Source organism: Trachurus japonicus, chromosome 3 (assembly GCF_045865225.1).
Source record: "Trachurus japonicus isolate A0001 chromosome 3, Traja_1.0".
NCBI classification, from domain to species: domain Eukaryota; kingdom Metazoa; phylum Chordata; class Actinopteri; order Carangiformes; family Carangidae; genus Trachurus; species Trachurus japonicus.
In genome coordinates, this window is record NC_140909.1 from 13,608,738 (window position 1) to 13,741,577 (window position 132,840).

At 40.2% G+C, this 132,840-nt stretch overlaps 3 protein-coding genes across 7 annotated transcripts in view; all 3 read right to left on the minus strand.

Moving 5' to 3' along the window:
• The window catches only part of ppfibp2a (PPFIA binding protein 2a), an 18,760-nt gene extending 12,702 nt beyond the window's left edge, over positions 1–6,058 (minus strand). For 3 of the 5 annotated variants that reach the window (XM_085762836.1, XM_085762827.1, XM_085762819.1), the window contains exons 1-4: positions 5,980–6,058; positions 4,751–4,998; positions 1,781–1,867; positions 665–778 (exon numbers count right to left, since the gene is read on the minus strand). In XM_085762836.1, coding sequence (XP_085618962.1) covers positions 665–778; positions 1,781–1,867; positions 4,751–4,998; positions 5,980–6,043 — 513 coding nt within the window. In that variant the 5' untranslated portion in view covers positions 6,044–6,058. Of the gene's footprint in view, positions 35–664; positions 779–1,780; positions 1,868–3,529; positions 3,812–4,750; positions 4,999–5,979 lie in introns of those variants that run through there. The other 2 variants (XM_085762845.1, XM_085762855.1) reach the window with 2 other exon arrangements.
• Positions 6,059–14,541: 8,483 nt separating this feature from the next.
• syt9a (synaptotagmin IXa) lies at positions 14,542–33,444 on the minus strand. Its single transcript, XM_085762878.1, has 7 exons — positions 32,698–33,444; positions 24,598–25,093; positions 23,545–24,100; positions 17,294–17,414; positions 17,026–17,197; positions 16,644–16,773; positions 14,542–14,837 (listed from the first exon to the last, which is right to left on the minus strand). The coding sequence occupies exons 1-7, from the start codon at positions 32,843–32,845 to the stop codon at positions 14,769–14,771; spliced, it is 1,692 nt and encodes a 563-aa protein (XP_085619004.1). The 5' UTR covers positions 32,846–33,444; the 3' UTR covers positions 14,542–14,768.
• A 25,072-nt stretch (positions 33,445–58,516) lies between these two features.
• Positions 58,517–121,654, minus strand: spon1a (spondin 1a). The gene is made up of 16 exons (XM_085762931.1): positions 121,261–121,654; positions 120,184–120,290; positions 116,094–116,227; positions 106,966–107,039; positions 106,382–106,504; positions 102,218–102,366; positions 73,584–73,648; positions 68,789–68,990; positions 66,308–66,448; positions 65,035–65,110; positions 64,703–64,885; positions 61,755–61,925; positions 61,471–61,638; positions 60,977–61,141; positions 59,577–59,843; positions 58,517–59,435 (listed from the first exon to the last, which is right to left on the minus strand). Exons 1-16 carry the CDS (start codon positions 121,490–121,492, stop codon positions 59,272–59,274), a joined length of 2,421 nt encoding a protein of 806 aa, XP_085619057.1. The 5' UTR covers positions 121,493–121,654; the 3' UTR covers positions 58,517–59,271.
• Between the last annotated feature and the right edge of the window lie 11,186 nt (positions 121,655–132,840).

The window sequence follows — 132,840 nt, forward strand, 5'->3', positions numbered from 1 at the left end:
TTGATTTGTAGTCAAAAGAAAACAGCTGAAAGTTGTAGACATACACTTCTAACTTCTCTTAAAGGAGCACCACCCCTATTCTTTCTATTCCCTCCCATCTCTCCACCTTTTTCAGTTGTTCCTCCCTTCTTCGTTAGTCCCTCTCTCCTTCCCTTGGTTATCTTCTCTCTCCTTTTCTGTGTTTGTTTGAGTATGAGAGCATGCAGGAACTAAGACCCAGTGGTTACAGGTTGGGGGTGTGGCTTATGGTGCTTTAATCACCTGCCCAAACAGACCAGTCTGGCCCTGCATAAACCAGGCACAAACTTTGAGACAGTATCCTGGAATGAGTCTGAACATCCTAAATATTTTGGTTACCAAGGTTATGTGCAGCCAGATTCACTGGAATCTTTGCAAGGAATTTCTTCCCAGGCAGCCGAACCCATCCTGGGTTACATACGAGAGCTTATGAGATGATTGGATCCACAGAAGAATCACATTTAGAAGATAGATGGACAGTCTGGGGCCCTGTCACATCTCATTAACTGGAAGAAAAATATTGATACAAAAGCCTGGTGAAAGTCAGAGTTTCCTGAATATGGTCCAGTAATACATTAAGCGTTTGGTAGCTGTGGAAAAAAGCCAATGCAAGACTGAAACCAGCGAGGTCAGTAAAGCTGTGTACCTGCTGTAGCATCTCCTCCGTGGAGTTGAGTTTGTGCTGATGCTCCACCAAGGAACTCTGTAGATCGCTGATCTTCGCCCCCTGCGCTTCCACCTGGTCTGTCAGCACACTCACCTGTGTTGAATTTGTGCGTGGGAACAGAACAATAAAAGAGATAAGTTTACACTAAACTGAACAATAAAACTGTTTAATCATTCAGTTCCACATTTCCTCACATAATTACAGCCTCGGTCGAGCAAAACTCTTAAGGCCAGAGTATCTCACAGTGGCCTTTTCTTAATATCAGCTATTTTCCATTTGATCGCTGCTACTCATTTATGTTGACATTTTTATGTCTGTGCCTGGTCAAGTAGTGCAAATATTTCCTTTGAGAAGAGATGAATGTTTCTTTCTACTTTGTTAGGTGCTTGCAACACTTCAGTGGCTCCAGCAGTGTCAGCAGAATACAGGTTCAATGTAAATCTGAAGAAAAACTATTAAGTCTACATAATGACTAATCACATGTGGGTTCAAGCAGCCAACTGGAGCAGATTTTCTGAAGGAATGTTTTATCTGAGGCCTGAGGAAACAAACAGGGCACCTGCTCTCACCCACTCCTACATGCTACAGCGCTGGGTGGTGCTAGCCTCAACCTGTCTGAGATAAGCACTTGTTCAGCAGTGCAGAGAGTTGCACACACCTACACTCCTGTGCAAATACACAAACACATCACACAAAACAAGGCATTCTTGTGTTGTAACAGCACCAAACCCACTTGATAACTCTTGCTTCACTCATGTCATGAAGCACACAATTACGCAACATTTATAACACAGTACTCTAGTCTACCTTTGCCCTTTCACCTCATCTCTTTCCTCTAACACTGTAATTTAATACAAGCACTGTTTGGAATCAGTTCCCACCAGCAGCAAGGTGTCAAATGTCCTCCTTTATCTGAGTAGACTCATATCTAGTGGAACTGATTCACCTTTTTTAGATGGATGCCGAGGCGTCCTTTGCCTTAAATGTTTTACCATTTCAATAACCATCCAAAAGGTCATAAAAATCTTATACACAGAGATAACACTGATTCACCCCAACAAAAGAACAGTTTTCTATAGCTATGACTAATCTCACCTGAAGAATTAATGACTCTTTGTCTTCCTCCAGACGTGATAACCGCTCCTGGTAGGACTCACCGTTGCCGTTTGAATGGAGGTTTACCTTCAGAATAAAGGTCATCCATTAAGTTCAGTAGGTGCACTCTTAATGCAAAACAGTTGCCCAGTGGGTCGAATTTAGTTTCCTTCAGTACGATTACAGCCTCTGACTCATACAGTACACATGCATGCACACACAAAAACAACTTACCCTTTAGGCTCAAACTTCATTTTCTGTCAGTCTGTAAGAGCTTTACAGGTCCTAATCCAGCATTAAAAGTTGTGCACAACATTTTATACCGACTGATTACTGGGAAAAAATGAAGCCTGAACTGAGGGCTGCCTGTGCAGTCGGGGATATTTCAGAGCCATCAGTGTGCAAGGGAAGTAAAGTGCAACCAAATGAGCTCAAATTTCTTAGAAATCCAGGCTTTCAACCACAATCATGGAAACATTGTGTAGCCCAGCGTCCGTCATCCTGCGCCAGCCAGCTCATGTGGTTAGAAATAATTTTCAAATACCATTAAGCCTCTTTGCACCAGACTTTTAAAACACATAAGCCATGTGTTTTAAAATCAAGATATTTGATTGCATAATTAAGGTGTTATTACAAACATTTCTTTAAACTGTAATGATCAGAAGAAATAGTCTCCAACACAAATCCCTCCTCCAATTCGCTTGAAAGCTTTATTAGTTCAAGTCTTGGCTTAGTTGTTTACTTAGTTCTTAGTGTGCGCTCAACTATTTCAGGAAAGCCACTTGTGTATTTGGATTTAAAGATGCTTTATACACAAATACCTACTGCATTACTGTACTTTTCTACTATTTAACAAAGAGAATATTTATTGCCAAACAATGTCATGAAGATATGTTTGACATCTGGTATGGAGAAGATTTCTAAATCTACAGTTTTCCACATGTATTCCACATGCTGCTAAATTGATACCTAGTACAGTATACACATTTTCATTCATTGTTATAACAATAGTTGACACGTATGTGCATGCAAAACCTTTCTCTGTGCATCAGAGTCAGTTAGAGTGAAACCCTAATGGAGGCAGTCAGGCCTAATGATTTCTTAATGGCAGCAAGATGGTATGTGCTGTCCAAAGATTCCCTATAGGTTCAAGTGGCAGGAAATGATCTCAGCTGACATGTGTGTCCATTTATCTTTCTCCTTTAACACTTTAACCTTATGACCAGTTTGGCAGACTTGTTGTGCATTCAACACTTAACCCACGTGTCGCCCCAGTCCACCGTGTAATCTGATGCACTGGCCAGACCAGAAATGATTAAATTGATAAAATTGAGCTATGTTATTTTATATTTAATACAGAGACATTCACCAACTTGTTGCTTTGTTCAGTCAAGTTGGAGAATACTGCCTTTTCAACAGAATCTTAATTTGACATCTACCCTGAAATACAAAGTTTAGCATCTCTATAATAGCTCAAATACTCATGCTAATTAATTACAGTAGCTCTTTATTATCTTACATAAACTTGTAACTTGTATACTAGTGCATGTGTTGCACACTCTGCAGCGCACCTCCTCAACTCACAAACAAAACAAGTCTGCTTCCCAAATCATCGGCATGGCCGCTGTAATTATGCAGTAAAAGCAACAACACCGCAGGAGTGAAGTAAACAAACAAGATCTTTTCACACAATTATGGTGCAGTATGAAAGTATACGAAAAACAGACATGCAAGTGGAAAGTGTCTTACCTTTCTGAGCCAGGCAAAATGTTTGTAGAAATCAATATCATACTCCATTTTGCAGGCCCATTGTGCTGCAGGTCTGGCTCGTATACCAAAACAATTTAGCCCGTGCAACAAAGTACCAAAGAGGATGAACAGCAACCAGATTCCACAACAAGACAAAACAGTAGCTCTAAACTGTGCTGCACTCTCTTTCTCCACGAATCCAACTCGCTCCGTTTTACAGACCCACAATATTACAGCTGTAGAGCATACAGAGAGGACTCAGTCCGTGTGGTTTGGAGTCTGGGCCGCCTGAGACTTTTAGAGCTGAGCTGAATAACTTAAACTATGCCAGTTGGCTGTACTCCCTTTCTTTCTTCTCTTCACTTTTTTTCTACCTCTTCTACCTCCCCCCGTTTTCTCTCTTTCTCCTGCTTCCTCTTTCAAGCATACTCAAAATGCTTTAGCATTTACTACATCTCTGCAATGTTGCTGCACCTCGTGATCTTTCACCTTTTTCTGTCCTCCCTTTCTGTCTCCTGTACCTTTCTCTGTCTGTCTAGTCTGTTCCCTGGCTGTGTCTGAAGTACTTCTCAGTCAAGCTGATTTTGTGGGGCTTCGTAAAGGGGCACAGGGGAGAGGAAACTTTCTGCAGCACATGCTTGTCAGATGTGGTGCCGAGCAAGAAGTTAGTCAAGACGCTGCAGCGTGAGAGGAGGAGACAGTGGAGCAGACTGAGGGGGAACCTGAGTGTAAAGTTGACAATCTCATATTTAAGTAGAGGAAGACTAGAAGAAGGTAAATATTGTTGGTGAGAAACCTGGACATGTGGTATAAGTTATTGTTGAAGAAAACAGAGGGCAGGATTAATGGGGTTTAAGACTGAAGGAAATCACAGAGAGTAGGACAGAAAAAAGTGGTTGTACTGCTTCTGCTTTAACAGGAGCTCTGGATCTCATTACCGGTGCAAAGATCCAGCTTCCAGCTCTCTGCTTTGTACCAGACAGGAAAAAGCCCTCCAGATGTTGATGGCCGGGATCAAAGAGCACCATATCACGCAAGTTAAAAAAATGGACTCTAGTTGTAGACTGTAGAGGAGTAAAGTAAGAGTAGTAAGAGTAAACTAAGACGATCCTTTATCATGGGTTGGATTTTGGATCTTTCCAGCATTATATAATGCTGTTATGGTCAATCATCTATTCCTTACTGATCAAGGCCATCAGAGTTGTGTGAGACAGGACTCACCTTGTCTCTCTCCAGCCATTTTAGTATAACATTTGCTGTATCCGTGGAAACCTGTCTCCTGAGAGAGTCCTGTTCCTCCTCACTTCCCTTGTCCTCCAGCACTGCCCTGAGGGCCTCAGTCAGCTGCAGAGTCTTGAGGGCAGGGTCCGCGGGTGGGGGAGGGGGCTGCTGTTGGGTACTTTGTGAGGACTGGAAACCCTGGCCATCTACTTGTGTAAGAGCACTGAACAGCCCTTCACCAATTTTACCTTGAGAAAAGAACAATAGGAAATAATTTATCATGTTTAGCATCCTTTCTTCTTGGACATCAGTACTGAGAATACCACTGACCGAAAGGTGACTGGCAGGCAGCTGTATTATCAGAAAAGTTCCTGAAATAACCTCTTGAGGGCACTATTGTGTTCCAGCGTGGCTTACTGGTTATAAATAGCATCAAATGGCCCAGTGCTGTACACTGTGGTCTCTGAAATCCACAAATTAGAGTTTCAGCTCATAGGTTACTGTAATCATTGTGTCCAAGTTACTGAGAGTTCCTTTATAATATGCTGTCTTGAGTTAAATCAAAAGATCAGTAATGCAGTCAGAACACAAAGTGGACATGTGGACATGTGGACAGATGCATATTTTGTGGTCGAATGTAAATCATTCACGAGCAGTGTGTGATTATTTGCTGTTGTGTGTGATGTAGTTTCTCAGTGAAGTGTGCTAATGGTTGAGCTTTCACCTCTATAAATAGAACTTTCCCTTCTGACCTTGTGCAAAAACACTGCTGGCTAAAATGTATCACCTCTGTTAGAAAATACAGAGGGAAAGATACTGGAAGGTAACTTAAGGTTCTGTAATCAGTGTGCGTAATGAGAAGTAATAAAAGCAGAAAAAATCACAATTGAGTGAGTTCAGAGCTCTCATCTAATCAAAAGCTTACTTCCATCTCAGTAAAACCTCTCCAGATGAAATCAAGTGGTGTCTCATCGTCAACAAGGGCTCGTGGTACAACAGAAGCTCCTTTCTTTTCTAGCTCTTGTTCATAGCTTGTCCAGTTTCAGTCCTCCTGAGAAAGACTTTTATTCCATATGTACACATGTGTGCTGTATATACATAGAATAATCTCCCAAAGGGAACTCATGTGGGGAATGCCAGTTTTATGAAGGCCTGCAATTACAAACTAAGCCTGCAATTACAAACTGGGCAGTGTATTGAAATTCTGATAATCAAACAGAAACTCTTACCAGCAATAATGTCGTCCATTTGCTCCAAGGCAGCCTCCAACATGTGGCTGGCATTTGACGCCATGGCAACACACTGTCTAATAAAGCAGCACTAGTAGATCCTCATTCACAGGTCTGTAGAGGACAGATTGTTAGCTGGTGGAATGAGAGGCAGAGACGTACGACAGAAGTTGCAGACCGTTGCAGACTGCTCCTCTTCCTTGTCGCACTTAGATCCTTCCACAGGCAAACTCCAACAGCTGTCCTGACATCTGAGTGACTTGGAAGTAAATAACCTCCTGAATGTGGTTTTTGGGTTTAAAGTCTCCTCTCATTTTGCGGCCAGAGCCTTACCCATTGTCAGAGCTGTGATTCACATGAGGCCAAAACTCATATTTAGAATAGTTTGTTTGTTTTCTTTATTGTTTGTATGTATTTCCCCTCTTCTGGCATAATTTGTGAATTCAATTTGACTGGTTTGTGTGAAACTCACAGGTTTTTCTATATCATGGGGCTACATTAGTCACACAATCACATTAGACCTAATGATAATAATAATAATAATAATATGCTTGGATGTGACCTATGAGACTGAAAGAACGTTTGCTTTAGAAACCTACTAACGTGTTACCCATCTGGTTGTGTTTTATTTCATGTGTGTTGAAAATCTGGATCAGTCAGTTATTACATCTTGTAATGTGCTCATCCACACTCTTTTGGATTGTAACTACACAACTGCAGTAAGAGTAGCCTATAGTGTATACTGGAGTTTATTGTTCAGTTTGTCATTATGAGTGATGTATTTAACTGGTTAAACTGGTGTGATTAAATTACATTTCATATTTTGTTTGCTGTCATATACAGTATGGCCAACAGGGTGCATCACTGGTCAAGAAAAAAAAAAGACATCTTCATACAGATTCTTCTGTCATACTGTAAGTTTACAACTGAAACAAGGAAAAAAAATCACTATATGCTCCTGAAGTGTTATCATCGAGGTTTGGGAAAGATAGTTACTTTAGGTTTTTTGGCATGTACGTATGTAAATAAGAGTATAGCATACTTCAAATGAGAAAAATGCAAGAGGAAATGTTATTTGCAGTTTGTGCAGAAACACAACATTGGTAATCGTGAAGTTCTCTTGAAGTCTTCTTGCCTGAAGTAGATATAATGAAGTCAGAGTCCTGGCTTATAGTTTATGAACCTGAACAAATCCTGGACAGTATCCTTAACCAAATCCAAAGAGGAGACAGCGACAAAGTGAGAATAAAAATTGGTGAAATAGTTGTTTTTTTTAAATCACGTAGTCTGGGAACATATTAGCACCTTGTCATCATGATTACTGGACAGAGATTCTGTGTAAGCCTGCTCTGAATACACAGACTTTAAAGTTAAAATAAATGAAAGAATACAAATGCTTCATGGCCTTGCCAAAAGCTTTGTTTTCTATTGATTGAGGATAAGAGTGTGACTTTAAGAGTGTGACTTGGTGAGCTTTGAAATAAGTCTGATCCTGTCATAGTAAGACAATAAGTGAGAAATTGTCTTCTTTATCTCTGTATCTCATTTTCTTTCATTTCCTCAGTTATTATGTGATTTAAGCTTTGTCAGCGGTATGTGTATGAGATAATATAGAAATAACAAAAAGGATGGCATTGCCACAATTTATATAATTTCATTCAAACACCTATTTTATCACACCTCATTCTTTATCTTGTTTTTTTCCTACAGTAACTGTCAGACTTTATAGTTGGTAACAGATTTTATAGTTGGAAGTTAAAATGTATTTATGTTCAGCCAATGAAGCAAAAAGTTGTGCTCCAGTGCATGTGAAAAAAAGAGACAGTGAGAGATAGATACCTGAGCCAGTGTGGTCAGGTGTGTTTATTAGCCTTATAAATGGCAGTGTTTTGAGCTTTCAGTGTTTGTTTCACTTGGAGCTGTGACTTATTTTACCAGTCAAACTATGGCATCAAGATTCAAATGGACAAACTGTAATCTAAAACAAGAGTGATATCTGTTCTCATCACTTTAAACTTAAGGTGTAATAACAGAAAATGCTGGTGTGCTGTGTATTGTGGATCTGACACCAGTTAGATGAGAGACACTGACCTTGGTCTCAGAGTATGTTCAGACTAATATAGTCTCTTCAGAGTGGAGAATCGATCGTCTAAAAGATGAGCTACCTAGGCATGGTCACTTTAAGGACTGCTCTGAGCAGATCCTGTCCCAGCTGAAGGGAGCAATTATTGCACAGAGAGTGAGGGGGGAAAGACAGTAGGAGAGGTTACACTTGTTCCTTGTTTATATCTGTCACACTCAGCAACATCCCTGCAAGACACAAGATAATGGGAAAGACATACATCAAGACATTTTCTCTTCGTCACCACCATCTCTCTTCTCAATCTTTCTGTTCTAGGCGCTTTTCTGTTCCCCTTTTTATTCCTCGTATGTAGTGAATTGTAGTTAAAGGATAAAGATTAGAAACTGTCGTAAATTCGTCATAAAATTTGTCATTTTGTCATTCTCATAATTTTCTGGTGATTTTTTCCTTATTGGGGTTGTGATGTGTTGTTGATCTTGATACAAAAAACAATTCAGTCAGACAACTCAAGATTAAAAATGTTTATTGCAGCTTCATTATACATTTGAGTTTGGCGTCAAGGCTCCGACTTCATCACTCCCTGTGAATAGGATTTCATTAAAGTATATGGGAGTGATGAGCGACTATCTTAACCCGGAGCCTACAGGTGGAAGCTGGGGTGGTGGTGGGGCAGAAAATAGGGTAGCGCTGAGATGCTGCTGTGTCATAGACGAGCAAAGAGGACGATGGGTCGCCCATCTTAAATAGACCGCCAAATTGAGAGGGTGTGTGTACAGTATGATGTCATGAGAGTGACACAGCGCAGCTCGAGTTGGCTGCCTGAACTAGCTCGCAGGCTTCGATCCATTATATGGAATTTTAATGTGAGGTTCAGTCCACTGTAGTTTCCTAACATCAAAATACACATGGCTGAGAATTAAATCTATTACGGTGTGCAGAGATTAATTGAAGCATGCACTAATTTATGCATATCTTTAGAAAACAATCTGTGCTGACACAGACCTTCTCATACTGTGTCAGAGTTAATGTTAACTGTGTTTTTTTCCTTTGGTTTATCTTACTTACTAACTTACCCTGTACCCCTAACCTCACCTTCCTATAGTTTCCTAATGGCCACAACCAGTCAAGCAGATTTACAATTTGCATTACAGGGAATTGAGCCTGAACATCAGCTCATGAACATCAACCGCAAATGGCCGTTTAGAGCACATATATGCACTCTATAAGGCTATCATCATACGCACATGCAGGATAATGAGATGTGCTGCCTCAGGAGCCATACATGTGTAACAGTGCACCCCCTCTTTTTCAACATTCATCGCTTATTGTTTTTCAGCTGGTTGTCATCTCTCCTAAAATCAAATCACAAGCTAGCTCCACATAGATATGTGATATATGTTACATGTATGATATTGATTCTCACATGCCTTGTAAACCAAATCCACCAGTTTAAGTATGTGTCCACAGTCTCAAGTAATTGTACTGGCATAATCAGACCAGCACACCACAGCACACTGAATTAAGATGCTAAACACTCTAAGTGTGGATAAGAAGAAACTCAAAACCTCATCAAAATGAGAGCGAGTAAGTGGAAGAGGCCACGCTATCACACAGCTCAAATTGTGGTGCGATGCCACCTCTATTACAGATGTTATTTGAAGTTAATAGTTAATCATATCATTGAAATGAGGTGACCTCGAACCTCTGCTCTCTCAATCTCATTTTTATTTCTTATGTATGTGCAAAACAGCTTATCTATTTCACAGGCAAGCATTCTGCATAATTCAATAAAGGGAGACAATTAAATTCTGTAATATATTTGTTTTACTCATAAGACACTGCTTTATTCATGTATTCTCCCTGTTTTCATAGTCTGCAAACAAAAGAATTAACAGCAGTGGCTACAGTTGCATTAACCACGTGGGTTCAGTATCCACTTTAAAAGCAAACACAAGACAAAGAGATGCAGAGAGACTGTTGCATCTTACAGTAATATTAATGTTGTTTGCTACAAGAGCCCTGTGTCCAGAGTAGACCGGCCATGGACATGCATGCAGTGGTTTGGACGTGCACATCAAAGTTTTAGACCTGTGTTCTCACCTAAGGTAGATTCATGCTCAGGGTTTTGAGTACAGACACTGAACATTGATACTGATTACCTCTTCAGATCTACACCCTCTTTTTAAAGTGATGTATTTTAATAAGTGCATTTTATCCATGAAGATTAGGTTCTACTGTATATAAGAATCCATCTACATCTGTCTCAACATCCCTGAAAGTTTATACTGTATTTCCAGTCGAAATGGATCTAATTGCATGCACAAGGAAAGAAACAGCTGTCTGCATTAACGGTGCTGAGTCATTAGAGGCATCATTTTCACTGTTTGCAGTGTCTCTGTATATTTTACAGAAAGTATATATAATTTGGCTCAGTGTTATTGCTTACTGTGCCTAGAGTCACTGATGAGAGACAAAAAATCCCAACCACATCTCGGTAGATAATTCAAAATATTATTAACCATTTCCCATGTTGAGATTAAGTAAAAGTGATCGGTCATGTTAAAGACAGGTCTTAATGAGATTCAAATACAAAGTCACAGTCTGTCAGTCAGTAATCAATGTTCTTATTCAGCCGCGAATCCCTGATCAGAATTTCCAAATCATGAATAACCTAACCAACACTGTGTCATTGGAATAGCTGAATAGCTGGTTGTAATGTGATTATTGTAATGTCTCTTGTGTCATAGTTTGTATTTTTGTGCACAGAGGTCGAGATGGCAACCATGAACTGTAAAGTACTCAGTTTGATATGTAAATTTGTTCAATACTCTAACCTTGATAGATCAGGCCTAGACATAGTCCAGCACATAATCCCCCTGAAATACCACAAGATATTATTTATACAGCTCTATTTTTGTATGACCGACAACTGCATTGCTATAGAGTGGTGGTGGTAGAGAGATGGTACATTTATCTTATATTGTGTAGATTGAAAACATTGACAGTAACAAATAATTGAGACTTGTTTACAACATACTGTAGTTATGAAACAAGTTTCTCAAGTCAGCTGGTGTCGTCTCTTGATGGATGGGAAGTGCCATTGTGGCTGCCCATAGGGGTGATTAGGCTTATCCTAATTTGCTGATCACATACTATTTAGTACACAAACATCCAGAGATTAGTGGCTAAGCCTGTTAAGCCCCTTTAGATGGCTTCACAGAAATAGAGTTATGCATCAGTGTCATTCCAGTGCAGAGTGAGAGCCCCCTCTATGAAAAAAAAAAAAATTGGTTTTGAAAAGTGAGAATCAGAGTGGGACTAAACACATTTAATTCTGAAATTGCTAATAAATGCTGTGCTTAAGACGGCACTAGACTTTTCAGTTCTAATGGTCTTTGCCGATGTACTGTACTGAAGAGTAAATGTCAAACAGATAATTATATCACCAAGTAAGATGATTTGTGAAAAGGGTGCTCTCCCCTTCCTTTTCACCATCAGTCTGGCAGGATCACACTGGTACAGCCTACCAGAAATGTGTCATATACAGCACCCACTAACAAGACCTTAACAAGCTACCCACACACCTCTGTCTCTGCAATGACAACCCACACCCATCCTTTCTTTTTCTCCCTTTTAGATGATACATCATCATGATATACACTCAGTGTGAGTTATAGTCAGGGCACAGGCATGCCATGGGAAGGTCATGGTTATTAACCAGATGGCAGAAGTTGCTGCTACTGAAAGCACTAGGACAGCCCTGATGCTTATAACGGAAACCTGCATTATTCATTACTGGCCCCACAACATCAAATAGTCCATAAGAAGCAGCTCTAATGGAAACCAGGGTCAGATAAGTTATCTAGTGTAAAAGTGTCAGGTGGAGCCTTCAGTGGTCAATAAGGTGCAGTACTTAGTGTATACATATGCAGTGCACACTCACAATACATCTGGTAAGGAAAAGAAGCAATGACAGAAGTTACTTTTGTTTTCAATGTTTTTAATGATCTGTTTTTACTTTTCAAGATCATCACAGGTTCATCTAATGCCCTCCAGATATCACAAATACTGTATCTGCAAGCTTCAAATACTTCAGCCTCAGCTTGTAAACCGTAGCAAAACCACTGGACCAATTACAGGTTCTTTGAAGTGACTTAGAGCAATTCTTCACAAATGTTTTAAGTATGTGGAAGTCATATGGCACATGATGTTCATGCATAGATATAGTGGTTTAAAATGATAAAGCATATGATGAAATTGGTCTGCACATGAGTTGAATATCAATTAGGTACAAGTCATTATCAGATCCAACTGTTTATCAGCTTCCGCTCCTCTTTCCCTCCCGAGGGATACATTTAAAATAGGAAATTATACAACTTTCAGTTAAAAGAAAGCAAGACTGATTTTGTTCTTATCTTAATTTAGAAAAAAAAAGATTTTGAATATATGCAATAAATAGTTTTAATCTTCTCCAGATTTGGAACAGGTCCATCCATGTCTTCCTTTCTCAGTGATTGGGCTGTGGTTAGTTTCTTCCTCAAAAAAACTGAGCAGGTCCACTTTAAAAAGGTAAGGAAAAGAGAACAAAAAACACCCCCAAAATTTGGGCCTCCCAAACAGGTTTCCTATCAGACTTCATTCATTATGTACCAGTCAGTCATCTGGCTCCATCATGAATTTCTAAGCACCTACAGGCCCGTGATACACATGTGAGCTTCTGCTTTAATTTCCTATGACTTATCTTGCATATTATGAGAATGTTTGATGTCTTCAAGCGAAAGTCTAAAAAACCTGGAAGAACCTAACTATCTCAGTGAGCCTCTCCAGTTACAGTTTATCTCTTCTGACATTTCTGTTCTTGGTATCTCTCCATACAGCCTATAAATATTGTACTGTGCCTTTATTATTTTACAGTTGCCCTTTTTAAAGGGTTTTAAATTCTGTGTTAGTGCAACAATACAATTCGATAAGGGAAGGGGGAAATCTTGCTCTGACACAAATTGGCTTTGACCTGCTTTCACAAGCTCAAACAAAATATAAAGCATAGACCATATTGTTTATATGGCTATAATGTTTTGATGGAAGGGCAATGTAAATGCCAATTGGATTTCAGTATTTTTTTTTCCTACTGGCTGTTCTGACCTATGACTGTTTTGAGGATTGTGCTGCTTTTAAAAACTGCAAACACTAAACTGTACATAGCCAAAGGGATATACTGTGCGCATATAATAACAAATGAAAGATATTTTGTTTCAGTTAGAAAATTTTATTGTAACTTGCTGCCAGGGCTAGCCTCTCACCAACAACCAAGGAAAGGAAAACAGCAGAAGCTTAAATGCAGTAGAGACAAGTGCTGGCTGTAGGCCATTCAAGCAAATTAAATGAGAAAGGAGCATGGGGAGAAGTGAACTTGTGGAAGAAAACAAAAGGAAAAATATTTAAACATGTTTGTCCGACAGACTGCTGGATGCAAAACAATTAGGTCAAACTTAACACTCACTTCCTGTTTTCAGCCATGGTTATTTGAAGGGTCTCAATCCCACAGTTTATCGTTTACCAACAACCTGCCAAAATGTGAGCAACACATTGGACTGTGTCCAACTGGGTGCATAGTCTAAAATTAAATCAAATGCTCACCTCAAGGGGGACTACTGCAAATGTGTGCCGTGCTAATGTATTTCCATGTATTATGTATTTCAAGTCTTCCAAGTTAGTTTTATATTTCCTAAGCTTCATTGTAGTTTCTAATTTGGCAAGTGTTTATTTCGGAGCTGTGCCCACAGGCATTCATAATCTGCTAACACAAGCAGTGTTTCTTTCAAATTTAAAAATCCACTTGGCTGCGTTTTGGTGGATTGTTATTCAGATACACTAATCTTAAACAGTAATAGAATTGACATGCTACAAAATAAATCATAACTTTCTTATAATGTCATTGTTTTAAAAACTTGCTGTCCATATTTTATTGTTTTACAGATGCTCTCTCTCAGAAAGGGCTTTTTTCATATATCAAATAAAGTTAAACAACACACAATTAACTACCAAAAAATTATTGCACAATGAATCGTATTGCACACAAAAATGGAACAGGCAAAGATAACTGGTCCTTTTTCTCTTTCTTTCTTATTTTTTAACGGAATAATATTTATTGATAACATTTAACATGTTTTACTTACAGATACTTTGTCTAGAAATAAACTGTCACTTCACATCAACTGACAGAACAACACGCTGTATTCCCAAAATAGAAACAGAAACAAACAAGGAGAAGATATCCCATCGAACCATGGCCTCATGCACCAATTCACCACCAAATTATAAAACAGTATGGCAGTTTAACTGGTCGTAAGTACATTGTGCAAATACAGACTCACCTCATTAAAACAAAGTAACAAGACTATGTAAAAAACAGTAACTACTGTATAAACCCAGGAATAATGCAGACTTAAAATGTCTGCATATGCCTGCTGTTTCTCTTATGGGACATTATAGAAAAGAAAACATCCATCTTTGCGGTCATTCAACATGCAACTAATCCAATTCAACAGAGCTCAAGACAGTTTGTCTCTCTTTTCCATAGTAGTTTATGGATGTGTGCGTTCTTCTTTTAGGACCATATGTGTGCAGCACTCAGCAGCTCCACACTCCAAGGGTACAGCCGAGGCTGCAGGTTGACTGCTGCTCTTATGTGAATTGTTGCTCAAGGCTACGGAGAAGGAGGTGTCTTCAGAGAATTACAGGATCCTCCCTGGCTACTACCTGTGGTCCCCTGGTACTGTGCAAAAGAATAAAGTAGAAGCAGTGTAAGCGAATTTTACCATGCACGCAGAAAGATTTTCTCTCACACAGTCACATTAACAGATGTAAAGTCATATCAAATAAAAACAGCCATTTTTTTATCGCAGCTTTTTATCCCGGAGCATCCAAATAAATGTACAGACCACCCACAGAGTTATGAATTGGGCAGTAAAACAAACAGTGAATGTTTCCCATTTCATTTTTTGAGTTTTGTGAAGTCAGTTTATTTATATATTCTCACAGTTTTGTTTTTTGTTTTTTTGGAATAGACAGCAGTACCTTGACTGTTTTATTTGCCAGCTGAAGGCAAAAAGGATAAAAGTGTTTTACAGTTAAAGTGGCTTACTTGGCAAACAAGCATGTAAACAGCTCCGCATTTGAAACCCATCAGCATGTAAGGACTACAGTGCTTTAGAGTTTAGTTTGGGAAGTAGCTCGAGGATGATGGGTTTGTGAGGACAGAACTTGTTTGACTGAAATTATTAGGGAGGAAGTAAATAATAGAAGTGGTTCGTGAGGCTCCAATGAAGATTTCAAAGCACCACCAATTGCAGCAGCTCCAAAAGAAATATAACAAGCTCAGTTTTCGCTGACTTCCACTGTCTCTTTGTATTTTTCAGGCGTAGATCTTTGATGTACACACAAATACACACAATAAAGCCATTTTTCCAGGCTGAGTGCACAGGTCAGAGATGCCATCCTTCAGCTTCTCAGCCTAACTTCCTTTTCTCTGCTGTCAGAATCTCAGTTCAATGATCTGTCTGGCTTTATAGCGGCTTATCCACTCTCTGTTTTCACAAATAAATCTAATGTGCTTCCAGGGTCTAATATGCGGCTAATTGCATTTATTTTACTTATAATATTAAAAACAAAAAATGCCCAGAGAGAGAGCTTCAGTTGCTTTTCATCTGGAACCACATACACCCGAAAATGCCTGAGGCTGAATCACATCAGCGCATTGTCTACTTTGTCTCCTTCACTAGTTTATCATTGCACTATCTACTGTAAAAAATGAGAGAGGAGATACAGAATAAGAATGAGTGAACTGGCACGCTCAAAGAGGCCTGTCATGTACAGACATTTGTCATCTCAACAAATCACCAAGATAACTGGTTAAACTGTTTTCTCAATGTCAAAAAATAAAAAAATTACACCATGGTACTGTGTAGCAAAATTGTACCATGAAAAACAACACTGGTTATCGCGCAAGCAGCTTTTTTCAACCCATAGTAGAGCAGGGAAGGGCATTAGGTGACCTAGTGTAAACAGTGATAACACCGGTGTTACGGTGGATGAACAGGTCAACAAAATGTTGAACTTTCACTGCTCTTCCTTTCTTGTGTGAAACTCAGAGTCGATATAGTGTTTGTTATGCTCCTAGGGGTCATATCAGAAGGCAGGGACAACGACCTATGGAGGACTAGTGTGCATCGCCATGGTTACAAAGAGAAGACATGTTTCCACAATCAGATTCAGATGTGCACTTTCAAAGAAACAGCATCACCCCCCTGTGGATTTTTTGGTGGAAAACGCTTTCTTTTTTGCTGGAAATTATTCAGTCTGCTTCAGCCTTTTTATCAACTCTGACCTCTAAAAACCGCTTCTATCAGATGTCATACTGTTTTTTCTTTTTCTCTTTGCAATATCTTACAACCATAGGTTCATCACTGCTGACCAAAAATGCCACAATCATCATTGTAACTCCATGTTTCATTTTAAAGTCTGGTGATTCTCCATACATGCATGGAAATATGTCACAATTACCACCATAACGTCACCTCACCTCAACTAGAGGATGCCAGTGGGCGACAGGTTTTCGAGGATACGTGAGCATTTCGCTCCAGTGGTCTCGGCCAAGGTTGTCTGCATCGTTGCCCACTCGACACACACCAATGACTTCATTATGGCCTACACTGTAGGTGCAGGAGAGAAAGAGAGAGAGAGAGAAGGAAATCACCACCAACCGTGCATTCCAATAATAATGAGGTAATACATCTACAAAATAAGTACTACTGTTTGTGTTACAAAGGGAGTTTGAGACAAAGTTTACAGAATCATTCATCAACTTAAAGAGTATTTCATCCATTTTATCCTGTCGTAAGTACAAATTAAAAAAAATTCTTGCAAGAGCTGCAAAACATTGTGGTTCTTAAATGAATGAATACCGGTCATAGTCCATCACTGCAATCAAAAGGCTGATTTGCTCTATGTTTTCTGGAGGCACATCAAAGACAATGGCCTCGTTGTAAACTGGATTCAGAGTGTTCCTCTTCGTCGACGTCTTCCTCTTCTTCAGTCTGCGACCATCACACATTAGTGAAACCTTCACGTATGGATCTATGACAGTGAGAGGGACAGAAACAGAAGGAGACATTCATTTTCATCCAGATTACCAGTGGGACCTTGGTGTAGATAGTATCACTTTTTAATTACCAGATGCACCAGTGATATCCATGGCCTTGAGATTGCGAGCCTTTATCATGGTAATAGTCAATCTGCCTGCAGTAGGCAAGTAACAGAGTGACAACATCAGATCCCCGAGGTCCACGTTATCCTGTAAGACAACACAAAACACTCTTTCATAAGCTTCATCTTCATGATACATTATGGTTTTTGTCATGCAAGCATGTATTGCTTTTACTGTATATCGATAAAAGACCCTTGACAGCTGTAAACAATATTAATGGTATTATTTCTAGCATTGCTGCTTTTCATTACTGCACATCAGCAGGTGAAAGTGAAGCGTAATGATGTGGCCCTCTGACATTTGGTTACAGAGATGAAACCTGTTTCTGTTGAGGAATATTGTCCTCTGTCACATGGCTCTAATAAAAGCCTCCCACATTTCAGCCAACACAGAGACTTCTGTTCAGCTGCAGAGCAGCAGAAGCTCACTTATCACTTGCTCTTAAAATAACTCCACAAAAGAAGTGAGAAGCAGGAAAGCACACAGACGTGTCTGGTGAAGACAACAGCCTCTACTGTACAATCTCTTGCTGATCTTCTGGATGATTTGTGCTGGAATTTTCAACCAGGTGTCATCTGCCCCTAACCTTCAGTGTGATCATTTGTAGATAGAAACTCAGTGAGTCTAATCAGTGCAGGAGCCTAAACCTTGAGAACTAGTTATCAGTCGTATTGAATTGATTTCACAGGGCTGCTTAATTAGCGGTGGTTGAGGTGATGGAACCTATTTTCTTCAATATATTGGGATATATTGGTAGGTTAGATTAGATTGAAAAGAGCTTCATAAAAAAAAGAAACCCTACATATGCATAATAGCACACTCAGTGGAGTCCCCAAGGCTGAGGCACTGAAATATAATTTTATTCTGAAAATAGATCTGGACAAAAAGGAAAATGGTGTGTCCTTCTAGTGCTTCCACACACTTTTCTCTTTTTCACTTTTAAAAAGCACGCATTTTCTACCACATGTCAGAATTATTAAAACCTGAATGTCCTCTTCTGTGATATGCCACTTATGATCTCTATCTGTAAATGTGTGTAAGTGTGTGACTGTAGGAGGAACCAAAGGTGACAGGGAGAGATTGGTAGATATTAAGATAGAGGAAAAAGAGTTCAACATTTCCCCACCTGAGAGCTACAGTAAATTGCCTTGGATCGTGGTGTGGGTCTTTTGTTACAATCAGAGTCAAGTATTCAACAAGGCTATGGTGTAAAGCTTTCAAATTTGCATGACATGTGTTTCAAAAAATGCATTTCACGTCCCAGGATGTGATTTCCCAAGAAAGCTGGGGGCTTTACATGCTTCATGGTACTGTACATGGTCGTTGTACAGATTCGAGATACAGGTGGGAAGAGAGAGATTAGTGCTGTGTTTCATGAGCTTGAGAATTCCTCTTGGCAACAAATGACATTTACTACCTGCAGGTCGTATGTTGCTCTGCACTCCAAGTCTCAGATAATTGGCCCTAGCCCATATTTCACATGTGACACATACAGCACCTGAGCAGGTCCCAGGGGATTACAAGTCAAAACATAAAACAAAATGATAAACAATACCAAACAAAACAAAATAAAACAAATTTTAATTATATTTCTTTTCTTTGAATAGCTTTTCTCATTATCATAAAAATAGCATACGCTCCTCCATCAATTTGCAATCTGCCTCTATTGCTGGGGAAAAAACAGCTAAATCTGGCAATGACGCATCCCATATGGTCAATCCCACTGGCAATCATGTCTTAATGATAATCCTGTCATTTCTATCAATTAAGTAAATGAATCTGTACAGTGATTGTGACAAATGGGCTCTACTGCACTGATTACAAAATGCCATACGTCTGTGCTTGTGTCCAAAGATGATTGGCTTGTTTATGCGGGTACACATAATGTGTGAGGCATGTGTGTAAATGAGAACAAGCATTTGTGCAAGTGTGACATGTCTGTGTGTGTCCTTGTGTGTGTGTGTGTGAGAGAGAGAGAGCTGAGTAGTGTGAAATAAAAACACTGAAGAGTGTGATAATGGCACACTCTGAATACTGTGAATCTCTGATCCCATGACCACCTGTCATATACAATAGTAATGTTCTGTCCTTACAGGCTAACATTGATAAGCAAAATTAGCAATCACTGATTAAGAGCAGAGGTATTCCAGTATCACAAAACAACCACAACTTGAAAGTTTACACAAAAATATCAACACAATATTGGTATTTGTCTTGCAAGAACTGGTTGTTGTAGCCAGGCACATATTAGGTAGACAAGACATTGTTATGGCTTTTGGTTAGTTGGTTTTGTAAGTCTTTGTCACTGTCAGCATGAAATACAGTGTTAATGATATTTGGATTTCAAAGACACAGCCTGAAGCTGTCAAGATAAATGCAAAATGCCAGCGTACATCCCTGAGATAAACTTCACACAGGCTTTGCCCTGTGACCACCGCAGTTGGCATGGTCACTCTAACTGCAGAGAGCATCACACTGAAATATGCATGCACTTGCTCAGCCAATCTACTGGCCACTGCCCTGACTGCACACAGTGTAGGTCAGAATCACAACAGTACTTGTAGTCAGACATGAACAATAGGAGGCTGGGGCATCACCCTCATTATATGGGGAGCAGTGTTATTGCTGGATTTTGGTGTATGAAAGGACAATTAAACTGCATATTAGCAGTCCTCATGTATGATAATTTATGTGTTAATCGGCCATGTTGGGGGTACAGTACAGTAAGTTGATGTGCTTCCCTCTTGAGCACTTGAATATATAAACATCCATTGCTGTAGATAAAGATGACCCAAGCTATGTTAAAGTCAAGTGAGCCGACTTGAATTTGGAAATGATACATGAATCAGTATGCACCAATTTTTTTTTTTAATAAAAATTATAGTCATAATGTTTTTTTTTTAATAAAGCTCCATCTTCTTTTAAATGTCTACTTAACTGTAAGGCAGCAGGTCATGAATACCACACTGAAGTGAATACACTTCACATATAAAGGCTTTTAAACATGATACTTATTTTTGTGACAGTTTCGTTCTCAAAACCCACTTAGAATTTGTATGTACCATGGAAATGGGACACAGCTGTTGACTTCACAGATGCCAAGTGGGATTTTGATGGCGATATATATGACTTGTACTGTGTACTGTGACAAGCTTGGCCTAGTTGACCAAAAAACGACATGCCCATTTGAGTGCAGTAAGTGTGGTCCAACTGATTAACAGCTGAAATTATCCACAAAACTTCCCTTTGCTTTCACGATTCACAGGCTGCACAAATATAGCAGCTGGTGAAAGCAGGTAGAGTGTGTATGTGAGATAGAAAGAGAGAAATACAGAAACAGATGGAGAGAAGCTGAAAGCTTCTGGCCACCTGTATTTTTAGAGACCATGAGTAGGAAGCTGTTAATGGTCTCCAGCACACTGTAAGACTTTGTGCATTAAACCACTGGCTGGCAAGGTGATGTCTGCTGCAAACACTAGACTACAGAAAAGATTGGTACACACCATGTCACAAATCCAATCAAGCAAACTGCACAATGGAACGTGATGCGGTGGTGCAGTGATTAGGGTTGGGTTAACTGCCAACTCTACACTGCCTGTAGGTGAATGCAGAAGTGAATTCTTGTTTGTCTCTATGTGTCAGCCCAGTGATAGACTGGCGACCTTTCCACGGTGTATCCCACCAGTGTCAGCTGCAATTGGCCACATCCCCACCCACTAGCCTCAAAGAAAAGGCCATCTACCTAATAGATGGGTGGACATCTGCATACAAGCCTACTGAACATTATACATCATCAGTGGGAGTGTGATCAAAATGGCATTTAACACACTAATATATCCAGTCGTGTCTGAGCTTTTATACTATATGAGGAATATTGCTAACTACTCTGACCTTTCTCTCTGCATACATTTGCACCTTCAAGGAACCAAAATTGTGATGGTCAACTTGTATGATTATGCAACATATTAATGCAACTCAAAAACAGACAGATCAACACAGACACACACATTCCTGGTTTGGTTTTTCTTTCTTTTCTTTCTTTCTTTCTTTCTTTCTTTCTTTCTTTCTTTCTTTCTTTCTTTCTTTCTTTCTTTCTTTCTTTCTTTCTTTCTTTCTTTCTTTCTGTGTCTAACAGGACTTCTACTGTATTTTAAATTACATACACAATGGAGCTGTTATTCTGAATAAAAGGATGAATGAATATGACAATTAAGTGCTGCAGCTCTCCTTAATGAGAAAGCAAAGCAGGAAACCATGTTAACAAGTTTTCAAGTTTTGTCGTCCTGGTAAATTACACCCATCATATTACTACAGTGGTTATATTTGGCCCGGGTTGACAGGTGGATCAGTGAAGCACATACAGTAAAGTCAGGTTACCAAGGTGCAAAGCTCATTAAACTGAAATGGCTGCCGTGCAGGCAAATCATTTGCATATGCTGCACAGAATAGAGCTGCAGGAGACAAGCCTGGACACTAACAGAGGCAGAGTGCTTATTAGATACACAACAGAAAGAGAGACACAACACACATACAGCTGCTCAGCCCCCATGCTGCTCTCTGTACTGTGTTTTACTAAAGTGTGCCAGGTAGTTGCTCTTACATTTCTGCAAATGTCAAATATGTGTCAAAGATTTGTCAGCCTGGGTTGTATTTCCATGCCTCCAGACATTCAGTTCTATTGGTCGCAAGACTGTACTCACAAAGGATATTAATGAGATTTCTCAACATTGTGACGGCAGCTAAAAATAGGCAGAACACTGGGCAATTGTAAACTAACCTCACATGTTAGTGAAACTTGTTTAGAAGAAGAAAGAAAAAGTTGAATTATGATCCAGGCTGTTCACAGCGAACATGCATCATTTACTGACTATCTGACAGTGGTTGTTGATCTATTTTTAGCTGTGCTGGCATGTTTCCACTAGGATCTAAATTATTTCTTTTAGAAGTAAAATGTGATCATGTCATCAGAGCTATGAAAATTGAATCTGTGGTGTAAAAACGGCACAGTTTTCCTTTAAAGCGCTCTGCCTCATTGATCTTGCTTCACTGACCCCCCTGCGATGAAATAAATTGTTGGTAGAAATCAATAGTGTGGAGTCTTATTAATGCCACTTAAGCATGCCACAAAGAATGGGATCAATTGCACATTACAGCTATAGTAATGCTCACATACTGAGATGCATGTCAATAAAACAATCACTAGAAGCATAAACCCATAAATATTTGCATACCTATTCCTTGACACAGTATCCCATACAGCCCCCCCCCCCCACAAAAAAAACCAAAAAACATGAGGGAGGGTTTAGAATTGACTAATGATTTTAGTATTGCTGAACTCGAAGTACAACTATCATCCTTTTGTCAGACACACACACACACACACACACACAATGTCGATAAGGTGACATGGCAAAGGGCTTTAAATCCTGTTGACCCTAGTCATACCATGGATTTCATTTACATATATTTAAAAACAATGTGTGGCTCCAGGAGAAGGCACTGAATTTAACATTAGATACAGTATGGCAAATGTGTCTCCCGGCATCCCTCTCTAATGTGTACGGTAATTACGTTTGTCACAAAAGAAAGGGATTGTGTTAAACAGCCATGTCAAATAAAAGGAGTATCCACAAATGCAGCTTTTCATTTTATAAATCATTGCTCCTCCCACAATGTTTCTTGACTCCAGGGCACATTTCATAAAAATGTTGCAAATGGCACTACAAAGATCAATGACAACAATACAGTGCATGTACAAAGGGTGTGTTAGTACAGATGCCTGCGAAACGTTATCTGTATAGCGGCTGCTCTGTAACATACTGCAGTGGGGTAGTTTGCCTGGTATTTATCAGACACTTCACTCAATGCTACAAGACTCTCCTTCTCACAGCAGAGAGACACACAGCATCAAGAGGAATCCTCTTTTTCAAAGTGAGGCCTATCCACCCTACCTTCTATCTCATTTTTCTCTTGTTTGTTCAGAGCTGACAGCTCAGTGTGTTTAAAAAGGAGACATTTTGATTTCATACTTTATACTGCCACTGTCAGACCCTGCTGAAACAAAGGACTCAAACATGGATGGGATTTGTAGCGCTCAGTGAAGTTGCAGCAAATTTGTCAGATTTAATAGAAATTCTTGTCTTTTGTGGTAAAAAAAAAATCATGATTAAATTAAACATAGCACATTTAGCACTTAGGAACTAAATTATTGACTCACCGTGGAGACATACTGGATGTCCCGACAGAGCCTGGTCTCTCTGGGGAAATCTGCCAGGTCCAGGAAGTTGTCCACAACCACTTGGCCAATAATGTCATGGCGTGAAAAGCGGTCGAAGTCATAGACACTGAAGTGCAGCTTACGTGTGGGAAGCTCAGAGTACGCCACAGGAAACAGGAAGACCTCATCGAACACAGGGTTCAGTGTCTTGCGATGCACCTTGGTCTGGTGCTTGGTCATACGATCAGGCAGCAGGTAGATCTTAACGTAAGGGTCAGAGGTACCAGAGAAGTCCTTGGCTGGGAGGTCCTCTGCTTTGTGGATCTTAACTATTAGCTGTTCCTGGTCACAGTCAAATTTAAGAATGAAGTGGAGGCATCCACAGCCTACACCTCTGCGATTGCCTTCATCTCCTTCAAGGGAGCGCTGTTTGTAGAGCTCAGGTTTGAGGCGGCCAAGGCCTAGCCCCATTCCAGTGAGGGAGTCCTGCCTCTGGAACTGGGCCACATTGAAGTCTGGGTTAGACAGATTCATATGTCTGCGAATGGACCCTTGTCTGTGGGCAGAGGAAAACAACATCAACATCAAGAGGGTGTGTCAGGAAAGACAGACAGACATTTATTTCCATCTTAGACAATTCTGGACAAACTCTCACAGCAAACCCAGTGCCAACACCTTGAGCCAGAGCCCCCTCTACGTTACCAGGCAGAAAGTAAAACTGGTGTGAGGAGTGCGAGTAGTTGTAATGCAGGAACCCACAGCTGGTGCTCTGTCTTTGACCTGTAACTAATGGTTGTTTCATGAACCTAAAGCGTACTGGCTGCTTCACTCTAAACATAATGTAACCATAATTTCATTGCTCTAAACCTTGCCACCACAACCTTGCCCAAACTGCAAACATGCCATACTGTAGTAGTTGACAGGCAGAGATACTACGGAAAGCAACAATTTAAAATGTTGACATTTAACAAGGGATTGCAGAATGTCTTAACATTGATATTTTGGTCTGACCACAGTGTCGAGACTCTTGCAGAATCAAAATCTTATACTGACCCAATTTCAGACATTGAGCGACCAGATGGCGGTGGCTCAGTGGTCTGTCTCTGCATACGAGGGTTAGTGTGAACTCCGTTTTCCCGACTTTTACTCTGGGCGTCCAGTGGGATATCTGGAGACGTGTGACTGATCTTCATAGCTGCCTCAGGCGTGGCCAGGACCACAGGTGGTGGTGAGACAGGAGTCACCGGGGCCTCGACTGACACGACTGACGCCACCAGAGTGGGCTCTCTGGTGATGGAGCATTGTGAGGATTCACGGCGGTTGTGCGTCGGGGGGTCCACAGCTGTGTAAACAGGCTGTCTGGGTACGGGCTGTGAGGGCAGAGGGCTCATGGTGGGGTTGAGGTGCCCATGGGCCTCCTTGGTGGTGGGGGAGAGCCCACGCTCCCTCCATGGTATCCAGCAGAGCTTCCAGGAGACGAAGAGGGAGACTCCAAACAGTGCCAGGCCACAGGCAGTCACGACTAGTGACAGCAGACTCACTGATATGTCTGAGGAGATGACAAGAGACATAGGAAGTCAGAATCTGACAGTGAATCCAGTTTGCTTTTCTAATTTATTACAAAGCTTTACCTTTACCCTGTTTCCCATCACCACTACTACTTTTATATATTAAGAAGTCTGAAAACCCAATTAATAACTGTGATGTGTGATCTGGTTTGGCTGTTTTTACATTCAGCTGTGGTCACATTATAAGAATGTATTAGGCCAAATCATGCTCCTTTGCACTACCCAGCAAAAAAATATATAACTGAGCAGTTCTGAAAGATTTTCTCTTTTTCTTTATTGAAAAATCCCCAACAAGATTAATTAGGATTAACTACATATATTTAATTATCCTCTGGAGCGTCATATCTGTCGCCCAAGTGCAGTGTGCCCTATGCTGTAATTTTCAGTCCTTTGCAGATAACAGCAGAGTAACAGTGCGTTAAAACAAAAGCAGCATTACATTCCTGTTCACATACACATGCTGTTGTCCTGTCAAGAGGTTTAACTGTTATTTTATTCACAAGAATTTCAGAGGTATTTGTAGAATATACAATAGATAAATCCATGTTTGAAACAGTTTTATTGTGAGAATAAATGGACAAAGAGGAATATTCATCCTGAAGTTACCTTAAAAGTTGTCAGACTCAGATACTGTACAAAGCACGGTGCAGCAAACTGAAGGTGTCTGGGTAAACTTTGGTAACATTAAGGTTCTTATTATTTAAAGGAGAATTCCGGTCATTTTTGACCTCTAAATTGTTTTCCTGATGGCCACCCAGTGTTGGGGGGAGCAAAAAACGCAACTAAAATTGATGCAGGCAAACCGGAGTTACACCATGGCTAGACGGCGCTAGGGATAGCGACAACGCTAACCTATGGGGGCAATTTTTTCAACCACAACAAACACTCAAAAAACAATCAAATATCTATGGTACATGACTCAAATCCGTCCATGGTGTCTTGTAAGGATTCGAGTGTACTTGATGGTGTAACTCTGGTTGCAACACTGGGTGACCATCAGGACAACGATTTAGGGGTCAAAAATGACCGTAATTCTCCTTTAATCATGTTATAAAAGTCCTCTGTAATACTAGTTTAACTAGACATTCTCCAGTAAAACTGCTGTGGTAACTTTCATACATACAACATAAATTTCTGTTAATGCCCCTGTGGGCAAGAGCAGCAGCAGTGGCTGTGGGAGTATAAAAGTTTTGCAGGAGTATTGCACAGCAGGCCTTAGACTTTCAGTTAAAAGTTCATGGTTTCAAAGCACAACACTGAATATTCCTGCCATGTGTTTGTTTACACCAGCAGAGGGTTTGCAAGTCACCATGGGCAGGGAGGAAAGGTGCGGACCATGGGAGGCATCAAGGGCTTTCTAAATCATCTCTACTCTCAAGAAGTGGGTGACTTTCCCCGAATGCACTGAACCTCAGCAGCACTGAGTCTCTGACTCGATGCAATAATAACATGAGTTTTGTGAACTTTAAATCTTTAAATGATTTCTTTTTTCTTTTCACCTGACTTTTTTCCCTCTCTTTCTCCCAACTTTGAAACAGTGTCACACAATATGAAAGAAAGTTTTGAGATGTAAACTTTCACCATTGAAACAAAATTGCTTGCATAATACAAAAAGTGATGTTAGTTGTAGTGTGAGGTCAAAGAGTTCCCAGAGAGGTGCAACTCCCTATTATACCTCCTGCTGATGAAGAGTTGAGCTGCGTAAAAAGTACAGACAATATTTTAACAATATTTTATAGCTGGCGTCTCTGAGACCCCAAAAATAAGTAATGTGTCTTTTTTTTGTGCTTGTTTGACATATCAACAGTTTCAAATCATGTTTATGAGCAATGGCCTTAAACAAACAAACTTAATACTAATAATGTATTTTGTCCATTGCATAAAAGGTACAATATATCAGACTTACTTACAATTAAATTATATGTTTCTGTGTCACATTCAACCATGAGCCAGTTTTGATTTATGCATTCAGTGGCACAGCCTGAACAGGATTTATGGTGTGAAACAAATAAATGGGTTTTTGATTAGTGCAATGCAAAAAGGTGAAAAATTAAAATATTGTTTAATGTTTCATACACTCTTCAGAATAGTCTACTCATGAACCACTCACACCAGCTGATAGACCTCATCCGTGGGGGTTAGGTTAACATAAAGGTCAAATTATAATAAGTATTGAGTGTATACGTGAGATTAGTTTTAGCACTATCTCTCACTCTTTTAATTATGTAATTATTAAAGGCATTCACCTGTTACATGCTGTGCCCCCTTAGTCCTTGTGCTCTCACATATACACGTTTTATGAGGCAAAAAAAGATAAATTATTAAATGATGATTAATCACTCAAACAATGAGATAAAGGGCAAAATGAATTCAGTTCACAACGTGACAAACTGTTATCTTTGTCATAACAAAGTGGGCACATGAGCGATATGGTGTCTTACCACTGCATCTTAATTAAATCTAATCTTAAACTGTACTGTACCATTCACATGTATCTAAAATGACTGCAGGGAATACTGCAACAACTTGTTGCCTTGCAATTAGCAGATAATGATGGTAGAATAATAACAAGCATTATAAATATTGTTCTGGACTTTAAAGGACCAGACCAGCTCATTACTGGTATTCCTTACTGGTCCCTGCTGAACTAGTTATGATGTGATCCATTTTCTTTAACTAGGCAACATTGATAAGAATGGTAGAGTTACAGTAATCTTTCTGCACAATAATGCATTTGAAAGCTCAACTTTACCCAAAACTATATCAAATTACAGTATTTTTGTGTAAAAAAAATTTCTTTGGGGTTCTTCTCTGAGTTTTTTTTTTTTCTTACAAAGTCTATAACTTTGGACAGCAGATTCTTGAGTCAAATTAGCAAACACATTTGTTTTGTCTGAAGTATTCAGTGCAGTTTTTATGGAGGAGAGGAGCAGAGTTGCAGTCACATCACAATTAATATTGACAGGAAGAAAGATCCCAATGGCCGATAATTCTTTCTGTGTTGACTGTGCATATGGGCATGTGAGAGCTGGCTGGGGATTGACTTGATTGACGTGAATTCTCATCAGTCTCCTCACTAAGATTTGGCCTACCAAATATTGTCACATTTGATTGACTGTTTCGTGATTTTGTTAATGTTCTATTAACACACTACACAAGTGAATATTGCTTTACTATAATGTTAATATGCATTAATATGTACTGTTGCCCAGCAACAACTGTTGTTGGAGAAAATGAATTAAGGGTAGGAGGACAGACATTCTAGGAGGGGAAGATTATCCTGTTTTCTGTTTTTTTTTTGTAGGCCTAGTTGTCCAATGATGGTTTATGCATTGTTGATCTACTAAACCTCCCTTTTCTATTATCATACATATAAGTTATTGATTCTATGTAGTTTGAGACAGTGTGTTTTTTGCACTATAACCCTCTGTTAACTCCTCTGTGTCTGTGTGTTTTTAATAGCATCAGTCCTCAGCGGCCTCAATCATGTCAATTTTTGACTGTGTGAGGACAATCACACGATTTACCCTGTTTAAGTGCTGTCAATGCAACAGGCTATTAGTTGCCTATTGTAATTAAGCAACAGTTCAGGTTTTGTGTCTGCTATCAGTGTGTAGTCAGAGTTGATCAATTTTCGATTTGATTTTTATAAAATTTGACAATAAAGTAATTAGTCTACTGTATAATCAGTATAATTGCTCTAATTACAATAATGAGTAAAATTGTGTCATATCAGTTATTAGAGACAGTATGAATTAGTTCTCCTAAGTAACTAATCTATTATTGCTTAGCACAGCATGTTGCTTTGTTAGCCAGAAAATTTAGGATTTAAAAAATGCAATACAATATGGATTAAAGGAGATAATAATCATAATCCTTATCATAATCATAGTCACCATATCATCTAAAAAGTTTGATAACCCCCTGTGATTTCCAGAACAGAAAATGTGCATTAGATGATAACAATAATGTTTTATTCTTTCTGTATTTTTCATGACCCGACAAGCTTTTTCAGTAAAAAGCTAAGAGAAATAACAAAGGTACAGGTATTACAGGACCAATTTCACATATGTGTATGCTAATTTTTAAAATTGTGCACAAAACACCAGGTAGTTGCTAAAACCAGTTTGATGTGATTATCTCAGTGTTGTGTGATTTTTTTCTGGCAGTGCCCAGAGTAGTTTTGATTTAGAATTTGACAGCTGCACACTGTTGTCCTCCTGAGATCTGATGCTTGATCTACTTGACAGACACAGAATCTCTCACCAAGAGGAAAACACATTTTTTTAAAAGAGTATCTAAAATCACTGAACATCTTATGCAACCAGGAACCATCTTGAATCGAATCAATCCTGGCAAGCTCTGCCACTCATCCAATGCAAAGTTAACACTGTCTGAAATCTGAAATTCTGTAAAACTGTAAAACAAATGTTGTTACGCCATTCACAGGCACATTAGTTAAAAGTAAATGAGACAGTACAGTCTGTCAGAGCAGATTTAAGGTTTCAGTCAAAACAAAACTGAAAAGTTAATTCTATATTTCATTATTCATTATTATGCCAAAGGTAAGATATCCCATCCTCCAGATCCAACAGTACTGCCTGATACTGGACCGGCTCTGTGTGTGGCGCTGTCAGAAGACCATACATAGTAACTCAGACAAACTGTCCTCTCTGCACTCTGAGAATTTGTGAATACCAAAGTGTGATTTGGGGAGAATAATTTGGAGGAAATTGAGGAACTTGCCATCTGAGGACACTGAGCCCACAGTCGGCTTGGCAGTCCTCCCAAGTACTGCCTGGCAGAGAGGAATCTATAGACATCTGGAAGGATTCAGAGACTGCATCACAACAAATAGGCTGGACCAAATTTAGACCACAGGACCTTCAAAGGTGCAATAGTGTAGGAGGCAAGTAAGTGCTGAGAAGGCAATACTATATGGAACTTCTACTTACTTCTACCAACTACCTGTGTTGCTTTTCACCTTAAACATACCTCTGCAAGTGTAGACTGTTTTCATATGATCCTTAAAAATTGATCAATTTACAGAGCACATAACATTTGATTGGTGGTGTTCATGGCCCTTATTACTGCTGGGTTTCACTCTTCATTGGATTCTACCCATTTCTACTCTAGGAACCAATATTAACCCCCTCCAAATAAATTAAAATCTTGTTAACATGTTCTTAGAATGTTTTTTTAATCATGCAAAAGCAGCTGCCAGTGGCAAGCTAACAAGCAGCAATTAAGATGCTAACTATGTTAAGTGTTATGATACAACTGCTTGTCTTTGTAGCCCAGTGTCTCTTATGATTCCTGTTCTAACAACACGCTGCTCTTTGACCTGTCAATGAAACCTTGTCATTATGAGAGTGAAAGTTTGCATAAGCACAGCCACTAACACCATCTCGAAAGGCAGTACTGTTTTAACTGTCAACCTAGCAGTGATGGGTGGGGCTCAAGGTCTAATCCAGATTTTTTAAAGGATATAAGCGTTGATATTTTCACAACACAGATTTTGGATTTAGGAGTGGGGAAAACCACATAAAATGTAAAAACAGGATGAGGTCAAAACTATGTGTGTATGTGGCTGGACCACTTGTGGTCAAAGCCTGATTTTATTTTGTCATTTGATCTGACAAAATCACCAAACAAATAAAGGAAAGACAAAGACTAAGATTTTGGCCACATTTACCTATAAAATGATTGGTCAGAGAGAAAGTTAGAAGAGTCAGACTATGTTCTTTTTATAAATTAATTTTTGAGTCATTCTCAGAAAGCGATGAGAAAGCTAATGGGAGACAAAGTGGATGACACAGCAAACGACCAGGCCTGACTTGGGCCTATAGGCCACCGGATCAAGGGCTTAAATCAAATACCACACAATCTAGTCAGTCAGTCTGGGATATACACAATTATAAGACTAGCATCACTGTGGCAGCCCTGCCAAAAATAGTCCAGCACATAACCTCAAGTAAAACCACAATCTGTTTTCACACCTCTAACAGTGTGAGACGAGTTGTTTCCCATTGTTAAACTATAAGATAAATAGCTGTGGCTTCATATTATGATTAATATTCAGGGAGGTAATGGCCACAGTTCACAAAATGTCTAACTATTCCTTTAAATGTTACATATCATTAGCCTACATTTTTAATCATCAAATGAGGGGAGAGACACAATGATTTATAATTTATATGCGCTCCAGTTACATGACTTAAATGAGCATCCTTCCTCTGACAGTATATATGACACATACATCTCTATCTCTATTATGAATAAATTAAACCAGTTTAAAGGCTCAGCTGCCAAATGAACATTATGTTGTATGTCCAACATATCTGGGAAAGCACATAAATAAATGGTTGTGAGCTATACCCTTAAGAAAGACAGTGAATCCCACCCCACTCACCCTGAACTCTGGGTCACATGGTGTTGGACCTGCTCTCTCTCTCAGTTTTACATTTGTCAATCTGTCATGGGTGCAGCCATCATACTGGGTGATAGCCAACATGCCAGCAAGAACTGAAATTAAACCTTGCAGGCATGCCATTCTGATAGCTAACCTCACCACTGTACTGTGGCAATTCCACTTTTGAAACTGACAGAGCGCAGTGGAAAAGACAAGATCGGCCTGTGTGATGAATGAGGGAGAGAGCAGAGAGCTGTGAGATTAGGGAATAGGTGGAAATGACGAAGAAATAAAGAGAAGAAGGTTGGAGAGGGAAGAAGTGGGAATTCACGAATGGCTTTCATGTGATGGATAGTGATTATTAATAGTGGCTAATGGAAGCAGAGTGAATTGAGTGTGGAATGGGCAGTTTCAGTGTTTTCTCGCTTTTTCATATGATTTCCCTCGTTTTTTCTCTAATCTCTGCGCACAAACACTCACACAGCCCACACACTCATGTAGGCATGTCATTCAGATGAAGATGCTTCACAGCTAGGTGGTTGGTGTAGCTTAATCTGACTTAATGCCCATGTCATTTTCTGCACTCTTCTGCACAGTATAGAAAGTTCAGTATGCATTTGAATTTTTCAGGCTGCCTAAAATGGTTTTAAGTAAGACTAAGTATTATCATCTTAAACTTTGATAGAAGTGGGATGCAGTGGGTGTACTGTAATAGGTGTGCCACCATGGTCACTGTCAGCGCAGGTACAGTACAAGCACACATCTGTGGAAGAATGCATCCAATTTTATGATGTGTCATTCCGTGACTACAGGATATCATTGCCGGCATCTGTGCACGGATGTCAAGAATGAACTAGACTTGCACCACACTTGAATCTTGCACAATAGATTTCAAATGTTGCAAATCACATTTGGCTTTCTGTGAAAACAAGTGGCTGTGCTTGCATTTCTTCTGCAAGAGAAGAAGGAAACCCAAACTGGATAATAAGTGAGCACATTACTGTGAGGGACAATGGTGCAGAATGAACATTGGCTGTGAAAGCTCTCACGCCAACAGCTCAGACCACCCATTAAGTTTTAGGTGCAGAATGTTCAATGAAAAAAGTCACATGTGCGTTCACTTCAGTTCGGTCCAGTACAATCCGTGAAACAAGTCTGTGAAAGATGCCTCACCTGAGTCCGTGTAGCGTGGCCTGGCCAGGTCTCGGAAATAGTAGATAAAATCCAGGCAGTTCTCATTCTGCACTTCCCCTTTCGAACAAAGATCTGACAGGAGTTCAAGTGCCTTTTGACAAATCTCGTCATCTCTGTCTCCAGGCATTTCCCACCAGCATCCTTATAAATGGAGGGTCTCTTAGGCACCACCGCACTACTCCGCCCGCCTGACAGTCACCTAGTCCACGCTGCTCAGGACGGTTCAGTCAACCACTCATCCAGCGGCACGCCTACCCACACGATGCAATCGCTGAAGACGCTTTGTGTTGGAAAAAAGGGGGGAAAGCACTAGTCCAAGTTATCCAGAACGAAAGAAGCCTTCCCCACATGCGGAAAACAGAGTTTTTATGAAGCATTCAGTCGAGCGGTCCCTTCACGCTGCTGCTCTGCTTGAAAGCCACCGGTTGAATCCGCTCATCGCCACTGCGGCGCCGTGCGCTGTCCAAGGTGCTGAGATGTGTGCGCGCTCCAGTGCCGGACTCACGCTACAGTGAATCCTTCGCACCACGTGGACCGCCGTCGTCTAATGTCTTTACGCCTTCGAGCGGCAACAAGCTGAGGAAAAAGTTGAGCGTGATTTTTACTTCAGGGAGAAATAGCAGGACGTGAGAGCAGCACTACAGCCCAGCTACCTGTAGCAAACGCCGATCACTTCTCTGCTGAGATGAGCCTGGTGTGGTTTTACGTGCCTGCACGTGGCCAATCAGAGGATGACATGATTATTTATTTATTTTTCCTTTTTCTTATCTTTCTTATAGCGTGACATATCACTGGATATACCACAAAAGCATAACGTAAAAACAAAAGATAAAAGATGAATAGCCTAATATAAGTGTGGTGAAATTAATTTAAAGGAACCGCAACATTAAAGTCGAAATCAGCTGATTTTGTTGGTTTGTTTGTTTAGTTTTTCACGTCGTGGTTTTAGCAGACATATGCAGCTATAGATTAATCTGCAGTGACACCCATGATCTGTCTTGCCACACACTGAACTAATTAGAAATTAGCAACATGCACGTGCATGCAGAGAGATGGTGTTTATTTATCTTCTTGTCTCTATTTTTTTATTGTTCCTACTCGTTTCTGGGGCGCTCAGGGCATAATTATCATCAACAGCAATATATTTCTCATGGGACAATCAATGTCAATATCTCAAAGACTGCGTTGTAGTGCTGTCATTCCTGTTATTAAGTAGTCTTTCTGACGGCACACAGTCAATTTCATCTTCTCTGAGTCCATTTCAGTGATCGACAGGCTCAGTAATTATGCCATAGATTCTATGTGGTTGCAGGGTGCATACCATTACACTTGAGTGGAAGAAGTAATAGCCCGAGTGTGTGTATCACATCACAAGTGAAACCAGTATGTGGCATGCATCATACAAAGACATGTGCTGTAGGTTTAACCACAGCCTATGACTGATAAATAATCTCATGTATGATATGAGGGGATTTATAGAGATTATTAAGGCACTTGCTCAAGGTAAAAGTCAGTTCAAAGAGGATGTCAGCCAATTTTCAGTTGTTAATTTATATAAAATGTATCAATATTTAAGAGTTTTAAGATTTTACATGCACTGGAAAATTGAACAAGACAGAAGATACTATGAGAAACAGAAGAGGGGTTCAGCATGGGGGAGGATGGGTGGGGTGGGGGCAGATAAATGGGCCTGCTGTGATTTGGTGATTTTCATGCTTGTTTCACCAAGAACAAAGACCCCAGCAGTCATCTCCCATCAAAGATGAACACAACTTCTAATGAGCTGTTACCCATTTGCATTTATCTTGTGTTTCACTGCTGTCTTAGAAATGGTGTGTACTCTCTTGCCTTGTAATAATGTGATGCCTGGCAGGCATCCTGAAAGACTTTATCTCTACGTAGCAGAAGTGACATTGGTTAGCAATGCAATTCATGTAAAATACTTTGGCCTTCTTTGAACAGGTGGGAGTTTTGTGAGTGGAGTTGAATTCAACGTATTTCCAGTGCATCTATTCACATGAAATTTAGACCAGACTTTGGTATCAACTCAGTAGCTAAAGAAATGGTAACACTCCAATCTATATACGGTTATACAACAAAGTGGAATGACACAGGGAAAAGGTATTGAACACACAAGAAAATAAAACATTAAAACAGCTTATTCAACTACTCAGTTCTCTGATTTTAGAACATGGTTAGACATGTTGGTGGATAAGAAGATTTCCCACCTCTAAGTGCAAGAAAACTGTAAGAAACATCTCATCAGTTCCCTTTAAATTAGAATAGCTCTCCCAAGATCTTTGCAAGGAGGTGGTTGAACAGCATAGTAATGGTACTCATCACTGACAGATTTCTCAACCCCTAAATGTTCCTGTAGCACCACTGGGCCATGATTACAGGAGCTCCTTGCAAGATTTCTGACTGGGGAGTTAGAAAGTAAGCAGAGGTGGAGAAAGACGGGCACAGCCGCCACAAAGAATGTCATGTGGAATATTATTTGAAGTTTGTGACAGAACATTGGAGAAGACTGTACATTACTGGGAGAATGTAGTCTGGTCAGCCCTGACAAAAATCATGCTTTTGTGCAACAATACAAAATGTTTGGCCTCGTAAACCAGCCTCTCGCGGAAATGCATTTCATTTCATTTCTCGAGAGAGTCTGGCCTCATCCCCCCTCTAAGCGTTTGGGGTGGGCGGCAGCAGGGCGGGAGTAGTAGCAAAGACAGTTTAATATCTTTTGTAGTAGCGTTGACAGACAACCCCATTCAGCCAATCAGCAAGTTGGTGTAGTGACGGGGCTTTGCACCAGTCGGTCCCTGATTGGCCAACGTGCTGTGTCAATCACAGCGGGCGACGCTGATTGGCTCGGCCTTCTGAGGGTTTCAGTCCAAATGCTTAGAATGGGGATGAGGCCAGACTCTCCCTCGGAATGAAATGAAATGCACTTCCGCGAGAGGCTGGTTTACGAGGCTAGCTCTGCATTTGTTCCTAAAATACCTACAGAGACATCTGGAGGTGGAAGCATTATTGTATAGGGTTGTTTTTCTTCACATGGTATCAGTGGATTCCAAACTTCTAAAGGTGAGATAAAGGGTGCCATGTGCTGGAAAATTCTTGAGAAGAAACTACTGGATGAAACCACCAGTATGATGAGGATGAGACACAGGTGGATCAAGATCAGGATTCACCAGCAAGGCCCCAAGAATTTTCAAGATTTAACTGTCTGTGTTGAGAGATGGACCAAAATCCCACCTGATCACTATGAGAGATTATTTTTTATCTCATACAGGAAGTGTGCTGAAGCTGAATCTGAAACAAGAATATAAAAGTGGAATTGAAAACCATGTGCCAAGATTACATCACCAAGAGATCTGACGTACCAGAAAAATGAGGACTCCCGGGGCTGAGCTCTGTGGGATGCCAGTGGATTTTTCTTTCCTCATCACTTGTCACAAGTAACAAGAGATAGAGGATTGATGTCAGTGCCATGGTGATACCCAATTCTGCCAGAACAGATAGGAAAATCTCTTTGTCCTGTGTGTCAGCAATTCTAGGAGAGGAGTACCTCAGTGAATGGCAGTGACTGTGCTGTTTTGAACTTGAACTGGGATGGACCCTTGATAATGTAGTTTCAATATGTGGTACAAAAGACAGATCCTGCAGTTTGTAATGTAAAATTGCCAATAATAAATACAATATATGGATGTGTGTTTGTGTGTGTGTGGAGTGCAAGCCGAGTCCATGCTTATGCGTGTGTGTGTTTGTGTGTCTGTGTGTGATTTAACCTAACACTTAGATTTAATAGGGTCTGGTATTTGCTTTAAATGCAAATGGCCAGTTCCCTTGGTTTATCCCTGCATAAATTCTAATTGATTTATTTTTGGGTTGGGGATCTTCTGTAATGAGGGGTATTTATTGTTTTATGGATCTGTCTTTCATCCCATATTTCCTGTGGCCATGGTGAGAGGTTCTACCTCTGGCTCTGCGATGCAGAGCAGATTATCTCAATAAAACAATATGGCTTCTGTTGCTGCAAAATTGTATTTGTTTCAGGGCTTTGAGGCTTTGGTGGTAATGATCTTCTGAACATGTGTTTCACACTGAGTGACCCCCTTAGATGGAGATATTAAAAAATGTACTTTGGTTCCAGTATGTTCAACATAAAAAGGATCACCAAAACAAAAGAAATCTCCCAGTTCCATTGTAATCACAGGCTTATTAGGGAAAGTGTGTAGAATTAATTTCAGAATACAAAGTCGATAGCTGTTTAAAAATGAGGAATACTGGATTACAACAGTAAAATGCAAGGATTTATTTTCTTGAATTGGCTTTTTAAGTGCAGACATAAGGGGGGGGGGGAGAAAAGAAGCACTGCTTTGACAAATGGATCCATAAACTACAAACAGGGAGGAACAGCATATACCTGACTAGATGAGTCCTGAAGAGATTGAGTACTAGTTATTTTCCACGAAATCTCACATCTGCAGCCCAAGCCCCTCTGCATTCTTTGAATCAAACAAAACGTGGCTCGTAGTGGAACTGTGCAGAGAGGAAGACGGGATGGAACTGTCTCTCATCTCAATTGCTCTTTCTCTGCCTCTATTTTTCTCCACGGTTAAAAGAGAGGCCTTGAGGGTTTGAGCAATGGGTCTCAAAAAACAAAGACACAAAGACAAAGCCAAGATATTTCAGTATGTGTGTGAGAGAGCGTGAGAGTGTATATGAAAAACAGAGTAATGTAGGGTGTTAGCGTGTGGGGGAGGGGAACAGAAGGAAAAACTGTAAGTAAGAGAAGAAAAACACACTCAGGCAATACAGAGAGACATATTCACTATAAAGCCAACAGAGGTTTCTCAGGCTAGGATTTGTGTGCTACATTAATCGTCCATGGATAACAACACTGCTCCAGAACTTGAAATTTCATTAATAAAACTCTTAAATTTGGATGCAAGGCATATTCGTGTTTTCAGTAACAGTTTACGGTATTTACATAAATTTATTAGTCTGATATCAACTACTAAGCAACATATAATGAATTATTCTAACCTTGCCAAATAAGCCATTGCAGAATCCAAGCGGTAAATACATATTAAAGCAGAAGTAAGTGATCCGGTCGGCTAGCTTCCTGTCAGCAGATGGAGTTAGCAGTCCCCGCCCTCGTCCCTACGTCACCACATTCACGCACATCCCTTGGCTGCATACACAGAGAGGACCGCCCCTTTATGCCGTTCTCTCTCCTCATTGGATAAAGGTTGTAGGATACAAGGAAAGTTTTCTCCTCGGCTTACAGCAGAGCAGAGTGACTGACAGACCCGTGTTTCAGACAAGACACTCTATAAAAGTGATTGCCGTCGGAAGATATAACTATTTAAGACTTATATTAACACAAAAATTCCGCTTACTTCTGCTTTAAGTTTGATGTATTGCTTTAAAAAGTCTCTTTTTTAAAAAATTTTTAAATCAAATACTCCACCCAAAGAATTTCCTTTCTGATTAACAAAGAAATCCTCCTCTTCTGGTTTTTGTTCTCCACACCACTCAGTCATGCGCTTCTATTTTGTGGAATCCCCCAGGGGTTGTTTTCAGGTCCCCTTTTATTTAACATACTGTATATATGTGCTATCCCTGGGGCAAGTCTTACATAGCCATGACATTGCTTTCCATCGTTACACAGATGACATCCATCTGTCCCAGGAACGCTGAAATAGCACAGATGCATCTTGTATTGTGTTCTGCTTCACTAAAACCAAAATATCTATGACTGGTAAGTAACAATTTTGAATGAAAATTTGTCTAAAAACTTCAGACTACTGAATAACTCCACATCAGAGGTAATTATTGTTACCCACTGTGGTGCCAGCAGAAGCAGCATTAGTTATTCTGCCTCTAGTCTGGGTGCTTTATCCAATAATGTTTGAAAAGTGGCCTACAAGTGCTGCTTTTTATTCAGAATTGCCAGAAGTGTAGTTTTCAAGATTCTGCTATTTCAATGCTCTGTATTCAGCTATCAGCAGGTGAAACACCCAAAGGATGCAGATGGTACAAAACGTTGTCACCAGACTGTTAGTAGTAGTACCCACTAAGAAAAACGAGCACATTATACCCATCCTTGCGTGACCTTCACTGGCCTCTTGTGAGTTTTAGGATTGATTTTAAGATTGATTTTAAGATTTTACTGCTTGTTGTTTAAAGCTTTCAGTGGTCTGGCTCCTGCCTATATCTGGACTCCCTATGAGCCTAATCCCTGCTTGACATCCTTTGGCATAACCCTACTGAAGACTCCTAAATCCAGATTTGTCACTACAGGTGCCTGGGACCCTCAGGTTCAGCAGCCTCCTGTTTTCCCTTTTATTCTGATAGCACAGTGAGAGATGGACAGGAAAGTCAGGAAGAGAGAAGGAATGACATGCAGCATCTAGGGCAGACTGACAGAGGAGGTGGCCTCACCTTCCAGCACAACATTTTGTTGCTGCTTTGTTGAATTCTCTGTGATTTGATCTGCCTTCCAACATATACCTTACAACACAATGAGAACACAGCAATCTGACAAAACATAGTGCATTTCCAAATGTATACTTAACCTATTTTAGAGCTTTTAAGGCAGTAAAATGTTAAAATGCAGTTATGTTTACACAATTAAGGAAAGAAGCATTTGGAACCAAAGGCAGATTTGTGAGACTAGACAGATAAGCAGTTCTTTACGAGACTGTTAGTCAGGTTTATGGCAGGTTTTCAAGCGATGGGTGGGCAGTACCAGAGAAACATAGCTCATGAAAGCTATAGACAAGATGCAATCACATAAGATAATAACATGTGGGGCAATTAGAGTGTCCCAAACACTTAGGCAACTTAGGTGATGTGACGAGTCCCTGTGGAGTGAGGCACCTGTATATAGAAACAGGTAACATAGTGACAGTGAGGGACAGCTGTGCAGAAAGGTAGCAGGGGGGAGCAGGTGTGCAGGTACAGGAAAAACATTCCACATGGGTGTATGTGGCTAGGTGAAGAACAACCAAAAAAACAATATATATATATATAATATAACTATATAGTGCACTACTCAGATGAGGAGGAAATAGTGTTACTCCCCCCTATGGAGCGTGACCTCACATCTCTTGTAAGAGAAGCGACAGCATCACGCAAATCCTTGCTGCCCTTCACTTGTTAGCTGTGTTTAAGAATTCACTTTAAGATTTTACTGCTCGTTTTTAAAGCCTTAAAGGGATAGTTCAACATTTTGGCAAATTGGCCCATTGCCATAATCCCTATAGTTTTAGGAGTAGGTTTGTTACCTTTATTGGTCGGTGTGATCTATTTTCAGAACCACAGAGCTGCGCCGCGGCGTGCCGCTCAGAGCTACACCTGGGTTCGGGGGAACCAGCCTGCCCTGCCTGAACGTTCACAGCTGGCTACACGATGGACGTGTGGGAGAGGAAGCGGGTCGTGTGCCTGGCGAGTCTCTCCGTGGAGGACATTGAAGACATCTACCTATTCGGAACCGTGATTACAGGTCTTTTGCTGATTGGATTAGGCATTGCCCTGGTTTATCAAGGAAATCAGAAAATGGTGACAGCTGCCCAAAACCCCATAAAGCTGCCCGACATGACTGAAGCGGTGGGCAGAGCTGTCGGCACTCAGAGTGTGGCTATGGACCCCTAATAATATGGATAACAGGGAGAAGCTTTCGGCTTTGCAAGGAAAATGGATCGATTCGGAGACCAGCATGGACAAACAGGGTAATCGAGTAAATTGGAATGCGACTACTCGCCCAAACAACCCCAATCTTATCTGCTTTCGGCCCCCTCAACCGGCACTGGCCTCGGCCAAGGCCGCTGCTGGAACAACTTTTGCCAGGAGAACGCTGCAGTGAGACGCTTTTGCATTCCTTCCCCCACTTCCCTCACGGACACCTGCTGATTGTTGACAAGTGGTGACTCGCGTGACGTTCACGTTACGCATTTTCGCACATGCGTACCTGCATACCAGTTATGTGCACTCCTGTATATACATATGTATAGATGTTTTAAGCCTTAGCTGAATAGCATTGTTGTTCCTGAAGATGCGTTGTTTTCAATTATCCATGCAAAATAAAAGACAATGCTGAAGTGACAAGTAAAAAATGGATACCGCATTAGGAGAAGAGCAGGAAGCATCCCAGGTGAGCTCTCAAATGCTTTATAATTATCACGGTTATCCGGAGGGAAAAGTAAAGAGCAGACAGTCCAGCTGTGATGGGAACAGAAATCCCCAGGATCTGTAGTAAACTGAGTCTTGTCAGTTTACAATAATTTGAATTTCACCACTTTGGACCTTGAGTAAGCGATGGCCATGACCTCTGGTTATCCCTGTCACGGACTTGCTAAGGTTAATAATTCACTAACCTGCCTATTAACAGCCTTTATGGCACCTTTAACAGGGCAATGTGATCACACCTCCACTTTCAACTCATGAGTGTTAACAGGGCCGTGGCACATGGCCACTGGGGAGCTTAGACAGTTAGGTTACCTTTAGATCTAGTCAAGCTAAGATAACCTGCTGCTTATTGTGGCTTCATGTTTACTATACAGACATGACTAAGAACAACGTGTTGACTGCACATAATTTGTGCTTTTTCATGAAGCTGAGACAGCTTATTCTGCAAAAGCTAATACACGAACTCGGTCACACCTCAGCTTTAACTGTTATAATTGCCTCAAGCCATTTTCCTTTGCCTGTGAACAGTCCACTCAGTCTCACTGATTGCTCCCCTGATAAACTTTTGACCGAGGCTAAGACATTCTTGGAAAGAGTCTTCTCTCTTTTTAACTAACAGGGGTAAAGACAGTTTGTGGAAAAAGTTAAAGCAAAAAATAACCTGTTGTTTGTCCTACCATGCTGAGATCAAACAGGCCAAAGTATAATAATCATATTTGAATTAAAGATATTTCTTTGAGATAAAAGCTGTGTTATGATGTTGCTTTACAAGGATACAGCATAACCCCACTTACACCGTGTCCTTAACAAAAGAGCTCTCCACTATCTGCTGTTAAGTGATACGATCACTCCTGCACTCAGCCCCCGGGTATCAACTTAATATCCCTCAGCTTTGTTGCTGAGCTAAGACAAAAAGTCTCAGTTTCTCACCAGCTTTTGTGACTTGCTTAGCCTGATGAGAGACAAAGAAAGGAATATAATGCTGAGCTCAGCTTCTCCCAGCTATTAATCTGCTGTTAGCTGGGGGTAATTATGTGGTCTCACATAGCCAGGCCAATAATTATTCAACTTACCGTACTTGTAAAGGACAAAACAAAGACATACATTTCTCTTTGAGAATTAAATGCAAAGGCATACACAGTAGCATACTCTGCTATTAGCCGTAAGAACTTGGGAAGTTAGTGATTCCTGTCACACATGAGTGCAATGTAAAATTGAGAGTGAATTTACTGAGCAAAGCAAAGTTGCATACAGTTGGCAAATAGTACTAAAGTTGATTGGTGTGTCTTCCGGTCTTTAATTTTGCTCAGCTCGGTTTGTTTCTAATTAAAAATAATGCATGCAGAATGATCACCGGGTTGTATCTATCCACTCTCTTTAAAGGGTTTGTATCAACAACATACGAATATCATATTAACAATAATTATCATCTTATAACATTTAATTAATATACAATATTGTATGCCTACGATGACTAGGCACAGCTATTGTGGGGATAGTTTTTATCCTACAAGACTTCAGTAATAACGCAGCCAGATGTGTGACATGTGCTGCTAGCAGTGCAGCCAATACGGCACTAATGGCACATTGAAAATGCAGAGTTGTCAAACAGTCTAAAAATTGTCAAAGCAGCATCACACCATGGAATCACTTTCCACCATCTCCACAGCTCTGTGCTTTTCTGTTTCAGACCTGCAGGACTATCAGACCCACATATTCCCAAGTGTGCAACACAGTTCCCATTAAAGATGTAAAAAAAAAAATCTAATCATCTAATTTAACGATAAGGGCACACAAACCATCTCCTTATTAGAATGAAAGCATTGCATAATTATGAAAAGCTTAATGTAAACTTGGCCATGAACCTCTCTGCATGCCTGAATGTTGAATAAATATGCGAATGATGCTGGAAATAGTAACAGAGATACATGCTATTCTCTGTTACCACAGAAAAAATGGATTAGATAGAATTACATATTAGGGATTGAATATTAGATATTTATTAGATATCATTTTCACTCCATCTCGCCTTTTAAATTTCATTACCTGCTAATGATGCATACAATCTGTGTGTTTCAGGACTCATTTCTCACTCACAGTCAGACAGACAGATCATGTAGCACAAAAGAACGTGGAGAATTAATACAATTTCATACAATTATATGCTTCTGTCTTGGTGTGTGTGTATGAGAGATAGAAAAAGGGCTGGGTGGTTAGTATCTCTTTAAATGTGAGACAAAATCGACTACATTCGGCCTGCATTCCCCGAAGTTTCCTCTGCATGGACAACAACCTCAAAGGGCTGATAAATGTCAGAGTGTATCAAGGCAGAAGACATAAAGAAAGACAAGAAAATGAAAAATTTTATCCCAGGGACAGCGTGACTTCCCCTGACTCTACTCTGAACTTTTTTCTCCAACCCAGCACCATGTACAGCATGTGTGGAATTAGACATGCATTGGGGCTCCATATTGTGCTGCCAGCTCCCAAAGCAAATCTTCACGCTGTGGTTTCTAGTCAGTGTGTTACTGTACGAATATATTGTATCAGACAATATTTTCCTGGCATGGTGCGATAAAATCTGCTCATAAACTGTGAGGAAAGATATGGATTTTTTTAACCCCATAGCACTGATTTGTCTTTCTGTGCACAAGATACTTCCGGAAAACTGGGGCAAACTTTATGAGACTCCCAAAACACAGGCTACAGGGTCTCTGGTCTTCTTTTACAATAGCAGACAATAGCCAGACAGGTAGCTAACACGCAGCTGTACTCGCTCAGCAAATACAGATGGTTGGACAATGGCAATATTAAAAAAAAGAAGGAAAGTTAGTTATTAATTGCAATAGCCTACCACACAAACCCCCATGTATAGCCACAACTCACAAGTAGCTAAACATAAAATATCCCATGAAACAGACAAACCATAATAAAAAGACCACATATTACACCCTCAAGTATTAAATTAAATCCAGAGATATTCATATTCAATGATGTTTAGTTACAGCTAGTATAACCTGTAAAGGTAAAGCGTCCCATCAGTGATTACACAATGCCGCAGAAATCTGCAAAGATCGATTTATTAAATAATTTTAATGCATTATTAATCACCACAAAATATATTTTAATTAACAATAAAACTTGAGCACAAAACCACTTTTAGAGCATCAATCACCCTTCCATGTCCTGAAAATGCAAAGAAAAGAAGGAAATGTACTAAAACTCAAAACACTCCGCATCCTGTCAGAGAACATCATGCATGCATGCACCTGGAGGGAATCTTTTCACAGAGATTACTAAATAAGAATAATCACTGCATATAAACAAGATTACAAAATTAGTCAATTACCTTAAGAAAAAGTCAAATTGTTGTGCATACATAATAGTGGAAAGTTAGTACGTTTTTTTGTTGTTTTTGCTTTTTCCTGAGCAGGAGGGAGTTGTATAACTTAGGGACTTAAGGAAACACATCTGTCCGTCCTTCATCTCTACCTGTGTGATTGGCAGAGTGTAAGCTGCTCTGGGAAGGAAAAGTGTTGCACTGCGAGACTGTGTGTTGCCTCAGGAGGGAGCCTCCCAGAGAGAGGTTAACACCTGCTAAACCTGCTGGGGCTCGTGGGAGGATGATCATATAAAAAGGATTTAGTTGAGAGAGAGAGAGAGAGAGAGAGAGAGAGAGAGAGAGAGAGAGAGAGAGAGAGAGAGAGAGAGAGAGAGAGAAAGCTCAACAAAAGAACATGCAAATACATGCACAGTTTCCAGTTCCAGTCCATGTGTCTATGCTTTACTGGGCGAAGATAAATTGCCGTTTGTATCATAAATCATCATACAAATGTGTGCATTTGTGTCATGTCAGTGTTATTCTGGGTATTCAACGTAACACCTCAAGTACAGGCCAAAGCAATAAGCCTCGAAGTGAGAAATAAGCCTGGAAGCCAGAAAACTTGTTCTTTTAATAGATCTCTTGGTCCAGGTCGACCATATGTCTCTACACACACCTGCTCTGTGACTGATGCGAACCAACACAGTGTCAAAAGCTGCATGTTCAGTTTTCCTGCGGCACCTGTTGATTGTAGTGTGTAAAGTGAATAACCTGAAAATGATTTGGCCCATACATTCCCACTTTGTGTGACATGCACTTTAACTAATTGTTTATATTGCTGGTGCTTTTACACGACCCCAGAGCTGTGAAATGGAATTTGTTTATTTGTAGACAATAAATTGAATTTACATTTGAAAGGGAAGGGACCATTTTGCAAAGCTCAGTTGCTCTCTGTTTCATTTAACCACACCACACTGGGGAATGTCACTCCTTTGCTAATCGTTATTGCAATTTGAATCACTCGGAAAACGCAAAATTGCTTGTAGTCACATAGTCTGTAGCAGACTCCCCAATGTTCCATATTTGGTCATGGTGCATTATGGCAATTAGAAAGAGAATCATTTGCATAAACACGAGGAAACAATGGAGCTGACATTACCAGATTCTCTTTGTCACAGTTTGATGAAACAATCAAGGGCTGATTAAGAGCTTCCTCAGCAACATTTCCATCATGGAGGAAAAATGAATTATTGGTGGCAGATGCCATTTCATCTCGTTAATACCCAATTAACATGTGCTTAATTAGATATGTACACAATAAAATATCATTTGCCCTATGTAAACATAGTGAATGCCCGAGTACAACATACTGTCTAAATGCAGGTTAGTTGCACCTGGCTGTTAGACACTTGTTAACCACACATCATAATGTTTTGTGTGTGGTAGCTGTCAATTGATTATCTTTGTGATATCCTTATCCTGAAGGCGGTTTCCGGTGTGAACGGTTTAGTAACTATCCTCACTGTCAGTCTGACACACTCCCAGAGCAGCAGCAGGTTCACCGCATCTTAGTGAGAGAGCTCTGTAAGTAGACTCAGGGGAACAGGGCAGAGCTAAGGTTCACAGTCGAGTGTGTGTGTGTGTGTGTGTGTGTGTGTGTGTGTGCGTGTGCCCATGTCTGTTCATCTATGTGTGTTAATGTGAATACATTCTTTATAATGCATGGTTTCTGGACTCATATTATACTAAACATACAGTATGCACCTAGGGACAGTGAGCTATCTGATTTTGTGACTGTGTTACTGTGTCAGTAATAATTCATCAGACAGAATCCGTGAGGCAGGATCAGTATATCGCACATGTGTCCCCAGGGTTCAGGATGATGAGGGATACACAACAAGCTTTACCGACTGAATGTGCCAGACACGACAGTGGTGCAATTAGGGAACATACAACCAGATCCAAGACATGATAGAGGTATAAATATTTAATTTAATCATCATAAAAATATAGTAACATCTATCTTTTTTCTACCGCTACTACTACGCGCATGGATCAAAAGACGATCCAAAAGATTTGGGTTCTTCCTTAGAGGTTAAATTCTGACATGGTTGTTATGTAACCAAATCCTCCATGTTTCTTTTTCAACTTCGGAGGCTTTCAGTTGTAAGATCCAGAGTCTTTTCCATCTCCTCGTCATGAATCTGCTCAGCCTCCACCAGATCAAGGTGGATTGAAAACCAGAAAACCGCTCTCTGTCTCTCAGAGGGCAGAGCAACCAACTAAGCTGAACCATTGCACCAAACCACCAACAGCCAATCTCAGAGAGCCAACGATGATGCCCCCCGCACGGTCTGTTGCCGTGGTAACAGTGCAGCAAGTACCTCTATAGCTCTTATGTCTCTGGTTATGGCTGTCAGTTTCCATTCTTAGGTGGAGGGATTGATCACTATTCTGCTCACCAAGTGTTGAATCAGAGTGGCACTGGTGCAGAACAGCTGGGAGTGGCCTGAACCATTACCTGATCCTTCCCCGAATAAGCACACACGAGGGCGAACATGATGAATCCACTGATTCTCTCCAGGGTGGATAATTTGTTCCATCCATATGGAAATGGGCCATGTGGAGTTGAAGGATACAGCTAAACGGTCCCTTTATGACTATTATCACTGAAACGTTATACATTCTTTTATGTATTTTCTTTCTGAATACTGCATTTTATCTTTTGATATACATTTCCACACAAATAATTAGAGCTTCCCTAGCAAGCATGGTTCATTAAGTTGATCTTTTGGAAAAGCTGATGTCTTTTGCAGCCAAAACTGTGTGTGACTGAGGATCCACTGATTAAAAATGATTATTTTCTGGCTCCTGTAACTGCTGGAACAGTTGCAATTGCTAAGCAACACAGAAATAAGCTAATTAAGAAATTATGTGTTTGGGGCATAGCTATGAAGCACAATGTTATCATATGATAACAGTGTTAGTCACAAGGGCGGTAGAACCTGTAAAGATGCAAATAACCACAGCAAAAAAAACCAACTGTATCCCTCAACAGGAAAAGAAAAGCTGCCATAATGCATCCTTTTGACAAGCTGCATTATATCAGCGCCACTGAGCTCTATTAATAACATAATTTCATCATATGTTCTCATTACAGCAATATTTCATTCAATCCTCCCAACTTTTCCATGACTGCATACTGGTGAGGAAGTTTCCACACTGATTTTGTAGAGACTTTACAGTGTAAGTGATGAGATTCAGTGACCACTTGCTGCTTGTGTTGTTTACACTTCAAAAGGCATCTTTTCAACAGCAAAGCAATTTTTTCTCATAAGATAGAACAATCTGTTGTTTGAGTTGAGGCGCATGCTTCCAGCATGCTCAGAAGATGCTCCATGTCTGAATAATTCATTCCACCAGTTCTACTGAAACCCTCTGGATCTGACACCATGGTCTGTGATTCCACTAAGTTGTCCTCATGCCTCATTTACAACTGCACACTCTAATTATCATCACAAAAAAAGGAATAATGAAGAAAAAAAAGAGTATAACCATGTATTTATGACATTTAAGATTGTAAGCAGAAACGGCATGGCCATCAAGCGCCAGCCTGCATCAATGTGTTGACACGTTTTGTTCCATTTTATTGAATATTGGGGATAGATGCAGGGACATTGATGCAAATAAGGGCCAGGTGTATATGCTTAATCCCCCATAGTTGCTTACTCTGAATATACAGTAACATAGGCCTACCAGCACATACTGTATACACATGCTTCCTCTTTCCCATCCAGCCTTATAAGGTCAAATCATAACCAATTCATAAAGAAAAATAGCCTGAAGCCTTTTGGATACAAAGGGAACAATGTAAGATCCAGTTCAGGAAAAATAAACAGGATTTAAAGATCCTTAGAGGGTAGAGAGGGTGAGAGAGAGTCACAGAGAGAGTTTAAACGATGTGATAAAACATTAGTGGGAACCATTACATGCTCTGGTGTTGCTCTAGAAGCCATTAGCTTGTATAAACAGGTCATTCCTCCACTGAGCTCTACTCATTGATTCGCAGACAATCTGTCTTTGCTCCCACTGCTCACACTAACTGAGAACAGTCTGGCCAGCTCTACAGTACATGCGAGTGCTGCCAAAAAATATTGTTGCTGACCTCAAAGGTCTGTCGCATGATTTAGCACTTTCAAGTAATTCTCAGAGCTAAAGCAGTGGTATTGTTGTATGTTTTTAATAAGTGCAGCTTGTATTTATTGCAAAAAACAGTTTGGACAGTGAGTGTCCATGATGATGATGATGATGATGATGATGATGATGATGATGTAACCTGTAAAGAGCTGCCCTACTACTGCCATACTCATCTACTACTACCATAACACCATCACAGCATGCTATATCTGAAGCCATTTCCTGAGTGTTTCTTTTTTTTCACCTTCGGGGCAGTAAAGCACACAAGATGAGTTGATTACAACATATTACAAGAAGCAGATACATCTGCTCGAGTAAATACCATGTATGTTCTGGTTGAGGTGATCTCACTCTATAGATCTATATGGGATTTTTCCTGTTTGCTGGCTGAATCTACAGATTGGGGCAGTTTTTGTTTTAGGTGCAAGAGAAAGGGAGCCCATAAGACGGAACAAATGGGTTAGTGTGATGTTGAAATCTTTGTGTTTCTGTCGATTTTGTTGCAGTGGCTCAAGCATTTAAGATAGCAGCTCAAAACTCTCAGCAAGACTCTTGAGTACTGATGAAAAACACTGTTTTGCATGTAAATGGACACCCACACTCAGTCCTAGAACCCACACTCAAGCAACACGCAAGGATTTTACAAGCCGCCAAGTCAGTGTAATTTATTTTTCAGTGTCATTTACAAAGGCTGTATGAACACCGTGTCTTCAAGATCATTTTGTTGATCTTCACTGAACATGTTTTGGTCAAAAACACCATTGACACAGAAGAGCAGCAGCTCTGGCAGTGTAGCTTTGGATGCAGTTATATGTATCAGACATTCAGTGCCAGAAACTAGAAAGTGGCTAATACAGGTCACCACAAAAACCAAATCTTTATTTCATCAAACTTTATTTTCAGTTTGAGCAAAAAATGTTAACCATTGCATAGCTGACATAGGTATAGATAGGTTGTTGGAGAAATACCTGTAATTTGTCCATTGTAGACTGACAATAGCTGGTGTGAGTGAGTCAGTTCCTGCTGGTTAACCTGGCTTCACCTCCTCTGGCGTCCATGTCGGACTCTTTGTGTTTCTACAGGACAGAAATATATAGACATGTTTACATCATTTGAACTGAAATGTGATGTAATTCAGTGTAAATCTGTTTTTAGCAGTACGATACTACCCATGTGACATCAGTCTTGTACATGCATATCCTGTGGTGGGAACGGCTGAAGGAGACATGTCAGACAAAAACATCAAGATGAGGCACGCTGTTAGAAGTGTATTTGGAGCATGTCGGTCTGGCCTGTGCCAACATTTTTGAGAAAGAAAACAGAGCTTTGTCACAACCTTGAGGTCTAAATGTTTTTGTGGAGTCTTGGCAACATTGAATGGAGTCAGGTTTGCCAGGGGATTACCAGTAGAATAAATTGGCTTGCACACAACCTTATAACTTAAGAAAATCCTTTCATATCACATGCACCCACAAAAAATAATTAACTCTGCAGAGGAGGTCATGTTTTGTGTCTGTTAGTCTTCAGAATATCTCAAAACTTGTATACATACTTCCATGAAATTCAGTAGACAGACAGGCCTCAGGCCACGGAATAATTGATTCCATTTTGGTGGCGATCTGGATCTGGGATTTCAATCCTGAGACAATTACCCTATTTAGCATGACTATCAGAACTGTTGTTCTCAGCTATCAAACTAACAGAGATAGACACATTAATCCAAATCCTTGGGGTATCTTGGGAGTGAGCAAACTATTAAACCCAGTATATCAAAAATAGGAATACTCTGCACTGGTGCAGCCTCAAGGTACAAAACTGTCCAGCATTGGATGAGCTTTTTATTCCTGTGATGTCTCCTAAGTACCTGGTCTTATGTTTGTAATACTTTGGCTGACAACAATAAGAAAAGAGATGAGAACAGATAGATGTGTGATGCTGGTTTTCCCTGTGCCTCCCTCTGATTTACTGTGACCCAAACCAATCTGGATAGAGAGATTGAAGGAATCAACAGGGTTCAAGCTCTCTCTGGTTTTACCCACAGAAACATACTGTAAACACACCCACATATAGACACACCAATAAACAACAAACAACAGCGCAATCTCTGTTTTAGAGCTGCTGTGAGGGGGAAAAAACAAACAAATAAGATTTGTTTAATTAGACAGAGTGGATTATAGAATCATCTCTGAAGAAAACAACAAAGGCTTAATTACTGATGTAACACACACTGGCATTATATTTGAATAAATATTATTAAAGCCCCATGATCTATGCCTCATTATATTCAAAGATGAAACTGACATTTTAAATGATCACAGTACAGATTGTGGTATCTCTTAGACAGAATGTTTCCAAGATTTGGTCTGAGGTCAGGTCTAAATTGTTGGTAGTTGAACTTAAATTTAGAAGAAACTGGGGGTTGTTGTTTCATGATCCAACATCAAAGCAGAAATTCTTGCTTTTGGGTTGAGATTGTCTGACATTGCTTATGACCTGCATGAGAGTTGTTGAGAATTATGCGAGCTATTCCTTTAAAGATCATATGGTAATGTAAGAATTGACTATTGAGATGGCGTGTTGTCATGGTAACAATGAGCCCTTTAAGGAGCATTTTAACAATGCAAAGCATTCAGTTCACCACTGATATTTGGTGCAGTAGGGGAGTAGCAACTAAGAAAAACACATTGTATCAAATATTCTGATTCAGAAATTTGCTAATTTCCATTAAATTTTTGCAACTGATTAGAATAAATAAGTCAAATGTTCTACAAGTTTTGCAGTTCGTCTTGCAGCAGAAAAGTATTGTTATGTAAGCTGGAGGATGCTTGTTTGTAGTACAGAAAGAAAGAATCATCATATAAAAGAGATGCAATACAACTGTTAGAACATAGACACAGTCACTTCAGAGGAGGATATCAAAATGGCATCAGACGGTGTTTACATGCTTGTTGGATGTGTGATAGAGGATACTGCCCTGAAGTAATATGAAATCTGCTTCTAGATTGTAATTAATATATGAAAAATGATCTCTAGCTGAAGCCGTTTTTGTAAATTAGAAGTGGAATGAGTGCATGCAAGATTGATGCGTCTTTGAAGTTGAGCAGTAATTGCTGGGGTGGAGTTATTGTTTTGGGTCTAAAAGTAAAATTCCATGGCTATATTGTAGTGTAGGCCTGAAAAGTTGAGGAGCAGGATGGTGAAAGTGCAGTAAAGTGGTGAGTCCACAAGGGAATTCTAGCATGGATCTTTCTCTGTTGTACAGTCTTCAATGATTTTCTTTGTGGTGAGGGACCAGAGTGGAAGAAAGCAGGAGACTGTTGAATGTATTTAATAATTTCAAAATTGTGTAATGTAATTTCAGCTATTTTTACAAATGTTAGTGGATCTTTGTCACCACTTTGCTGCATGCTTTAGGGTACTTAACATATACAGTATACAGTGTCTATTTGCAGGTCTACTGTGTGTGCATACATGCACAGTCAGGTGTAAGGGCAGTATAAATGCCATGGGAAGACAAAATTTGACAATCTGACCTCAAGCTAATAAAGACTCTGGCATGCAAAGAGTGAAAACCAATCCGCCTACCTACACTGAGAGCACGTCCCATCATTCATTAGGGCTATTCTTATAAAGGCCTTTGTCTTATTGAAATTATAATTCACAAAGACAAAGTGAGACAAGTATTAGAGTAAATTCAGAGAAACAGCGCCAGAGATTTTCCATTTGTGTTGTCACCAACTGCAGCTTTAATTTACAATGACAATCAGGCTCTACAGAAGCCTCCTAGTGAGTCTCTATAGCCTTGCCGTGGAATGCCAGTCAATTTCAGATTACTGCTCTGTGAATCCCTGCAAAATGCGTTTCCCCAGCAACCAGTAGATAACATGACAGGAAAATCATCTTGTGCTATCACTGTAAAAGGGTTTTCCTACTCTTTGCTAGCACTAGAAAGGGGTGACAGTAAATGAAAGGGATAGAGAAAAAAAATGAGCAGGACAATGCAAAATAGCCATTTCAGTTTTGAAAATTAAACATGCATAACAATGGAGCCAGATAATGAGCCATACCCTCAGGGAGGCTATCTCTGCAGCCTAGGGCTGCAACTTCACACAGAATGACCCTGACTCTGCCTTACAGACTATAATTGTTTATTCAGCCTAACTTAATATACTGAATGTGCTCTAATGCTAACTGACATTTCACAGATTCTTCAGCTGTTCCAAGTCCTACCAGGTGACTGATGACATTGATTGTTGCAGTGGTCTATGCATTTCTGGAAAAGAGTCTTTGCAGTGCTAGCCACTGTATTGATTTTTCCACTGAGGTTTATTAGTTTATGAAATCCCATATTTCCTATGTTTCTCTGTCCTGGCTGGGGAACAAATGCAAGGCCAATAAAAATAGGGAGCTGCACTACCTTTATTTTCTTCCTCAATGAAAATAACTGAAGGGCCACTAAAATTGTTTTTATTTCCCCTTTGCATTTATATGTTTTGTCAATGAAGAGAGTGACCCAGTCCCATTCAAAGAAAAACAAAACAAAACAAAACAAAAAACACACAGACTAAATCAAACCATCTTGTATGTTTCTATGTGCTGTCTTTGCATGATTGTACTGATGCCTACCTGCTCTATCCTTTCCCTATTGATTCTTTTTAATCATTGTGTTGTAATATATTGTTGTTGTTGTTGTTTTTTTAGGATGCCCATTGTCATCTGGCCGGGGACTACAGCAGGATATTAGCCATGCTGGCTAAAGCTGCCCTTTTTACTGTATTTAATGCAGTTGATTAATTGGGACTGTCCACGTACAATAAAACAATAAAGTAAAGTAAAGCTAACTAAATATGCCAACTCTATCACACACCATCATCCATTCACACCATCTCCTCTAGTGCATTCCTGCCTATAAAAGTTAAACATTAGCTGTCAAAATGAAAGAAAATGATAATAATCCACTGCATATAACCAGTCTCCACTGTACTCCTGTCAATCAGGATAACTTAGGGGATACAGATAACTGTTTAAACTCCTCAACAAAAATTAGGGCTGTCAACAAGATGGATGAGTCAAACCATTGTGGGACATGAATGCAGTATCTGCCATGCAGCAACGTGAAGACTAGGCTTTATTTATAAGGAAATATGTTAAGAAATTTTGTAATTAGCTGAGAAAACATTGCTTATATATTAAGCTCATCAACGTGTATATTATCACGTTGCTTTCCAAAGCAGCGAAGAGGCAATGCTAAGTTTGAACTCTTGAACACTTGTGTAATCACGCTGATTAGTGGAAAGTCACACCCTGTGACTTATAGTGCACTCATAATCTCATGTATCACATTCAGTTAGTAGACAGGTGAATTCACTCTAAATAAGATTGTAAACCTGTACAGTATATATAGGAGATTGGACAGACTGAAAAACAAGATTGCTCTTATAAAAACATGTAAATCTGTTATCTTCAAACCTTCCTATAAATTGCACTTTGGAAAAGAAACACTTGGATTTGAGCAGAAGAACAGTGAGGGGGTTGATTGGGCAAAGAAGAGCAGGGAATGAAAGGCTGGGTGGTGAACATGGTTGGATGACTAACCAGCAGGCTGGAGAATGAGCAGAGGAGCAGATTGACGAGGCAGGAGATTGACCAGTGGAGACTAGCAGTGGAGGCGAGCAGGACAAACATGAAGTGATCCTGCAGCACAAGGAAATGAAACTAATAAAAACGGGATGAAGCAACAATCTGGTGAAAAGCGGCTGAAAACCTAATACACATACAACTGGGCAGATGAGTTGATGAAGGACAGGTGTGTAGACTGATTGGCAATCAGGCAGCCAGGAGGGAGAGGAGCGCCACACCCAGAACACACAATCACAGAGAGAAGACAACAACAACACAAGAGGAGAGGGTGGAACCACAAGAGAAAACACATCAGTTTGTCGGAGGGTCTGGATGGACCTTAAGGATGAGTGGAGCGTCCAGGGTTGCTGGGAAATCAGATACTTTCCACCACTTATTTAACATCACCCTGTGTCAGGTGATAGGCAATGAGCTGGGTGGCTGGTGGAGGGATCAAATGGCTACCAGTAACAAAGGACTGGTAGACAGAGGTTTCACATGGGAGTTATGGAAGTTGGCATCGAAAGTGGCAAGGGCGTGGACTCTCATGGACTCTGGAAGTATCTGTTTGATAGCAGAGGGATTCCTTATGCTTGTAGTTTGGAATGGACCAACGCAACATGAAGAGATTTTGTTAGTTGGTTCTTAGGGGAACATCTTTGGAGGAAAGCCCAACTTTTCAACCTCGTTGGTAAAGGGGCAGGTGTCTAAAATGGATCAGCAATGCACCGGTTGTGTTTACCTAACCAAAGAATGGCAAAGCATCTCCTCAGATTTTCTGGTAGTACCGTGGTGCTGCAGTTTCATCGTCAGGGGAATTAACATTCAACACTGAAACCCTGATTAAGTGGTTGTGTGAATCCTCCACCCAGGTGAGTTGTGAACTCCGGGATCCAAGCAGATGTGCAGGTTCCAGGGCATGATTGGCCATAGGTTAGGGACATTAGGGAAGCTCCACAGTGCACAGCTCTGGATAAACATTTCATTATCCAGTGTTACTGTGTTACTTTGGAAGAAGGTAGACCTGTGAAAAAAGTGCGATGTGATTTTGAGGATGACCAGGTAATCTTCCAGGCAACAACAGCCACAACAAAGGAAGGCATCAGGTTTGAATCTGGACTCTTTGGAGACTCACTGCATCATCAGAGTGTGTCAGACATTTCCCTGGGAAACTTGACTTCACTTTTAACATTTAACTTTGTTTATTTTTTATAGTTGTTTTACACACTCCCCCAAGAAGCAGGGTGGCAAATGAAGGTTGGGTGGGGAGTATGGTTGGATGAACAACCAGCAGGCAGGAAAATGACTGGGGGAGCAAACTGATGAGGCAGGGGATTGAGCGAAGCTGAGACCAGTGGAGAGGAGCTGTTTCTGGGGATGGTTATGTTGTGTTGTTAATGTGGTAGGTTGAGAGTTGAAGAGGCAAGTATGAGGTAATCCAGATGCACAAGGCAATAAATCTTACATGAGGAGAATACACAAGGAATATATAATTCTGAAAAAGTTCGGTATCCTTTTGACTCAAGCAAAGATCTGGAGTGGATGAAGAAATTAGTAGATTCTGCAGGGCTGATGAGTTGATTGATGGCACGTGTATGCAGACAGATTGCAATTATGGCATCTGGCAGCGAGGGAGTGAGAAGCACCACACCCACCCAGGAGAGAGTGGACAAAACACCAGAACAGAGAAAAGCTAGAGTCGCAGCTGTTACCAAGACACGCTTGTTTACTAGTGTCTGCCTGAGTCGAAAATCTCTCCAGAGTTGATGTAAAAGGTAATGTATTACCTCAACCATCGATCACTAGATATAACCATAGTATAACTATGACACTTAAAGAAAGAAAGAAAATCCTAGGGTGTTTTTTCGCCCAAAACATTGGTAATTGGAATGCAAAGTTGTAATTACCGTAAAGTGTTGATAAAAACACACAGCATCCATCCATCCGTCCGTCTATCATACTATTTGTTCTTTTCATGATGGTGTGGAGACTAATCCCAGCTGACATTGGCCAAGAGGTGGGGTACATCCCTGCTTAGGTTGTCAGTCTGTAGAAGTCTAAAGCGACAGTATGCTCCACTGATAGTAACCACATTCTCTTACTTCACCTCAAAACTTTCTTGACATTAGGAAAAACTTGGGTGAGGACATTCAGAGAGACATCTTTCCTCCTCCAGGGACAGGTAGTTATGCAATTGGTGGCACAAGTAAAATGACGGATGACTCAGCAGCAGTGGTTGGTGGATAAGAGGGCAGAGAAATTGAAGCAAAGTGAAAACAGTAATTTATCAGTAAAGTTAGCCAATTGATACTTTATCAAAAAGAGAAACAATAGTTTGAAGTTAACAGCTTCAGGGTAAACTAAGGCCAAGACGATAAAATAAAACTATACCCAGAAAGTGCTGACTAACCCTGGCAGTTTACCCCTACAGCTTCAGTGCCATTTACAATAAACTGCATCGATCTATGTGCACTGAAATCCCAAATCTATTTATGCTGATACAACAAAACCCACAAGGGGCACTGGGTCTGACAGAAGCTCATAATTATCGCACAGGGCTGACAAAGTGACACAGTCAGTTTGGTGACTAGAAACAGAACCGAGACGCCGCTGTCAGGTCTGTCACTGAAGAACTGGGAAACCCCGGCGTTTCTCAACGGCAGGATGTTGCAAAGTAGCCAACCAGCAGCCGACACTTCCACGGCCAGGCCCATTCATCCAGCCAGTCAGGAGGGACCTAGAGGATAAGCACACAAAGCTCCTCACAAGAGAGCACGCACTCTCACACAGAGAAAACAGTCGCACTAGAAAGGGGTCAATATTATTGCCACTGCCAAAGGAAGCTTCACAGAGCCACCATCCAAAGCTTACTGTAGTTGTTTTTTTCTTTTTTTTCATTACGTGTGAGAAATGAAAAATACTAATTAAAGGAACTGTAGCTCTGTTACAGATTTGCCTTCAAGTCGTCTACTCATTATTTGAGATTGAAGGGAGAGGGTTTGATCATGTTATACATAATGTAGAGTGATGATCCATGTTTGATGACTTTTATAGATAATGTAAAAAAGCCTAATACATGAACTTGCTGTATGCTTGTGCCTGAAACATTTCATTAGAATAAGGGCTGTTGTAACCTCTACTACATGAATCTCATCTTACAAATGTTTTGACGCTCAAAACTCAAAACCAATCTGTGAAAACGGTGCTTTATCAGCTGAGTGATGTGAAAAAGATACTGCAGATGTTTGAGTCGCTCTATATCCCCACTTCTTGGACCTGACTCTTCTCACAGTAAATGGGACCTTGGAAGCTCAGAGAGTTACAGGCTACATGAAGAATAGGTTAGAGGGTTCAGCTTTTATGTCAGCAGCATGGCCTGCCCCAAGATTATAAATATTCATCAATGTGTCCACAGACAGAGGAAGCTCATTATAATATCACAGAGACGTGGAAGGGTTACTTGCCTTACTGCATCTTTGAGCCGATTTCCAGTCTGAGTCTGGTCTTAGCGCTGCAGCTGGGCTATATTCACCAGCCTGCTCTGACTGCACTAGACTGGATTTGGTCTGGAGGGCTTTTCAATCAGATTACACACAGCAATAGGAAAGAACACATCCTTCACCCATATCTTTTCCTTTCTTTTTTTCCCCCTTTAACCATCCATATTCTTTTAACCGTCCAGTTTCCAGTTATTTCTGTTTTAACAGCTCAATCAAGCCTGTAATAATTCTCCCAGCACGCTTATATCGCCCATGAAGTATGTAGGCTTCCCCCATGTGTGGTTGTGTTGGCATGGAAACAAGAACAGCATTGTGATGTGTGTATTGAATTTTTCACCCCTGTCCCTTGAGCTCCACAGTGAGGGAAGCATGACACTATCCCCTCCCCCCACCTATTACATCAGAGGAGGGGTTGTGGATGGGAATGTTGGGGGAGTAGATTCTTTAATGGTTTCAGCCAGCACATGTACATACTAACTCTCTGCTCACCAACATCTGTGTGAGCAAGGACCCTCTCTGCAGAGACCTTTGTATGATCCTCAATTTCTGTCTGGAATTACTGTAAAATTATTTTCTTGTTTTCTTGTTCCCTTGCCACCGACTGGAAATTATACTCCTGTATGAAAGAAAAGGTGCTGCAAATTATGCTACTCGATTTCAGCCAGTGCAATTTGCATACCAAATCACCACCCAAGAATAAATAAATGAATCTGTTATTTTGAATTTATGTTCCATTCATCACACTGCCCCCTTGTGGATATTATACAACTAAGGAGGGAGACAGGAGTGGAGCAAATGAAAAAGTCAACTGGTACAGCCTGACATTGGCATAAGCAGCCACAGGAAAATACCAGTTCTGGCAAAAGGCTAAGGTTTTCAGCATGTTACTGCCATCTAGTGGCAGCAAAGCAACAACTGTCCACACGGTATTTTAATCCCCTCGAATAAAAAGGACAGATCCAGGTGACAAGTTGTCACGTTTACTTTTATTGTAAAGGTGATATTATTCCAAAATATTAATATGTTAGAGGAACAGAGATAAAGAAAAGGAAGGGAAGACATCTAGAAAACATCTACACAAGACTTTGGTAACAATCTTGGGACACATTCTTATCAAAAAATTCCACAGCAAAAAAATAACAAAATCTTCTAATAATGCTCCAAATCATATAGATCTCAATAATGGTGAATCTACATGTACAACAATATAGCTGGGTAAAAAGTCAACTGGGTATTTTGTGTCCTAAAAACAACAGAACAATTGAAGGCATATAAAACATTGGAATGGCTGGGCACCTGTGCTTTAAGGTCTGGAATATACTGTATTACCTAAGGATACCACAAGATATAACAGTTCTTTATCTTATTATTAAATCAATTTATATTTCATAATTATATTTTTCAAGATATATTATACCACAACAAGTTTACAGTAATCTTGCAAAAGAGTCACCTGTGTATCAGAGCTAGTTTGAAAGCACAGAGGAATCTGCCTGGTTTAAACCCAGTTGTCCAGTTTGTCTTCTCATGACGACAACTGAGCCGAGCTCTGGATTTAACCAACACAGATTCAAGTATGTGCCATTTCAGCCCTAAACAGAGTGCATTGGATCATTGTGCAACAGTGTGCCATGACCTGTCCTGTTCCCAGCCCTGTACCCGCCCGTCCCCTCCCCCCACATCGCTATCCACATCAACCCTGCTCCCTTACGTTTTACCTCTCTAGCAGGGGTGCACATTACAAGCCCTTATCTCCTTCCTGTCCTTGCAGCTGGACAGCTGGGTAGTCTTAAACCTTTGCTTCACTGTCATGAGCCGTTCTTGAATACCTCCACCACACAGCTTGGTGCATTCTGTCCAACTCGACCATGGTCTCATTTTACATCCTAAAGACAGATATCAAAAGAAGGGAAGAGAGACACTGTCAAAAAAAATGTGTGTCTGATTTTGTGACTTTTCTTTTTTTCTTTTTTAAATCACCTCGGTGGTGTTTTAGTTCTCAATTAAAAACAAAGGAGGACACCAACCTGGATGCTCAGACGCGCCCTCTGTTCTGCCCTGTGTGCTCCTCCTCTTTTCACGCTGCTCCTTGCGTCGTTTCTTCTCGTCATTGTTGGCTTGTCCTCGGCTGCACTTCCTAACCTTACATTTCTTCCTCTGGATGGTTTCGGAGCAGGGGTCTCCTCCAAACTGAGGCTCCAGCTTCACCATGCGTGTCCGGATCGTATGACCCTTCCCACAGGACTTATTGCACTCTGACCACTCGGTCCACTCTGTCATGATGCAGTCGATGGCTGAGGAGGCAGAGTTGGGCAGAAAGAGGCACAGGGTTGTAACTGATGAGATTGGAGCACATTGGAGATAGATTGGAGACAGTGAAGATAAAGTGTGGTATAATAAATGATGCATAGATGACACAGCCTTGGTGAATCACACTTGGGAACTTTTTGATGCAATGTCCTGTTTACTGTATGTCATGCATTATATATGAATCCCTGTCTAGGGAATATATTGTGTTTTATCTTAAATTATACAGAGGCACCACAGAGAATACTCCTCTGGTTTGCCAGAGGGTGTGATTTGTTTGCTCACAACCACATGTTTCGGATGTAGCATCCTCACCACTGCTGTGAATTTATAAGCACTGACATGAAAAAAATTACATAGAGTGTAGTATATCAACAACGTGAAGCCGTTCTGGATGACACAAACATTAGAGAAATTGTGTTTCTCCAGGCAGGTTCATGGTTTTGGATGATTTGGCGACAGCTTCTCCTCTTGGAGTAGTTCAGGAATCATTTATCTCAAGATAGGAGGATAACGATGCCAACGCATATTAAAAATATGCCTCTGATTCATGAAGTGAAGCTCATCCTGGAAAATCCATCCAGTCTGTAAAAGGCAGCCAGTACATAAAAAGCCAACCCAAACAATACTGTTATTTATTTATTGTTTGAAGTCACTACTGGCGTCTGCGTCTGACAGTTTAAAAAGCACGAAATACTACACTGTTGCAAATTTTGAAACGGAGACTTGTTTATTTTAAGGATTCGTGACATTAAATATGTACCAGAGCTGAGTCTTTTAGCTCTGTCTAACCTAAGAATTTTGATTTATTTTTATGATTTTTTTTCACCTTTACAAATGTTCTGCCTCTTATTTAAAACTGGAAATTTTAAATTCCATCTACAATGTAAACACCTTAACCTCCCATATACTGTAGACCAACAAGCCCTAAATTACTGTCAATCTGGAATGGGTACACACAGGCTGTTGACTTCCTTCCCCTACCCTGTGTGTACACAGTGTCTGCATCAAGACCCCAAGCTGCATATCAAAGATGAAATTAACATTACTTTCCATAAATTATACATGTGTATATATGTACAATTTGCAAATTGTGTAGATAAGGATGTTTATTACTTACGACACTCTGGTAGCATGCACTTCTCCACCTGTTCTAAATCTTCCGTGCACTCTCCCAGCTCCACAGGAGACTTGAGCATGCGCTGTCGTGTCCTCATCCCCTTCCCACACGTTACACTGCAGTCGCTCCAGTCAGACCATGGAGTCAGCATGCAGGGAATTGTGTCTGTGCAAGAGGAAACTCTCAGTAACACATACATACACTGACAATACAATGGTGTATGTTGTCATAGGCTAGAAGGAAAGTTTCATCATATATATCACTTTTTAAGTATATTTTTTTGGTCATTTTTTAAACTTTATTTGATAGCATAGTTGAGAGAGACAGGAAATGGGGAGGTAGAGAGAAGGGGAATGACATGCAGTAAAGGGCCGCCCGATGCAGGATTCAGACCAGGGGCTGACTGCAGCGAGGACTATAGCCTCTGCATATGGGGCGAATTGAAATGTGGGAGATGTCAGGATATTTGAGGTCCTGAACATGCTGCTACTCACGACATTCTGGCATCATGCACTTCTCCACTTCTAGCACCTCTGCCCCACAAACGGAGCCATCTGCAGGAGGCATCTTCACCATGCGTTCCCTCCTTTTCATGCCAAGACCACAAGTGGCACTGCAGGAATCCCATTCACCCCACTCCGTAACCAGGCAACTGCTGGGAGCTGAGACCATAAATGGAAGTTGAGGTTGACCAACAGCACTATTTACATTAGATCTATAACATAAACTGTGTCAGTGGAAAGGTTTGACAAATTGAAACTGGAAAAGGAAAACCTACAGCATTCCTCATTGACCACACAGTTTTCAGTCTCCTCCGTTGGCAGGGTGCAGACTGAACCATCGTCAGGGAACTGCTTAACGTAACGCTCACGGGAACGTGTGCCCATCCCACAGGTCAAGCTACACGGAGACCAGGTGATCCACTCTGACATCATACAGGTGGAAGCATCTAAAGAGTCAAAGGCAACAGCAGACATAGTGATTGTGATTTAAGGCACAGGATTCTTACAATCATGAATTTTAACACACACATTTTTAATTTATATTTCTGTCTGGCTCAGTTTGTTGAGGACTCATACAAAATATTGTTTTTCGGACTACCACAGTTTTCATATAACTGGATTTGTTTATTGATTGATCCTTCCTACAGCACATTAACGGATAGGGAAGATAGGCAATTCCAAATAAAGTTACCTGTTACTTCTCTTTTACAACTACATTGGAATTGACTTCCTTTCATTTAAGCAAATTACCCAAAATACATTAATTGTTCTCATAAATAAGAGTAGATGCACTTCTAAGTTATTACTAACAGTGGTTCAATCATTTAATTACACCTCACCGGCTAAGACAATTTTCTATGCTACTGGCTTCTGGTTACTGCCACTATATAGACTATATTTTCCCTTTACAAACATTTGAGCCAGAAAGCAAGAGGTTAAGTGGTGATACAAGTGCAGGTTTTGCTCAATAAAGCAGTGGCAACTTAATTGAAAACAAAGGTTATAGCTTTTGGTCAAGGAGCACAAGGGAAGAAACTGTCCTTAAAATCAACAGTTATTGTGCAAAGCCTTGACTCTCACCTAACTTTCCAATTACACATGTGAAACATTAATAAAGCAGAACAGAATTTTCTAAAACTCCAAAAATGATATCAAAGATCTGAGATGTAGGCCTACAGATAATTCATACATCTATTTGTGGTCCCACTGATAAGACCATGGAAAAGCTTATTCTACTCTTCTGTTCTTCTCTACTCTGACCAATACAATAAATACATAGATTATTGAAGTTGGAGACAAACTCTTACACACAAACTCTTGCTATGTTTACATGATCTTATAAATTAAGTGACTTTGCTTTCTGCAGACAGACATGAAGCATCTTTCAAAGAGGTTTACTGCAATTGCAAAAATATCCAATAATACCCGATAGCAACAGATGGCACTAATTTGAGTATCAAAAAATCAGTTCACACAAACACTGGTCCTCACAGTAACCCACAGCCTGTGCACACTACACCCAATCAGTGTTCTATCTCTGTACGGAAATGCCACAACACAATGACAAGATCACAAGACCACTTGTGATGACATGATGGTACTGCATATCAATCTACAACTTGCTGTGGCAGATCTGACTGTAATGGGCATCAAACATTATGCATGTTGTCACATACTGTAACTATCTCTGTCTCCTGCCCCTATGTCTTTCAATTGTCCTTCCACTCTACTGTGAGAGATCAAATAAGGGCAAAAACTATCTTGAAAAATGAATTCAGCAGTTATTATTGGGACATATAACTAATGAATCTAATAGAGACTCTTTTTCATAGCATGTGGTTATACAGTACATTGTCCACTGAAATATGTGCCTGAGCTAAAGCTGCTGCTTGTAAAAAGAAAGACAGCAGTGTGTTGTTGGCTCTGTACTCTATAGCCTACCGGCTTTATAATGACATTGTGATAGTGGAGATAAAATGCCAACTTTCATCTTTCATTTGTGGTTGTTTACAGATCAGATAAGATGAACCATGTAGTAATTACAGCCCATTTTAGGCATAGACATCCATAGTTATGCCAAGATGCCGTTGACGTGTGAGGGCAGTCTGCCAGGATCCACTGAAAAACAACACCAGTGTGCATGTGCTACGGGCACCCACAGCATGAGGCAGGAGTTACTTTCTCAACGCATGTAATTGGAATAAATGAGCAGCAGGATTTGGCAAAGGGGCGAATACATTGCCATACATCTGTGAGGATGAATCTGTAGCTGATGTAATATTTTGGCTTTGTAGAGTGCCTTGTTCAAGCCCTTTTGAAAATTTAATTTGGTTGCTGCATATTTTGTTTCATTTTCTGTAATTTATTTTCCTCTTGTGCTGAAATGTTTGAATCAGTTTCCCTCATAAAACACTTTGTTTTAAGGGGTGTGTATTAATAAAGTTTATCATATTATGTGGACGGAAATTGAAGTTTATCATATTATATGGGAAGGTTTTATTGTTTTTGCATGATCAGCATCCAAGGTGTAAAATATGCCAGAAATAATTAACCTCCAAGTCCACAATCTGTCTGCCATCAAACAGTAAAGAGCTTCTTTCACTGATAGGGAATACGCTTTTATGCACAACCAAGTTTAGATTAATCATTCCAATGTTAAATCATCTATGTTCAATAATGACTGTAAAAAACCCATACTTGAGTTGGAGACTTACTGACCTACATGGATACCAAACATGCTGTCTCTAGCAAATACAACTGTACAAGACATAAATACAGGAGAGGAAAAAAAAACCTTAAACAACCAGCAGGCATAATTTCCTGATTGAATTACCCTTAACATCTCACAAAACATATTTAACAGCCTTATATAATTTAACTTGACTTGCCATAAAATTTAAAAGGCTGCCATACAAAGTGCTCTTCCTTGCCTCTGTCTGCTCTGATTTAATTGCTGCAGTAGAATGGTGGCGTGGATATTATCACTGGCCCTTCACCAACAAATGCTGGGTTTAAAACATGGCCTCACTTTTCAGGTTGTCACATTAATGAGTGCAATAACCCTAAAACCTCAATAAAAAATAGGAAAGAGATTAAAAAAACAACAACTCATAAATAAGCTTCACAGGATGCTGAACCTTTCTGAAACTCTTAATTAATTCAGATGTTATTCTCCACCTGGGTTTTTGTTTTTCTGACCTTCAGTCTTTGAAGGGATACTCACCCTCGTCACTGCAGCCAGGCCCCATGCAAGGCTCAAAATCCTGCGTGTGTGGGCAGGGAACACTGAGGTCCAACTGAGCCTTCAGCATCCTCTGCCTCATCCGTTTGCCCTTTTCACATGTTGCTGAGCTGCAGGCAGACCATGGAGACCAGTTGGAGTAGATACATGTTTCAGGGGTATCATCTGCAGGATGGCAAAGGGAATAAAGAGACTGTAATAGTCTATCTCTGTTAATTATGCGTTTAACGTTGAGTAAAAGAGAAAGAGGGAGAGAGAGAAAGAAAAAGAGAGAGAGAGAGAGGGAGGAAGAGAAGTGGAAATAGGATCCAGACCTTCCTCTTTCTCCTCCTGGGCGATATCTGCAACAATATCATCCACATTGTCCGGCACAATGTTGCACTGCTCGCCCTGTGGACACACACAGACACACAGTGATGTTGCTCCACTACAGTATTTCACCGCTCTGCAGTTTCTGTATTGCTCTTTCTGAGTCACCATAGACTCACATTACAACGTATGTCAAGACTATTGAAAAGAGTAAACTAAGTGTGTGTGTTTGCAAATTTAGATGTTGCTGAGGTTTCTTGAAAGTAAAAGCTGAGCGGGGAAAAAATGTGTTTTGAGAAAAAAAAAAAACCTGACACCAAATTTCCCACATCTGCCTCTAGATGCCACTGAAGGACTGCTAGCCTTTCATCGCAGTCTGGACTGCAACCAGAGCTCCTAGGGAATCCTTCACATCAACATCAAATTATAATTATTGTTGATGATTTTAATACTTGCAAGGATGTTTAAATACAGAGATTTTTGCTTTTTAATACTTTGCATGATTTTCTTGTTAGGGATCATATCAAAACATAATTGAGGTGTTGTCTCATTTAACATTCTTACTGTAACTTGTGTGAACTTTGACAAAGGTGGTTAATCTATTACCCTCATATGCTGCTATAAGATTCATTTAATGGTGATAATCAAGTGATTGCTAACCGGGGTACCAAAGATAAGGACACTGCCTGCCCCCCAATGTCTCTACTGATGGATTGAATTCATCATTGTACTTGCTGATTGATAAAGAAGAAAAGCTGTCGCTGTGTGAAGACATCTGTATGTCACAAAAAATGCTCTGTGACATATTAATGGACCTGGCACCTTTTAATGTCTTCAATTTGTATGTCAGTCAAACTTAGCTTATTTATCAGTGTGGAAGAGAATCAATAAGGGCTAAATGTGAACTCAGAATGCATAAACAGAGAGAGAGCTAAGATGAAAGCAAAGGAAAAATCACCCCAACATACAAATAACGCAATGGAATCAGGAAGATAAAGAAGAAGAAGACAACTTGCAGAAGAAAACACTTTAAAACAGAAATTCCAACTCAGGGCCTTTTCTTTTGGTTTGTTTGCTCACTGTGAAGCAGTCAGCACAGAGAGCAATGAACTACTGTTTTTTTTTTACAACATACATGACAGTTATTACAGCAGCAGTAATGGTGTTAATTGCAAACACTGAAAGTCTGAATATTTACTTGTATCTGCTGACATACAGTAGTGCCACTGTCTGTATTATCATAAAGCTACCAAGCGTTTGCACCATGAGCAGACTGACCTTTCTGGCAATGCGTTCCACCACCATCCTGGCCACAGGAGTAATAGCGCCCCCTTCAGGATCATAAAATGGGCTTTGTGGATGATCCAGACTAGTCAGGGGACGGATCTTGTCCTGAGGCACCGATTGCTTGTTGGGAGACTGTGAGAAGCACACAGTAAGACAAATTAAGGGAGAAAAGCACACGGGCGAACAAGCAGTGAATCTCTGGGATAAAGATTTGAAGGTTTGAAAAACACATTTGCACAAATATAATGAGCACAAAGTCAGTCAAAGTTACACAAAGCACAAGTCACACAAAGGACAAGTCTCAAAGTCAGAGAGCAGCTGTGGAAGAGCGCTTTAGTTTATGTGTGAGATGCTCTTATTAGTCAACAGTAAAGGTCTGCCAGCATGGGGTTGATAGAGGCACCACTGCCAGAGGCTGTCTGGAGGCAGAAGACCAACTCATCCTTCACCTCCCACTGCGGCCACCCAGCAAAAACACAGGGTACTGTTTGTGTTTGTGAGAGAAAGGCGAAGATAGGGAGAGGGGTAATGGCTGGCCACTAATTAAAAGATACAGTAAAAATAATGGCACAATGGATGGATCTCATTACTCTGTTACAGGCCCGTGCCTTTAACAGCAGAAGCAACTTTGTAACAGAGAGCCAAAGTCCCACCCCGGCACAAGAATAGCCACAGTTGTACTACCCTCTGCTGCACAATGTATTTTTGGATAGAGGTTTTTTTGTCATTGTTTTTTTTTTCCTCTGTAGAATTTGAACATGATAGTTGAGTGGGTTGTCCTTATTCTCAGTTAAACAGTTTGTACAGTTTGAGCAAGTTGTCACTTTAACAAAGATATGGCAAAATGTAACATAATTCATCCTCGAGGTTTTAGCCATGCAGAACTCGTGGAGGTTTCTTCAGTTTATTGAAAATCAAATATAAGGGCAAACTGAGCATTAAAGTGTGCCAGGTGTTACAGACAGGTGTCACTGGATTAGTCTCATCTTGAAGAAAGCTTAAAAACATGACGAATCTCAGGCAGGTTTTGAGTTTAAAAGGTGTCGCTTTTTGTCTGTGATCCCTAAACGGATTTATTTGCAATGGACATCACGGACGAAAGTATAAATTACAGAGATGTGTTATCATATATGTGTGTTCAGATCTGACTGTTATAAATCCGAGAAGAAGTATGGTTTTGACACTAATCGCAGCAGTCAAGCACTGAAGGTTTCAAAGTGCCTTAATTGCCTCCAGGAGTTGTATCATAGCCACCGCTGCAGCTGCAGATAAATCAATGGGGATGACTACAACAATCAGCATCCTTTTGTTTTTAGGACACCCATCCCTTTCACCTCATGCAGTGTCTTTGCCTTACGTCTTTTTCTCAGCGACATGCCTCCGACTCACCTCACAAAACCCCTGCTGCACTTTCAGTTTATGCAGATTACTTCAGGTTTATCCTGTCACATGTTTCTGCTGCTGTTAAGGATTATGGACAGTACACAGTCATTCTAGTTACAATAGTCAGACTGCAACAGCACAAAGTTTAAGCTCATTAATATTCCTGCTTGTCTCACCGTAGTTTGGTTTAGCACATGTGAGCCAAAAGATATCAGTAAGCAAAGACAGATGTAGAAAAAGGAGTGTGTGTGTGTGTGTGTGTGAGAGAGAGAGAGAGAGAGAGAGAGACAGAGAGAGACAGAGAGAGAGAGAGAGGAGGAAGAGGAAGATTGAAATTATTATTGAAGCCAGCCAAAACAAGCAGGAGAGCACAGTTCAGCAAGTCCATCTTTGAGCTCTGAGGGATCAGCCAAAGGTTTCACACATGTCGTCATAAAAGTTTGGTCAAACACACACACAGTCTAATCTATTAGTGCTGACTGGAGACACAGAGCACGCAGCAGACAGCACCTCAGGGCGAGGGTGGGAAGGGACGATGTTCGAGGCTGTTAGAGGAGAACTGGATGCGCGATGACACTTGAATTGTTGCAGACTGGCAGCATGTGAAGAGGTGATTGAAGAGCGAGTGACTGTGAATGTAGGCAGACAGGCAGATGAAGAGGAAGCAGTTGGTGTGATGAAAAATGAGTGTGATGGGGGAGACTCAGCTGGTGATGAGAGTGAAGAGGAAGGTTATCCAGGGGGTGTCATTGTTAAATGACAATTACCACATTGTAAAAGATCCATTTTAATGAATAGGATCGAAAAACAGATTGAAGACTTTCAATAACTCATCTTTGCCACAAATGATGAAAATTTGAAATGGTTTGAAAAAATGTAAAAAATTGATCCCACCCTATGACTGTTACAAAACTGTAGAGCATAACACGACCACACATGTGGCAAAGAATGAAGAGACAATCCTGATTTTCTAAAAAATAAATAAATAAATAAAATTAATACGCGTATATATTTTGGGGGTACACTGATGAGGTGATTTGGTGCTTTAATGTCGTAACAGTATCAACATGTTTGACCATTCTTACTCACCTCATATGACACCCCACTGTCAGTGCCTGCATCCCAAGGGATCAGGTCCTGGACCACCCTCTGGGCCCAGCCACACTCCTTGGTGCACAAGTCCTCAGCAGACAGGCCCACATTCCAGTCTGGACTGGGCCCCAACATGGTCAGGAAAGACATGAGGTGACGGGTCCGGTCCACTGAGAATTCAGCTGAGGGGGCGGCCCGTCTGATGAGAAGGAGCATGAGGTTTGCGTGAATAAAAGCAATTTCATAAGTGCAAGGAGAGAAAATAAATGATGTAAGCAGCTACACTCATGAAATGAGCTGCAGCTAGGCTCTACCTGCTCCACCTTATACGAGACATCCAGCCTGAACACAAACCTAATGATGCACTTGGCCATTAGTCAGAGTTTTCCTGTGTTGTCATTCCTCACAACACAAGAAGAAAACTAGGACATGTTTCTGATAGCCAGGCTTACGAGTTAATTGGCAGATGATCAGTGTCCCATTCAGAGACTGAGTGGAGGGAAGAAGAGAACTGTCAACCAGTGTGTGGCTTTGTATAATGAATTCACCAGTTAAATACACACATGGGATATCCTTGAATAAAAAAAGATCTGAATTTAAACAGTTTTATTTAAGCCAAAATGATCCATTAATTATGCCCATATCAGCCAGATACTGACACTTAGAATCCACATTCTTTCGCTCATCTCATTGTTTTAACAAAGATATACTTGATAACCTGTTACAATTCGGCACCTACATCTAAGCACAGAGTAACTGACTCAGTCAGTTCAGCTCCAGTTGTCTAGTTGATACTGGGCCCCTCATCTATCTTTGCACCACATGCACTGAGTCCCGGCACAAGAGACAAACACACCTCTGCCATCTGTCTTGACCAGCGAGTAACAGCTAAACCAATTACAAGAAGTTTCTCAGCCAATTCTAGATTAATTAGGAGTGGGGGAGATTCTTGTTGCAACACTGACAATTAGCCAGTGATCCCCTTTCAGCTGTCATCATGCCCATATTAATCCATTTGACTCCAGCCAACTCAGTCCTTCCCTTGTGCACTCTGTTAATGATGGCCTCTGAGGATGTGAAATGGCCCTTATCCTCTGGGAACATGCAACTTGACTCAACTCTCCTGAGCTTGTGCTCCTCTGCAGGTCTGAGGTTTATCTCAGACAGCCACCTGTGCACTACAAAAAGGGGGGAAAAGGTAACTGACAGAAAAGGACAGACAGAACAAGTCTGGTAGTAAATGAGGAAGGAATTAATCACCCTAGATACTGTAACTCCTTTTGTATTCCTTAAATATTATATTCTACATACTGCAAAATGTTACAGGGATATTTGGTCCTCATTAGACTCATTACTGCAGTGAAGGTTTTTATATTTAGTACATCATTCCTGCCCTTATATTAGACTGACCCCAAATTGATTTGTATGGGAGGTGTAGATGTGTGTTCTGATTCAGATTCAGATTAGTTTAATAAATTCTTTCTGCTTCAGAAACTTCAAATTGAGTGGATGTGGAGTATCCATGGCATCCATTAGAAATTGTTCACCTAAATGGCAATCTGTTAAAGAAAAGGGTCAACACAAGTTCAGTTGTTTTGCTGAGAGCTGGAACATTTATTGTCCTGCAGACAGGTTTGCTACAACAGTGCTTAGGATAGTTAAAGCTCACTCCCAGCCAACAATACATAATTTTGCAGTGCTGCACAACCACAGTTACATTTCCTGTGTTTGTTGTATGCAAAATACCTGGTTGCACACTAGTTATAGGAGAGAGGTTTGCCCAGACGTGAGGCAATATGTGCTACACCACTTCACCACAATATACACTAACATCAACCTTTGCTATCATCCCCAAAAAGGAGTTCTGAGAGTGACTGAAATAAAGAAGGCAGCTCATTAACAGCTGTATTCTTGTCTTCAAAAAGCTCCTTATTCCCCACCATGGACAACCATTCCCACCTGCTAATCAAATGTAACCTGCAGAGTAGTTGTCTGGTTATTAGGAAGACGTCTGACAAGAGAGGGTGGAAGTAGGAAGGCAACAAGGACTGTTAGGGAGCTTCTGTCCCTCTGGTACAAAGTGAAAAATGGCACAAAGAGGGGAGGGGACTAATGAAGAGAAATTGAGTGGGGGAGTTGTGAGGGGTGAAATATAATGAAACAAATCTATCTATCTATCTATCTATCTATCTATCTATCTATCTATCTATCTATCTATCTATCTATCTATCTATCTATCTATCTATCTATCTAATAACATTTCTGTCCCTGTTTTTTTTTAAAGCAAATACAATGCCATGCATAAATTCAACTGTTCCACTGTGTTTTGAGGAAAAAGAAATGAATCAACTTCAGCCTTCAACTCAAAATAATAAAAGGATAATGTTATTTGTGTAATGTTAGATACAATTTGGCAGCTGGAACCATTTATCCATTCTGCACTACAAGTCAAATATTTCCTTCTCCGTTTGTTCTTATGAAAAGGACATTTTTGTGTACAGTCAATAGTTAAGCTCACTGTAACTGTCAGTCTGACTGCATGCCGAGTGTCGCACTTGTTCCCACTGCAGCCAACTGCACTATTTTGAGTTGTGAGGAGATAGACAGTAACAATAACTGCCTCAGACGCAAATGCGGTCAGGAAGCTGTGATGGAACATGACATTTACTGGTTGCATTTTAGCATGACTGGCTTTTAAGAGCATGCTCTGAGTCATTTGTAGAATGTAGAATGACAGAAATCAAATGAAAATTAAACAGGAGCATGAAATTGTTAGTTTTTCCTCTTTTTTTGTTTGTTTGTTTCATTCTATTTATTAATAAACTACTTATTTACCAAAGTCAGTGACCCTATGTGTGTGTAAATAAGCTGCACAATGATCTCGTCATCTTTTCTGGAAAAAAATATTCTCATGAATTTTGTTTTCCTTTTCTATTGGGTCTTAGAAGAAGCACTGCTCTTCAGTCTCATTCTTTTCTCTACTCTCCATCTAATATGTCTGCTGCGTTGGCCTTTCTATTATGGATGCTCTACAGTAGATATCATTTTGCTCTTTATAGTCAAATGAAATTGAAAACTTGGATTAAGATGAGCTATACAGAATGAAGTACAAAGTGGCCCTTAACCCCATTCGTAACCTAAAAGAAAGAGGCACCTATTCAAAAGATTTTATTCAATCACTTCCTTACAAATCCTTATTGGTTGTTGTCCTTTCTCTTCCCTTCTTGTTTCTTTGTCTTCTTCCCTCTCTCATCCTCACATTAATCAAACTAAGATAATTTGGATGCTTTAATTGACAACCAATGAGAAAATCAAAAATATATTAAGAGAAAAACTGTTAAATCCCTCTTTACAGAGACATATCCTTACATTACTCACACATTGAAAAGCATGAGCACACAAACATGCATATTTAACTACTTACTCAAATATTTTACACATCCAAATTTGAAACATGCTAAATGTGCATTTATACAGTTTTCCTGGAGGTAACATGTAAAGCTAATGACCTCTCTAAAGGCTCTTTTGAAGTCTAATAAGATGCATCTTCAACTGGTTGAGTCAAACGCTTTTTTCTTTCATTTTTCAGTCTTCTGTCATGGTAAGGACACATCCATGTCATTATCAATCCAAAAGATCCTTTCCTTTTCCTGGTCAAAATCAATTTAACTGATGTGACACACTCCTGCATGTCCTGTACACAATTGCTGCATGAAACAGTTAACTGGTTGCATACACAGCACAGAGTGAGCTAATTAGCGATAGTGGGTATCATCACTTCTATTCCTGGCTGTTCTTCTCCCCTTTGGAGACTTAACTCATGGCCCTCGCTGGGGCCCTGTGGTTGAGGAAACAACACAGAGCAGGTCTTTACCACAGAGGTTCTCCTGTACAAGCTGAGCCAACAAGCTTCTTGTTGTTCTCATGAATAAGAGATTAAATGGCTCCTCTGAATTGAGAAGCAAATTGGCTTCCTCACCGTATGCATGGTGTTGCAGGAAGTTTCAGGGGACCTTTGAGCTGAGTTTTCACTGATCAAAAAGCACCAAGTCTAACTTTGGAAACCAACTTACTGCACTCTCCAACACCTTGAGCCTTAAAACTTTGGCATGTATGTCTGTCTGTGAAATAATTCTTATTAAGTGGTCCTACTACTGGTTGTGAATCTGGGGGGCCATTTCTAAAAGCCATAATATTTCTGGATTGATTTCCTATCTTACAAGCACAGGCTGTTAAAAAACGCTTGGAAAGATGTGAAAACTTTTTCATATAGGTAATCCATCACTGTGTACCTAGAGTAACTCCTGCTGAAGGTTGTGTTGTCTCAAGGCATTGTATGCATAGGATCAAAAATTGAAGTCACTGTGGCCTTGACTGTTAAATTTTGACTGTTATCCACTAAATCTGAATCAATCCTTAGTTGAGTCCTATTGTGGACTACTTAGATATTGTGTCCACAAAAATGAGGCAGATTGGTGGATGGATGAAAACAATATGGCTGCATCATGAGTATAGAAATTTGCAGTAATGATAAAAGAGAGGCCATTGTAAGCCCAGACTCCATGAATATGAGTCTGGTGTAAACCACCACAATCTACAGTACTAAAGGGTGGAAAATGAGTCCCATTTCCTTTTACTTGTAGTAAACTTTCAACTGGTATATTTCAGATTGTTAAAAGTTGGAATGGTTATTTAAATTTGAAGTCTCAAAATCCCAGGACAGAAAAAGCAAAGAAGTTTTTCATTAGGCTTTGTACTGGTTGATATATAATAATCAAGATATATTACTTACACATTAAATGGTTGCCAGGCTGGCCACTGTGCTTTCATTTTGATGACTGTCAGGACATCATCACCCTATGGGAGAGAGACAGACAATAGACATAAAAACTCAATCTCAGTCCCCTGAAATAATCAACACTTCACTACTGAATCATCACACACCAGAGCTGAATGATTAAAAGGGATAAATGGAAGACCCCCCCCACACACACACACCACAATTTCATCACATTTTTTAATGTATAAAATCATTATTGTCAGCGGATGGAGATGGTGTGTGTGGTCAAAGGAGCTGAAAACACACCTGCAACTGGAGCTGGAGGAATAATTTACATTTAAATGGAAATGTGCCGCAGAGAATTAAAGAGAACCTGAACGTTCTCAACAGTAGATGAGTAAGGAGGTTACATTAAAAACATGAATGTCAAAATTATGTCAAAAAACACTGAAACAGTTCAGAACAAAAAGGGGAATATTAATTCAACCTGATATCATACGCACACACAGAAATCATACCACATACTCAGGGAGTTGGACTCGGTTACAAAACTTCACAAATCGTGAAGCATAACCTGAAAACAGTGTCAACTCTTTATCTGTTGGATGCCACTGATGCCACACATGAAAAATGTGCGTCAAGATGTTCTCACCTCACGATGACAAATCAATGACAGTGGCATGTCTGTGTGCCTCTGATGCTGACAGTCATAAGAAGAACTGTAAATTGCTCCATTTCCCTTGTCACCTGTGGCCCTGACTACTATGAAGAAGAGTTCTAAAGAGTTCAAGAGGCATTCTGCTGAAAAGTGTTTTATACATGTTCTGTTTATGCATGATGTTTTGTTTGCCTTTGGAAGTTTTAGAACCAAATGGGAACATTCTGGATTCTTTATATACACATTAATATGTCTAATTGAATGATGGAAGTCAGTTTCCAGACATGTGCTTGAATGTTGCAGTGGTCAGTGGGTAACTCTGCTTCATGCACCTCTTCACCTCTTCTTGCACCTGCAAATTGTCAGCATTCCCATCTCTTGTTCTGTGGGCCTGAATTTCATTACTGCAAATCTGACAGGCTGATAATGGGCAGACTAATCCTGTTTCAAATTCCAGGATGCTACATACTGATGGGCTGTGCCTCTGCTAAATATAATATACTTATCCTCTTCGTGGGTGTTTGTGGGGAGCTCTCTCTGCTTTCGAGTAAACACTTCAGCCAGACTTAAATCATGTTTAGGGAGGCACTTGCACACTTTAAGTCTGTGTAAAATGAAACTAGATTTGTTTTCTGAGTTAGTCACATCACAGATATATGTCTTATTAAAGCAGAAGTAAGCGATCCAGTCGTTTTGGCTAACTTCTTGTCAGCCGATGGAGTTAGCAGTCCCCGCCCTCGTCATGGATCTATTGGTCCTCGTCCCTACGTCACCACATTCACATGCATCCCTTGGCTGCACACACAGCCCTTCATGCCGTTCTCTCTCCTCATTGGATAAAGGTTGTAGGATACAAGGAAAGTTTTCTCCTCGGCTTACAGCAGAGCAGAGTGACTGACAGACCCGTGTTTCGGACCAAACACTCTATAAAAGTGATTCGGAAGATATAACTATTTAAGACTTATATTAATACAAAACTTCCGCTTACTTCTGCTTTAACTATCCTGCCACATTTTAATGTTAGAATGCCAGAAATGCATGTTTTAAAATCATGACAAAATCAAGCAGTTCCCTCAGCTCTGGAAGGTGAGGGTTTGTCTGCTGCAGGCAAGCCCTGCCCATGTGCTGAGCTTCGTCAAATTTCAACTGTCAATCAAATACCACCCAACAATGGTAATGAATGTTGTCCATTATCAGTTTTTATGCGCAGTCGCTCTTATTTAGTGGTGCTGGAGTTGAGCCATTAGGGGCGGGGTCATGTCTCGCTCAGATTTATCTGCGTCACTATATTCACTATATCCCTATTTAGTCCGGCCCAATAAAACAGAGAAATTCTTGTCCTCAAAAACAGTTTCACCCTCAAACTCCACAGTTCAGTGTTTTATAGTTATCAATCTTTTCACATGTTTTCAAGAACCATAATATATTTTTTATGTTTTCAATCAAATCTTGTATTTCACTTTACACAGACCTTAAAATGAAAAACTGAGAGTATGTTGACAAGTGAGAAGTTGAGAGGAAAAGTCAAGTTACTACTTTTGGTTCAGCTTCTCAGGTAAATTCAAATAGTGAAGAAAAAATATTTGATTTGTGCTTCTACACAAGGAAATGTTTGTCTCTTGTAAATTTGCATTGGTTAAGTATAGTTTGCATGATAAGAGTAGAGTGACAGTGATTCAGCTTCTCAACTTACTTCAGGTAAAAACACAGATAGAGAGTGAGAGCTTGCTCATTTGTTCATCACCACCCCATCGCTCATGTGAGGACAGAGGTTTTCACCATCCAATTTCCCCGGCAGTAGGTGAAGAGACCGAAGCTTCGAAATATGAGTCTGATGAGGAATAGAGCTATCAAATATTGCTCAAAGATCTTTAGAGAAACATATTTCACAACCTGCAGTGTCTGAGGCAGTGACAAGGATCACTAGTGAGCCAAAAGAGCAGAAAAAAAGACTTCCGCCCACGATTTAGTCTTTTGGCAGCCTTTTGTAGAACAAATTGAACTGTCAAGATGTGACTCATAACTACTGAAAAGGGCACATTTCATGTTCTGCACCTGTAACCCCCACAACAACATAACAGTTTTCTAAGACTCTCTTTCTTTCCCTTAATTTTGCTCTGTAACATCCAGAAGTAATTACACCATATAATGAATGGCTGTACATACAGGTCTGATAAAAGCCCTCCCTTGAATAGGCTTCCTAAAATGTTATGAAATTAGCATGATTCTCCTTTGAAGGTAAAACAAGGTAATAAAAGTGACAGGATGGGGTGTGTGGACGTTAACATGGTGCAACGCTGTCCCTCTCTGATAAGAATTTAGTTTCTTCTTCTAAGGAGAGGACGCTCTGGACTCCTACTCCAGAGTGTCAGCAAGTCATGCTGCTTAGCCCACTGCATTAACAGGATCAGAGAAGCTGATATGATTGAATGTTCATAAGTTATCAGCAGGCACTGTGTGTGCCTCTGATCGCCACAAGAACACTGCAAAATATAAACCCCAACGACAGGACTGAAAGTACAATTTAACATCACTTTGAAATCCTTATGAGGTATTTTGTATGACTTTGTAATGACACGTGCATGTGTTGTTGTCTTGTTGTACAGTAATGTCTATATTAATGTTAAACTGAAAGTAGAACCAGGTACAGGTGGGATCTCACAATTGGATCGTATTCCCTTCAGTCATAATCCAGTCTGCAGAAAGTCTCTAAAGAGAGTGTGATTTCTCAAAATCACATACTCAACCAGAATCCTGTCACTTAGTAAATCGTTAGACATTTTGCTGGATGTTTTTCATAATTAACTACAAACTTGTCAGTACAATGTCAGTGTGCTATGCAGCTGCCAGAGGCACATCCACCCCTGAGGACAGTCCTATTCTTTTTTTTCTTATAATAAGCAGTGACTTCTTTCTGTTGTGGAGATGGATTTAGAGCATTAATAATCAATTTTTATTCAATATTAAAATGGACTACGGTAGTTTTCTTTGCTAATAATTACATTTCATGTTGTACAGTTGCAGTTTTAAACAGAGAGAAAAGATAACCCCTGATAGACTGAGTATCTGTGTTGCATGGACAATTTGCTTTTTGAAATTACTTCTAACTTTTTGCACTTCGGTTGCTTGAGCTCAGCACTCAAGATTTTTCATCTTAGTCACCTAAAATTCATGCAAATCAAGAGCATTACACAAGTAAATAGCCTCCTCCATCATTTAAAGTAGAACTTGCAGGCTTCAGTTAGATTATTAATCGACCAGGTCCAGGAACCTTACACCCTAATGGACTCATTTTGATGATGATATGAATTGTTCTCTGTGTAATACAAATCCTCAGACACTCCTACATCTTTCTTGGCACTGTAACGATAGAAAACATCTATAATGTTTATTGTGCAATCCAGTCCACTTTAAAAGACACATACTGACACATAGTTTTCACATAAGAAAAAATAAAATGGAAATGGGTGGCAAGACTCTAAACTCTGAATGGCTAGAATGGCCTTTGCCTTATAAGTGGATCTAACATGATAGACATGTTTAGATTATTCAAATTAAAGCCAATGATCTATATAAATAATTCAAATAAAAATGTCTATTTCCTGACAAACCCTGAGAATAATGTTGTGATCTCATTTCTAATCAAACTTGTGAAGATCTGGGTCTCAGGTGGTGGTTTAAAATCAGTTCATTTCAATGAAAAAGTGGAAACAAAAATTGTTAAATAACATTTGTAACTGTCATCACTAATATCTAATTGAGTCTCTCATGTGTATGCATCTGGAAACCATTTCTCTTTTTGACTCAAGAGGTAAAGCAGCATATTTTGGCTGTGTCCATCCATTAGAGGCAAATATTGAAGTATGCAGGCATAAATAAACTAATTTTTACCACTTCACACAAGCTTGCCCTTAGGTTTAATGACTGGCAGCACAGATATTTATTGGCTTAATGACGAAATGTGCAACAGATCATTACCTTGGCACAGAATCCCAAAACCCTTGCATTTCTCAATTAACAAGTATAGCTGCACTTGCATCCATTCATTCAGTTTAAACCATTAGTATTCCAGACTAAAATGTCAGCCCATGTTAACTGATGTCACTGACAGAAAGAGCAAAATGAAGAGGAAAGTTTGCTTTTTCAAAAGGTTAGCACCCTCGAATGACACAACATTTAAGGGAAAGGCACAAGATTTGCAAATTTACTGCAGGCTCCTGAGTGAGAGCAGAACAGATTACCCATGGATCAATTTGACAAGCTGTCAGCTACTTGCATATACTTTCACAACTTCAGCCAAAAATCTGGGGGACTAAAGTGAACTTTATATTACATCCTCAGTACCTCTAAGTGCTGCTATTGTTGTCTTTCTGATCAATTGTGTTGTGCATGATCATTTTAGATATGGACCAAAGGTAGAGCCATCTCACGCACATCAGTAATGTTTGTAAAAAAAAAAGCACAAACTATCTGCAATACCTAGCCTTTTTTAAAAGTGCACAATAGTTTTTCTGATAATAGAAAAAAATATGTTTCTCTGTCTATAGCACCTATCATGGTTAATTGTGCTGCTACAAGAACAACACTGCAAGAGGAATGGTTTCAAACCACTGCATGTCTCATCCTCTCTTCATTTTAGAAACGCAGTGGGAGGTGCGGCACATAATAGCAAAATCCTGGAAGCATACTCCTGCCAGCAAAGGCAGCATCATTCTCCTATAATTTGTGCTAAAAAATGCCATTGTGGTTTCTCTATTTTGTTTTTCTGTTCATTTTCTGATCATTTGTTTTTCTTAAATGGTTTTTACACATTAGCACCGCTGTATCAGTTTCAAGAAGAGTGACTGAAGAATGTCCTGTTAATTGGGCAACTAACATCTCTAATTAGCAGATTAGCAGAGGTATTTAATAAAGTAGTCCATGCCTGTCTTCACATATATTATACACATAGGAAGGCAGGGAGGCAGACAGGGATATGATTTCAAAAATAATGGGTCCTGTCTCAGACTTGGTGACTAAATGTGACACTTGGTGCAAGTGACACAATAGTTTCATACTTTTAGACTATGTCACTTCTTCATCTAGTGCCCACATTCGGCCTATCTGTGAACCCATGGCCATGTCGGCCTTAAAATGAGGTGTTGCTATCCTGCTATCTCAGAAGGCAATTACGCAACTGACCAACAACCTGGTCTAAAGTCAGTGGCACAGTATGTCCCTGTTATTTAAAGGCATATTGTCAAGAGAATATGCACCAACATACACTGACACACTCAGTGAACATGCTTGTTACACATATTGAGAGTGAGCTGAAAAGGCACCTAGATGTTGGAGTTTCTATGTGACATGTTATGTGTAGTGATGTAGTTAAGTGTCATGGATGTCTCCTGCACAAAGCTCTGCTGAAAAGATTGTGTATTTACTTCCTGGTAAATCCACAACAGTGTTCCCCATCCATCACGTAAATTTGTCCAAAATTTCATGACAAACTGAAGATTTATTCACACCTCTCATCTCTTCGACATAAACCATTTCTATTGCTTTGATTTGTGCTTACTTCACAGTAGAGCTACAGGGTGTGTGTGTGTGTGTATGTGCCAGGACTGGGCTCACTGGTCATTCAAAATATGTAATCAAGTGACCACTAAAAGAAACTCCATTAAAATAGCAATACACCAAGGTGGAAGAGCATTTCCCATTCCCTTAAAAAGCCAGGCTTTTAAAAGGAATGGGAGCACTGTGACTGGTTCATTGGATGTTATGCCCAAAACACTCCCATGATTAATTAACGGATGAAGTACAACCCCTTTGAACCATGCGCCTGCAGCAGCGACTGTTTTTTCCACTGGTAAAATGGCAAAAAAAAAAAAAAATACATATGGGCCCGCTCTAAATGCGCCACATGCTTTGGAACATGCGCTTTGGATCGTTAAAATTGCCCATGTGTTATCTCCTGTTCAGATGAAGCGTATTTCCACTAATGACAGGGATGTCTAAAGTTGAACCCCATTAGCAATGTTACTTGTCCCTTGCTTCTCCTGCCAAACATGTCCAGCAGTTAGCTTTCCAGAGAGCCTGTCATTTCTCACCACTAATTTAATATTGAGTAAAAGCAAATCTATAATTCTGTTGTATCCTGTTAGATGGCAGCTATACGGGACAACCTCTCAGGAACTCATTAGAAAGCCTTGAGAAATGTCTTTTCAATGTATATGCTTGAAGAGGGCAAGCCATTGGTTACTAATAAACCCACATACAGTCCTGCTACTTCCTGCCTTTACATTTCAAGGTTTGTTTTTTCATTTTAATTGAAATACCCATTTATATTATTTTTATGGTCCCATCAAGCTCCTTCAAAAAGCATGCTGCCTCGAAATAAGTTACAGTCAGTCAGAAAATAATTCTGATTTATTGCAATTTTGAATGGACTCATTTGGGAAATATGGAGTTTTCACGATTAATGACTGAATAAATGAAAACTGGTGCATTACTGTTGATCTCCTCTCTCTCTCTTCATGTTTTGTTGTTTTTCTCTGAGCGCTCTGGTGTTACCTTTGACAAAAGATCATTAGTGCTGCATTTTCGATCTTCAAGCTGTGATTTTTCACAAGATGTTCAAAACATTTTGATTATTTTTTTGCAAAGTTTATGTCATTCCTCACCGAATCGCCATTTCTGTTCCAGTTTCCCTCAGGAATGCAAATCTGTTTTTGCAATCAATCATATTGTATTGTTGCATCATGTTGCGAGTCACAATCCTCCCGTCATTAATCACTGTCAGATCACGGCAGCCAGGCACATCTGCCCAACTGGACAAACACGGCAGCACAAGTCACAATACATGCAACTTATTAATATATTCTATACAATAACCCAACATCTGCTCCAAGTCAATTATCTCACCATAGTCCAGTGTAGCAAGGGCACATTTATCAACGTCAGGCTAGCAATTTACTCCTTGTGTGTTTGTTTTTCCTTTTTTTTTTTAAACCAAAAGACCATTCTTTTTAATAATTGGTGGTGGAAATATCGTATCATGTGGCTGAGAGCTATGCTGCTACAAATTATTACTCAGTGGTTCAAAACTGAAAATAGAGAGCAGAAGCATTTCCTAAAATTGTTGAATGTTGTTAGGTTATGCACACAATGTGCTGTTCGACTACATCTGAGGTTTTCAGCTCGATAAATATACTCTAAACACCTTTTCTAAATTTATGACAAACTCAGCAGTGCTTTATAAAACTGATTGGTGCCATTTTTGACTGAGACCATCTGTCAAATTGTGCGTCACAGGTGTTTTTGTATGAATGCATCTGAAATCAGTTTGATTTCCATCATAAAAAAATATCTGCAGCATCACAGCTCAGCTCCCTCATTTGATCGACTCCTCGTCCCAGAAATCGCCCTGGTCCACAATCATCAAGGCCAGCCCAGTGCCCTAATTTCTGTTGAGAGGAGCAAGGATTGAGGAGCGTGAAGGGATCCCTGAAGAGACATCAGCGAGTGCTGGGATGCCAGACTCCTTTATCAAAATCAATTTATATATTAATGTAAACATTATTCTGTTCATGATCTACTATTTCTTTTCATTTTTATCACGGCTAAAACTATAGTCAGAAAAACATTTCATTGTTTTGTCATCTCAGTTCAGCCACACTGCTGAAAATCTGAGTGTCTTGGGTGATACTAGAATTTGATATGAGATATTATAAATACAAAAGAACATTAATAAACTACAAAATGCATTTCCTGAAGGAAATACGTGTGAATGCCGAAAGCCATTGCACAAAGAGTGCAAGTAGTGATGCGACATGCAAAGACATGACAGAGGCAGGAATCGGTCAGAAAACCTTTACTCTGCCACTAGGCCACAGAGAGCATACAGTCTCGTAAGTGTACTGTGATAAATCAAAGCTGTTTGAATGCTCACTGAAAGTATTTTGAACTTTTTAGTTGAATGGCGTGTGCAGCTTCAAGTATGTTAAAGTAGTAAAATTTGACATGACAAATATATCCAAGGCAGGAATCAAATCCACAAATTCCTGAAGCCCGTGGAAGGGATCTAGCTGCGCAAAGAGGCCCAGTCAGACAATTCTGTAAGTCTGTCTGCTGTTTTGAGCACAATACACACCCATTATAAAGTTGGATTTTGTCAAAAATATGAATGATTTTAAAACTGCCAAATATCAGAAACTGTTTAAGATATAAATAAGATGAGTAAAAGAGGAATAAATTAAAAGTTTGTCTACAGCTTAGAAGTCGAATGAAGTCTGTAGCAGAAATGCTGAAGTTTTAGAGGTTCAAAGAAGCACAAGATTTGAAGAGTTTGAAGACTGTTTCAATGTATTTTCTATGGGACAATGCTTTCAGCATTCACACTAATTATGTAAAAATAGGGGGGGAAAACTGCCCCACTGCTGCAGTGGAGAGGTGAGGGTAGCTGTTGGCTCTTGTTACTCTCAAAACAGTCTTGGTGGCATGAATTCCTCAAGATGACTCTGCTCCATGTTGATGTGGTTGGATCACATAATCTCTGCAGCTTTGTGAGAGCTACACATTAATGCTGCCAATCTCCCTTTCCATCAATACTGTGATTGGCTGTGACTGCCATGATTGATTTGCGCTGAGGGGCCCAAAGTTAGTCAAGAAAATATTCCTCAGTAACTTCATCATCAGTGTCAGTCTTAACAGTTGACACACGGCAGGTTGGATCCATGTTGTCATGCCTTTGACGACAAATTCTAACTCTACCACCAGAAGCCTCATCAGAAATCCAGATTAATCAGATCGGGTTGTGTTTTTCCAGTTTTCATCTGCCTGCTGCAGCCTCAGATGTCTGCTCTTAGCTGACAGAAGTGGAACCTGATGTGGACTTCTGCTGTTGTATCTCATCCGCCCCAGGGTGCTCTGACCTCTCTCATTAACAAGGCATTTTTGTCTGCAGAACTGCCACTCACCGGGTGTTTTTGTTTGTTGTTCTGGAAAGTGTAAATCTACAAACTGTCCACTGATATGAGAAGAGAATACAGGTTTTTACAAACCCAAGGGGGAAAGAGGGAAAAAAAGACAAAGCACTGCTGTGCTGGCAGGTGTAATCGGTGTGGCTCTTTATTAATACTATTTGAATAGTTCATATTAGGGCAAATACAAATTTTCAATAGGCAATGAGGAGCAATTAAAGATGACTGACATATGATTCAGCTACAGTTTCATCAGCAGAAATGGATGTTGCTTCATGGACATTTTGAAAGAAGGTGGATGCAGCTATGAGGTGATTTGCCTCTATTTCGTACAGACTACATTTACTTTTATTTCCTCTGTCTGAACACTAATCTCATTTTTCAATCATTGCATTTTATGAAGCTGATACTTGCTCATTTGCACCTCAGAAATTGCTACACATTGCATTTTCTCTACAACAGCTGGCAAAGATCTCGTCCGACAGCAGAATATGTGAAGTGATATCCAGACACTGCTGGAGTTCATGGTGGATGCTTGTCTGCTGTTTGGTTTTGAATTTGAATAAAAGATGAAATCATTATCAGCCAAAACACAGAGTCACTGAGTGTCATTTAGCCATCAGATTTTGATCAAATTGCTTTGCAGCATCACCAAGAGGCAAGCTAATGTACAGTAATAGTGTTGTGAGTTATAATTCCAGAATTTTTATGCCAACGTTGGGTGCTTTTACCTCTTAATGTTTATCTGGAGGACGCATTTTCATCTGATTTAATCTCCACGTCTGAGTACGGGAATCAATATTTGGTTCTCAAGAATGCAGACAGTTCACACAGAAACTGATGAATATTTACATCAGTGTCACCAGTGCATTAATGCATAATTAGGCTTTTCCTTAATTTGCATTTGATTTTGTTCTTGACCCATTAAATAGCAACGCTATTTGCTAAAAGTGAAGCCATTGTCAGAGGCCCCTGAACCTCACAGGGCAAGTCTGTCCTGCTGTGGTGGAATTGACCTGTTGCCGTCTCTCACACTGAGGAGATCAGCCATGAAATTGGCTCAAGGCGAGCTGGGGTATAGTCTTTAGATACTGCCTCGGTGAGGTAATACCCCAAGTAGTACATGGCCTCTCGCCTTGGCACAAAAAAACCTGAGCAACCCTAACATTGTTTCCTTCTCTTCCATTACCAGGACACCTGTGCTGGGTGGCTGTTCTGCATGCCCACAGGGAGCCGTTGTGCTTCTCAGGCAATGCCCTGCTTCACAGTGATGAGGTGGAACATCTTAATGTAATATTTATCACAGGATGGCTTGTACTGTTTTTTTCTGCTGTACAGTATAGCTTGGGAACATTTTCTAGTCCTCTTTCCATGTAAAGCATGTCCGCATTTCTATGTATCGTATGTGATCTGTGCACATGGGCATGGTAATCTGTGTTGCACCTGAGCCTTTTATTGACAGGGAGTCGTGACCACATTAAAGGTCAAGCATTAGGCTGGTCGTATGCTGTAAGTGATTCTGTACATGCATATCTATGTTTGTGTTGGACCAGCTCGGACACAAACACAACTACTGTGCAGTGCTGATTATTGAGTAGGAGTGTGCCTTTGGAGTTCATTCCCCGTTATATATTTGTTTCCTATTTCTTATTATTTGTTTATGGCATATAGAATTATTTTTCACATTTTACATAAAAAAATGCTACACATGCTCTGTACCAGCATGTTAGCAAAATAAGAATTATTCATCCGGTTATCTAATTAAGTCAACCAATTAGTTGGTTTTTCACACTGAGAAAGTTCCCACCAAATAAAACCCCACACCAGTTGAGAAAAACTTCAAACTGACTGAACTGAACCACAATGACAACTGACAGAGGGAATGTAAAATGTAAAAACTTTGTAAATGTTGCCATTACATCACAGTTACAAGTGTTGAAAGAAGCATAATTCTCTTTCTGTGCCTCTTCAGGACATGAAGAGTGTTAAAGTCCAAGGAAGAAAAACACATTCTCAAAAGAAATGTAGCTATTAACCCATATGGATTTCCACATACATAAAATATTTTAATCTGCCTCTGAATTGACATTTATCTGAAGCATGGAGGACAACTGGACGACCTATACAATAATTAGTGAAAATGCATATCTTGTCATTTCTCACTCCTTAGACAACTTTGTGCAGTACACTATTCTCTAATACTCATATACTTCACTACTTTTTCTTTTTTTTTCTCCTTTTTTAAAAATCTCTCAACAGTTTGAAATGTGTTTAATTAAACTGTCATTAAAATCCATGTTCTCTTCCTATCTTAAAGAATAATTTCACAACTCTTAAACAAAATGTCACAGTTTTAACCATTTTCCTCTTAAAATCCCCTCTCCACACCCTCATCCTTCAATCAACACTCCTACAGTCTGTCTGTCATATCCTCTGCAAATTTACTTTTCCTGTGGCTCTGAATTTAATGGTGAGGAACACCAAGAGTTTAGATGAAAAAAAATCAGAGACAGAGATAGCGTGTGCCTCAAGCAGCAAAAGAGGGCAATTTTCTTTCTTGTCTTTGTCTTCTTTTAGAGTTATTAGTATGACATTGAGATGATCAGTGGAATTATCGTAAGCCATTTGCCCCCCTCCTACGAAAAACCTCTTTGAAGTCAGAGTGAATTACAGTACTGTATATCCAACCTTTTTTGTTGCCAAACAAATGCATTTGAATGGGTGCATGAGCACAGACAGTAATATTGAAGATTATATCATATGTTCTAAGATAGAACCAAAGTTAATTAAGGTAAATAGTTTATTTACCACTTGGAGTTTATAAGAGAAAACACTGGTCTTCGGAGAGACGTATCCATCTTAAAGCCTGTAGGCAGAAATCAGCTGGATATGAGAGGATGAGGGTGTGCATAAGTATTATAGGTATACCATAGGCTAAGTATTCATTAAGGTCATCTACAGTACCACGAATGTGATTTTAACATTCTAGTCCTTTTCATCGATTCAAATCCATATTTACTTCAGTTTAAGATGATCAGATTATATAAATGTTGTATAAAACAGTCCTATAAAATCTGATTAACAAGACAATCTAAGACCACCGGCTGCCTTAAGTTTAATTACAGTTACACGTTTCATCCCAATATTACACAGTGGCATCTTTGTAAGATCACTAAGGAGACTGCACTTTAAGGGCCGCTCTGCTTCCTCTTCACCAGCATTAGCAGATGCCCATCCCTCAGCAGCCCTTTACACGGTTTTATGCGACTAATAAGACTTGTTAAGTGCTTTACAAATTGGCAGACATTAGAAAGGGAGATGAAACATGAACATTAAAACCAAAATTAGGGTGTAATGTTCAAAAAAGAACAATAAAAGTTAAAATAAGTGCAAGAGCTCATAAAAGAGTATATGCGTTCAGTTGGTGAAAATCTCACAAACGAGCAGGCTTCAGGGCTCCTTTTAAAACTGGGAAAAAATAAAGAAAAGAAAAAGCTGCAACCACAGCAAAAGCTTAATCATACATCGGTCTTAACCTCTGGCCACTAAAAATTTCTGACTGCCCTACCTTTATTGGGGTCAGGAGGAATGTAACTGGCTTAATACATTATGTTACAATGTGAGACTGCAGCACTGTAGACACAGGAGAAAATAAATACCATATAATGGATCAGATTAAAGTGAAAGTACTCTCTGTGTGCCAAAATGAAATAATTCTCTACTGTGAAATCACTTCATGAACCAAGGTTAAATCTATTACTGTAGCATGTGTCACTTCAGCTTACAGATACACAGTAATAATACTGTCATTTGTCTAAAGTATTTATTTAGAATTCAAGGAAAAGAAAGTTGAGATCTTATTGAACCTTTTCAGAAAGTTTCCAATTAGTTTACGTAGGTATGGTACTCCTCTTTGTTTTGCATTAATCACAATCTCCTCTAAGCACTTTACACATACACAAAGCATGTAAGGGATGCAACATCACTCAGTATAATATTCAACCGTTCGGCATGGCATCCAAAGTTCAATACGCGCATGTGAAACGCAATATTTCCGTTTTTTGTTTTTTTTCAAGTATATTTTTTGGCTTTTTGCCTTTATTGGATAGCACATAGTGAGATAGACAGGAAAGGGGGAGGCAGAGAGAGGGGGAATGACATGCAGGAAAGGTCTGCTCGACGCGGGATTCGAACCGGGGACGCCTGCGTTGAGGACTGTAGCCTCTACATGGGGCGGCCACTTTAACCACCCCAATATTTCCATTTTTGTGTATATCTAATAGTTTCCATTTCATTATATTTCTCGGTCTCTGGGCCTGTCCCAATATGCACACTCGATCACACTTACACACTTGGGCACTTGGCGTGCGCGTTCATGGGCTTAGTGTCAGTGCGCAAGTGTGTCCCGTTTCTCCAACGACTGAAAGTGCAGCGCGTTTGATTTGCACTTTACCCACACTTATGGTAAGACCGCATCCGAGCGGTATTTGGCCAAGTATAAATCCCACAATGCACCACGTTGAAGTCCGCCGTCACCCAGAGCCACAAGCCCGTTTAGGAAATGCGATTGAATTAATCCCAATAAAATGAAATTAACTTTCTATATCATAATTATGACTTTTTAATGTCATATTTTATATTCATCATGCTCTGTTCATGTTTTTATTTTTTCGTTTTTCTTGTTTGTTTTATTTACTTAGCCTACAGAGTTGGGCTTACATGTTTATGATCTGAATCTTGCGCATAGAGACACTTTAGGAGTAGATGAGACTGTGATCCAGCAGCACTGTTTATTAAAACTGTTGCTGTGCTGTGTGTGTCGTAGTTGTGCTACTGTGCGCAATGGCACAGGCTGCACTTGTCAAGTGTGTCCCGATTGCTTTTAAATCTCCCCCCACACGCTTGGCCACTTGATCCATGCTTGCACACTATATGTAAATATACGTTCCGCCGGCAAAACGTCACCAAAGTGTGTGCGTAACCAAGCGCACTGAGCCAAGTGTGGAGGAATGGGACAGCCCCTATGTTTGTGTGTGCCTGTGAGTCTCTGCACTGGGATAAGGAAACACCTTGTATCAAGTAAATATCCAATCACAATGCACGAAAGTTTGGGGAGCCGGCTGTACTGGTGTCAGATTTCACATGTTACTTCAGCATGGCGAGCAGAGAAGAGAGGCAACAGGATGAGGACACACCGCCATCTTTTGTTTTCGGCTTTCAATATAATGCTGAGCTAGAGAAAACCAAAAATGACTGTCTGCAAGCATTGTCTGACCACTAACCTGTCTACACATCTGTGGCGCCATCATCCAATGACATCCCTGTCTGAAAGTAGAATAGCTGAACAGGTACTGTAACATCACGCCAACATCCAAAGAGCAACTGATGCCTTCCATCAGACATTCTCCACAGGTTAAGAGAGACAAAAAAATGGTTTACAGCTGTATTCGCTGGTTGGAGATGTGGGCTTTCATCACCTTATGTCCCTCTTGGACATACAGTATTTCTGCAACAAGGTAATCCCCGAGCTCTATGAAACAACACGCAAAGAAAACATTGTTTGGAGTAAAGAAAATAGCATTTTATCTTTCATTAACTTCAAGACTTCCTATAAAATTCACCTAAAAAACAACCCACCCTCCAAAAAAAGAAAAAGAAAAAGAAAAAAGGGTACCAGCAACAAAGCACATATGCAATCATGACCAGCAAACATTCATTTACTCTTTAAATTGATGTGCAGTCAAATCCATCAAATAAAGAAGAAGTGGAAGAGAAAATAACTGACAAGCAACACTATAAGGAGCACATGTTGTTTAGAATTTTTGCACAATATAAATAAAAATAAATATAAATACAATAACATTTAAACAATGTTCAGTTCAAAGATCTCAGTGGGAGAATATGAACATGCAGAGGGGGTTTGACATTACGCCACTGAATTTAGATAACTACATATCAATATGCATATACTGTATCTAACATTTTATTTACAGATAGTTTTTTTGTGTGTGCTTTTTTTAATATGTGTGTTCAGTAAAACAAAGTTGCTTATGTTGTGAAAAACTACCTCTTTTAAAAAAGTGAATCAGTGGATTCATTTCCAGAACAGAGGATTGCTTGTATCCATTAGAGAAGACGTGTAGATGACATACTCTCTTGTCTTGGAGGGAAAAGATTCATATTGCATGAATAATTTCCATCTAGTTCTGACAAGCGCAGTGAACCTTCATTTGCGATGCTTGATTTAGCATTTGTAATTCCCTGTTAGGCAAGAAACGGCATTTAAACTGGCATCACTGCAAATAAGAAATGGTTATGAACAGAGTCACAGTGTTAATGTGGTTTAATACTGACTGCTTGCTCTACTGACTTTTGTAATGGTTTAATATGAATATGGGTGGGAAGGCAGCCACACAGTTGCCTCTGTGTTTTCACACTGCAGAGGGAACAAAACCTGTCAACAACACATCAAAAACATGCTACAGAAAGTCAACTAAATCTACAGTTTGCATGAAACAGTCAGCATAAAATATTTTAAACATCATGTCAAAGAATACCTCCAAGCTTTACAGCATACTGCACCGAGACACAGGGAGTAAATGGTTGTGAATGAGGGACGATTAATCAGCGTATTTTTGCCGCCTACGAGAAGTTCCGTCTCAAAACAATACACCAGTTCAAGAGTACAATATAAAGTATAAATTTACAATGCATCAGCTGGTCAGAAAAAAAGTTAGTTAATCCGGAAATAACCGCAGTTATGACACCAAACAGCTGAACAGGTGAATTGATACAGCGCATCGTGAAGCCTACCTGTGCAGAGGAATACTGAGTGAGTTAGTTCCAGATAAACTAACTTTTTTCCCAACCAGCTGATGAACAGAGGTTATACTTCAATATCAGTTTGACATTAGATGGACTGAGCAAAAATGACAAGGAAGGACCTGAAGGTCATGAGATGTGGAGATGGGTAAACAACATATAATTACGGGAGTTGGCTATAGGGGATGAATATCAACAGCCAGATGACTAGGATTAGGAAATCACAGATAGTATGCCACATATTTTATAAACAGTAAATATTGCTGTTCAAATTTCGAATAACTCACCTCGGATTAGACTGAATACGTATACTGCTTGTTTGTTTTTTATACTGTGAAAATCTGTGATAATAAACACCTTATATTTTTGGAACACAAATCATGGTTCAGTGGGGGCTGTGGTCAGGACGTTGTTACATGGCCAAGAGTGGTGAGTTATCAGTTAAAAAAACAAAACAACACAACAGATGCCGATTATTATAAAAATGCTGAATATTGGTCGATATTATTGGCCCTGACGATAATCGGTCAAATCATAAATTAAACAACACCAATATCCTAACTATCTTTACTAAAAGCATTTCCCAGTCTGATGCTGGTATTGGTGGGAGGAGAACAGAACAGAAAAATATTCCTTTTTATCATACATAACACCATGGTTGGGGTTTGGTTCGATTTAGGGAAACAATGTAGTTTGGGTTAAAAGTGGCTGCATTACTGAAATTAATGGACACTCATTGCCATGGTTACAGAAATAAAAGCTTATAATGGTCATGTGTACAAAAGAAAAGAAAAGAGGGGTTTGTCACATGAATGTAAACATATTCCAATTTGAGGACAATGCAAGGACCGATGCTGCTGCTCTTCTTTGGTGAACAATCTGGGTTACAGAAGCATTCTGGATAGAGGCCTGAACATTGACTCAAATGCTACAAAACAAGCCCAACAAAGACTCTTTTGTGAATATTCTCAAGTACTTTGATGCAGATATGAACATTACAATCAAGCTTATAAGACCTTGCATCCAACATCCTCTTCTGGAGGACAACCGTTCAGAAGAAAGAACAGACTAACAAACAAAACACTTGCTCACTCACAAGTGTTCACTCACTAAAGAGCAGCTTACCTGCCCATGTGTGTGTGTGTCAGTTGGACATTGAAGCAAACGCTGAGAGGAGGCTGCTGTGGAAATTGCCTGTATCATTCACAGTTTCTGGTGAAAAATGATTGTAATGGCTATTCCCAGCTCCCGGTGGCTGTGCGACCGACATGAGGGAGGTTAACATCCCTTCACTCACTGGAAGACCTCCATGTGACACGGTAACAGCTGGAGCTCCTGCATTTGTGGACCCCTTCGGAATAACAGCCACGGCACATCCTTGTATAATCATCATGCTAAAAAGATCATTAGTGGTAATTACCATGCAAATACCATTGTTATTTCTTCACCTCATTAATATTACCGGGAAACCTTATTTCCTCTGAGTACAGAACTATGCAAATCAGTCATTCATATGCTGTGTCGCTGCTATAATATATCAAAGCAACCTGATGTGGAAGACTTGGGGATGAAAACATGCAACATGCTTTATCTCTTTGTAACTTAGAGGCTGAACAGACATTTTCTGAATACAGATAATTATCAACTTGCAACTATTAAATACTCATGTGATCTACTTTTACAAATGCATAACAAATGCATATACTTTTTTTCCTGTTTCATTAGGATTCTACTCAACCTTAAGGTGGCAGAGTACTTACTTTTCTATTCAAACTGGTCCATCTATTCCCTAGGACATGACAATTATGTGAAATTAAGAGCTGTTTTTCCGCCTGCAAGCCAAAGCCCCACTTGGTCTAAAGGAGCTTTACCCTTGGTGAGATAGGAGCTCCTCTGATGTTGTAATCAAAGTTCTGCTCAGGAATCTCTGATCTGTCCGTCCCAGCACGTACTCCAAACTATTAATAGACATTAAAAAAATTGCTTCAAAATTCCAATGGGATGCAAGCTGGCTGTTATCAGCACGTAGTGTAAAGGCTTACACAGCCTTCAGGTGTTAATTAAATCTCCACTGACATTCCCATATCCTGCCCTGCAGAATAAGCTGCATTTCAGATACTGCATAGGTGAAGTCACTTCAGTCACACCAATCTTGCTCAAAACAGGACAGGAGAACATACCGCAGGCGATGGAGGAAACACTGTGACAAGAGAATCTTCCACGCTTAAGGCAGATGAGTTTGTAAGTGCTGACTACTTCTCTAGAGAGCCGTGAATTGATTTGCTGACCGTGGCTGTCCTCGGTGGCAATCTCTGAGCCTTGCAGTGCAGACTGGAAGCCTATAGTGCCGCCTGCGTGGCACACTCATTCATCAATCAGCGCGAGCCATCATACAGCCAACTCCAGCAGACCTGGGCCCAGGGCTAGGGGATATTATTAGAGATGAATTGAGGTAACTGCCTTTGATGACCCAGTTCATGCTGTCTGATGCTCTCTAAGCCTTTCTTCCATTCTACCAACTTTTATTCTTACTTCCAGAATCCCTGATCTGTAAGGAGGTCAGCGGTCATTGAGGCTAGATGTACTGCACTGCAGAGTGTGTGGTGCTCCGGAAACTCCCCTGACTGGTAAGAAACACAACTTTACCAACTCATGTTGGGTCCTGAAGTTTCATCAGATGTTTTCCATCCAATGTATATCCTTAATGAAGTGCTGTTGCACACAGCTATGCACCAGAATACATAATTCCGTCCAAAACTCGCAAGAGACATTAACTCTGCATTACCTCCAAGGGGGAAAACAAAACAAGAAACAAAAACATGCTTAAGGCAAAACATTACTTTGCATAGATGCACAGTATGCAAGAAACTGTCAGAACTATATCTATGTGCAGAATGTATAATGTATGTGTCCATTTGACCTTACAGACAGCATGTAAAGGATTTATTACTTTTAATAACCAAAACTTGATCTGCCTGAAAGTCAAACAAGATACACCCCTAATTACAGTGTGCAGAGGGGATTATACATCCACCTATTATTACAAACACACTGACAAGCTAACTTTTCAATACACTGCTACAAAACTGTCCAGTTTCACTGCCCCATCCAATATGAAGCCGGCCCAAAGCTGATAACACAAATGTTCCTCTTGTTTTGTTAGTTGTCTCTACAGGCAGAGAACAATCATAACTGTTTTTTCTGTCAACCCCGCCTCCCCCCACGCCCCCCACACACACAAGTAATGAGCTTTTTAATGCATTTGAGAAAAATATAATGCAACATTACAAATGAAAGACGCTGCACTAAAAGTAATGGAATAAGCAATAACCTGGAATTAGCAAAACATTGTTTCTGAATAATAAATCACTGCCATCTGCCTGACTTGTGAAAAGCTCCTGTGGACGAATAACAGTGATACAGCAAATGATAGAAGTGCTTACAGCAGACAAATGTTATGATAATTAGAATGTATTTTGGTGCTGTATCATATATTAAATACAATATCAAGACAAAATCAACATGTTGTAAAACTGTATTGCACTTTGTGACTGACTTGTTAGATTGTTAGGAATTCAGTTTGTGTGTGGTCAGCTGTCTATCACAGTCTGTCACCTTCATCTGTCGTGAGGACAAACTGCAGGTCCCCACCCTACCAAATGATATGGAGATTGCAGTGAATGGGGGACCCTCAGAGCCACGCTCTCATTTACATAGGACAGGATGAGCCTATACTGAAAACAGATTTGTCAAGGACACCTCATGAATAAAATATCACACACATGTATAATGAGGGTTTATTGTATTTAGCTGGCCATGATCTCATGAAGATCTAAGAGATAAGAGAAGTCTCCCTTCGGTTGCACAAAAGTTATGTCAGGAAAATCAGCTTTTGTAACAACAAATAACTCAGTGAAATAACTTATAATACTCCCCTTCATCTAAAATACACATTTACATTTGAGTAAAGGTGAGAGAGATAAATGGTCTCATACACGTGCTTCCTTACAAATGTCTACACCACTCTGCTGCTGAGATGTTCTTGCATGTGCTCTAACACTCTCTCTCACCACTACACCTTTTATACTTCTGTGTGCTCCATTTACAAGCTGTGGCAGTTTTGGCACTACACAACAGAGTCAGACCAACAACACACACGCACAAATAAACAGATACAGACATATTAAACATGAACTCCTAACATTAAATTCATAACCAGGCAATATGAAAAGCACTTAGGAGGTAAACACCACATGAGATGTATTAACAATCCTGATTTAAAATGATAAAAAGGGGAATGATTTCCCTTTAGAGACTACAGATATATCAAAACATTCCAATGTTTAGCATAAATTAGAATTTTAATTTCCCTAAACTGAGTCATCTCACACTGACAGGGACAGACAAATATTCAGAGAAGTCCTAGCATATTCAAATAAGACAAACAAGGCTCATGTTTAATCATCAAACGCTGTGGTGCACTAACAGGAGGAACTGGAGCGCTGTCCGGTCCTCTCTGCTTTGCATGCTACTGCTCTCTTATTCCAGTCAGCTCACTGGACACCGGGATGGCTTTATCAAAGATCCCTCCGGCCAAGATGTCTGAGATTCCAGAATAATCCATCTATTATCCCTGTGACTGTGGATGTAGCTCTGAGTCTTGAGTCAGCCAGCTGCACCAAGGACCGGTTAAGTCAACATTAAGGCCCGGCCCACACACACATACACAGATGAATATAAAGACAGACCGGATCATATTGAGTAGAGGTACATGCCAGCTACATGGAAACACCTGCATGGGAGGCTATTGAGACCTGTGTTCCCTTAATGGCAAAGAGCAGCATTGCTCTGACTTACTCATTATGAGAAAAATAAAGAACCCACTCATATGCCCACACTGTGTGCAAGTGCACACCCAGACACACATACACAAAGCACATATTGGCTAACTCTACCCCCACTGCCTTTCAAAATGTGCTTGCCTCTGGCTGTACTGTTCAATTTCGGCAATCATAATAACAGTCCTGGGAACCAAGGCAGGCATTTAGGCTTTTGAGAGCTTTGTTTTCCTGAACAGGAATATCTCTGCGAGCCTCATAAAGCTGACTTGACAGACCAAGAGAGGGCTGCCAGCCAAAATTAAAGAATTATTCCCTCCTAAACACTGGTGTTCACTTTTTTAAAACTGGAAGGCTAAAAGATACCCAGAAAACAAAACTGGAAGAAGTGCAGCATAGTGTGGGAGAAGTGGCCATTGCAGGGGGTTGATGAAGAGCAAAGGATTGTCTGTATGCTCTTACACCCACTGGGGCTTGGCATATTCCACTGTGGCTTGGCAAGGTTCGATGCAAAGCTAGGGTCACGACTTATTCCTCTGGGAGGCCCCTTTATAGCTAATTGCTATCCCACTGTGGCAAACCTGACCTCATGCCGCAGCACACGCACAGAGGAATACAGTACAAGGCGAATGACAAATGATATGCGGAGAGAAAAAAAGAGTGAAAAGTATGACAGACACAGAGATGAGCCTGCATCTTAGACGTGAACATGTTTAGAGCTCCCCAATCCAACTCTGCTGATCACATTGGGCTTATTGCATTTTTGATTCGTCATTATTACACTCTGACGAAACAGATACTGCTTTACATTATTACTGAAGCCATGCAGAACTAATGTCTTACTGGAAGGTGCCAACCCAAAAGGAAAAAATACAAACCAACACATTAGTTTGTGAAAAGAAAATAACAATTTTAACATTTATGAGGGATATACAGATACTACATGTTATCATGCTGGCATGTTGTACTGTACATCACTTAATCCACATTAAAGTTAAATGGCAGTCACTCCCCTGGCAAAGATTCAGTACATGGCCTCTGCCTGATGAGTTTCCTCCGTGTGCTTCATTATATTATAATATGGCTGAGAGAGGATTTAGCTGAGAGGCACTCGACAGGAAAAGTTTGAACCACTGTGAATCCGAACTGCTTTTACCTGGCCTCAACACAGCTTGACCCCTTTCAGTGTGCCACTTGTCTTCCTGTGTCTGGGACTTCATACGATGGAGAACATGAGTGCACTATTTCAACCACACAAAACAGACAGGTGCATTTTACGAGTGGGTATTTTGAGTAATCACGAACTAGACGCCTTCATGGAACATAAAAGTGAGTGAGTTTCATTGATGTATCATACATGCTTGTATGCTGTACGGACCACCAGATAATTAGCTGGCCCAGGAATTAATCAACTGTGGGGGTTGAAACACAGGGTCTGAGTGACATCAAGGTGAAGAACAGTTTGATCTCTTGCTGTTTGATAAAAGACTGGATCTTAAAAAGACATTACAAAACTTAATGATGCATGGAAATAACTGAGCCCAAGTCATTCAGCCTCCTCTAATCTGCTGACCTTATACAGGTCTTATAGGAGGCATGTGCAGAGGGGAAAAAAAGAAAATTTACAATCGCTCATTATCAAAATGTCAACTGTTAAGTGTACTTAGTCAGGAGACAGTGTGCATTTTTAATGTTAGTCTGAATTGTGCTAATGCCATGACAGGAGTAACATTTGTGAATGCACCCCAGGAACACACATTTCCTATGACATACATGTCTTTTGCCAAAACACTGTGTTAGGTGCTCCCCTGGTTTAACAATGACAGGGATGAAACCCAGCTCAGTAGATGGTCTCAAAGCACTCTGGGATGCATTTGTCAGACAGCAATAAAAAGAAAATGAAATCAGCAGACAGGAGGAGTTGAATGGTCTCATTAAATAAAACTGTTTTATTTCAAAGTCCTCCCTGCCAACCCCCTCAGTCTCACAGGGTCAACGCAGCAGCCTGCAGCTCTTGTCCCTGACACCATTTGTCCAGACGTAACAAACTCTGACAAGGTTCATGACTAGTCAACATGGCCACAAGACACATGAAGAATGCATATCCCAGTGTAGTGAAAGTGGATGTGAAGTCGTTCTCTGTTCACAGAGAGAGACAGACACATACACACCTGACCACTCAGAGAAAGTCAAGAACCCAAAGGATCCTGCATATATTATTCTCTATCCACGCTCCTGACTGTAGAACACCCACTTACAGATGGTAGACCTTACTGTTCTCAAGACTACAGAACTGCAGAATTACCATTGCAATCCTTGTGAGGCGCACAGAGTGAGTAGCAGAGGGAGAAACATTAACAGCAAGCTGCTATTTTATTCCATAATACCTGTTGTTCTATTCATGTGGGAGTCAGCTCTGAAGCTCCTTCGAGACTGTGAAAGAGCTTTTGTCAACCTTGCAATTTGACTGTTATATAATAATCAACAACGCCGTTTAAAAAAATCTTTATATGAATCTTTTGTATCGACTTCTGACATTCAAAGAGGAGTTTAGGGGTTCTCAGATGTCCCATGGATGCATCACCTGTATGTATATGTGTGTATACGGTATTTTTTTAAAAAAAATCCCAGGCAATAAAATAACCACAGCTGTATCAAGTGACACAGATAGTTCCTGTCATTAATCTGTAATGTCTCTTTTTGACTCCATCCTGAGTTGTGCAGTCCCCGCTCTGTGGGACAGCTGTGGAGCTGAGGATAATAGAGGATTCTGTAAGCATCCGTATGGTGCAATAATGAAAAACGCCCCACGCTGCGAGAGGAAATAGGAGATTTCATAATCCGTCTGAGGCCTTGGCCCTGGTCACTGGTCCATGGAGACAGTCTCATTAAACTTCTCATTAGTGACACACTGAGCTTCTGTAATGACTGAATGCATATACAAATCACCTCAGACATGAAAGGAGGAACAACAACAATGGACTCAGGCTGCAACCCTGCGCTGCCAAGTCCTCTGATAACAACATTTGTACCTGGCAAATGGAATAGTATTCCACATCTGGCAAAACAGTTTGTAAAAAAAGAAAAAAAGAAAAAAAGAAAAGAAAAGTCCTTGATTGCTTTCTGTAATTGACCTTCTCCCACTAGTCTATGTACTAAACCTCACAACACTTCCAACCAGAGGTTATAGTAGATTGAAAATATACAAATTTGATCTGTGTCTTCAGCTGCAATCATAAATCAAATCAAAACACCCTGTCCTGTGGATGTGAATCGCAATTTTATGTTGTTAATTTCAATATATGAATTCTTGAAAGGGTAGTAACAGTCACGCTTACAATCCAGGACCGTTTCACTGTGATGAGTGGCATGGTGTGATGATTGCTTGTGTGCAGTGTAGAGTTCCTGAGATTGTGTGGGTGATCACTGTGTTTGAGAGAGCTCTGACATGCAATCATATTTTTATTACAGGCTGGTAACATCATATGCCTACATGGTATATAACAGTGCATGTCTTATGCTTACTTCTAATTTTAGTATATGTGAATTTTATTTTAAGAGCCTTGAAGAGAACATGCAAAAGAACCACCGCTGCTGTCCGTGTTTTGCAGTTTAATAGAGCACCAATTCCAATGATGTCTTCACTCCGAGGCACATGTAATGTGTTTTTTCTCACAAATCTGATGAGCAGCAGCAGCAAGACAGATGGTACGGCACACCTTTGTCCCAGCTCTGAAAGGGTGACAAACTCTGATATAAAATAAAACAATCACTCTCTGAACTGACATGAGCAGGATAAAGAGGGCTTTGTGTGTCTGTGTGTGCGTACATGTTTGTGCGGTCTGCATGCTTGCCTGACTCTGCAAATGGAACTTTGTATGAACACTCTGATCAGTGTGTCTCTTGGCTGGAGTGAAGCCTGGCTATGAATATCAATTTTGCATTCATGGCTAGTTACTACCCTGACGCCCCACCTGACATAAAAGCGAATCAGCTTTCTGTTTGTGTCAGCGTTTATCATGAAGCTGTGCACGGCTCAAAAGAGGGAGCCTCCGTACTTCATCCACCCTCCTTACCTCAAGGGCATCGACACACTCTGTGTGCTGTATTAGTTAGTTAGTAGAGAGGTGGACACAATGAATGTGCACCGTAGTCATCTACGACTACGAAACATTTCACTATAACTGTCCATCACACAGAAACCATACACCAATCAGCCATAAGATTAAAAAAGGGGACTGGTTAATGTTGTGATTTATCTGTGTAATGAAAATAATTGAAACTACAAAGTTTCAAAACAAGACTTACAGGGACTACGAGAAGTTTTGGAAAGCAAAGTGTTTTCACACTACATTTCCCAAGAGCCTCCGTGCGCACGGTGAAATTTTTGGACGGGCGCAAGATGGACAAAAGCGAAAACATTTGCCAAGAATGTTTTCATTAATTAACAATGAAAGTCGATGGTTCGAAGACGATCAGATACCATCGTAGTTCCGACCATAAACGGTGAATCGGCAGCGTTATTCCCATGACCTGCTGGGCAGCGTCCAGGAAACCGAAAGTAGGAAATGCTGTGCGAGCCGACTAAAATAATAATAAGAAAATAACTATAAAGACAAAACGATATATTTATCAAAAATGGAACCATTAACAAGTGTGGGTAATGTAGATTCATCCACATTAATATGAGACTCTTTCATAACCAAAAGCAAACTCCTCTGGGTCTCTTTAAAACAGGCCATGGACACACACCAAGCAAAACCTGTCCCTAGTTTCAATGTTATGGCTGAGGCTGTCTGTCTTCTCACTCAAAAAGACATGATAAAGGCTCAGTGTGATCATCTCTTTATAGTACTCTCATAATGTATATAGACTTACGAAGACACTTGCACAAAATTGCCTTTCCAAGCTGTTCATTCATTAGCCACACTGCTTAAAGGGGAACTACAGTATAGCCGGCGAGAAAGCAATTCATAGAGCGGGGGATAATGTTATTTATCATATATGCTTTACGATGTGTATATTTGTGTGGTCTTATTTGTCATAAACCAGAGATTATGGGTTATGAGGCGGGTTTGTGTTGTAGTGCTGCCAAGAGAAGAGCTGGGCCACTGGTTCGGAGGCACTAATCTTGCAAGGTTGCTTTTCGACCAAGAGACGCTAGGTGGAAGGGAGAGAGACTTCATTCTCCCTTTTAGCCATCACAATTACTCCGAAGCTGTTAAATTAAGGTTAAAATGTAGCATACAGTAGTTAAGGCAAAAATCCTGCATAGTTCCTCTTTAAGGTCACAGAGAGGCTGCTGAAGTCCATCACAGAGCTGACATATACAGACAAATAACTATTCACCCTTCAGTGAGTCACCAATTAGTCTAACTTGAATTTCTTTGGATTGTGGGAGGATACCAGAGTCAAGTAGGGAAAGAACATGCAAACTCCACACAGACAGACCCCAGACCCACAACCTTCCTGCTGTGAGACAACACTCCCACTCACTGCACCACCATGCTCATCTACAGAGTATTGAAAAAGGCTAATTATGCATCGGCTTTCTTAGGCAGTAAATAATTCCTTGCAGTTTAGTATCAGACCAATCAGGGTTGATATTGATCACATGTGTAATCATCGCCCTGTAATCTCGTGTCAGTCGATCCCATTTCACTACTGAGTGGTTCATCTCGACAACCACAGCTTGAGCCATGCCACACTGGGTGATGATATGATGACAGGTGGTGAGGAAAATGTCTCATTTCCTCCGGTTCGATCAGCTCACTCTATTATTTGACATGAAGAGGGGCACATGTTGTGCAACCCAACTATTTTCTGTCCTTCCCTCCTGGTTTATGTAACAGATCTCTGGGTAGGCATGTATGATTGATTGTTGGGTTAAATGAATTCTGGCTTCATGCATTTCAGAAATAACTCAACTGCAAACAACAACATTAACTGGTAAAACTGATGTTTTTCAACATGCTGACTATGCTGGACTGTCGAAACGCGCACAAACTCACTCTCACCTCGAAGCTTAGAAGAAACTCATCTAATGATCCAGGCAGAGAGATAAGACCAATATAAAATATAAAAAGAGTGAGCTGTAATAGCAGTGGGAAGGCAGCAATGACACAGAGACCCCATTGCTCACACTACGCTCTCATTATCTGCTGTGACTCCAGGTCTTTAGTATTAGCCAACAATAAGCACTCTGCAGGAACATCTGCTCTGCCAGCACGGGTTATTTTAAGACTGAGAGAGACAGCCATGGAGAAGAAGGAAAGATATACCAAGCTATTTGTGGAAATAATAAAGAGAAGACAGTCCAAGGAGGGAGAAAGAAGATGAGAAGTGGAGTACAACAAATATATATAAAATTTAAATTGAATATGCAGTAGAAAGGTGAAAGTTTTAAGAGGCAGTTTGAAAGTGAAAATATAGAAAGTGTCCATTGGGCACCACAGAGAAGACAAGTCCAATAATTACTATTTAAAGCAGAAGTAAGCGGAATGTTTGCGTTAATATAAGTCTTAAATAGTTATATCTTCCGACAGCAATCACTTATATAGAGTGTTTGGTCTGAAACACGGGTCTGTCAGTCACTCTGCTCTGCTGTAAGCCAAGGAGAAAACTTTCCTTGTATCCTACAACCTTTATCCAATGAGGAGAGAGAACAACATAAAGGGGCAGTCCTCTCTGTGTGTGCAGCCAAGGGATGCGCGTGAATGTGGTGACGTAGGGACGAGGGCGGGGACTGCTAACTCCATCTGCTGACAAGAAGTTAGCCAAAACGACCGGATCGCTTACTTCTGCTTTAACTGAGTTGATGATGACAATAACATCTACCCCCTGCAAATCCTCCAAAGCACCTCCTGAGCCTTATGAGGACTGCATCATAGCCCAGAGCCTGATTGAACATGAACTGATATGCAAGCATCTAATGCCGAGCCTGATGGAGGCAGAAGAGGCCTCAATTCACGGCACAACAAAAAAGTTCCATCTATCCTTTTCTTGTAACATCTAAACCAGTTGCTACAGAGGTAGGTATGCCTCAGAAACGCTGTGTATTGGTGAAGTGTGCACAGTAGATGTAGAGGAGGGCTAAGAATAGCATAGATGCTTGAAAGCACTAATCAAGCTGGACAACAACGTCAAAGCAATTCATCCCATGCTGAACTCAGGTGTGCAAACCCGAGAACATCCTCTGAGGCTCCTGTGGTGTTACATAACTTGTCTTTTACCAGTTTCCAAGACAAAAAAGGCAAGCTCACAATTTGTATAAATGCTTTTGGTAAACACCCTAACCTTTAAAAAATGCACATAATGCATGTGATAAAACATGTAACATGTTTTCCGGGGCAGGGTAGAGAATCTTACCTTCTGTCTGATTTCCTCCTCCATTTTGACCGGCGAGCCCAGCTCAGCTACCTGTTTAACTCCATCGCTGGCAAAGCCACCGTATTCCCACAGCACATAATTCCTAGAGTGGGATGCACCGATAATGGCTGACCAGTGATTGGCACGACCTGGGAAAGTCACACAACAAAAATATAAATAATAATAATAATATATAAATTCAAAGGTTTGACACTCTCAGACTGTTTGGTGTTGGTGTTGAAGTATCTCAGCACCATACACTTAGCAAACATTTCCTCTTTCCCCGTGGCAGATGGCAGCCGATTGTCCTATCAGTCAGGCTGTCAGACTGACAGTCCAAGCACTTCTTTTGATACACCACAATATTTATAATGAATAGTGATTTGTTTCCATCTAAAAAAACATTCCATGTTGTTGCAAACCACCTACATTGTATTAAAATGCTATGCTCCCATAATCCTTTCATTCGCTCTCGCTATCTCACTCATTCAGAACAAAGATGTGTGTGCCCAAGTGACAAACAGAAAAGGGGGCGATTGGAGCTCTGTGTCTGCCTATAAACCTGTGAGCTTACAGAGGATGCAGCAGTGGAAGTATCTGTGATGATCCGTCAGAGGTGACAGCGCAGGCTTTAACAAACTTGAGCCTTACATAATTAACTTTGAGACAGTGGAAGGTAAAGCCCTGCGGTACTCTCCACTGTTGTGTGAGATATAAAAATGCATGGAGTACAGCTGTTCATCCAGCACTGATGTGATCACTGTTGATGTTTGCAGGTCATTTTGAGGTGTCCTAACTATCTCACTGTGGGTCCTCAGTGGTTTGGCATTTTTCATCTCAACAGCAGAGAAAGTGTCTTGCATGCCTTTATTACCTCCCTCACTGTTATCCTATCCTTCTGCCTGAGATGTTACTATGACAGGTAGAGGTATATCACCTGAAAGGTTGTTACAGAGTAGACCCCATCAAAGGTCTACCATCCCAGATTTTGAAGACATACAACTCAGTTGCTCTTCAGAGCCACTGGTCAGTTTGAAAGAACACAAATATGCTATCTAGTTAGTCAAAGTGAGGTTCAGTCAAATAGGCCAGTGGTCCCCGCTCTCATCTTTATGCCCTAAATAGAGTCCTTACTCTGCAGTTCTGTAAGTCACCCTTTTCAGCCTTCTGCTGGTTCCCAGGGTAAGGCTTAACAAAGATTAATCTTCCTCACAATCTAATCCCTGTGTTTGCAGTATTCTTGTTACAGTGTATTGTTGAATTTTAATCAGTTCTTCATCGGACATTACAGTTTGGGCTGATGTTAGTATTGTTTCATCCCTTGCAAATACAGCATTTCTGTTTTCACTTTTTACTGATACAAAATTATAATTCACTTAGATTTAGATGTTTGTTAAGATGTTTAGATGTTTGTTAATGTTTGTTAAGCAAAGCTAGTGCGTGTTCCCAAAATGATGTTTTCATCAGCTGTCTGTGGTGATACGAAGCCTCTCACCTAACAACACATTTTGCAGTTCTGCTACTGTCAAGTTATGGTGTAGACACCTCACCACGTTGAGCTTGACATAACCTTGGTTTACATATTCCCAATCTTGCACTAAATATTGTTATTAAAGAAACAAAGTCATTGAAAATGTCAAGTTGGGTGGCCAAAATTCCCTACAAACCTTCCTGACATTTGCAGGCATGCATTGTAATAACTAAATGTTAAGATGTCTGTAAGATTTTACTTTGTGTTATAGATGTATCACACATCTATGCTTGAATGTGTTTCTTAGCATATGTTATCTTAAAATGCAGTGTGTTGAGCTCTCAAGGCCACCGTACATCTAACTCTTCCGGTGTCCCAGTTAAAGACTAATGATGACCACAACTTCAAACGACCTGCCTCATCATCTCTTGGGGCCTGATCTGAATGCGTTTTTAGCAGTGAAAGGCGCCCTCTTCTTATTGCTGTCAATGGTGAATGGTAAAACGCTTTTGTGCGCCAGGTGCATTACATTTATCTGCCTGGCAGTTCAGGCCGAAGCACTGTGAGAGCTCCAGTGTAAAACCAAGAGAGGTGAGTGGTGGCTGATTCTGCTCAGTTTGTGAGAGAATATCGAAGAATAAACCAAACATCCATCCATCCATAATGAGCCAAAATATGGCCAAACGGACTGTTGAAGGTAACTTCTCAATGATGGTTAGATTGGCCAGAAGCTATTATCTTTAGCTCTGAAATGTCAACAGGACAAACCCAGAAGGTCTTATTTTTATTTTTTAAAGCTGAATATTAAATGTCTGTTGAGTAGGAGACAGGGACTGCAAAAGTGAAGTGTGTTTGAAATGTTTTGTATGTTTGGGGTCTAAGAAAACATAAATTGTTCAAACCTTGCTTGCAGCAACGACAGGATAAGAATATATCTTTATTCTTTTTCAATCATTTAATCTTTAAAGGCTTTTTGGTTCTTAAAAGAGTAGAAGCAAATTTATAAAAGAGTAAAGATAAGCAGGAGAGGCCTTTCTCATGTTAGGGTACCAGTCCCATCGATCCAGCCACAAGGTGTTGAACAGGGTAAGAAAGTAGAAGATGGAAGGCAGCTGTTATTTCAGTGTACCGGTATACTGAACGTTTTCAGCCTGAACTTTAATACACTGCTTCCCATTTGTAAGTGGAAATTGACTACGATGAGTAATGTCTCTATTCGGTCAATGTAAAAATGCTCTATTCTTTCGTCTCTCTCGCTCTCACTCCTGCTAATCCCACAAAAATTTTTGTTGACAACCAGGCCATTTTCTCTCTCTCTATGTCCAGGTGAGCTGTAGTCACTTGGGGTGAACAGCCATGCACTGCTGCATGACTTACTATGGGGACAAAAAGGAGACAGAAAATAGAGCTGTCAAGGTTATCATGTTGGCAGTATAAAAAAAAAGTTTGGTTGGCCTGTTTTACAAAGACTTTTTGATCTCAAAATGTGTGCCACCAATGGCTCCTGCATTTGAAGGACACATGGTAAAAATAGAAGGATGATATGTGACACAGTGGAATATCTCAGGTAGTAAAAAAAAAAAAACAATGAATAAAGGCAACTTGTTACAAAAAGACAAAATTAGGGTAGGAGAACTTAAATAAGGACAGAGTCTCATGTGTTTACTCTAATGTAGTCAGTGAACACTATTGTCTGGTACATGATGTGCACCGCTATAATGCCTGCAGGATATGACTTTGTGCAAGGAGAAATCCAACTGAAGCATCCTGAGAGTGAGGATGAAGCAGAGTGCACACAGCTTGCCCTCTCCTCTTTTAAGAATCTGTGTTTGTGTATATGTGTGTGTGAGTGAGTCACATACCAACTACTCCCTTCCTAAGACAGTAAATTAGGGCTCTGTTCAATCTCAGGGTTTATCTTACTCTACCTTAATCAGTATATTGATCTGACTGACGAGAGCCTGATTTAGACAAGAGAGCCAGTGTAATCCTTAAGTCCATTCACATCCTGATAGTGCGGCTCAAGGTTATACGCACATCACAATCAAGTGTAATGTTGTAGTTCACCATCCACATGACTGGTGGAGAACATATCGTTGAGCTTCTGGGGCCCCAGTCAAGATTGCAGGATAAGGTTATCCATATTCTTAACTTTTTTTGTCGACAAATCTGTGTATTCATGCCAACTTCTGTACCGAGGTTGTGTGTTTGAGTCCAAAGCCGGTGTGTTGCTCTTCAGGACTTTAATCTTTAGAAAAGGGTAATGAGTATTTATTTAAATTTTTAAAAAGGCTGAATAATTTTTAAGATCAGCCAGGTGCTGCGTTGTTGGCCAAGGTTACTCAAACAGAAGCAACTGGCATATTTGTTAAGGACTAATTTCACCTGCAGATGCAGTGAGCTACTGAGTATTTACAGCAGAAGCACAATGCAGGCCATCATAATGAAAGAACATGTCAGCTAATGCAAAGGTGATGTTCATTAATGTGTTTTTAATAGCGTTTGGAACAGTGGAGGACCATGGCATGGTGTAGTTGCAATACTTTATATAAGGTCAATTCACTGTTGGTTTAAGTTTTTTCATGGGATTATATGACAGTAAAAACAGAGAATGGTATATCATCAGATTTGTTCTTAAGGCTTGTGATAGAGCTGAGGTAGCATGAAGGACAAACAGAGGAGGTGGTGCTTACGGGGATAGTCTTTGGGGTGAATCTTCTCCGACCAGTTCCCATAAAAAGTGACTCTGTACTTTGCTGTTCCACAGGCACAGCAGTCGAGCAGGGGTTTATCTGTGGCATCTCCATACAGGGATTCTGTAGAGACATGGGCAGAGGGTAGACGGATGAAAAGTAAAACAAACAAGGGAGAAACACAAACACTATGAGATAGTTACTGAGAGATTGCTCATTAGTATAGGGAGCAGATGAGAGTGGTGGCCATCATACAGGAGAATGGGTGGTTTAAGAAAGTGGGGAGCCACAGGGAGGACATGAGGAAAGGGATGTGCAGTACATTTCTTTTGATCTGCTGCTCAGTGTGGCATCTAATGTCATGCACAGGAAGGGGGTCCCACTCATTTACAATCATTCACATGCCAGAACATAAGAGCCAAGGGGAATATCCCTACAGTAAAACCAAGAATGACAGTAAACAGAGTAAAAGAAAGACAAAAAAGAGACTATCAGTGGGGAGTGAAATGGAGTGCCAGCAGGGAGATCGAAAGAAAACGTATTCATGATAAATTATTTATTCCATGTCAATAAGAGAGGCCTACCTTTCTCACACATTCGCTTGGTGAGTGGGCCTTCATCCTGGAAATAAATTATCCTCTTCTGCACAATGCTTGCCCTACAATGAGCGAATAAGAAGAGATGAAGGCGGTGAGGAATGGCAATTGTTGGAAGTTTAAATGTAGGCATAAGGAAAAAGAGTAGGAGGGATGGGGGCATACAGATTTGGAGAAGCTGTATAAAGAAAGAGAAGACAACAGATTGCAGGAGATGAGGAAAGTCTTGGCATTAAAGATCTGACTGGTGTCCGAACAGTGTCGTGTGGCAAATGGAACAGGCGCAGAGCTATTCATAATCATTTTTCCTCTGAAGCAGGTAAAAAGCAGGTTTCAGAGCACATCGTGACACTGCCAAATCCAGCTGTTTTTCAGAGAGAGGCATTCAATTCCTCAGACAAAGACCACAAAAGACATGCAATGGTATTAAGATACTTTCTCACATTGAAATGAAGGCTCGCAAAGCTGAGAGAAAACTGAAAGAGAGAACTACGGCATTGAATAAGGTGCTTTGAAAATGTACACATAAATAGACAATATATACAGCTACGACAATGTACTGTACTGAGTAGTTCTACTGTAGATTGATTGACCTGAACTGATCCTCCTCTATTATGAGGCCAAGGGGAGCTTCTCTAGATTGAGCTGTAAGAACCGTGTTCCACTGGATGGTGGGAAACACGGGTCTGAGAGGGGCCTTGACATGTAAATCAACCACAAACAAACCTTTTCAGAGGCCAGTAGACTTACAAAAACAACAACAGAGATCAAGCCTCCAGGCACCAAACTTCCCCACAAACACCAGCCTTTTACACCAGCTATGGCTGTAGGAAGGTTTCCATGGGAATAAAACCCAACAATGAGCTGCTGGATGGAGGTGCCGGGTAAAATCTGATCCAGGTGGGTCCTGTCCAGCTGGACTGTTTGGATACCATTTATTCTGGAGTATCAAACTAAACTCAGCCGTGTTGTGCTCTGTTAAGCTGAGCTGATACCAGAATTGGAAATCAGAGAAAGTAAGAAAAGAATCCAAGACTGCATTACGTTGATTATCATCAGCATAATGTCCCTCCATATATGGCCTAAAACATTTAATGAAATTATTCCAACTAAAACAATTAAATTATTAAAATTAAATCTACTTTAATCTATGAAATTGTGTTACATAACATTATAGATGAATAATATTAACGCATACGTATATTCCATTTACTTAAATTAGAGTTTACTTAATGTAATAAAAATATATTATTTGAATTCAATCGATGAAATAATTTGAACTCAATTAAATTACATTTACTCTGTTAAGTTAGTTATACTCAACTCAATTAAAGGGACAACGAGGAGTTTTGGAAAGCGAAGTGTTTTCACACTACATTTACCATGAGCCTCCGCGCGCACAGTGAAATTCTTGGACCGGTGCAAGGCGAACGTCTTGCCAAGAATGTTTTCATTCATCAAGAATGTAAGTCAGAGGTTCGAAGACGATCAGATACCGTCGTAGTTCCAACGAGTTAGCAGCGATTTGGCAGCGTTATTCTCATGACCCACCGGGCAGCGTCAATTATTTAAAATAACAAAATAACGATAGAGACAAAACGATATATTTATCGAAAATGGAGCCATTAACAAGTGTGGGTAGCGTAGATTCATCCACATTAATGTGAGACTTTTTTATAACCAAATACAAACTCCTCGTTGTCCCTTTAAACAGAGTGACATTGATTAAATAAAAGTAATATCTATATCTAGTACTTTTATTAATGTAATCCAATTGTATTGAATTTAACAAATGTCTTGACAAAACGGCAGTGTGTGTGTGTGTGTGTGTGTGTGTGTGTGTGTGTGTGTGTGTGTGTGTGTGTGTGTGAAGTAAATGGTTTGGCACATCCTCAGGTCCCCCAGATTGTTTTATTTAATGTGATTTACTCAATTATATAAAACTGAGTGAAATATATTAGACTATGTAAAACTGAGTTCACTTAAATAAAATTGACAAATATTTTTGATAAATGTAAAGCTAAATTTCAGCAGGTTACATTTACAAAAGTAAATTGAGTTGAATTGATTTAAAGTATAATAATGATTAAAAATAAACATAAATTACCTCTTTGACTGTGTCACACAAAATCTATTGAATTTTATATTTTGGAACTAACACAGCACCTTCGGATAAATGCTCCTCCATTTAGTTTTTCAACATACAGTAATTTCAGCTTTGCCACTGAATGAACACTGATTTCAACCTTTCAGCCACAATTGGCCTCTTTTTCAGTCAAAAACCTTTCAAGTTAAAGCAGATATCAGTGGCACGGCCGTTTCGGCTAATGCTGTGTTCAAGGCCGGCTTTTGAAACCGTAAGTTACAGCTTCAAGTCACAACTACGACTTGGTAGCGTTCCAGGTAACCCGTAGCTCGTGTTTTTACCGTCCTGTTGTCTGTGAAAGTTCCCTATAACGGCCACTCGTAACTTCCGACCCGTGAACTCGTACCAGATCGAACTGGTATGACTTCACAGGAAGGAAAAACACAAAGTACGAGTTTCCTTGAACGCACCATGAGTTAGCAGCCCCCGCCCTTGTCAGGCATCAATTGGTCCTCGTGCTACGTCACCACATTCACGCGCATCCCTTGGCTGCACACACAGCCCTTCATGCCGTTCTCTCTCCTCATTGGATAACACTTGTATCCCACAAGGAAAATTTTCTCCTCGGGTTACAGCAGAGCAGAGTGACGGAGAGACTCGTGTTTAGGCTGAAATACTTCATGTAAGTGATTGCTGACGGAAAATAGGACTATTTAGGACTTATATTAACAAAAACATTCCACTGATATCTGCTTTAAAGACCCTCCTACATAAGACTATTCCTCAACACTGATGATGTCATTCTATCACAATCAAAATCATTCTTTCTCAGATGCTGCTATACTTTCACATACAGAACATTACATCACATTTTTTCTCATACATGTCACAGTTGTGTCTCGTGTGAAATTACAATTTTTTTTCCCAAGAGAAAGTATGATTTGTGCCCAAAATGCCCTCTCATAACAAGGTAAAAATGATTTAAGGGTAGCGACACCACCAGTAGATCTCTAACTGTTCATGCTTTAATTCAATCTCACCCCAATTTCACATATCTCCCTGAGAGAGAGGGGCACGCGGCTTGCTCACTTTCTTGGGCTGGCCAGACAATCAAGTAGAGTAATGCTTATTTAACATCCAATTTAAATTCTATCTCACTTTGCCGGATCCACACCACTGCCGATCCCAATCAACCCAAAAGTGCACTGATTTGAGAGTCTGTGTGTTTTAATATCTTCATGTGTGAGAGCTCCACAAAAAGAGAAAGAAGAGATTGGGAAAGAAAAAAGAAGAAAACTGAAAGATTAAGAGAGATTTTCCATGCTCATTTGCATGCTCAACAGATGTGTAAAAGAGGAAAATAAATTCCTATTTTGTTCTGTCTGCTCCTGCTACAACCAAAGACTAAATAATTTCCATTTCCTGCTATCAGCTCCTGGTAGAACCAGAGATAAAATGAATTCATTTTGTTCCATCTGCTTCCGCTACAAACACAACTTACCACTCAGAGACAATACATAAATCCACTGCTCAAAAGCAAATGTATTTACATTTAATTTCTATGTGTCTGCTTGACTGTGGTGTCCCTAAGTCCTTCTTGATCTGTGCCATCATTGTGTTGATGGAAATAAACAGGCGCTGACAGCTGCATGAGGTTGTGACATTCATCTGATCACTGATATACTGTCTCACTCAGACAACCCATCAAAACACATTCCACTACCCTCCATATCGCAAGCTGGAGGGAGATGACAAATAAATTGCTTCCCACCTACAAATGGAAAGATAAAAGATAGAGGCAACAATGGTGACTGCAATATACGGATTATACTCTATGACTTACTCTGGCTCTGCAGAACCACCAGGATGTATAGCCATGCAGCCACAAGGACTCAAGTTGACTAGAGGTTCCCTTTTTGTCATCACACAGCCAAAGATCACACAAGATCTCAACATTAAGTGGACTCCGCTAAGCTGAGACAGGATCAGACATAAAACATTTGAATTTGAACAGAGGCAAAGTCAGACCTTGCAGTGAAGGGAGTTGTTCTTATTGTATAATCACCAGCAGCTAAGAATGACTGTGTTTTCCCTTTGCTTGGAACGAGCCCCCCTTATATAGAGAGTGAGACCCCTTCAAGAGACCCCATGTTGCATCTTTTTGCTTTTCTGAAGTAGCTCAGAACAGACAAACTCAGAACTGAGTCATTTTTGCCATTATCTGAAGACCACTGCAGGTTCTCTGACACACTTCAAGTGTGTTTTAATCAAACTGTAGTAGAAAAAGTACTCTCACAGGAACATTGTGCGTCATGAAATTACTTTTTTCAAGTCAAATGTTTTGCCTCGGATTCAAGTTTAGTTCATATTGTGACTTCCATTTTGGTATTTGATTCTAGGCTGATTCCTCAAGCACAGACACTTATAATGAATGAAGAGAAAATCTAATCAAAGATTTCTCTACTGCTCATACCATAGTGGTGAATATAAGATAATATTTGAAAAAGTGGGGGTCATCTTATATTTCAGGACTATACAATTACCTGTTGATTACATCAAGTAATTGATCTGAATGAAGAGTGTATAACTGTGGTATTTTACAGTGTTTTTACTGTACATCATGGTTTGTAGGCTCAGTCTCACTGGGGTAGTGAATGTCTATTTAAGTCTATTTATAGTGAGTCTTTCAAAGTTAATTTGCTATAACAGGAGTTTCTGAGAGCTGGTGGAACGTGTTTTTACTGCCATGGAGGTAATAAAAACATGATGAGTGAAAACGAGTCAGCGCCTTTATTACAGAAATGAACCAGGGGGCTAATCTATCAAACAGCAAAAAACTTACAGCTGTCGCAAATTTTGAGCTCAAAAAGCCAGTCTGAATAAGGAATTGAAGGAGGATCAAGCAATTCTAATAGGACACTCTTTTTGTCATTTTCAGCACATGTCTCCTCATGGTCCGCTGGCTGTCCATTCTGTGTCTGGACTGACAAAAAATATCCAGTGTTCATGCACAAGCCTTGGCTGAAATATCACAACACTATTACAGCCAATCAGCAGCAGGGGACGTTTGTGGCTGTGTACGGGACAAGAGAAAGAAGAACAAGAGCATGAGAGGTGGGGGCAACGGGAGCAAGAGGCGGTAAAATGCAAAGTACTAGGGCTAAGAGAATGAGCGAGCCTACCCAATCAGACCATGAGTAGTTATAAAGGAGATTGAAACTGCAGATGTGAGGTTGGGAATAAATGTCATGATTGCATTGACAAGAAAGACATGAACGGCCGAGGAGGAGAAGGTCTGAAGACCAAAAATTGAAAAAGAAGTGTTAGAAAAAGACTGAAGAGCTGCCTCTATATGACTGCAACCTTGGAGCAGGGAAGGAGGAAAACATCTTGACCTCTTGAGTCATGTGGAAATTATCAAATCAAATTGGTTTAGTTTGCTTTTTGTGCTATATGTCAACAAAACGTGCAAACTGTTTGCTTCCTCAAAGTTAACCACTTAAAACTGGAACACAAGGGAAAACCTAGAAAGATCATCATACTTTATTAGATTTGAATTTGATAAAATGTCATTGAATCCCATCCCCACCTCTGACCACACCCTCCATCACTATTGCACCTGTATCAACACCAGTGATGCCAAAGGGTAGTGAACACACCCTGAAAACAAGTTACTAAAGTGAAGTGAGAAATTCAATCATGTTAGCAAGAACAAGATTTTCATCCAGCATTAAGTTGGCATTTCAATTTAAATAGTGCACACAACACCTACCGAGACATCAACAGGATATATGTTTATGAAACAAGTAAGATACCAACAAGAGAGACAGATTGAAGGAGACCTTGGCTTGATTCGATTCCAGCATATAAGAAAGCTGAAAATAACTGGATTTGATGGTAAGACTTTCAAAGTCAGTGCTCCAAGTTCAGGAGTTTGAATGAGCATCCTTGCCTGACCCTATCATCACAAACCAATCTTTGATGGAACCAAACCACCAAGCTCAGTTTTTCCATCTAAAAGACAGCAGCTGCCCATCAATTATACTGCAGCTAACCACTTGGGAGGAGCACGATTGTAGGGACGACATGTGAGTCACAGGAGCCTTCTGACAAACGCGCGCGCACGCGCACACACACACACACACACACACATATCTAATTTCATGGCCAGATGTTGGTTTTTTTTTAAATAACCGTGATATTTTACAAGGAGGCAGAGTGACTGGCAGAGACTGAGCTCTTCTGGGATATGAAATGAAATTAAAATCAAATATTTACCCTGCCTGTGCTGGAGATGAAATTGTCCTCTCTAAGCTTATCTATATTATTAGCAATCATTTCATTTTTTTGTTGTTGTTGCCTTCTGTTCATGTTTGTTGACTGTACAGTGAGCAAATGTCTATGTGCCGATGTTTCTCTGCTGGTATGGGCTATATGATAACGCAACCATGGGAGAGTGTCTCTCCCTGGACAGTTTTCATATGAAAAGCCCTGCACTTGTCTAGTAGTTACAGGAGTTGCACATCCTAAATCAATAAAACTTTATTAAAACTTTGTTGTGTTGAAGCTGAAAGGCATACAAAAACCTTGTCATCTTTATGACTGCCAGGTTCGAGGAGGAACAGTGGCAAATACCCACTGCTAGCCTGTAATCAAGATTTTCAGAGGTATCTCTTTTGAACTGCAAGCTTATCGTTCTCTCCCTCCTCCATTGTCTGTGCGCTGGTTTTGCAGCCACATCTCTGTGCTTTCAAGTCTCTCTCTAGGCTCCACACTCTGTCACACTTTCAACCTTTTCCTCTATCCATGTGCTTAACTGAAAACAGTTCTGCCATCATCCCATTGGTCTCTATGAGGAGAGCAGGTGTGACTTAAAACATGACCTGATGTGAGAAAACTATGACAACACCATAGTGAAGGTGAAAAACAAAGAGAGGAGGGATTAAAAAAGAGGGGATGAGAGAGTGGGGGGTAGAAATATATAATGACAGACAGAATAGAGGAAAGCTTGGAGGTTACTGAAAGGGTAGATCATGAAGATGCAGCAGCAGGATAAGGATGAGAGTAATGCAATACATAGAGACACGGAAAGAGAAAATTAACACTTCTGTAACACACAAAGACATGCAAAGCAACCTTTTTAACCCACCCTTTGCACAGAGGAACATAACAGATGTAGACGTGCAACAGAGAAACAACTAGGCTTGTAAACAGTTAAATAAAGCATTGATCAAAAGGCTTTGTGAGTCACAGTCCCTCAGTATCTCTCCACCTCCTGTACTCTCATTATTTCCCTACAGAACAGGATTAATAAACAGATTTCTGCCATGATCCGTCTTCAGCCGAACATGACTTCTCTTCTATATGCAAGCAGGCCCAGAGGACACACACCAGAAAAATTGATTGGTGTCAGTCAGCTGTATAAGGCAATGAATAGTTTATGAAGCCAAGTGGGAATGAAAATTTAACTGTGCTTAGCTTGAGGGAACGGAATGTAATGAAACAGAGTTAGTGTATACATGGACTTGATATATAGTGGTAGCAAAGCTCACCAGCCCAGAGAGATTTTGTTCTATACATCTGATGATTAAAACTCTGGATAAGGTAGAGCTCTCAGAAGAACATTTTGTCAAACGGGAAGAACTAAATGCTTAAAAACATCCTACCATATCAGCTTCTTTCTCAAATCAAAACGAAAAATTATTGTTTTTCATGTGCATCAACCAACACTTAGTTATGGATGCATTTCCTTCCTGGATGCATTTCCTTCCTACAGGAATTAACAGGAGATTCATAAGACGTGCACCTGAAATCCAGACAGAACACGACCCTGGTCGCAACAGAAAATTGCAGGGTATGAGAGCATAGCCATTAAAGGAGAATTCCGGTCATTTTTGTAAAGAAATCATCACAACAAGGAAAAAGTGTTTCTGTGGCGGGGAGAGCAGGCGCTCTGCGATCGGATAGTAATGTCTTTCCAGGACGTTTCAGAGTTCGGCTGTCTGAGGTGAGTGACTACATGCAAAAACACAAAGTTTATACTGTCATGTACCATAGATATTTGATTGTTTTTTGAGTGTTTGTTGTGGTTTAAAAAATTGCCCCCATAGGTTAGCGTTGTCGCTATCCCTAGCGCCGTCTAGCCATGGTGTAACTCCGGTTTGCCTGCATCAATTTTAGTCGTGTTTTTTGCTCCCTCCAACACTGGGTGACCATCAGGAAAACGATTTAGGGGTCAAAAATGACCGGAATTCTCCTAAAGTTTGTCACAGAAGCATGACAGCTACAAGCAAAGCTAAGTGTGTACACGGAGTTACAAATATTGTGCTCAGTCAGGTGTTACAACTGGCTGCATGCTGGTATTTTTTGTTGTTTTTATCTCAAACAGTCCCTCAGCTTGAGATGAACTGCATTCAAACTGGGTGGACTGAAAGAAAAAACAGCTTCCTGTAGTTCTGCCCGATGTATCTTTTTGGATCACAGTATAATCACCACATCACAGGTCACCAGAGTCAAATTAACTTCACCAGAGTTGGAGCAGCAGACTGCCACACTGCCATGGATCTTTTCCAGAGCATTGGATTTAGTTTTAAATTAATGGCTCAGTTTTACCTCCTTGCAAGTCCATTCACCAGTAACAAGAGCCTTGTAAACCCTTAACTCAAAACACTGTCTGCTTTTAAATGTATTACGATGCAAGTCTAAATTCACAAGACAAGCCACTGGCTGTCTGACAGGCAGGAAATAAAAACTCATTCACTTGTCAGCAGGAGCCAATAACAAATCTACCTATTTTTGACACAAGACTGAACATGTAGACTAATCTTGTGTCTTCATTGATCTGAAGGCGGTGGTGCAGGATGAAAAAAAAAATCAATCCATTTAAGAATTTGATAGGACGGGGCAGCCCAACGCTCTACATGACCTCCTATGAAATAATGATTTATACTTGACAGAGTAAAAGAAAATACGTATTCACAAAAAACAAAGTTATGTTAATCAGCATACAATGGCTGTATACAGTACGTACTTGAGGGCAACACAGCCAGAGCCGCTTGGTGGAGCAGTCCAGAACACCTGGATGCTGGTGCGTCTTCGAGGAGTGCTCTCTGTCACTGCAGGGGGGCAGTTGGTCATAAACTGTGTTTCCTCTTCATCAATTATCTGTAAAGCACACACACAAACACATGCAGATTGTTGTCAGTTCAAGTGCAAGTACATTTCCATGACACATCTAGAGATTGACAAATAAAAAGAATTAAAAAACCTTAGACTCGTGCAATTATTCTACCGTAAATTGGAGGCTTAGGCTTAAACCAGTTATGGTTATGTTCTGTACTGTAAGTGTCAGCTTATCCATGCTGGTAAAACAAATACATCAATTTGGCAGCTATTGCATTTAAGTGGACAGTGCCATATGCATTAGTTTTGTAGTAGATGTGATCCTTTGGTTTGGGGACACATCTTATTTGTCTCAAAGTAAGTCTGGTGGGCAGTGAGATGATAAATGGATGAGAAGAACCACACAGGTCCCTACAGTATTTAATTTTGTCATTCTGAAAGGTTAGTAAGTATATTATCTTTTCTGATTTGAGTCAAAATTCACTAATTCAAGTGTAACATCTGATGGGGGGCTCACATGTGAAAACAGTTGGATAGCTGTAGGTAGAAGTTGAGTTTATCCTCATTTCTGTCCTTGTGAAATGTTGTCATCCTTGTAGTACTGGAAACATGGACAGAAGCTCCAGCAGTATAATGCTACTGGTACAGACATTTAACTCCACACAGCAAGTCATTTAATCCAGTGTAGTGAGTGGGGGACATGATGCACTCCAATTTCCATATTCAACCTAGATGCACAATTGAAAGCTGTAATAATTCCACCTTGTAATATAAAGTCATTAAATCAAATGCATCAATACTCAGATCAATCAGAGATTTAAGGCCCAGGTGCCAAATCATTTCACTATCAGTGTAGGCAACATTTAAAAGTCCCGAGATTCTTTGGGTCATACTGAGTTTAAATGTATGCTGCCCTCTCTACCCAGGTGCACGCCTGAGATACTAAGCATTTCATTGATTTTAACTAGACTGAAATTAGTAGGGTGGGTTGCAGCCAGCCAGCTAATATTCACTGCCCAGGGACCAAGGATCTGTTTGATAGGAAGTGACATCAGGGCAGTAAAGATGGGGAACTTTCTCACTCCATAAAGCTGTCAGCAGAGAATTTCCTTTGTCATGCCCCGTTATGAATGAGCTCCCTCTAAAAGTGGATTGTGTGTGCATGCCTGCGTGTGTGCATGTTAGAGTCAGTGAGAGACAGAGGGAGTAAGAAGGGAAGCCTGGGAGCAGTGTGGGTGTGAGAGTGTGTATGTGTGCGCGCGCATGTGTGTGTGTGCATGCAATTAGTGTATATGCAGCCTATCTCTGTTTGACGGATTATACCCCCTCCATGTTCCCATGGTTTCTAACAGGCATCCCTGGGCTGGCCTGACTGGACTGCAACACATGCACAAAAGAGTGAAGTCTCATGAATGCATTTAACACCATCTGCAAAAAGAAGTGACCAATTTGCTCCAAAATGACCTCTGACCCATTTCTTCTTCTTATATGTGTCTGGTTTCAAGTTGAGACCTGCAACCTACCAATAGACAGACAAGAAACAAGAAAACTGTCACACTTTACTGGAAAAGTGAGTTGTGTCCATGCAAGAATATGTGCATCAAAATAAATGCTTGTCTCTATAAGCTATGGGTCAGAAGAAGAATTATAATGAGGAGATGATGCACCCACCATGCCTGTTATATCTGTATCTACGATTATGTCATATGTTGCACTCAAACTGGATTTCCCCCTCTCACTTAACCACTTAACAATTTGCCTTTTCTTGTTCTATCGTCTCACCCTGCTGAGAAGTAATGTCTCATCAGACATCGCCAGCATTGCTGGTTCACACTGATGCCAACAAACACACACACACACACACACAGAGGCAGCTGACCTCCCCAGAGAGCTCAATAAAAGTGCTTTTCATCAAGTCGGGAGCTGTCGTGAGACGGCTGAGATGTAGCACACCAGCAGATTTCAAATGAGCTGTATGTTAAATAAAGCCTGACGTCTTCTGTTGCAGCTTCTTTTCTCTCAATGCCTGGAAGCCGGCCCACCCAGAGCTCTCTCAGAATGGAGGAATGGTGTGTGAGTGTGTGTGTGTGTGTTACTTGGCAAGACAAAAACATGAAAGACTAAGTGAGCAGGTGATGATAGAGGGATATCTCTTTGGACAGTTTATGCTGCTTACAACTAGATAGGTGCCCATCTGCAGCTGTGAAAGAGACCTTCAACTTTTTAAAACCTAGCAGTAGCCCAATCAAAGGCAGGTCCCACTAATGACGCACCCATTCTCTTTACTTTTGATGCCAACATCTTTAGGCCATGGTTACACTTCTAACTATCACAACTTTCTCAGTGTGCTCCACCACACTCAGTCCCTCCCATGTGGAGAGCAAAGTGACTTAACGTGACTAAATGATGTAGCGTTTCCCCTCTTTACGCTCAAGGCTGGCTCTAAATAACAACAGCATGAAATCAATTGCGAGGACAAACAAAACAGAAAAAACCTTGTCGTTGCTAACACTGGGTAATGAGATGTGAGCTGCACAGAGGACAAAAATAAAATGTTCCTGTTTTTATGTCCTCCCATATTCAAGTCTCAGGTTCACGGAGAGTGCCCCAGCATGGCAATAACTGTGATCTGAGGAGCCTGAGGGCTGCTGAGCAAACCTCCTTATATACTGTACTACAGGTTCAATAAAATAATAGGGTTTTATGTGGGAAGCAACTGAAAGTGACAGGTTCACTAGAGTCTGAGAAAGAGAACTCCATACATGCTGTTAAAGCCATTTAACAACTTCTCCTTTACAGAGTCTGCTCTAAGAAAACATATGAGTTCAAGTTGTGGGCAGGAAAAGAAATTTAGCTAAGGTTACATCTGGGTTTCTAGGTGCACCATGTAGTTTTCTGCTATATTCCAGCATTTTGTAATATTTGGATACTTGACAAAGTTAAGACCAATTCATCCCTTCTTTCAAAATGCTTTGAAAACAGGATTTCACCTTGTGCACTGTAAGCTGTGTGCATTTTTTTTAAACTGCAGTCTTGACTTGAATGAAATAAGCATGGGGAGGACACAGCAAGCTAAAAGGCATAGGAGCAGAAGGACATCCAGTGAAGAGGAATGAACATAAAGGTTTTGAATATAATACAAAGTTTAGGCTTGTACAGTTTTCACCTTACAGTGGAACTCTACACTGTGAATGTGCTGCAATGTCATGGACATTGAGCTGTATGCATAGTAGTATGGGTATTATACTTAGACATTACAGAAAAAGAAATATTCATCATATGGTTATTATCCTTCCTATCTCTATACCCACACACATTACAATTCTCACGCTGCATTTTAATTAAACAAAACATCACCATTTCACCATTATCACATGTGCCTATCTACATCAGGTTCCTTGCCTTCTCCATCTCCTCCATTCACACTCTGAGCCCGACTCCCTCCTCTCCCTCCATCCTAAAGTATTCCAGCTGGACCTTCCTGTATAAAATGCTAATTAGCCTCTTAACTACACCAACTGTACGTCCTACATACATGAACTGTGCAGCTTATTGTGAGAACACACATTTCCCCTAAGTGCTTTCTCAGTCTGGCAAGGGAGAATCAGCTCCATGGAGCTGAGCTGAGTGTTTGCTCTTTTCATATTCTACATCAAGCCTATTAAAGGAGGTGAGGTGAGAAGAATCACACTTTGACATGTGAAGACAGGAAGACTGCGCAAAAAAAAAAAAAAAAAAACTGTTAGGAACCATCCCCACCTCCACCACACCTCACCTGCACCCATCTACAGTATGAGCTGTCTATTTTTATAAATGCAAATGTATGTTCTCAACAATATGTAGGATGAGCATTTAACGCCAGTTGAACTACAGGTGTGTCAGACCAGGATGAGAGCTGGATGATTATTTTTCACGTGACCCTGACCCAAACAGAAACAGAGATTTTTAAAATTATTATTATTTCAAAACTAACATTCCCCTCTTTACCAGTGCCTTACCTGGAAATTTCCAACATAGTCCTCGTCCTTGTCTCCTTCTGTGCCCTCTTTCAAGGCAATAAGGGTGAACCCTCTGAAGTAGGCTGGGCTGGTTGCAATCACATTCACTGGATGGAAGCAAACAAGAGAGACAGCAGGTGTCAATCCATACAGATCAAAGATTAACCACAATCCTCATTCCAGGCAGGAGACAACAGTGGTCCTCACCAATTCCTACAAGTGTTGCATTTCTAAAAAAAAAAAAAAAAACGTGGCATGTACTGATTTCAACAGGAATCTAATATATTCTGAATGTAACTGTGCTTTTTTCACTCCACAATCAAATATTTCACCTGTTCTTGAGGATGTAGCTCAGATAAGATTTTTCCACAAGACGTTTAAGATAGTGATTTGTGCACTTTGCAATCCTGCCGAACATGAAAGAACGTTCATTTCCTTTGAGGAAATTTTAATTTGCTGTACTACTTGACAACTTTATCAGCATCTTGAGATATGACTTTTAGACTTCTAAATGACTCATCCAGTGTAGCTGAGAGGTTTTAATTGAAGAAACAGCTTTTTCCCTGCTCCCCATTGGAGTTAATCCTGTCAAACAATTTGCATGATGTTTAACAATTTCTGATTAAAGCTGAAAAATAATGAATACAACGTTCAATGCTTTGACGGTGGCACCCAGCAACTTCAATTTGAAACAAAAATGTGATACTGTTGGATTTTTAAAAATTAACAGGTATATTATAACATGTATCTATCTTGATAGAGAACATTTCAGGTTACAAACTTTTACATTTTTGAGCATGAAGACAATTTATGCTCGTGTTCAAATCTGTTTGAGTGAAGTTAGGTCACGTTTGGCTTTTAAATACATATTGTCATTGGGGTGCACGGTTATATTTTCTCTCACCAGACAGGCTACGGTTTAATTCTAGGACATAAACACTGGCGATGGGTCAAAAATAATCCCGTAGAAACTTATTTTGAGTTCGCGTAACAGACTGACTGCACACGGGTGTCAATTTGACAAATGCGCACATTGTGCCAAAGCACTGCGCGCAAGTCTCGCAGGCAAACACCAACCTTTGTAAGTGCTCCCCGGGTGGTAGCTTTCCGGGTCTCCCTCAACGCGGAGGCGAAATTCGGTGTTGCCCTCCTTGCGATTGGTCTGAGCCCGTAATATCCGACTACAGTACCCGTCCGACTTCCCGACTCTCTCCGAGGGCTCCTCGGTGAACGCGAACATATTGCCCGCTGTGGTGGAGATGAAGCAGAGCAGGAGCATAACGCGTAGAAGTAGCCCGGTCGATGTCATCTTGCCGGCTTTCCGAACCGTCAAGTTGATGCGCGGAGGTGAAAAAAGAATCTCGTCAGGGGAGGAAAAGAAGAAATATTTTTGTTTCTGTTCCTAGACGAGAAGCGAACTTGCCAACTGCTCAACAAGACTTCTGCTCTGCTATGAGGGTAGATCCATGCTGCTGTGAATGAAAGAGAGAGAGAGAGAGAGAGCACCGTCTGGGATGTGCTGTGCTCTCGCTCTACGCGGACTGCACACAGCGCGCGCCGCTGGTTGGACTGAACCTGAGAGCAGGGGGTCCGAGGAAATGGCCAAGCGAGCAAAGAGCGGTGTGTGTGTGTGTGTGTGTGTGTGTGAGTGTGACTGTCACCGAGGCCACAGCTGTTCACAAAGCGACTAGAGGTGAAGAGTCCTGTGAACCAACACACCGAGAACACACACAAACATTCCTAGAGGAGGGAACGTGTTTGCCATACCTGGACTCAAAGAAATGAATCAAGCCGGCCTGCTAACCGGTTGTCTAGGTGACAAATTAAACAAGACTCGGGTCACGTGTGTGTTGAATTCATTAGCCAATTGGTGAATACTTTGCTCTCTGTTCTCTGGAGAAGTTTCAACATTATGCGCACAATCAGTAAGCAGTGTCTGAATAAAAAGCTAAAGGCATTCAAGTCAGTAAAGTGAGGTTCAAAATGTCTGAGAATAAAGGTGAATAAGATTTTACATATTTATTTAGCTCACTAAGAACCTCCCAGCGAAACTTCTGAGAAACACACACTAACCTGAAGCCATGCTGGTTCAAATGTCTCTCACATACAGTGCTGAGCCTATAGAAAGCAATAAAATGTGACAATGCAGATTTACTGTGTACAATTATGTATGCAGAATGACTTTTTTTTTCCCATTATAACAACATGTCAGTGGAGATGGTGTCATCACTGCTGTGGCCTGGGCTGAAATATATCAAAACTACTAGACTGGTTGCAATGACATGTTACATGATATATACTGACATTCGTGCTCCCCAGGGGATCAAGTCCCACTGACTTTAGTGAGCCACTGACTTTCCCATCAGCGCCACCCAAGAGGTTCATATTGTTCTATTATGTGTTTTAGTGAAATGTGTCCACAACTGTCGGGTTAGGGTTAGGGGTTATTGGGTTTTCATATAATGTGGTATACACATCCAGGATTAATTATAGTGAATTTTGAATGTGACAACATGAAGGTTACATTATGTTACATTATATACAATTGAATCATTTGATAGACAGCTCTGTCCAAAGAGCAGATTAAGAATATGCATTACTCCTCCATACTCCATGATACTTGTGTTTAATGAGTCATATTTTGATTTGCTTTATTAACAAAGTCCTGTGATGCAAGTAAAAACAAAAAGTAGCCTATTTATTTGATTTTTAGAGGCTAACAGAGGTTGTATGCACTATCCTGCCATTCTGGTATGTACTGTATGTTGCATTATATTATCATCTGGCATCCAAATCTGCATGCAAACGATATGGTTTCCACGTCGTCCATCAGCTGAATGATAGATCACATTGCTGATTGAAGATTGTTAGGGAAAATACTGGTATATTATGATCTCTGTCAATCTTAGCTGAATGTCATTTTCTTTAATGATCCCACTCACCCAGATGGGTTGACGGCCTCGTTCTGAATGAGTCAGTGGGTTGGTAAAGCTAAAAAATTGGAGTTAAAAAAAGAAAAATCAGGTGAATTTGAATTCCAGACACTATTCACAAGGCTCTGGAAGGGACATATGCATGCTCTGCTTGACTTGGTTTTCTGTGATTCTTTGTGATAAAATGTCAGCACTAGTGGTCCCATTTGTCTTTATTCTCTGCTCTTCTCCTCCTTCTACCGTGACCAGTTTCTTTCATAGTGTGCATATGCCTGCCTGTCTGCCTGCTCATCTTTAGATGCTTTTTAAACAAGAATTAGTAATCAGTAAACAGAATATCAATTGAGTTCAACAACCACTTGTGATCATGACTGAAGTGCTCTCCATCAGGGAGAGTGTCCCCTGTGTCCAGCTACAATATAATTTGTTAAGTAGTGAAGAACACATGAGTGTTTTGACTAATATTTAATCAAGACAGTCATGCAAATTTGGCTGTGCTTTTTTATTATTATTACATATTATGCAGCGCTGATTTAATCACTGGTTGTTTCAACAGTTGACAGCTCCTGATATCAGCCGTGCATTGTGAGGAACAGGAACAGACGCATGGCGGTCTTTAATACTTGCTGAACATTTAAAGTCTTAAAGTACTAACGTAGAAAAAACTACCTTAATCACTTTAAAATCTATCCTGTGTATTGCTTTGTTTTGACCTTTATTTTATCCCATTAACAGGGTAGAAATAAATTATCTCCTGATCGCTAGCTGCCATCCTGCCTCATTGCCTCCTTACCCTTTTCTGTTTTCTCTCCCTCATTACCATTTTTTTCTTTTCAAAACATATCAGTTGTGACAGCTGTCTGTTTACCATGAGTCCTCCAGTCAATTAAATAAAAACATGACTCATTACGCAACACCACCACAACACTGGGTGTGAATTGACACACTGGAACGTGTTGATGCAATCCCTGTATTGGAGTCTTAATCTCGCTCAAGTGGTAGGCTGCATTTTATTCTTTGTGACATTTTCTTGCAACACCCAATGAGTTTATTTTAGTCTTTAAAAGGGTCAGCAGGCATGTAATGAGAATGTTATGACTTTTGATGGACACTGACAAATGGAGAGTGGCTATGCTCTGTGTACCTACCACCAGGTTGATGGATGGATGATGTGGGAGGAAGAAACAGAGTCTGGATAGCAGAATGCTACACCAGCAGGTGTCATGAAAGCATTTTGTCTCAGCCCTGCTGCGATGAATCTCTTCACTGCCTTCGGTCCTCAAGTTCCTCCGTGCCTTTTACAAAATAGATAGTTTTGTAAATAACAACAACATATTTAAGACCCTTACATTCCCATATACATGAAAAAAAGCGTGTATCTAGTACCACAGGACATCTACCTGACATAAATAAAAAAGGCTTCAGAAAGTATTCAGACCCATTCACTTTTTCTTGCTTTCATTTTTGTGCTGCAGATTTCATCTAAAATTGATAAAATGACCACTTTTGCTCATTCATTGGCACTCAGTTGTATTTTTTCATTTTTTTCTAAATTTATCAGTTCAAAAATATTACAGTGAATACCTCAAAGCAGCTTGTCACCAGCAGGAGTGGGGGGTGAGGTTCTGCTTTGAATTCTTCAACCAGTCAATAAAAAGTGGTGAAGTTGAATGAGTTATAAGCTATTATTCCCCCACAAAATTATTCTTGAGCTGCCCTTGAGTGAGGCACTTAGCCACCAACAGCTCCAGGGGAGCTACTCAGAGGCAGCGGTAGGAGACTGTGAATGTACTGCGTCACGACCAGGTCTGTGTGTGTGCAACTAGGGATTGAAAGACTGCAATGCTGAAAATAGCATTCACTTTTAGCTGACCTTTTCTGGACCAACAAAAGTTACTCTATGTAAATATTATTATATTAAAACTGAATTTTATTCCAGTGAATGACACAAAAGTTACTGTGATATGTTAAAAGGTTGGAGCTGGTTCGCAGACTGATAAGAGCAGTCTATGAAAGAAAAGAGAAAAAAAAGTCTAAGAAAGAAGAAAGAGAAAAAAAAGAAAGAAGAAAAAAAAGCCATTAGGTTTGACCTCACTTTCTACATGACAGATAAACTTAATATATGATAGTTTCAAACTATATGGTAGTTTGGCATGGGCCAATTTAGCAAAGATTGACAGTTGAGTTGTTCATTAATAAAAATATATACAAGGTAAATAGTAGAGTGTGGGCAGATAAATAAAAAATAACTGTCTAAAGTTACTTATTCACAACTTGAAGTCAAAGGATTTATTTCTTGCCTTCAACTCTGTTGACATCAGATGGACAGAACATGTGGTCTCTGGATGTGATGGTATCAGCACATGAGCTACCGCTGGTCTAGACACCCACTGTGTGTTTTCCTCTGTAGTGACGCCATGGTCTGCCAGTCTCCTCTGAAGTGGTCTATTCCTCTGCCACATCACAAGGGATCAAGTCACAGGACAGATTTCCAACAGGAGCTCGGCAAAAAAAAACACAATACTGTTTTTAATCTCTACCCACCACCTCCTTAGAACACCACACCACAGCACCACAAAGTTATACTTCTTGCAGGAGTTCAACACATGTAGCAAAAAAATACTTTGCTTTCTTGGATGCAAAGATTGATGCCACCCCGATGTCTGTCTGTTAAATATAATGTTACAGCCAGCAGCTATCGTATCTTATTTATCCAAAGGTTATACAATCTGTGTATCACATCTCATTGCTTTAATCCATAGAGAAACATATGTGAAAAACTGACCAGACTATTTCTTGGGTCTGAGCAGTCACCAGGACAGACTCCAGGAAAATACTGCATGCATAGTGCAGTCAACAAATAATATGAGAGTGAAAGATGGATGAAAGGATTTTACTACTAAACTACAAAGAGTAGCTCTATAGCCATTTCACTGTTCATTTCTTGCACTGGTGGTAGATTTATATTTTATGGGGAAATGGCAGTATTCTGTTTAATATGAATTTTGCACTTGATACCTCTGTGTATGCAAGCAACAGCTTGCTAACGGTGTATAATTTAGAGTATCATTTATATCCTCATGAGCCAAATCTTATAATTATGCTCTTTCTTTACACACATCTGAATTTCTCAACTCCTGCACAAGCCTTTGAAAAATCCCCTGTGCTTTGTTGTTTTCTGAGGAATAGAGGTCAAGCGGGAAAATCAAATTAGGCTCCTATTTGATCATGGTGGAGCAGGAGAGCGTGCTCATTAAACAGTTGAGCCCCCTGCTGCTGAGTCATTAAGGCCATATTTACCATGCAATAGTGCTATATACAGAGAACCTGAGAGGATCTACCACACCGTTTCCGCTTAACTTGAAGGAGAAAGCAAAGTAGTTGGAGGACACGACACAGAAGAGGAAGAAGAAAACGTATTTGACTCCTGTCAAACTTTGGTCCTTGAGTTTTAATCCCAGTATGAGCTCTACACATTGTATGCTACACATTCAGATATTCATTTCAGATCAGCAGATGGAAACAAATAAGAAACAATGACTGACACATCCTCAGTTTTAGTGTGTAAATGACTCTTAATGTACATGTATAACAGGCTCTGTCACTCAGCACAGTTGAGCATCCTTGGTCTGCAGACAGAGTTAATGTCTTTATTTCCACCTTGGCTTCACACATCCAGCCCCCATCTACTGCTGTGGAGGTAATGCATTTTGATGTCCGTCTAAAAGCCTGAGTGAAACATGTGCTGTTGGGAAGCCAGCAAGCGTACGGGGGCTATCACAAATGATTACAGTCAGCCAGAGGGTGACGGAGATCGCCAGGTGCTGAGGCCTGCTGAGGCATTACTTATTGAATCCTGTCTTTAGCTCTTAGGAGACCCAGGCCATATCTAAATGGCTTTGAGGAAATCACACACCCTGTCAGAAACTATTAAGTTTCTGTCTCAGAAACAGTCTGCCTCAGCCAAAGATTGCCACCAGTCTTTGGGAGGCAAAATAGAGCTTTTTAGCTGCTGAGGTCTAGTTTAATGAGGCCTTTATGGAAATGCACTTGGATGATTCATAAAATCTGGACAGTGGAAGAGACAATTCAAATCCAGTCCATTATGTGTTTTCTTACTCAAAACAGAGAAGAAGAGAAATCCCACTCAGGACAACAGAGGCATTTTGGAGAGAGCAGACATGACACTTTTGTGTTCTCAGACATGATCTTACCCATAATTACAAGAAATCTCACTACACTTCACCAGGTAGACTACAACAACAGAAGGGACTAATATACAGAGTGAAGCCTAAATTCAACAATAATATTGTAGCAACTCAGGAGATAACATGGACTCACACAGAAAAATAAAGGTGGTATACACAGGAAGTCAGTTGAGAACAGGCAAACAATAACAGACGCAGTGTGGGCAAAAATCTAAGCGTTTAAAAAAAACTGGAGGATGTAAATGAAAACTGTTGTCTGTGTTCATATTGAGTCATTTAAAGCAGAAGTAAGTAATATATTTGTGTTAATATAAGTCTTAAATAGTTATATCTTCCGACAGCAATCACTTACATAGAGTGTTTGGACTGAAACACGGGTCTCCCAGTCCCTCTGCTCTGCTCTGAGTCGAGGAGAAAACATTTATCATATCCTACAGTTTTTATCCAATGAGGAGAGAGAACGGCATGCAGGGCTGTGTGTGCAGCCAAGGAACGCCGTGAATGTGGCGACATAGGGACGAGGACTGTTATGGTGCGTTCAAGGAAACTCGTATTTTTCCGACCGTGAAGTGGTACCAGTTCGATCTGGTACGAGTTCACCGGTCGGAAGTTACGAGTGGCCGTTATAGTGACTTTCACCGGTAAAACAGGTCGGAAAAACACGAGTGGGTTGCCTGAAACGCTACAAAGTCGTAAGTTGTGACTTGAAGCTGTAATTTACGATTTCAAAAGCCTGCCTGGAACGCAGCATTAGCCAAAACGACCGGACCACTTACTTCTGCTTTAATACAGCCAGATTTCCATATTCTGTGTGTCTGCTCATTTGTCTCACTCTCTGTTTAGAAAGATTTGTTTACTTATTAATCAAATGTGTCCGTGCACTGTCGCAGACTATTCTGGCCACTTTAAGAGATGGCATATATTCTAATGTATTTTATCACATGTAAAGCAGTTCCGGCATATATGAATATGGGATGCATAACTATATACTAACTTTTATTATTTGTATTTAGATTATTTGTATTATTAAATGAATATCAAACTTTTATTTGCCCTGCCACAGCTTCACATTCAGTTTTTAACATAGCTATAAAATGTGCTTGCATTTTACCGTCATGACTGAGGTTACTGAGAGAGAGTGAGAGAAAGAGAGAGAGAGGCAAGCAAAACAGGTCTCTTTCTCATTTGCTCGTGGCATAAAGTAACGGACCAAGACATGCGAAACTTAATGGGATGTTACAGAGAGAATGAAGCACTACTGTAGGATGGTTTGTGTGTCTATGCTCAATACATCAAGTGGCATTACATCAATGTGACAGCAACCGAGTTTAACAGTAGAAAAGTTTGTTGTAAATGTGGCCCTCTGAATAACCTTGGAACTAGCAAAAGTACATTCCAGATCTTGCTGGTTTATGTATCAAATTATAATCACTGAATAGTTAACAATGAATTCGATTGAAATAACCCAAAGGCAGTTTTTCTTGAAAATATTAAAGCAGAAGTAAGTGATATATTTGTGTTAATATAAGTCTTAAATAGTTATATCCTCCGACAGCAATCACTTACATAGAGTGTTTGGACTGAAACACGGGTCTGTCAGTCACTCTGCTCTGCTCTGAGCCGAAGAGAAAACATTTATCATATCCTACAGTTTTTATCCAATGAGGAGAGAGAACGGCATGCAGGGCTGTGTGTGCAGCCAAGGAACGCCGTGAATGTGGTGACGTAGCGACGAGGACTGTTATGGTGCGTTCAAGGAAACTCGTATTTTTCCAACCGTGAAGTGGTACCAGTTCGATCTGGTACGAGTTCACGGGTCGGAAGTTACGAGTGGCCGTTATAGTGACTTTCACCGGTAAAACAGGTCGGAAAAACACGAGTGGGTTGCCTGAAACGCTACAAAGTCGTAAGTTGTTACTTGAAGCTGTAATTTACGATTTCAAAAGCCTGCCTGGAACGCAGCATTAGCGAAAACGACCGGACCACTTACTTCTGCTTTAAGTGTAAACCTGAATCTGGTTCTTTGAACATATGAGAATCAAAATATTTTTCCAACAAGAATTTGCTCTGTTGTTTTGATGCATAATGATAAATATAGTGGAAGGGAAAAAACATATTGATGAACCAAGCAAGTAATATATCCCATTTGTGGTCATGTAAGGTGGCGATTGTGACAGCATACATATTTCTTACAGTGTAACAGATATCTATGTGTGATACAGTGTCTATATTAAGTTGAAGGCCAAGACATCCAACTGTGTGGCCCTGTTGAAATGTCACATTAACATCTATGCTGTCTGTGCCATAAGTGCTGTGACATTATCCAACTCTGGCCTGGGCAAAAGACTTTCATTGGCACATCATTCAAAATCTCTATATTGTGCAATAGTCGGTCAGAGGTTTACCTCAACTCACAACATAATGCTCTCTACATGAAACTAATGGCACTATCATGAGTTCAGGGGGATAATATATTCACCTTGTTTATGATACTACCAGTATTTTCAAAGAGGCTTTGACCTTTTCTCAATCTCAGCCCTCCACTTGCGGCTGACCTTTAGCTCGTAAACACCACGAGTTAGCTGAAGACGCTCGCTTCTCTAATGTCATGCCCATGAGCAGTACAGGTCCTATTTCTCTCATCCAAACATATACTACTCTATTATTTCTCAAAACCATATCAGAACACCACCTAATTTAGGAACCTAAAGGCCTGGTAAAATAAGATCATCATAGAAAAAAAAAACTTTACCTGGTAGGTCATATTTAACCCCAAAACAGATACACTACGTGTGTAAACCACAATAAACTATGCTAGAAAAACGTACCTGTCCACTCTCACACTCTGATATTATACAAAACAAAACAATAATCCTACAAATATGTGAAACTGTGTCACAAAAGTGATGATTCAACTTTTTGAAGCCATGTGTGTTGGTGTTGGCAGAGCAGACAGAATAACAGGAACATCTTACAATATAATGCAATCTAGCACCATAACACCACAGAACTGGAATCAAATATTACTTTTGAATTGAATCCTGCCAGAGAGTTATAAGCTGTAAAAGTAACATTTATTGCAGGGCTATTGCACTGATAACATTTTATTATAGGTGGGGGGGATTCTTTATATGGCTTTGGAAGATACTGTTGAGAAAGTAATACATCTTGAGCTATATAAAGACTAACACGCTTCACCTGAGAATGAAATATTCCTTAAGGACTTTCCGCAGCTCACTTTCAATAGTGGAAACCTGGACACATAGATTATCTGGACACCTGCACTGAGGAACTTTGGGAATGCACATGTCTACCAAGATCTCAGGAGTTTTGTTGGGATGATGATAAGGGAACTTGTTACCTTTCATGACATTTGAATATCACAAGAAAGTGCACAGAAGGTAACTGTTTAAAAACCCACGGAAAATATCCCCAAAAAGTTTTAGTAAAGATTGTTTTATCTTTGGAAGTTACGTGCACCAGGTGGGACCTTCTGCAGGAGTCTATAGTCTAGTATATGACATACAGCCAACAGTCTGTGGAGATGCTTCCTAGGAAAGTGAATGGTCCGCAGCTTTATCCCTGAATAGGGAATGTAATGCAATGTTTTATGTAATAGGTAATTGACTCGTAAATTTGGATTAAATGTACTGTCAGTAAGAACCCTAGAGGAAGAACCTCTCAGGTCGTAAGAAGTTGAAGAAGTTAATCCTCTAAAGGGTGGTGTCACCTTTAACTGTATGCCTTTCAATATGATTTTCACTCCATATCATTGTATCGTGGAAAAAAAATCCTTTCATTCTCGGTTTTCATTCTTGTTCTAAATCAGTGACAATAAACTACAATTTACCAAAGTCTGGTGGCTTTCAAATGTTATAGATATTGGCCATTCACTGTACTGTACATAACCACTGCAATAAGTTTTAGGCTGTATAGTTTACCCTAATTATTGGTGACAGAATATTTTTCTTCACAACAAACTGCTTTATGCAATATATTAGAAATGAGTTACTCTAGTTGTAGTATATCTTTAAGCAGCTAAGAAATATGTGTCAATTTACACACTATCATACCATACTGGTGTGGACAGTGCCTACATATATTGAAGTGTAAGTGCTTTGTTTTTGAATGAGTGTTGCTTCTTCATAAGTCATCTAAAACCTCAATTGCATATCCCCCATTTATATGCCACAGACATATCCAGGTTGGAAATCTTCTATTTTCATATAATTGTGACTTGTAGCATCCTCTATCTTTTAAGATATGTTGAAAGGGTTCACTTTGCAGAGGAGAGAGTGGAGGAAACAGGGCTAAAAGCCAAATAATTGCACACACCTAAGTGAAGCGCCTTTTCTAACAGACCTGCATCTGATCAGACAGTCTCCTCTGGGGCTAGAGAACTTCCATTATTAACGCATATACCTAGCACATGCTCATATCATTACAATATAGTCAGCACACAGAGTAGCTGAGAGAAGAGTAGTTAAGTCATAGAGTGGATGAGAAAGAGGAGGTGAAAAGACAAGTTTGGGAGGATCAATTGAAAGACACCAAGGAATTATCTTGTAACTAACAATAAACTGATAAAGAGTGAGTCTCTGGTTGAATCATTGGCTCCCCACAGAAGTAAAGCACCCATTTCATAGCTTTAGAAACTTGTATTATGCCTGCATATGATTTTGTAGACAACTTAAAAGTGTAAGATCGTTCAGAAAACAACAAGCACCTTGGGTGATTTACTTTTAGTTACTTTTCTGGTTAATCCATGGTGTGATCTGGGGAGAAACCTTTCCCACACTCACTCTGTTCGATAGATTGTTTTTGCTTCTTCTACTTTTTCCAACTATCCCTGTGGTTAGATCCATTATTCTGTGTTGATCCCCTTTCTCCGTCCCCTCCCCTCCTCCATTTTTGAGGGCTGATTTCTGTTTACATTGCATCGTGGTATTATAACAAGCCAAAACTACAAAACGATTGGCGATGTGCTCCTTGCAGCCATTTCCACAAGTAGATTATTCAATTATCCCCTGTGCATTTTTGTTTTTTCCAGAAGGATGTACATTTTCTAAGCTAATTTGCAGAGATGATCCTGCCAAAGTCCATCCCCAAATATCTGTCAAGCCACCAATTAAATAGGATTTAATAGGTCCTCAAGGTTTTGTTCACCTGCCCAAAGTGATGTTCCAGCACTTTTTCAAAAATTAGTTAAGTAGGATTGGTCTCATCTGTCTAGTCTTTGGATAATTGTGGGAATGTGGCCATTGGCAGTCAATCTTGTCTAGCAGATACAGTAAATATTGCTTGGCATAACAAAACATTTATTTAAGCTAAAATTGGCCCAATGAACTATACATATTATATATATTTTAATTATCTACAGCAGATAATATGCATCCATCTTAAAATACAGGAAAAATAAGCTATACTTAACTTTCATGGTTTATATCTTATATTGTATGCTGCATTTTCAAGCATTAACCCTGGTGATGCATTCTGCAGATGTGACATGGAGGAGA

Bases quoted from the DNA above. Each gene is read 5' to 3' on its own strand.
- spon1a (XM_085762931.1), bottom strand. From the start codon at position 121,492: ATGACATCGACCGGGCTACTTCTACGCGTTATGCTCCTGCTCTGCTTC. The intron at 65,111-66,307 runs GTCAGTCTGCTC...GTGTGTCCACAG, and splicing joins TGGAACGCATTGCCAGAAAG to GGCGAGCAGTGCAACATTGT. The intron at 59,436-59,576 runs GTTGGTGTCCTC...ATCTGTCTTTAG, and splicing joins GGGCGCGTCTGAGCATCCAG to GATGTAAAATGAGACCATGG.
- syt9a (XM_085762878.1), bottom strand. From the start codon at position 32,845: ATGCCTGGAGACAGAGATGACGAGATTTGTCAAAAGGCACTTGAACTC. The intron at 25,094-32,697 runs GTGAGGCATCTT...TCATCTCCTCAG, and splicing joins GCCACGCTACACGGACTCAG to ACATATCAGTGAGTCTGCTG. The intron at 17,198-17,293 runs GTAATTAAAAAG...TCACTGTCATAG, and splicing joins GGATATCACTGGTGCATCTG to ATCCATACGTGAAGGTTTCA.